The sequence below is a fragment of the Somniosus microcephalus genome, chromosome 4 (assembly GCF_052327205.1).
Source record: "Somniosus microcephalus isolate GS21.2 chromosome 4, FLI_Smic_1.0, whole genome shotgun sequence".
Lineage (NCBI taxonomy): Eukaryota > Metazoa > Chordata > Chondrichthyes > Squaliformes > Somniosidae > Somniosus > Somniosus microcephalus.
The window spans coordinates 50,105,665-50,249,843 of record NC_140990.1 but is presented as its reverse complement, the minus strand read 5'-3'; the positions used below and the strand labels follow the sequence as shown (position 1 = coordinate 50,249,843).

The following is a 144,179-nucleotide window of genomic DNA, read 5'->3' as shown; positions in this document are numbered from 1 at the left end:
ACAGCACGGGTTAGATACAGAGTAAAGCTCCCTCTACACTGTCCCATCAAACACTCCCAGGGCAGGTACAGCACGGGTTAGATACAAAGTAAAGCTCTCTCTACACTGTTCCATCAAACACTCCCAGGGCAGGTACAGCACGGGTTAAATACAGAGTAAAGCTCCCTCTACTCTGTCTCATCAAACACTCCCAGGACAGGTACAGCACGGGTTAGTTACAAAGTAAAGCTCCCTCTACTCTGTCTCATCAAATACTCCCAGGGCAGGTGCAGCACGGGTTAGATACAGAGTAAAGCTCCCTCTACACTGTCCCATCAAACACTCCCAGGGCAGGTGCAGCACGGGTTAGATACAGAGTAAAGCTCCCTCTACACTGTCCCATCATACACTCCCAGGGCAGGTACAGCACGGGTTAGATACAGAGTAAAGCTCCCTCTGCACTGTCCCATCAAACACTCCCAGGGCAGGTACAGCACAGTTTAGAATGTAAGTAAAGATCCCTCTGTGATTCTGCAATTATTTACATAGGAGATCCCCAGTACCCACATTCCTGACTATTCAGCAAAATTTTCACAGGGATAAACCTTGCCAGAGATTTCACTGCATTTACACTAATCTCCTGTGTGATAGACTCTCTGGAGTTTAGAAGAATGAGAGGTGATCTCATTGAAACATACAAGATTCTGAGGGGGATTGACAGGGTAGATGCTGAGAAGTTGTTTCCCCTGGTTGGAGTGTCCAGAACTCGGGGGCAGAGTCTCAGGATAAGGGGTCGACCATTCAAGACTGAGATGAGGAGAAATTTCTTCACTCAGAGGGTTGTGAATCTTTGGAATTCTCTGCCCCAGAGGGCTGTGAATGCTGAGTCTTTGAGTATATTCAAGGCTGAGAGAGATAGATTGTTGGACTCTAGGGGAATCAAGGGATACGGAGATCGGGCGGGAAAGTGCAGTTGAGGTCGATGATCAGTCATGATCTTATTGAATGGCGGAGCAGGCTTGAGGGGCCGTATGGCCCACTCCTACTCCTATTTCATATGTTCTTAACCCCAGTCACTGACACCAATCTCCTCCTGTCTGATATAAACCAGCCCCACAGTCACTGACACCAATCTCCTCCTGTCTGAGAAGTACCTGGACTCTGTGTATCAGGAGGTGGTCACACCTATGAAGCTAATTAACTCAGATGTAGCCCATGGTCAGGGACAGGACGGTGTGACTACGAGTGAGGCAGGTACGGGGATCCAGGAGGTAGTGTTGGAGGAGCCGCAGCCCTTGCTCTTGTCCAACAGGTTCGAGGTTCTTACTCCCTGTGGGGACAGGAGCAGGGACTGCAGGGAGGATGAGCAACCTGGCCACAGCACCGTGGAGCGGGGGGCCATTCAAGAGGGGGGAGTAAATAGAAATGTTGTAGTGGTAGGGGATAGTATTATTAGGGGGATAGATAGCGTTCTCTGCAGCCGAGAGCGAGAGTCCCGTAGGCTGTGTTGCCTACCCGGTGCCAGGGTTAAGGACATCTCCTCTGGGCTGGAAAGAAACTTGCAGTGGGAGGGGGTGGATCCAGTTGTTGTGGTCCATGTTGGTACAAACGACATAGATAGGACTAGGAAGCCGGTTCTGTTAAAGGAGTATGAGCAGCTAGGGGTCAAATTAAAAGACAGAACCTCAAGGGTAATAATCTCTGGATTATTACCTGAGCCGTGAGCGAATTTGGCTAGGACAAATAAAATTAGAGAGTTAAATGCGTGGCTCAAAGACTGGTATGGGAGAAATGGGTTTTGCTTCCTGGGACACTGGCACCAGTACTGGGGCAGGAGGGAGCTGTTCCGTTGGGACGGGCTTCACTTGGCCAGTGCTGGGGTTAGAGTCCTGGCGGATCATATAACTAGGGCTGTAGAGAGGGCTTTAAACTAACTAGTGGTGGGGAGGTTCCTAGAGAGCAAATAATAAAAATGACAACAGAGAAGGTCATAGACTTAGGTAGCAGTGGGGAAATTAAAAACCAGAGCATGTCAGGAAGGGGCAGAAGGTATGGAGTAAAAGGTAAAGTAATAAAAAGGGCAAAAGCAGGAACTAAGTGTCACAAAACATATTTGAAAGTTCTCTATCTGAATGCACGTAGCATTCATAACAAAATAGACGAGTTAATGGCACAAATAACTACATATGGGTATGATCTTGTGGCCATTACAGAAACATGGCTGCAGGGTGACAATGCCTGGGAATTAAACATACCAGGTTATTTAACGATCAGGAAGGACCGGCAGGAAGGAAGGGGAGGTGGGGTGGCTATGTTAATACAGGAAGGAATCACTGTAATACAGAGAAATGATATTGGGTCAAAAGATCAGGATAATGAAACAGTTTGGGTGGAGATAAGGAATAATAAGGGGAAAAAATCACTAGTGGGCGTAGTCTATAGGCCTCCGAACAGTGGCAACTCTGTTGGACGGAGTATCAATCAGGAAATAGTTGAGGCTTGTAATAAGGGAACATCTATAATTATGGGGGATTTTAACTATCATATTAATTGGACAAATCAAATTGGGCAGGGCTGCCTTGAGGATGAGTTCATTGAGTGTATTAGGGATGGGTTTCTTGAGCAGTATGTAACTGAACCGACCAGGGGGCAAGCAACCTTAGATCTGGTCCTGTGTAACGAGACAGGATTAATTAAAAATGTCCTAGTAAAGAATCCCCTTGGAATGAATGACCATAACATGGTTGAATTCCATATTCAATTAGAGGGTGAGAAGGTTGGATCTCAAACAAGCTTGCTAAGCTTGAATAAAGGAGACTATGAAGGTATGAGAGCGGAATTGAGTGGAGTGGATTGGGAAAATAGATTAAAGGGTAAGACGATACATGATCAGTGGTGTACATTTAAGGAGTTATTTTACAACTTCCAAAAAATATATATTCCACTGAGAAGAAAAGGGTGTAAAAGAAAAGACAGCCATCCGTGGCTAAGTAAAGAAATTAAGGATAGTATTCAACTAAAAACAAGGGCATATAAGGTAGCCAAATCTAGTGGGTGGATAGAGGATTGGGAAAACTTTAAAAGACAGCAAAAAATAACAAAAAGATTAATAAAGAAAGGGAAGATAGATTATGAAAGTAAATTAGCAAAAAATATAAAAACAGATAGTAAGAGTTTTTAAAGCTTTATAAAAAGAAAAAGGGTGGCTAAAGTAAATGTTGGTCCCTTAGAGGATGAGACCGGCAAATTAATGGTGGGAAATATGGAGATGGCAAAAACACTGAATGAATATTTTGTATCAGTCTTTACAGTAGAGGACACTAAGAATATCCCAACACTGGACAAACAGGGGGCTATAGGGGGGGAGGAGCTAAACATGATCAAAATCACTAAGGAAGTGGTACTCGGTAAAATAATGGGACTCAAGGCGGATAAATCACCTGGACCGGATGGCTTACATCCTAGGGTCTTGAGGGAAGTGGCGGTAGGGATTGTGGATGCATTGGTAATAATTTTCCAAAACTCCCTGGACTCGGCAAAGGTCCCGGCAGACTGGAAAACTGCTAATGTAACACCCTTATTTAAAAAGGGCAGTAGACAGAAGGCTGGAAACTATAGACCGGTTAGCCTAACATCTGTGGTAGGTAAAATTTTGGAGTCCATTATTAAGGAGACAGTAACAGGACATTTGGATAATCATAATTTAATAGGACAAAGTCAGCATGGTTTTATGAAGGGGAAGTCATGTTTGACAAATTTGCTGGAGTTCTTTGAGGAAGTAACATATAGGGTGGATAAAGGGGAACCAGTTGACGTAGTGTATTTAGACTTCCAAAAGGCATTTGACAAGGTGCCACACAAAAGATTATTGCTTAAGATAAAAAAATCACAGGATTGGGGGTAATATTCTGGCATGGATAGAGGATTGGCTATCTAACAGAAGGCAGAGAGTTGGGATAAACGGTTCATTCTCAGACTGGCAATCAGTAACTAGTGGTGTTCCGCAGGGGTCGGTGCTGGGTCCCCAACTCTTTACAATCTATATTAACGATTTGGAGGAGGGGACCGAGTGTAACATATCAAAGTTTGCAGATGATACTAAGATGGGGGGGAAAGTAGTGAGTGAGGACATAAAAAACATGCAAGGGGACATAGACAGGCTAAGTAAGTGGGCAGAGATTTGGCAGATGGAACACAATACTGGAAAGTGTGAGGTTATGCACTTTGGCAGGAAAAATCGTAGAGCAAGTTATTACCTTAATGGCAAGAAACTGGAAAGTACTGAAGTACAAAGGGATCTGGGGGTCCTGGTGCATGAAACTCAAAAGGTTAGTATACAGGTGCAGCAAGTGATTAAGAAGGCCAATGGAATGTTGGCTTTCATTGCTAGGGGGATAGAATATAAAAACAGGGAGGTATTGCTTCAGTTGTACAAGGTATTGGTGAGACCACACCTGGAATACTGCATACAGTTTTAGTGTCCATACTTAAGAAAAGACATACTTGCTCTCGAGTCAGTACAAAGAAGGTTCACTCGGTTAATCCCGGGGATGAGGGGATGGACATATGAGGAGAGGTTGAGTAGATTGGGACTCTACTCATTGGAGTTCAGAAGAATGAGAGGCGATCTTATTGAAACATATAAGATTGTGAAGGGGTTGGATCGGGTGGATGCTGGGAGAATGTTCCCGATGATGGGTGAAACTAGAACTAGGGGGCATAGTCTTAGAATAAGGGGCTGCTCTTTCAAAACTGAGATGAGGAGGAACTACTTCACTCAGAGGGTGGTAGGTCCATGGAATATGCTGCCTCAAAAAGCTGTAGAAGCTACATCATTACATAAATTTAAAACAGAAATAGACAGTTTCCTAGAAGTAAAGGGAATTAAGGGTTACGGGGAGCGGGCAGGAATTTGGACATGAGTCTAGGTTCGGATCGGTCATGGCCCTGTGGGTAGCGGAGCGGGCCCAGGGGCCATGTAGCCTGATCCTGCTCCTATTTCGTGTGTCTAATTCTGTTAGATTCAGGAGATGGTTCTGTGATAGTAGATTGGCGGTTAGGATCAGATCAGCCATGATCTTATTGAATGGCGGAGCAGGCTCGAGGGGCCGATTGGCCTACTCCTGCTCCTATTTCTTATGTTCTTATGATATAAACCAACCCCACAGTCACTGACACCAATCTCCTCCTGTCTGATATAAACCAGCCCCACAGTCACTGACACCAATCTACTGTCTGATATAAACCAACCCCAATCACTGACACCAATCTCCTCCTGTCTGATATAAACCAACCCCACAGTCACTGACACCAATCTCCTCCTGTCTGATATAAACCAGCCCCACAGTCACTGACACCAATCTCCTCCTGTCTGATATAAACCAACCCCAATCGCTGACACCAATCTCCTGTCTGATATAAACCAACCCCACAGTCACTGACACCAATCTCCAGTGTATGTCAGACTGAAGTTGCTTACAATCCTCATGAGCTTTTATGCTATTCCTAGTTGAGTTCAAGATCTCCAATGAAACACTCCACACACCTTACTCCCCAAGCACTGGATTTATTTTTAATATGTAGATTCCACAATAATACAACTCCTATACTAAATGAGTGCAAAATATTCATATGGGAGATTCTACAAAGGAATGCATTTGTAATATTCTTACAATATTACATTTATATAGCAAGACTCATAATCTAACAAGCTGTATCCATGAACTCAGACTTTGATAATTGCCAAGCCTGGGAGGCACAAAAGGATGTTCGACTCTTTTAAAAGGCCAATTAGAATGACATTGTCTTCAATTGATGTCACATTACCGAGCGGGCCCCCTTTTTAAAGAGATACAAACAATCAACTCCAAATTTTAATTAAATCAGATCCGAATACTGTTGCTGGTGTTGACAATTGACTCCAGTCCCTCCGGTGCCCACCGGTCACGGAAGGCCTCCAGCGTCCCGGCGGACACCGCATGCTCCCTCTCCAGGGACAGCCCGAAGGATGATCCACCTTGGCTGTAGCCATCAGCTTTCTTCTTCCCGGGGTGCTCTCTGACCTAAGCTGCAAACTGTTCCTGTATTTAAAGCCCAATCAGGTACAGCCCATGTGACCCTGGTTCCCTCAGCCAATCAAACCATTGAGCTGAAAGACATTCATCAAACAAAGCATTCCATTGGATGGCTGTTTAGGGTTCATCGAGTAACCGCTTCCTGTTCATTGGAGCTACGAGGAATCTGCGAGTCAGAACAATGTCAGAGTTTGCTTTTACTGGGGCATTTCAAGAAACAAATAGCCTTCACGGTTCCGCTCAGTCCACACAGGCAGAGTTCTCAGCTCTGCTGGTTCTGTTCACACGAGGTCTGTTTCAGCTTAAAAGGGATAATTGGAGCCTGTTCTGTCTGAGGTGATTACAAGCTAATAGTTCACTAGACACGAGTCTTTAATACAAAGTCCACTAATATTAAACATACATGTATATAAAACAAGGCAAGACTTTACTTTTATGACTCTATTTCATATTAAATCTGATCTTCTAATAAAGCCCAGCTTTCTTACCGTCCACTCCTGGAGGCCCCACTCCCTGAGCCTACAACCTTCAGCAGGGTCAGTGGTGGAGTTCCACAGCGGGAGTGATCCCAGAGCAACTGTCGGGATCGCACCCCCGTGGATGTTACGGGTCGTGTATTTTTAGTTATCCTGGTGTCTAACACACACACATCAATAAAACAGGGAATTCCTGGAAACACGCTGCAGGTCCTTCTTTATCTGGAGATCAAATGTCTGTTGTATAATTGTACCAGCAGTTAACAGGCTCCTGTGAACTCCTCCATCTGCTATTTTAATGTAGGCTTTAACTAATTTATTTTAAACGGGTTTAGATTAAATGGGTTAATGCCTGCCTTAAAATGGTAGACTCAGGACTGTCAGACAATCATGTTAAATTTTCGTGGAATAATTACCTGTGATTTTTAGACTAGAAACTTAAACCTGCCGTTTCACTTTCAGTCAGGAGCAGATTGCAGTTTTACACCAATCTCTGATTTGACAGCACGTTTCCAGCATTCACCGTTGTTCTTCCTGACTCTAAACACAGTTGTAAAGGAGCCTTCTGTTCAGTGTATAGGAGCTCTGAACCATGGAAGAGAGCGGCTGGGACACATTTCTTACAGGCCTCAAGATTAACTCACACGGGGACTTTGCTGTCAGTGAAGAGAGACGAGAAAGACCAAAGTGCCGTTTGCCCCTCTCAGTGTGGCCCTGAAGGACTGTGTCCAGGCTGGAGTTCTGTTCCCGCCGTACGATCCTCCCCCAGATTGTCCTTTCTGAGCTCCAGCCAGGTGATGCTAAACACTCAGGTGGGAAAGAAGAAAATCTACAAAAATGTGTTTTAAACAAAGCTGATTATTTGACATATATAAAAGAAAGACTTGCATTTATATAGCGCCTTTCACGACCTCAGGACATCCAAAAGCGCTTTATAGGCAATGAAGTACTTTTGAAGTGGAGTCACTGTTGTAATGTGGCAGCCAATTTGCATACAACAAGCTCCCACAAACAGCAACATGATAATGTCTAGGTAATCTTATTTTTTTTGTTATGTTGATTGAAGGATAAATATTGACCAGGACACCGGGGATAACTCCCCTGCTCTTCTTCGAAATAGCGCCATGGGATATTTTACATCCACCTGAGAGGGCAGATGGGGCCTCAGTATAACATCTCCAGAATATTAAATTCCAGCCCAGTTATAGGGGTTATTAACATCAGCAGAAACAAACCCCAACTGTCAGAATGAACACGGTTCAGTCCTGGATGTGATTAACAGCAACAATAACAGCAGAATCCAACCCATGCAGGCACATGTGAACTCGCTGGTGTCTCAGCAGGTTGGATGAATCAATGAATCTCTTCCCACACACAGAGCAGGTGAACGGCCTCTCCCCAGTGTGAACATGCTGGTGTTTCAGTAGTTGGGTTGAATGAGCGAATCCCTTCCCACACATGGAGCAGGTGAACGGCCTCTCCCCAGTGTGAACTCGCTGGTGTGTCAGCAGATCCTTTTTGCTTTTAAAGCTCTTCTCACAGTCAGAACATTTAAAAGGTCTCTCATCAGTGTGAACAAGCTGGTGTTTAGTAAGCTGGGATGACTGAGTGAATCCCTTCCCACACACGGAGCAGGTGAATGGCCTCTCCCCAGTGTGGGTGCGCTGGTGTACAGTGAGGTCAGATGATCGCCTGAACCCAGTCCCGCAGTGAGAGCACCTGAACGGTCTCTCATCAGTGTGAACACGTTGATGGCATGTCAGTTCCCCGGAACTTTTATAGCACTTCCCGCAGTCCGGGCATTTAAAAGGTCTCTTGTCAGTGTGAACTCGCCGGTGTTTCAGCAGGGCAGAGGAATGAGTGCATCCCTTCCCACACTCGGAACAGGTGAACAGTGTCTCCCCGGTGTGACTGCGTCGATGAATTTCCAGCTCAAACGGGTAACTGAATCCCTTCCCACAGTCTCCACATTTACACGGTTTCTCCCCGGTGTGACTGCGTTTGTGTCTCGACAGGCCAGATGATCGACTGAAGCCTCGTCCACATTGAGAACACGTGTACGGTTTCTCCCCACTGTGAACGGTGCTTTTTGCTTCCATGTTCAAAGGCTGATGATATTCAGGTCCCAATGAATCAAGTGACTCTGTCAGATCTTGATGTGAGGTTTTGTTTGAGTCTCCCGTCTTCAAATCCTCCCTTTCTAATATCCTGTAAAATGAATTTAAAACAGGAAAAAGGGAGCGTGAGAGAGAACCCACAAAAACAACAAAGGCAAGTTGTGAAATTGAGCTCAATGAATCAGGTCATTTGTGGGGTCGGCACCAGAAAAAAGTGACCATGAAAACTGCCGGATTGTCGTAAAAACCCATCTGGTTCACTGATGTCCTTCAGGGCAGGTAACCTGCCACCAGTCTGGGCCGACACACGACTCTGGCCTCTATGGGAGGAGAGAGAGAGAGAGAGAGGGCGAGGGCTCGAAGGAGAGAGACTTTATACAACTTTGACAAAACCTCCCAAACCCACAACCTCCAACTCGTAGAAGGACAAGGGAAGCAGGTACATGGGAACACAATCACCACCAAGTTCCCCTCCCAGTCACACACCATCCTGACTTGGACAAATATCACCGTTCATTGCTGAGTCAAAATCTGGTAACTCCTGGCATTGTGGGAGTACCTTCACCACACGGACTGCAGCAGTTCAAGAAGAAGGCCCACCACCCCCTCCTCAACAGGACACTGGGGATTGGCAACATATGCTGGCCTTGTTAGCAATGCCCATATCCCAAGAATTAATTTTTAAAATCTGTAGATGTAAAACGGATTAAAAGCCTCTAACAGAAATACTTGTTCCTAAAACAATAATCTTTTACATTGTAGGGACAGTGTCTGTTTAACAACCAAATCTCCCCCAGAATCCACCTTCCTTGACAGTCTCACATTGGAAATTGTTGGGTCCTCCTGGGCTCAGAAGTCCTGGGGGTTAAACCCAGCAGCTTCTCCTCCATCTCCACTCCAGCTCAAACTGAAGCAACAAAAAGACCTACACAGGCGGCCAGGGACCGACTTCCGCATCCAGCACCCGCCCTGATACAAGCCGGCTCTGCATTGGCGGTTCTGCTGTGTCGATCCAGTTGTGGTTTCTCCTGTCTGGGGGAGGCGCTGCACCCTGGGTTTCCTGGTGCCCGGGCCCGGCCGCTCTGATTCGGGGCCTGAGACGCGCACTCGGTGTTGCTGAGGCCGCGCTCGGCCCCGCTCAGTGTCCTGCAGCCGCACCGCGCATGCTCCGCGCAGGAAGGCGCTCTCCGGGGACCAGCCCTTCCCGCGCCTGCGCGCTGCGCCCCTGCTGATGGACATAAGCCGTATTCAGCCTCGCGGGGCACTCTGGGTAACGGCATCCGCCATGTTCAGTATTGCATTTCCCTGGCGTTCCAATTCTGAGTTTCAGACACTTCAGTGCCAAGTGGACCAGGTGTTTAAAGCTCATTCATTTCCCTCGCTTCATGTCGCTGTTAGTTAAAGGTACAGAGATTGATTTCCCTCATTGTGCCTCTGTGATATTTAGAGAAAGAAAGACTTGCATTTATATAGCGCCTTTCACGACCAGCGGACGTCCCAAAGTGCTTTACAGCCAATTAAGTACTTTTGAAGTATAGTCACTGTTATAATGTAGGAAACGTAGCAGCCAATTTGCACACAGCAAGCTCCCACAAACAGCAATGTGATAATGACCAGATAATCTGTTTCTGTGATGTTGATTGAGGGATAAATATTGGCCAGGAGAACGGGGATAACTCCCCTGCTCTTCTTCGAAACAGTGCCCTGGGATCTTTTACGTCCATTCAAAAGAGCAGACGGGATCTCGGTTTAACATCTCATCTAAAAGGCAGCACCTCTAGCAGTGCAGCAGCTCAGTACCGCACTGGAGAGTCAGCCTACATTTCTGAGCTCAAGTCTCAGGAGTGGGAACTTGACCCCACAAGCCATTACTGACTCAAAGGTGAGGGTGCTACCAACTGAGCCACGGCCTGACACAAGCACAATGGTTCACCTCTCTACACCTATAGTAGTTAAAGTAACATCCTTCCTGTTAGTAGTGAGCCACATTCTGTACTGGGGGAGACTGCTTTCTATTTTGGTGGCTTCAGCTTTTTACATAGAAACATAGAAGATAGGAGCAGGAGTAGGCCATTCGGCCCTTCGAGCCTGCTCTGCCATTCAATGAGATCATGGCTGATCATCCAAATTCAGTACCCTGTCCCTGCCTTCTCCCCATATCCCTTGATTCCTTTAGCCTCAAGAAACATATCCAACTCTTTCTTGAATATCTTTAATGAACTGGCCTCCACCGCCCTCTGTGGCAGAGAATTCAACAGGTTCACCACTCTCTGGGTGAAGAAATTCCTCCTCATTTCTGTCCTAAATGGCTTACCCCTTATCCTTTGACTATGACCCCTGGTTCTGGACTCCCCGGCCATCAGAAACATCCTTTCTGCATCTAGTCTGTCCAGACCTGACAGAATTTTATAGGTTTCGATGAGATCCCCTCTCAATCTTCTAAACTCCAGTGAGTATAAGCCCAATCGACACAATCTCTCCTCGTATGTCATTCCTGCCATCCCAGGTATCAGCCTGGTGAATCTTCGCTGCACTCCCTCCATGGCAAGAACGTCCTTCCTCAGGTAAGGTGACCAAAACTGCACACAATACTCAAGGTGTGGTCTCACCAAGGCCCTGTACAACTGCAGCAAGACATCCTTGTTCTTGTACTCAAACCCTCTTGCTACGAAGGCCAACATGCCATTTGCCTTCTTAACCGCCTGCTGCACCTGCATGCTTACCTTCAGCGACTGGTGCACAATAACACCCAGGTCTCGTTGCACTTCCCCTTCTCCCAATCTATTGCCATTCAAATAATAATCTGCCTTCCTGTTTTTGCCACCAAAGTGGATAACCTCACATTTATCCACATTATAGTGCATTTGCCATGTTTCTGCCCAATCACCCAACCTGTCCAAATCATATTGGAGTTTCACGACATCCTCCTCACAGCTTAACCTCCCACCCAGCTTTGTGTCGTCTGCAAATTTGGAGATATTACATCCAATTCCCTCGTCCAGATCATTAATATATATTGTGAACAGCTGGGGTCCTAGGATCGATCCTTGCGGTACCCCACTAGTCACTGCCTGCCACTCGGAAAATGACCCGTTTATTCCAACTCTTTGCTTTCTGTCCGCCAACCAGTTCTCTATCCAAGTCAATACCTTGCCCCCAATCCCTTGTGCCTTAATTTTGCACACCAATCTCTTATGTGGGACCTTATCGAAAGCCTTCTGAAAGTCCAAATACACCACATCCACTGGTTCTCCCTTATCTATTTATCAGTTACATCCTCAAAAAATTCCAGTAGATTAGTCAAGCATGATTTACCTTTTGTAAATCCATGTTGACTTTGTCCGATCCTGTCACTGCTTTCCAAGTGCTCTGCTATTACATCATTTATAATAGACTCTAGCATTTTCCCCACTCCCGATGTCAGGCTTACCGGTCTATAATTCCCCACTTTTTCTCTACCACCTTTTTTGAATAGTGGGGTAACATTAGCTACCCTCCAATCCATGGGTACTGTTCCAGAGTCTATTGAGTTCTGGAAGATGACCAGCAATGCATCTACTATCTCTAGGGACACTTCCTTAAGTACCCTGGGATGTAGACCATCAGGCCCTGAGGATTTATCGGCTTTCAGTCCCATCAATTTTCCTAACACCATTTCCCTACAGATACTGATTTCTTTCAGTCCCTCCCTCTCATTAGACGTTATGTTCCCCGGCATCTCTGGGAGGTTATTTGTGTCCTCCTTTGTGAAGACAGAACCAAAGTATGTATTTAGTTGGTCTGCCATTTCCTTGTTTCCCATTATAAGTTCCCCTGATTCTGACTGTAAGGGACCTACGCTTGACTTCACCAATCTTTTTCTCTTCACATATCTATAAAAGCTTTTACAGTCAGTTTTTATGTTCCCTGCAAGCTTACTCTCATATTCTATTTTCCCTTTCTTAATTAATCCCTTTGTCCTCCTTTGTTGAATCCTAAATTGCTCCCAGTCCTCAGGATTATTGCTTTTTCCAGCCAATTTATATGTCCTCTCCTTGGATCTTATGCTATCCCTAATTTCCCTTGTTAGCCACGGTTGAGTCACCTTTTCTGTTTTATTTTTATGCCAAACTGGGATGAACAAATTCTGCAGCTCATCCATTCGGTCTTTGAATGTTTGCCATTGCCTATCCACCGTCAATCCTTTGAGTGCCATGTCCCAATCAATCCTACCCAACTCGCTCCTCAGATCATCATAGTTTCCTTTATTTAAATTCAGGACCCTAGTCTCTGAGTCAAATACTTCATTCTCCATCTTAATGAAGAATTTGATCATATTATGATCGCTCCGACCCAAGGGGCCTCGTACAACAAGATTGCTAATTAATCCTTTCTCATTATATAATACCCAGTCTAAGATGGCCTGATCTCTGGTTGGTTCCTCGACATATTGGTCCAGGAAGCCATCCCGTAAACACTCCAGGAATTCCTCCTCCACAGTATTGTTACTAATTTGGTTGGCCCAATCTATATGTAGATTAAAGTCACCCATGATGACTGCTGTGCCCTTATTGCACACATCTTTAATTTCCCTTTTAATGCCATCCCCAACCTCCGCCTTACTGTTTGGAGGTCTATAAAGCACTCCCACTAATGTTTTTTTCCCCTTGGTATTTCTCAATTCTACCCATACAGATTCCACCTCATCAGAGCTAATATCCTTCATTACAATTGTATTAATCCCTTCTTTAACCAGTAATGCTACCCCTCCTCCCTTTCCTTTTTGCCTATCTTTCCTGAATATCGAATACCCCTGGATGTTGAGTTCCCAGTCTTGGCCATCCTTGAGCCACGTTTCCGTAATCCCAACCAAATCATATTAGTTTACCTCTATTTGCGCAGCCAATTCATCCACCTTATTACAACTGCTCCTCGCATTAAGACACAAAGCCATCAGGCTTGTTTTTTTAACACTCTTAGACCTATTAGAATTATTATTTATTGTGGCCATGTTTGATTTAAACCGTTGATTTCTCTGACTGCCACTTTTGTTTTTCTCCTTCCTATCTTTTGCTTTTATCCCTGTTTTCCTTTCCTCTGTCTCCCTGCTCAGGTTTCCAACCCCCTGCCATTTTAGTTTAAACCCCCCCGAACAGTGCGAGCAAACCTCCCCGCAAGGATGTTTGTCCCGCTCTGGTTCAGGTGCAACCCGTCTGACTTGTACAAGTCCCACATTCCCCAGAAGCAGGCCAATGATCCAGGAAACTAAAGCCCTCCCTCCTGCACCAACTCTTTAGCCATGCATTCATCTGCTCTATCCTCCTATTCCTATACTCACTAGCATGTGGCACCAGGAGTAATCCAGAGATTACAACCTTTGAGGTCCTTCTCTTTAATCTGCTACCCAGCTCCCTAAATTCTTGCTGCAGGACCTCATCCCTCTTCCTACCCATGTCGTTAGTCCCAATGTGAACCACGACCTCTGCCTGTTCACCCTCCCCCTTCAGAATGCCCTGCAGCCATTCAGTGACATCCTTGACCCTGGCACCAGGGAGGCAACAAACCATCCTGGAGTCACGTCTACGGCCACAGAAACGCCTATCTGTTCCCCTTACGATAGAATCCCCTACCACTATTGCTCTCCCACTCTTTTTCCTCCCTTCCTGAGCAGCAGAAGCACCCCTGGTGCCAGGAAGTTGGTTGCTGCTGCCTTCCTCTGGTAAGTCATCCCCCTCAACAGTATCCAAATTGGTACACCTGTTTGAAAGGGGGATGGCCACAGGGGTCCCCTGCACTCCCTGCCTGCCTCTACTGCTCTGCCTGATGGTCACCCATGTCCCTTCTGCCTGTGCAGCCCTACCCTGCGGTGTGACCAACTCACTATATGTGTTATCCATGACTCTCTCAGCATCATGAATGCTCCACAACCCATCCATCCACAGCTCCAGCGCCTCAATATGGCCCATTAGTAGCTGCAGCTGGATGCATTTCTGGCACACGTGGTCATCAGGGACACTGGCAGCGTCCCTGAATTCCCATATAGAGCAAGAGGAGCATAACACGGGGCTGGGCTCTCCTGGCATGACTTACCCCTTTAATTAATTTAAATTAATTCAATACCACCAGTTAAAGATATACTCTAGGGTGCTTATTTACCAACTGTCCCCACTACATGACAGAGACCCTAGAAAATATAAACCACAGAATTTACGCTTGTAACCAAAAGGAGAAAGAAAGAAATACTCACCAACCAATCACTTACCTGCTTTCTGGTGATGTCACACTTGGATTACTTTTTACCTCTCTCCCCTCGCTCGTTGAATCAGCCGCCACCCCCCAACTGCCGCCCGTTTTTGAAACTCCTCAGCTGCTCGCTCGCAGGTCCGCTCTGGTTGGGCCTCGTTCGTTGAATCAGCCGCCGCTCCCCAACTGCCGCCGGTTTTTGAAACTCCTCAGCTGCTCACTCGCAGGTCCGCTCTGGTTGGGCCTCGTTTGCTGAATCAGCCGCCGCTCCCCAACTGCCGCCGGTTTTTGAAACTCCTCAGCTGCTCGCTCGCAGGTCCGCACTGGTCGGGCTCATTCTCATCTTCCAGCCGTACAAACCAAGAGACCCCTGCGCTCCTCCAACTCTGGCCTCTTGTGCAACCCCCACTTCCTTTACTCCACCATTGGTGGCCATTCCTTCAATTGCCTAGGCCTTAAGATTTTTGGCAAAGCTTTTAGTCACCAATTCTAATGTCTCCTTCTTTGGCTCAGTGTCAATTTTTGACTGATTCCACTGTTGCGAACCACCTTGGAATATTTTACTATGTTAAAGGCGCTACGTAAATGCAATTTGTTGATGCTGTGCTACTATAGGCCTCAACTTTGCCAGACAGAATCAGCCAGGGATGGTGGCTGTGATGCTCCCCATGGTAGAAATGCTGGCAGCTCACTGTATAGGCTCACAAGCTCAGAATTACCATTTGACAAAGTACTGGAGGGAAAACAGTGACTGGGGCTCAACTCCACCATCACGCAGCACCTTCAGGAGAGAAAGGGAGAAAATTCAGAGCCTGCGATGAATCTGGATTTCAAACAGCAAATGTGTGGGACGGGGGAGAGTGTGTGGGACGGGGGAGAGTGTGAGGGACGGGGGAGAGTGTGTGGGACGGGGGAGAGTGTGTGGGATGGGGGGAGAGTGTGTGGGATGGGGGAGAGTGTGTGGGACGGGGGAGAATGTGTGGGAAGGGGAGAGTGTGTGGGACGGGGGAGAGTGTGTGTGACGGGGAGAGTGTGCGGGACGGGGGAGAGTGTGCGGGACGGGGGAGAGTGTGCGGGACGGGGGAGAGTGTGCGGGACGGGGGAGAGTGTGTGGGATGGGGGAGAGTGTGTGGGACGGGGGAGAGTGTGCGGGACGGGGGAGAGTGTGCGGGACGGGGGAGAGTGTGTGGGACGGGGGAGGGTGTGCGGGACGGGGGAGAGTGTGCGGGACGGGGGAGAGTGTGCGGGACGGGGGAGAGTGTGCGGGACGGGGGAGAGTGTGCGGGACGGGGGAGAGTGTGCGGGACGGGGGAGAGTGTGCGGGACGGGGGAGAGTGTGCGGGACGGGGGAGAGTGTGCGGGACGGGGGAGAGTGTGCGGGACGGGGGAGAGTGTGTGGGACGGGGGAGAGTGTGGGGGACGGGGGAGGGTGTGTGGGACGGGGGAAGAGTGTGTGGGATGGGGGAAGATTGTGCGGGACGGGGGAGAGTGTGCGGGACGGGGGAGAGTGTGTGGGACGGGGAGAGTGTGTGGGACGGGGGAGAGTGTGTGGGACGGGGGAGAATGTGTGGGACGGGGGAGAGTGTGTGGGACGGGGGAGAGTGTGTGGGACGGGGGAGAGTGTGCGGGACGGGGGAGAGTGTGTGGGACGGGGGAGAGTGTGTGGGACGGGGGAGAGTGTGGGGGATGGGGGAGGGTGTGTGGGACGGGGGAAGAGTGTGTGGGATGGGGGAAGATTGTGTGGGATGGGGGATTTACAGCTTAGGAGGGGCAAGAGAGGAAAGAATGTTCCTGAGAAACTAGAACTGTCTGTTCAGAATTTCTATCCTGTACTTCCAGAGATGACATTTGTAAAGTATGAGGACAGATTGCATAGACTAGGCTTGTTTTTCCATGAATATAGACGATTAACAGGTGATGTAATTGAGGTGTTTAAGATGATTAAAGGAGTTGATAGGGTAGATAGAGAGAAAAACCCTCGTAAAACTGAAGTCAATGGGAATCGGGTGAAAACGCTCCACTGGCTGGAGTCATACCTAGCACAAAGAAAGATGGTTGTGATGGTTGAAGGTCAATCATCACAGCCCCAGGACATCGCTGCAGGAGTTCCTCAGGGCAGTGCCCTAGGCCCAACCATCTTCAGCTGCTTCATCAATGACCTTCCCTCCAACATGAGGTCAGAAATGGGGATGTTCGCTGATGACTGCACAGTGTTCACTGCCATTCACAACTCCTCAGATAATGAAGCAGTCCATGCCCGCATGCAGCAAGACCTGGATGACATTCAGGCTTGGGCTGATAAGCTGCAGGTAACATTCGCGCCACACAAGTGCCAGGCAATGACCATCTCCAACAAGCGAGAATCTAACCACCTCCCCTTGACATTCAATGGTATTATCATCGCCAAATCCCCCACCATCAACATCCTGGGGGTCACCATTGACCAGAAACTTAACTGGGCCAGCCACATAAATACTGTGGCAACAAGAGCAGGTCAGAGGCTGGGTATTCTGTGGTGAGTGTCTCACCTCCTGACTCCTCAAAGCCTTTCCATCATCTACAAGGCACAAGTAAGTAGTGTGATGGCATATGCTCCACTTGCCTGGATGAGTGCAGCTCCAACAACACTCAAGAAGCTTGACACCATCCAGGACAAAGCAGCCCACTTGATTGGCACCCCATCCACCACCTTAAACATTCATTCCCTCCACCACCACCAGCGTACCGTGACTGCAGTGTGTATCATCTACAAGATGCATGGCAGCAACTTGCCAAGGCTTCTTCGGCAGCACCTTGCAAACCCTCGACCTCTTCCACCTAGAAGGACAAGGGCAGCAGGCGCATGGGAACACCACCACCTCCAAGTTCCCCTCCAAGTCACACACCATCCTGACTTAGTATATCACCAATCCTTCATCGTCGTGGGGTCAAAATCCTGGAACTTCCTCCCTAACAGCACTGTGGGAGTACCTTCACCACACGGACTGCAGCGGTTCAAGAAGGCAGCTCACCACCACCTTTTCAAGGGCTACTAGGGATGGGCAATAAATGCTGGCCTTGCCAGCGACGCCCACATCCCATATACGAATAAAAAATAGTGAGCAGTTTTGGCAGATGAGAGCAGGACCCGATAATGCTTTATGTGGTCCAGCCAGATCTGGCGGTGAATGGCTAAACCAGTTGTCCGCCATATCCGTTCAAGTCTGCGTCCCTTGGACTTAAGGGAGTGAAGATGAGGGCCGTATCGGGGGGACCGGCCAGGGTGAGAGAGGGTAATTGTTTTAATAGGGACTAGGGCATCATAGGTGGTGGTGAGGGTGTGGCTGAGCAGATCAATAGCTGCAGAAATGTCATGGTGAATGGAGGGCCAGAGGCTGGACAGTTGGGATTTCATAAGGACAATTGTAAGAGAGTTGGGAGAGAGTTTTTTTTCAGGGGCGGACACAGAAGGGTTGGGGGATGTCGGTGGAAGGGGGATGTGGGTGGAGAGCAATACGAGGAACTGGTCAGAGATGGTCTTATCTGCAATTAACATGATGGGAGTAGCGAGGCCACAAGAGATGGCAAGGTCGAGGGGGTGGCTGTGAATATGGGTTGGGGAGTTTACGTGGAAGGAGAGATTAAGGGAGGACAGGAGGCTCAGGAACTCAGAGGAGAGAGAACATGATGAATTAAGATGGAGGTTGAAATCACCGAGGATGAGAAGTCATTCGGTGCAGAGGCTGAGGGAGAACAGTGAAGAAATCTCAGTAATAACATTTTGATGGTACTTGGGTGGGCGATAGAGAACAAGAATTATAAATGGAGGAGAAACTGCTGGAGGAACAGAACAGAAGGAGGCCATTCGGCCCAACGAGTCTGCACTGGCTCTTTCGAAGAGCAATCCAGTCAGTCCCACTCCCGGCTCTTTCCCCAGATCCATGCATTTTTTCTCCAAGTATTTATCCAATTCCCTTTGGAAGGCTACTATTGAATCTGTCTCCACCCCCCTATCAGGCAGTGCATTCCCAATCCTAACCACTCCTTGTGTAAAGATGTTTTTCCTCATGTCTCCGCTGGTTCTTTTGCCAATCACCTTAAATCTGTGCCCTCTGGTCACCGACCCTACAGCCATTAGAAACAGTTTCTCTTTATTTATGGGAATGGTGACATAGTGGTCATGTTACTGGTAATCCAAAGGCCTGGACCAATGATCCGGAGCCATGAGCTCAAATCCCACCACGGCAGCCGGGGAACCCGACTTCAGTCAATTCAATAAATCTGGAACAAAGACAGTTCAGGTGACCATGAAACTACCGGATTGTCAGTAAAACCCACCTGGTTCACTAATGTCCTTTAGGGAAGGCAATCTGCTGTCCTTACCCGGTCTGGCCGATATGTGACTCCAGACAATGTGGTTAACTCTTACCTGCCCTCTGAAACGGCCCAGCGAGCCACTCAGTTGTAATGAACCGCTACAATTCACCACACGGACTGCAGCGGTTCAAGAAGGCGGCGCACCACCACCTTCTCAGGGATATAGATAGGTTAACTGTGAAGGATTCGAAAATTTCATACATCTCACCCCCACCAAAAGATTTATTTGGTTTTTAAAAGAAACCCTGGTCAGACTGAGTTTTAAAATCCAGGACACAACAAAATGGCTGCGGTCAGACCTCGTGACCGAAAGCCTGTCAGTTTCAATTCGGACCCTGGCAAGCTAACAACTTGTGCATTTCAATGTCTGCAGCAAGGAGATCACGAAACCAGACAGGACTTTTGCATATGCATTGGGGACAAACCCAATTACAATCAGACCTACGCATAAAGGCCATCAAGGTGTTTGCTCAAACAATCAAAATAATCAGCGGGGCCATCGAGACTGGGCTGGCTCCCATCAAAGAACCTGTTCGACAAAGGAGAGCAGTTGCAGAACTGGTAGGAACCGATTAACAGCCATCCAAGTCAATGGGCCAAGATCGATACCTTTTGTTTAATTCCAGCCCGCTCAAATCAGACAAAAGAATGAGCTGATTGAGCACAGAGACAAGGACTACCGAGGGGGGTATAACTAGCCTCTCGAGAAGCCATTCTCTCTATCTCACCTCGCCTCCTGCGCCCTGCCTCGCCACCAACCAAGGAAGAAGACCATCGAAGGAGAGCCTGTCCAGAGAGGTAGGATACCCTGTCAGAGACCTTTTAATTACTGGGGTATCTCTACCTGGACGGTGAAGTCTGTGCAACAGCGGGACCACGTGACATTGGCAGGCAACAGGGCAAAGGAGCAAGGCTTTCTTTCAACATCTCGGACCGGTGAGCATTATACTTCTGACCCATCGCAAGATAATCTAGCTAGGTGTAGAGGGTGGGAATTAAGGGGATTGCTGAATTGTCATTTTAGCCATTTTCCCTCGATGTGCCATTTTCTCCTCCCCTGTTATGTGTAAGTGTACTGCATTCCTATCATCTTTTTGTATAGTGTTGTTATCTTATTTTCTCTGATAATAAATTTTGGTTTTCTTTGTACCAAACCACTGATCTGCTCATTCGTCTATATCGCTCTCTGCCAATAAACCCGGGGATCAGAACTAAGGGGTGAGCGATCCGAACCGCTCAGCGATATGGCAGCCGGAGACATAACCGACTGTTCAAAGCAAGTAAAAAAAAAAACCCTTACAGAATGGCGACCGGCGGCAGGACTCCGGCAGCAGTGTGCGATATAGCAGACAGTGGTGCGGACGAAGGAGCCGTAATGGAAGAGAGGTTGTCCGATTATGTGTTTAGAAAGGTGAATATCACCAAGAAGTGGATACTCACCCTATTACAGGCTGAGCGTCCCATAGATGCAGCCGCCCAGTGGATGGCCAGTAAACAACATAAGGGGTCAATGGAGAAAACAGTGCTTATGTGCTACAAGAAACAGGTCCTACTGTTGGACGGAGTTGTAGCAGCACAGGCTGCCGAGCTTAAGAAATCGGCCCTAGAAATCCAGGACAAGGAGATAGAGATACAGGATAAGGCTTTAGCAGAGGAGAAATTGATAGTGGCGCTTCAGGCGCTAAACCAAGAAAGAGTGCAGACAGCAAAAGAACACCAGTCAAAAATAGAGCGCCTGGAGAGCCGGGTCGCTGAAGTTAAGAATAATACAAGAGCAAAAATAGAGCGCCTGGAATGCCAGACCGCCAAAATCAAAGGTAGCACAAGGTACAAGGTGGAGTGTTTGGAGTTCCAGGTCAGAGAGGCAAGAGGTAGTGAGATAAGGTTACAGGACACAATTGCCCACCTAACCCAAGAGATAAGAGAACAGGAGGAGAAGGTTAAAGAAGTAAAGGCAGCATATAGGCTGGCTTGCGACCGAGGCTTTGAGGAAGCAGATCATGGCCCCTGTAGGGAAGAGATAGAAACCTTGAGTATGGCTTTAGCGAGGGCTAAGGGGATGATATGCCTTATCAGCCCAAAGGCAGGCCAGTCGGACTTTACCGACAACCCAAGCAGAACGGCCCCACAGGCAGCGCAAAGAGATGAGCCAGCAAGGGAACCAGAGGATTCACGGCCACCACCCATAGCTCCGAGCTTTCAGGAGGTCTGGCAGCATAGGGGGGTGGAAGATGAAGTGGTAGGGGAGGTACAGCAGCCATCGCTAGATAGGCCAGGACCGGGACCGGTGTACCCCCTCCGACAACGGAGGTACGGCCTGCCCGGCGATGACGACGAACAAGGAGCCGTCCAAAACCAGTTTGTGGTACCGCATGGCATCCAGCAACTCAGGGCCATGGTTAGTCACATCCCCAAGCTCTCCGAAAAGGGAGACCCCTCACTGCATTTTAGAGAGATAGAACAGGCAGCTTGCGTTAATGACTGCGATGACGCAGAGCAAGCCAAGATGCTGTTGTTTTCTCTGGAGGGTAAACTCCTCCAGACCCTATCAGATGAATGTAAGAAGGGGCAGAAGGGATACGATGACTTAAGGGATGAGATATTGGAGGCCATGGGTATGAATGACGGCAGCCCGTTCGCCCGTGTAGAAAGAACGGTACAGCTCCCAGGGGAGTCCCCGCAGGCGTTCGCAGACAGGCTGTGGCCAGTCTACCGGAGGGCGTGCCCAGGAACGCACCACAAACGTTGATGGACCAAGACCAATTGGCCCACTGGCTCCGTTGTCTAATGACAAAATGCCTGCCCCAAATCCGAGCCCAGGCTGCGGCCTGGTTTGACTCCCGCAGCCCCCAGACCACCGAGGAAACGGTGATCCGCCAGCTCACGATGGCATTAAAAAATATAAGGGGTATCGAGACGCCCCAACCCAAGGGGAAAGTCCATGAGGTTAAGCCTGGGGGCCAGAATAAGAAGGAGTGGCACCAGGAGGGAAACCGTCCCTCCCAGAATAAGCTGAACTGTTACGGGTGCGGGAAGGAGGGCCACTGACGCAAGGATTGTAAGAATCCCTGGAAGAAGAATAAGGGGAAGAATTCACCAGCCCCAGCCCAAAAGGCAGGGCCAGGTATCCCTCCCGCTGCGATCGAGCCACTCCTGGAGTCGATACAGTCCCTATGACCTCTCCTCCTGACCAGCCAGGGGAAAATAGCAGCCACCACCAGTGCTTTGACCCTGTCTGCCCCATCCCACTCCCAGCAATGACTAGAACCAGCGCAGCCTGTTGACCTGTGTCCCCGCGAAAATGCTGAGGGGAGCAGGCCCTATGTTAAGATGGGGGTGAAGACGGTGCAGGGGAGATATTCGGTGGACACTGGAGCTTCCAGCACGGTGGTCCATTCAGAAGACCTGACCAATTCACCCTGGTCTAACAAGGTCCCATTTAGCTTAATGGGATCCACAGGGAAGGAGCAGGCTGGGGAAAGGTCAAAACCTTTGGCCATAGATTTAGGATCCCTCCATACCACGTGGGAGGGTAACCAAAAGACCGACGAGGAGGCCAAGCAGGGGGACAGGGAAGGAGAGTTCTGGGACCCCTGTAGAGCAGGCCCGGTAGCAGCAATCCGGGGCAAGGGAGGCACACAGGGGATAGCTTTGGCCCCGGACCAAAAGCAGGTCCAAGCCCAAGATTCCGCCTTTAAGGCCGCCCTGGTAAGGAGAAAGAATTTAGAACAGGGTTACTGGCAGGCTGCTAGTTATATTAAACAATGTAAGTTGTTTAAACCCAAAAAGAAAGAGCAGCCAGTTGGGACAAGGTCTGAGGTTAAAAATCCCCAGCCCGCAGCAAGTTCAAGTACACAGGCTGCGCAAGCAGGCGCAGTCGCGTGCGTCAGGGGAGGAGTCACCCAGCCCCCTGTTCAGACCACTCCCCCCATCTTCTGGGATTCAGGTGGGGAAGAGAAGGAGCCCGAGCCAGATGACCCCACCTACAACAGAGGTTTTGAACCTGAAGGCGGAGACCCTCAGCCACCGGCAGCCAGCGGCGGGAGATTACCGGTCCCCAGTTCAGGTTTGGGAGGGGAGGGACCCCAGGGAGAAGATCCCCAGCCAGCGAGGAATGCAGTCCAAGCAAAAGGTCCACTCACCAGGGTAGCCCCACCAGTAGCACTTCCTAGGAGGTCCCCTCGGACACCTCAGCCTAGGAAGACATGGTCGCCGGCTCCCCAGTTTAAAAGGGCAACCTCCCGAGTTAAAGAGAAGTCGGAAGACAAAGGTCCCCAGCTAGCAGCTACAGACTGCAAGGGACCGGAAGTGCAGATCAGTGCAGCCACGCCACAGGGAGCAGCCTGCAGCAGCCCAAACAGGAATTAGGCTGGCCGCTCGGAGACGGGCGGCAGATGTATATAGCTTTAGTAGTTTAAGTTTATAGTGTTAAGTTAGGCTATTTTAATTTAATTCTAAGTAAGGAACAGTTAGTTTCGATTTAAGTATGAAGCCGTCTCAGAGTATTGTCCATGTGAGTCGAGGTCGCAGGACCCAACCATATGTCACCCGAGCCAGCGAGTCTCCAGGGAACCTGGCTAGATGCCTTTATGCCTATTGCAGGAAATTTCGGAATGCACGGAGGCGTAATCCTGCTCGGGCTGAGTATTGGTAGGAGAGGGGACGTCGAGGACCACCACATCTTTGGGTGCTTGGGGAACAGGGCGCCGGTGGCGATCAACCGTAGCGGCATACGGGAGGCGAAGGATACAACCGCTTACTTCCACGAGGGGACGTGGCCGGGGTGGCTGGGATCCAATTCGTCCCAGTACTCTAGCCAGACCGGGTTCACCTACGGGGAGGCCTCCCTCCTGTGCCCCAGGATACGGATCATTACTCCCAGGATTAGCGTCACCGTGGGCAAAAGGATATGTCTAACATGCAAGGGACACGTTCCCCTGGATAGGTGGTGGTGGCTCAGGAAATTAAGTAAAGGCATGGGTGTTGTGTATGTAATATGTGTGCTACTTTGAACCTATGGACAGGACTGCACTACTTGTAGGGCGTAGTGATACGCAGTACCACTCCTGGCCATAGGGGTATAAATAGTACTGTGGGTACTGATCTCCCCTCAGTTCCCGCCTGTGGGCATGAAGTAAAGACCTACGTGCAGTGCCTACCTCCAACCAGTAAAGACCTGTTTGAGTTATACGTTTAAGTCTTTGTGTTAATTGTTCAATACAATACACATACTTAACACTGGCGACGAGTCGGTTCGAACCCTGCGGCAGTTATTCCGCGGCGGCTTCGTCCAAAGACAGGACGTTGAAGAGAGGTTTCAATCCTTAACACCCCACTCAAAACTGAAGGGCAGCAGAAATCCTGACAGCTTCCAGCGACTGGAAGCGACAGGCATTAGGACCCTGAAGCCTCCATAACCTCGTGGGTAAGCCGAGCAGCGTGGGCTGCAAAGACAGGGCCACCGATCGGGAGATAAGGGCGATCGCAATCCCTGATAAGAGCCGCGGTGAAACGCGCGAACGGGTAAGCCAGAGCCCGGGAGGGAGCGAGCAAGAGCCGCGCGAGCGGGTGAGCCAGAGGCCGGGAGCCGCTTCAAGTGCGAGGCGCAGCGCGGGCCAGCGATCGGGACCAAAGATAAGGGCCGCACTCGGACTGAAAGGCGCGGCGGCTGCAGAAGCTCAAGGTGCGAGAGCCGCGGTGCACAGCGCGGGCCATCGATCGCACAGAAGATAAGGGCCGAGAGCCGCTTCGGTCGGGAGCCACTTCGCGATCCAGCGATCGCATCCGCTGATAAGGGCCGCACTCGGGCGATCGCGGCGAAGATAAGGGCCGCACTCGGGGGCTGAAGGGAGACGGCGTCGGGGGACGGGTGAAAACCGCCAAGCGCGGGAAAACAGCCGTTTTGTGGGCGGAGGACGACGGCAAGAGCGGGAAGCCGCCATCTTTGATAACAAGTAAAGAAAATAAAATCTGAGAAATTGCAAATCTACAATGCCTAAACACGGGAATATTAGTACCTTTGATAGTGACCTCGAAGATTGGGCCATATATGTTGAAAGAGTAAAAAATTATTGTAAGGCCAATAAAATTCGTGACCAAGATAAAGCTCTAACATTATTAAATTTAATGGGTGCGAAGACATACGGGCAATTGAAACACCTGTTATCACCAGATGAACCGGCGGATAAGACGTTCGATGAGATTGTTCCTGTCCTGAAAGATCATCTAAACCCCACGCCGCTGATGCTAGCGGAACGATTTAAATTTTACGACAGAAGGCAGCTACAGCATGAAAGCAATGCTGAATATTTGCTGGAATTGCGTATATTAGCGAAATATTGCCAGTTTGGAACGGGACTGGCAGATGCACTACGAGACAAATTTGTGTGTGGTTTATTTAAACAGGATACACAAAAGCGACTGCTCGAGGAGAATGAGCTGACGCTTGAGAAGGCGGTCACTATGGCAGCAGCACATGAAGCCGCAGCGAGAGGCACGGTAGTAATGCAGCTACGGTCACCGGAGCTCAGTGCACACAAATTGGGTGTGAGTTCTGGCAAATGTTATCGTTGTGGAAAGACAACGCATGATCAGAACCAGTGTTGGTTTAAAAACCAAGAATGTAGAACTTGTGGTAGGCTTGGACATATAGCTAGAGTATGCAGGTCAGGGAAGAAGACCAGCAACAAGAAGTCACCGCAAGGAAAATACGCAAAGGTACACAAGGTGACCGACCAGGAGTCCGATTCAGACGCTAGCAGTAATGAACTGGCTAGCTTAAGAGTACTCAACGCTGGTAAGGGTGCAGACCTCCAGACAATTTGGGTCACTCTTCAGATAGAAGGAGTCCAAGTAAACCTGGAATTGGACACTGGATCGGCATTGACGGTCATAAATAAGAAAGATTACGGAAAGTTATTCCAACATATTCCCCTACAGGATACGGGGATTATATTGAAAACATACACGGGGCAAAGAGTGTACCCCATCGGGAAAATAGAGGTTGCAGTGGTCCACAAGGGCGAAGACAGTCAAATAATGGACTTATATGTGATATCTGAAGGAGGTCCTCCACTACTAGGACGGGAGTGGATTAGGAAAATGAATATGGACTGGCATTTCCTACAAACAATAACGAGTGAGAACTCGGTGAAGATAGTCGGCCCAGACTCTGGAACGGATGATGGTAAGCCCAACTCAGGTGCAAAAGACAAAGTTTCAGCACAGAATTCCACTGAGCAACAACAACATAGTTTAACTGTGGATTCTGAGTCTGGCAGGTCTACTGATGTGCCCATTTCTGAGGGACACCGGGCTCGAACTCAACTCCATTTCAAACTACAACAGCAATTAGAACAAATGCTTCGCCGTTTTGAGCAAGAGTTGAATGCAACGAAAGAGTTCTTTGATATAGAGTTGAAGAATCTGGAAAGACAACAGAAGCAGCTGATGGAGAAAATGGAGCAGGAGCACACAAAACGTCTGATGTCAGAGGAGTTAACGGTCAGCCAACTCCTGCATATGCTGAAGGACAGGACTCTGAAATGGGAAAAACTTGAACACGAACTTCAATATTCAAACGAAAGGGGTTCGGAGCTCTCAAAGGTTATTGGAAGAGCTGAGGTGGCAACACAGACTGAGATGACTGCAACAGAGCAGCCCTTGGATGCCAAAAGTACGCTGACTCACGTCAACGTAGAACAACAGACCGCTGAAACAGCTGCTCCGGTAGAGGGATTGAATAGTCCGATCAATCAATCTCCAAAAGAAGTTGAAGTAGTAAAATCTCAAATGAGGTCATTAGTAAACGACTTGCTGAAAGCCCAGAAAAAGCTGGATGAAGAGGTACGCATGAAGAAGTCTCTTCAGGAAAGATGTCTGGACTTGGAACAAAAGCTGGCTAACGCCCAGCTGGGTATGGAGGAAATAGAAGACCCTCTCGCTGGCCTAGATCAGGACGACACCGAATATTACTATGTCCTGTCCTGCCCAACTTGTAACTTCGACTCCCACCATACAGAAATCATGGAGGAGCACCGAAAGTCTACGGAACATCGGGAGAAGGTGGCTCTACTACGGAAAAAGGAGGAAGAGAAGGAGGAACTGCGCATGCAGCTGGCAGCTGACAGTGGAGCCCAGAGAGTCTCCAAGAAGCAGAAAAGGAAAAGTCGAAACAGAAGATGACCCATCTGAACCATTATTACCTCTACCAGATCGCACACGTGGTCCCTCCGAACGGAGCCAATTCAGTTCGGAAGTTCAAGCTGTTAAATCCATGGAAGGACTATTGAAGGAGTCACTCCAGCAACGTGAACCGACTACACCACAGAGATTGAATCTGTGAACTGTTTTCCGCAGAGACTGAATCTGTGATCTGTTTTGACATGAAGTTATCTATGTTATTCTGTTATGTAAACCTGAAGTTATATATGTATATATGTTATTACGTTATGTTAAATGGGGAGATGACTGTAAAGCTAAGAAGGGAGGAATGTTGTGTATGTAATATGTGTGCTACTTTGAACCTATGGACAGGACTGCACTACTTGTAGGGCGTAGTGATACGCAGTACCACTCCTGGCCATAGGGGTATAAATAGTACTGTGGGTACTGATCTCCCCTCAGTTCCCGCCTGTGGGCATGAAGTAAAGACCTACGTGCAGTCCCTACCTCCAACCAGTAAAGACCTGTTTGAGTTATACGTTTAAGTCTTTGTGTTAATTGTTCAATACAATACACATACTTAACAATGGGGAACCCCAGAGTTGAGTGGGAACGGTTGGGGAACAACACTCACCGGACTATCACAGGGACCCACGGGGGGTTAAGTGTGTGCTGGGATAAATGGTGGGAACCGGATCAGGGGATCTATGTCTGTATGTGGGGATCAGAGACGGCCTGCCCCACAGGCATTTCCATCATTTTCCGCAGCCAGTGGCAAGATAACGGGAGGGGGATGGACTGGGAGTCTCACCTGGATGTATGCGCGATCCCATACTCCCCAATCTCAGTTAATGCCACTGAACTAGAAACCCGCCCCTGACAGCCCCTGCCCATGACTGCGACGTCACGGACGATAGTAGAGGGATGCCCCGCCACCACCAAGGGACCAGGGAATGGCTTGGTGCTGGTACCTACAGACCAGGTGCTGTATCAAGGGGTGCACTATGTGGTAGCCTCCGTGATTTTAAACCTCACCGAGGTACACCTACCCGCGTGGTGCCCCACAGAGACCGCGCAGTTGTATCAAGCCCTCTTAAAAGATATGTTCCGTAAATTTTATGAGTTTGATTTTTCAGATGTTGACAGAACCAGACTATACACCCACGAGCTTTTGGACGGGATTGGGAGACAAAGAAGGGGTGCTTTTAACGATGTTTTAACTGGTTGTAACACGGGGTCTTCTGTCATCAACAGCTTAGATGACATCGAGCTGCAGACCCAGATTAATGGTTTAAAAACGCAATTAAAGAAAATATTAACCGATGAGAATGAGGTGGTGGGTTCCGAGTTGCATGAGGACCAGGCCATGACACTCCACTTAAAGGAGATCATAACGGAGCTGGAGAAACATGCCAAAACAGTTCATGCTCTCATTAGGGAGGACAGAAACGCTTCTGACCAAGCTGCGCAGAATGAAGTGTGCGTGCTATATGGGGCATGGTTGCTGGGCGAGGGTCACAGCAATCTGGAGGATTTAAAGCAAGGTTTAGTCCCCTCCTGGATCAGCAACAAACATCTCGCAGCCCTCCATCCTTTTGAGAATGCATTAAGCCCGTGCCAGCTCCGGCTAGCTTCGGAGGCCTACCCAGTCCCAGTGGACTGTGGGAGGTCCAGCCACACCATCATGGGGATAGTTGTAAGAATGCCGGTCATGGGGGGGACAGCCCGACCCGCGCCAGTGTACAGGGTGGAGAACATTGGAGTCATTCAGGGGGGTGCACACATTCGTTTTACAGCGGTCCCGCCCTACGTCATAAAGTGGGAGCATGCTATGACAGGCACTGACCTCTTGGGGTGCCGTAGCCGGGGAGCACACATCATCCTGTGTCCCCAGCACTTGAATGCCTATTCCAAACCACAGTGAGGGTTCAGAGCTGCTGGCGCGAAACCTATAAATTGCACCATGGAGGCAATGGCACAAGGCCATGTTCCCCCCCCAGGTAGCATATATAGGAGGTGGGACATATTGCGTCACCACAGGAGCGCCTCACTACCAGTACGGACAGCATAGCTGGTGTGCGGTGAGTGACATAGAAACATAGAAACATAGAAGATAGGAGCAGGAGTAGGCCATTCGGCCCTTCGAGCCTGCTCCGCCTTTCAACGAGATCATGGCTGATCATCCAAACCCTAGCACCCGGTCCCTACACCGACAGCCATCCCACCCAAGCCCTATCCCCGTAACCCCACGTATTTAATCCCCCCTAACACTAAGGGCCAATTTTTATCATGGCCAATCAACCTAACCTGCACATCTGTTTCAAACCCGAGGCAGAAGTTCAAGTGGCACAGACACAAATTGTCCCCATTCCTGAACCATCTACTGTTCACCTCACTGTGAAAGAGAATTTCACCCACCTGAAGAAATATGTTGCGCATTTCGGTTATCAGATTCCCTCTCTCCCAGAACTCCTCACCAAATTGCTAAAAGCCATTTTAGTGTCACAAAAACACTTCTATACCCTGGAACAGAAGACTGTCCAGATAGGGGCTGACATTTTAGATATTATGACCGCACTGTGGTGGGACATTTTTGAAAATATAGAGGTCCCATCCTGGATCCGTATGGCATCCCACATCCTGGTGGTGTGTCAGTTAGGGATAGTTCTCTACCTGGTGTGTATCCAGTATAGGAGAAGGGGTCCCAGATTAGAGTTTAAAACTAAAAAGGTGTGGAAGGAACATCACGCCCGGGTGGAAGAAGAGACACCCGTTTGAGTTTTGCATCGCATCACTTAAACGTGATGGTCGTTGTTTGTTATTTTTAATAAAGATTGTTTCTTCATTTCATTGTGTTATTTTAATAAAGATTGTGACTGATACTACAGAATAAAAAATTTTGTAATGTACCAAGTGTTGCAGGGGTGTTGGACCCCTCCACGCTTGGATTGTTTGTAACGAATCGTATTTGCCATCTGTAGATGCCTGTCGTACACCGCATTTTCTCTAAGTACGGGAAATGTGGGCTGAGGGATTATGGATAGGTAAATACAGGGGAAGGTTATTTGTGGGGGGTCAGAAATTTTGCTCACCTTGGTTGGACACTTCAAGCAAGTTTCAGTATCCTAGGGGGGACTGAAGGATTCGAAAATTTCATACATTTCCCCCCCCCCTCGAAGATTTATTTGGTTTTTAAAAGAAACCCTGGTCAGACTGAGTTTTAAAATCCAGGGCACAACAAAATGGCTGCGGTCAGACCTCGTGACCGAAAGCCTGTCAGTTTTAATTCGGACCCTGGCAAGCTAACAGCTTGTGCATTTCAATGTCTGCAGCAAGGAGATCACGAAACTAGACAAGACCTTTGCATGTGCATTGGGGACAAACCCAATTACAAGCAGACCTACGCATAAAGGCCATCAAGGTGTTTGCTCAAACAATCAAAATAATCAGCGGGGCCATCGAGATTGAGCTGGCCCCCATCAAAGAACCTGTTTGATAAAGGAGAGCAGTTGCAGAACCGGCAGGAACCGATTACCGACCATCCAAGTCGATGGGCCAAGATCGATACCTTTTGTTTAATTCCAGCCCGCTCAAATCAGACAAAAGAATGAGCTGATTGAGCGTAGAGATAAGGACTACCGAGGGGGGTATAACTAGCCTCTTGAGAAGCCATTCTCTCTCTCTCACCTTGCTTCCTGCGCCCTGCCTCGCCATCAACCAAGGAAGAAGACCATCGAAGGAGAGCCCGTCCAGAGAGGTAGGATACCCTGTCAGAGACCTTTTAATTACTGGGGTATCTCTACCTGGACGGTGAAGTCTGTGCAACAGCGGGACCACGTGACATCGGCAGGCAACAGGGCAAAGGAGCAAGGCTTTCTTTCAACATCTCGGACCGGTGAGCATTATACTTCTGACCCATCGCAAGATAATCTAGCTAGGTGTAGAGGGTGGGAGTTAAGGGGATTGCTGAATTGTCATTTTAGCCATTTTCCCTCGATGTGCTGTTTTCTCCTCCCCTGTTATGTGTAAGTGTACTGCATTCCTATCATCTTTTTGTATAGTATTGTTATCTTATTTTCTCTGATAATAAATTTTGGTTTTCTTTGTACCAAACCACTGGTTTGCTCGTTTGTCTATATCGCTATCTGCCAATAAGCCCGGGGATCAGAACTAAGGGGTGAGCGATTCGAACCGCTCAGAGATATGGCAGCCGGAGACATAACCGACTGGCCAAAGCAAGTAGCAAAACCCCCTTACAACTGAGTGGGCGATGAGGTGGCAGATGGAGTATAATGTAGGGAAATGTGAGGTTATTCACTTTGGTAGGAAGAATAGAAAAACAGAATATTTTTTAAATGCTAAGAAACTATTAAATGTTGGTGTTCAGAGATTTAGGTGTCCTCGTACAGGAAACATAGAAAGTTAGCATGCAGCAATTGTACAGGGCCTTGGTGAGACCACACCTGGAGTACTGTACACAGTTTTGGTCTCCTTATCTAAGGAAGGATATACCTGCCTTGGAGGCGGTGCAACAAAGGTTCACTAGATTGATTCCTGGGATGAGAGGGCTGTCCTATGATGAGAGATTGTGTAGAATGGGCCGATACTCTCTGGAGTTTAGGAGAATGAGAGGTGATCTCATTGAAATATATAGGATTCTGAGGGGGATTGACAGGGTAGATGCTGAGAGGTTGTTTCCCCTCGCTGGAGTGTCTAGAACTAGGGGGCATAGTCTCAGGATAAGGGGTCGGCCATTTAAGACCGAGATGAGGAGGAATTTCTTCACTCAGAGGGCTGTGAATCTTTGGAATTCTCTGCCCCAGAGGCCTGTGGAAGCTCAGTCATTGAGTAAATTCAAGGCTGAGAGAGAGATTTTTGGAATCAAAGGATATGGGAATCGGGCGGGAAAGTGAAGCTGAGGTCGAAGATCAGCCATGATCTTATTGAATGGCGGAGCAGGCTCGAGGGGCCGCATGGCCTACTCCTGCTCCTAATTCTTATTCTTTTCTCGAGGGCAACTAGGGATGGGCAATAAATACTGGCTTTGCCAGTGATGCCCACATCCAGAGAATGAATTAAAAAAAATTCTAGTCTGCAACAATACTGGCCAGTTGCCCAATCTGGTCAAAGTGCAGATGGCTGGTGCTGACAAGATACAGATCAACAGGAGTCGGATCTGAGGCAAGTGGAAGTGGTGAGGATGGATGGAGGACTGAGGGACCTCGGCAAGAGCCTGTGCATCATCATGGGCGCCTCCAGGGGTCTGGGGAAGAGGCTGTCCCTGGTGCTGGCTCCAAGGCTGCGGGCTGGCTCCCACCTGGTACTGATGGCCGGGTCTGGGGACAACCTGCGGGAGGTGGAGCGCCAGGTACTGGAAGCAGCGGCTCTGCTGGGCGGCGGGTTGAGGGTGAGTCATGTGGAAGCCAAGCTCAGCGAGGCAGAGACGGTGCAGCGGGTGCAGAGCTCGATCAGGTGGCCCGGACCAGAACCAGGATAGACCTCCGGAGTGGCTACTCCTCATCAACAACACGGGTGAGGGCCGGAGGCTTGTTGATCAAATTAAGGCTCCCGGTATTAAAGGAAGTGGGGCAGCATGGATAGGAAGTTGGGTAAAGGGCAGAAAACAGAGAGTAGTAGTTAATGGGTGTTCTTCAAACTGGAGGGATGTAAACAGTGGTGTCCCCCAGGGTCAGTGTTGGCACCATGGCTCTTCTCAATATAGAGAAATGTTCTGGGCTTGAGTTTATGGGGCAAGATCAAAATCTCTAGATGATGCTAAAAAAAGGACCTTGGCCAACTGTGAAAGGCCTGTCAGTGACTTCAGTGCATACACAGGTTATAAATGGGGCAGGGAGATGGCAGATGCAGTTTAACACAGAGAAATGTGAGCTGATACATTTTTCTTCCTCCTAAAATCTAAAAAATATGCATCAAATGGTAAAACTTACAAAGGAGTAGAGAAGAGAGTCTTGGGGTGCAAGATTCTAGCGAACCCCTTGTCCTATTAATTAGCAGGTTCAGGTGTCCAGTGTCACCAACTTTAATACTCTATTAAGAAACTGATGCATTTAGATCACATCGGCTTTGGGTTAAATATTGTGGTCATCGAGGCAAACACCACGTATCCCATTAAACTATCTCCAGTCAGGTACAGCACAGGTTAGATACAGAGTAAAGCTCCCTCTACACTGTCCCATCAAACACTCCCAGGGCAGGTACAGCACGGGTTAGATACAGAGTAAAGCTCCCTCTACACTGTTCCATCAAACACTCACAGGGCAGGTACAGCATGGGTTAGATGCAGAGTAAAGCTCCCTCTACACTGTCCCATCAAACACTCCCAGGGCAGGTACAGCATGGGTTAGTTACAGAGTAAAGCTCCCTCTACCCTGCCCAATCAAACACTCCCAGGGCAGGTACAGCACGGGTTCGATACAGAGTAAAGCTCCCTCTTCACTGTCCCATCAAACACTCCCAGGGCAGGTACAGCACAGTTTAGAGTCTGAGTAAAGATCCCTCTGTGATTCTGCAATTATTTACACAGGAGATCCCCAGTACCCACATTCCTGACTATCTAGCAGAATTTTCACAGGGATAAACCTTGCCAGAGACTTCACTGCATTTACACTAATCTCCTGTGTGATAGACTCTCTGGAGTTTAGAAGAATGAGAGGTGATCTCATTGAAACATACAAGATTCTGAAGGGAATTGACAGGGAAGAAGCTGAGAGGTTGTTTCCCCTGGCTGGTGTGTCTAGAATTCGGGGGCTTAGTCTCAGGATAAGGGGTCGGCCATTTAAGACCGAGATGAGGAATTTCTTCACTCAGAGGGTTGTGAATCTTTGGAATTCTCTGCCCCAGAGGGCTGTGAATGCTGAGTCTTTGAGTATATTCAAGGCTGAGATAAATAGATTTTTGCACTCTAGGGGAATCAAGGGTTATGGAGATCAGACGGGAAAGTGGAGTTGAGGTTGATGATCAGCCATGATCTTATTGAATGGTGGAGCAGGCTCGAGGGGTCGTATGGCTGCTCTTATTTCTTATTTTCTTAAGTGCACAGTCACTGACACCAATCTCCTGCTGTCTGATATAAACAAACCCCAAAGTTGCTGACGCCAATCTCCTCCTGTCTGATATAAACTGACCCCACAGTCACTGACACCAATCTCCTCCTGTCTGATATAAACCAACCCCACAGTCACTGACACCAATCTCCTCCTGTCTGATATAAACCAACCCCAGTCACTGACACCAATCTCCTGCTGTCTGATATAAACAAACCCCAAAGTTGCTGACGCCAATCTCCTCCTGTCTGATATAAACTGACCCCACAGTCACTGACACCAATCTCCTCCTGTCTGATATAAACCAACCCCACAGTCACTGACACCAATCTCCTCCTGTCTGATATAAACCAACCCCACAGTCACTGACACCAATCTCCTCCTGTCTGATATAAACCAACCCCACAGTCACTGACACCAATCTCCTCCTGTCTGATATAAACCAACCCCACAGTCACTGACACCAATCTCCTCCTGTCTGATATAAACTAACCCCACAGTCACTGACACCAATCTCCTCCTGTCTGATATAAACTAACCCCACAGTCACTGGCACCAATCTCCTCCTGCCTGATATAAACCAACCCCAGTCATTGATACCAATCTCCTCCTGTCTGATATAAACCAACCCCAGTCACTGACACCAATCTCCTCCTGTCTGATATAAACCAACCCCAGTCACTAACAGAGATGTCGGGGAACATAGGGTCTGATGAAAGGGAGGAACTGAAATAAATCAGTATTTGTAGGGAAATGGTGTTAGGGAAATTGATGGGATTGAAGGCGGCTAAATCCCCAGGGCCTGATAAGCTACATCCTAGGGTACTTAAGGAAGTGGCTCTGGAAATAGTAGATGCATTGCTGATCATCTTCCAGCATTCAATGGAATCTGGAACAGTACCCATGGATTGGAGGGTAGCTAATGTTACCCCACTATTCAAAAAAGGTGGTAGAGAGAAAACGGGGAATTACAGACCGGTAAGCCTGACATCGGTAGTGGGGAAAATGCTAGAGTCCATTATAAAAGATGTAATAGCAGGGCACTTGGAAAACAGTGACAGGACCGGACAAAGTCAACATGGATTTACAAAAGATAAATCATGCTTGACTAATCTACTGGAATTTTTTGAGGATGTAACTGGTAAAGTAGATAAGGGAGAACCAGTGGATGTGGTGTATTTGGACTTTCAGAAGGCTTTTGATAAGGTCCCACATAAGAGATTAGCGTGTAAAGTTAAGGTACATGGGATTGGGGGCAAGGTATTGACTTGGATAGAGAACTGGTTGGCAGACAGAAAGCAAAGAGTTGGAATAAACGGGTCTTTTTCCGAGTGGCAGGCAGTGACTAGTGGAGTACCGCAGGGATCGGTCCTTGGACCCCAGCTATTCACAATATATATTAATGATCTAGACAAGTGAACTAGATGTAATATCTCCAAATTTGCAGACGACACAAAGCTGGGTGGGCGTGTGTGTTGTGAGGAGGATGCCGAGAAACTCCAGGATGATTTGGACAGGTTGGGTGATTGGGCAAAAGCATGGCAGATGCAATATAACGTGGATAAATGTGAGGTTATCCACCTTGGTGGCAAAAACAGGAAGGCAGATTATTATCTGAATGGCAATAGATTGGGAGAAGGAGAAGTGCAACGAGACCTGGGTGTCCTGGTGCACCAGTCGCTGAAGGTAAGCATGCAGGTGCAGCAGGCGGTTAAGAAGGCAAATGGTATGTTGGCCTTCGTACCGAGAGGGTTTCAGTACAGGAACAACGATGTCTTGCTGCAGTTGTACAGGGCCTTGGTGAGACCACATCTTGAGTATTGTGTGCAGTTTTGGTCACCTTATCTGAGGAAGGATGTTCTTGCCATGGAAGGAGTTCAGTGAGGATTCACCAGGCTGATACCTGGCATGGCAGGAATGACGTATGAGGAGAGATTGGGATGATTGAGCTTGTACTCGCAGGAGTTTAGAAGAATGAGAGGGAATCTCATTGAAACTTATAAAATTCTGACAGGACTGGACAGACTAGATGCAGGAAGGATGTTCCCAATGGTCGGGGAGTCCAAAACCAGGGGTCACAGTCTAAGGATAAGGGGTACGCCATTTAGGACAGAAATGAGGAGGAATTTCTTCACCCAGAGAGTGGTGAACCTGTGGAATTCTCTACCACAGAAGGCAGTAGAAGCCAATTCATTAAATATATTCAAGAAGGAGTTGGATATATTTCTTAAGGCTAAAGGGATCCAGGGGTATGGGGAGAAAGCAGGGACCGGGTACTGAATTTGGATGATCAGCCATGATCGCATTGAATGGCGGAGCAGGCTCGTAGGGCCGAATGGCCTACTCCTGCTACTATCTTCTATGTTTCTATGTTTACTAACACAAATTTCGTTAGTCTGATATAAACCAACCCCACAGTCACTGACATCAATCTCCTCCTGTTTGATATAAACCAACCCCACAGTCACTGACACCAATCTCCTCCTGTCTGATATAAACCAGCCCCACAGTCACTGACACCAATCTCCTCCTGTCTGATATAAACCAACCCCACAGTCACTGACACCAATCTCCTCCTGTCTGATATAAACCAACCCCACAGTCACTGACACCAATCTCCTCCTGTCTGATATAAACCAGCCCCACAGTCACTGACACCAATCTCCTCCTGTCTGATATAAACCCACCCCACAGTCACTGACACCAATCTCCTCCTGTCTGATATAAACCAACCCCACAGTCACTGACACCAATCTCCTCCTGTCTGATATAAACCAATCCCACAGTCACTGACACCAATCTCCTCCTGTCTGATATAAACCAGCCCCACAGTCACTGACACCAATCTCCAGTGTATGTCAGACTGAAGTTATTCGCAATCCTGATGAGCTTTTACGCTATTCCTAGTTGAGTTCGAGATCGCCAATGAAACACTCCACACACCTTAATCCCCCTGAGCACAGGCTTTATTTTTAATATGCAGTTTCCACAATAATACAACTCCTATAATAAATGAGTGCAAAATATTCATATTGGAGTTTCTACAAAGGAATACTTATTGTAATATTTACAATATTATACTTATATAGTAAGACTCATAATCTAACAAGCTGTATCCATGAACTCAGACTTTGATCATTGCCAAGCCTGAGAGGCACAAAAGGATGTTCGACTTTTTTAAAAGGCCAATTAGAATGACATTGTCATCAATCGATGTCGCATTACCGAGAGGGCCCCCTTTTTGAAGGGGCACAATCAACTCCAAATTATAATTAAATCAGATCCGAATACTGTTGCTGATGTTGACAATTGACTCCAGTCCCTCCGGTGCCCACCGGTCACGGAAGGCCTCCAGCGTCCCGGCGGACACCGCGTGCTCCCTCTCCAGGGACAGCCCGAAGGATGTTCCACCTTGGCTGTAGCCGTCAGCTTTCTTCTTCCCGGGGTGCTCTCTGACCTGAGCTGCAAACTGTTCCTGTATTTAAAGCCCAATCAGGTACAGCCCATGTGACCCTGGTTACCTCGGCCAATCAAACCATTGATCTGAAAGACATTCATCAAACAAAGCATTCCATTGGATGGCTGTTTAGGGTTCATTGAGCAACCGCTTCCTGTTCATTGGAGCTACGAGGAATCTGCGAGTCAGAACAATGTCAGAGTTTGCTTTTACTGGGGCATTTCAAGAAACAAACGGCCTTCACAGTTCGGCTCAGTCCACACAGGCAGAGTTCTCAGCTCTGCTGGTTCTGTTCACACGAGGTCTGTTTCAGCTTAAAAGGGATAATTAGAGCCTGTTCTGTCTGAGGTGATTACAAGCTAATAGTTCACTAGACACGGGTCTTTAATACAAAGTCAGCTAATATTAAACATACATGTACATAAACCAAAGCAAGTCTTTACTTTTATGACTCTACTTCATGTTAAATCTGATCTTCTAATAAAACCCAGCGTTCTTACCGTCCACTCCTGGAGGCCCCACTCCCTGAGCCTACAACCTTCAGCAGGGTCAGTGGTGGAGTTCCACAGCAGGAGTGATCCCAGAGTAACTGTCGGGATCACACCTCCGTGGATGTTCCGGGTCATGTATTTTTAGTTATCCTGGTGTCTAACACACACACATCAATAAAACAGGGAATTCCTGGAAACACGCTGCAGGTCCTTCTTTATCTGGAGATCAAATGTATGTTGTATAATTGTACCAGCAGTTAACAGGCTCCTGTGAACTCCTCCATCTGCTATTTTAATGCAGAATTTAAGCAATTTATTTTAAACAGTTGTATTTTAAATGGGTTAACGCCTGCCTTAAAATGGCAGACTCAGGACTGTCACACAAACATGTCAAAAGATTACCAGTCATTTTTAGACTGGAATCTTAAACCTGCCGTTTCACTTTCAGTCAGGAACAGATCACAGTTTGTCACCAATCTCTGATTTGACAGCACGTTTCCAACATTCACCGTTGTTCTTCCCGACTCTAAACACAGTTGTAAAGGATCCTTCTGTTCCGTGTATAGGAGCTCTGAACCATGGAAGGGAGCGGCTGGGACACATTTCTTACAGGCCTCAAGATTAACCCGCACGGCGACTTTGCTGTCAGTGAAGAGAGACGAGAAAGACCAAAGTGCCGTTTGCCCCTCTCAGTGTGGCCCTGAAGGACTGTGTCCAGGCTGGAGTTCTGTTCCCCCATACAATCCTCCTCCAGATTGTCCTTTCTGAGCTCCAGCCAGGTGATGCTAAACACTCAGGTGGGAAAGACGAAAATCTACCACAATGTGTTTAAAACAAAGCTGATTTATTTGACAGATATCCAGGATATTCATCTCCAGCCCAGTTAAAGGAGTTATTGTCATCAGAAACAAACCCCAACTGTCAGAATGAACATGGTTCAGTCTGGATGTGATTAACAGCAGCAATAACGGCAGAATCCAACCCCTGCAGTCACTTGTGAACTCGCTGGTGTCTCAGCAGGGTGGATGACTGAATGAATCCCTTCCCACACTCAAAGCAGGTGTACGGCCTCTCCCCAGTGTGAACTCGCTGGTGTGGCAGCAGGTGGGATGACTGAGTGAATCCCTTCCCACACTCAAAGCAGGTGAACGGCCTCTCTCAGTGTGAACACGCTGGTGTATCAGCAGATCTTTTGTGCTTTAAAAGCTCTTCTCACAGTCAGAACATTTACAAGGTCTTTTATCTGTGTGAACAAGTTGGTGTTCAGTGAGGTGCGATGACCGAGTGAATCCCTTCCCACACACAAAGCAGGTGAACGGTCTCTCCCCAGTGTGAACTCGCTGGTGTGTCAGAACATCGGATGAATTGGTGAATCCCTTCTCACACACGGAACAGGTGAACGGCCTCTCCCCAGTGTGAATGTGCTGGTGTGTCAGAAGTTTGGATGGTCGATCAAATCTCTTCCCACATGTGGAGCAGGTGAACGGGCTCTCTCCAGTGTGATCTCGATGGTGTCTCACAAGCTCGGATGAACGAGTGAATCTGTTCTCACACACGGAGCAGGTGAACAGTCTCTCTCTAGTGTGAATGTGCTGGTGTTTCACAAGCTCAGATGAACGAGTGAATCTCTTCCCACACATGGAGCAGGTGAACGGCCTCTCCCCAGTGTGAACTAGCTGGTGTATCAGCAAGCTGGATCTCTGAGTGAATCCCTTCTCACACAGGGAGCAGGTGAATAGCCTCTCCCCAGTGTGAACTCGCTGGTGTCTCAGAAGGTTGGATGAATGAGTGAATCCCTTCTCACACACGGAGCAGGTGAACGGTCTCTCCCCGGTGTGACTGCGTCGATGAGTTTCCAACTTCGATGGGGAACTGAATCTCTTCCCACAGTCCCCACATTTCCACGGTTTTGCTGTGGTGCGGGTGTCCTTGTGTCCCTCCAGGTTGGATGATCAATTGAAGCCTCGTCCACACACAGAACACGTGTACGGTTTCTCCCCGCTGTGAATGGTGCGAATATTTTTTCAGGCTGTGTAACTGGTTAAAGCTCTTTCCACAGTCAGTGCACTGGAACACTCTCACTCGGGTGTGTGTGTCTCGGTGCTTTTCCAGTCACTCTGATGTTTGAAATCTTTCCCCACAGACAGAACAGAGAAAAATTTCTCCTTCCACATTCAAAGGCTGATGGTATTCAGGTCCTGCTGATTCGTGTCACTCTCTCAGATCTTGATGTGATGTTTGGTTTGAGTTTCTCATCTGCACATCCTCCCCTTCTAATGCCCTGTAAAAGCAGTTTACAAAAGTCAGGATAGAAATTTGGATTTTTCTCCCTTTCTCTCCTCAGGGTGCTGCGTGATGGTGGGGTTGGGCCCCAGTCACTCTTTCTCCTCCAGTACCTCACCAATGGCAATTCTGAGCTGTGAGCCGATACAGCGAGCTGCCAGCATTTCGACCATGGGGAGCAGCACAGCCGCCGTCCCTGGCTGATTCTGTCAGGAAAAGCTGAGACCAATGGTAGCACAGCAACAACAACTTGCATTTACATAGCGCCTTTAACGTAGTAAAACGTTCCAAGGTGCTTCACAAGAGTGTAATCAGGCAAAATTTGACCTTAGGGCCGAGGCAACTGAAGGCACGGCCACCAATGGTGGAGCGAAGGAAGTGGGGGATGAACAACAGGCCAGAATTGGAGGAATGCAGAGTTCATAGAATCAGAGAATGGTACAGCCCTTCGGCCCATTGTCCCAGAGCCAGCTCTTTGAATTTAGGCCCACTCCTCTGCTTTATCCTCACAGACCTGCAATTTGTTTCCCCAATTCAAGTAGTTCTCCAATTCCCCTTTGAAAGTTGCCATTGAATCTGCTTCCACCACCACTTCAGGCAGTGCCTTCCAGGTCATAACAACTCGCTGCTTAAATTCTTTCCTCATGTCGCCGCTGGTTCTTTTGACAATGAACTTAAATCTGAGTCCTCTGGTTACCGACCCTTCTGACACTGGAGTCAGTTTCTCCTTATTAAGAGGGTTGTAAACACCTGGTCCACTTGGCACTGAAGTGTCTGAAACTCATAATAGGAACTCCAGGGAAACAAAATACTGACAAATGTTAAACTGTTCGGTTGACAAATGAAATCTCAAGATTTTCAGTCGCTTGCGCCAGCAGTTAGCGCCTTAAGAGAAGTGATTTCCGGGCGCTATGCGTGTAGCGCCCGGGCGCAGCGCAGTTTGCGCCCCGCCCCAAATTAAGTTGCCCGTTAGCGCCGGCGCAAAGTTTAGCGCCCGCCCGGATGCGCGCGCAGAAAATGACGTCACATCCTCGTGCAACGCCCTTTGGCCGCCCCGATTGCAAACTTCAGTCGGACCGCCCCATTGTGCGGTGGGCGGCCGGAGCGTTTGGAAAAAGGAACGCAACACAACCAGCGCGGGCCCCGGGGGGCGCTAATTAAAGGGAACGTCCTCTCCAGTATAAAGGCCATCCTTTTTTCAGAAAACAGTCTTGTGCAACGCATTTCTGGAGACACAAGGAGGATAGCTAACTGGTTTCAAGCAGCAAGAGCCAGGTATTTTTGGACTCAGGCAATAGCGCTGCAAGTGGCCATTTGGAAATTAGACTGTTTGCCAGGATTTGATGGGGGCTGCACGGGGTGCCAACGCGCAGCTGCAGCGCCATGTCCGTAGGGCTCGCAGACACATTGTGAGAGGGGCAGCCCTGGCTAGAGGCAGAGGGGGCTACAGGCGTCGGCCACGTAGGCCTTACCCAGTCAGGCTATACCGCCAGCAGCGCTCCTACCTAAACATGAGTGCCGCGCGATGTGTTAGAAGGCTCCGATTCCGAAAGGAGGTGATTGCAGAGATCTGCCACCTGCTTCGCCGAGATCTGCGGCCAAAGCTCAGGTGCAGGACGTCTCTGTCGGTGGAAGTGAAGGTGACGGTGGCATTGAACTTCTATGCCACCGGCTCCTTCCAATACGCTGCTGGGGACATAGCAAACATCTCCCAGTATGGCGCGCATCGCTGCATCCGCCACGTGACCGAAGCACTGTTCAGAAGGAGAAGCCAATTCATCTCCTTCCCCATGGCCCTCGAGAGCCAGCATCAGCGCGCATTGGGATTTGCCAGACTCGGGGAATTCCATTTGGTGCAGGGCGCCATTGACTGTACGCATGTGGCTTTGCGGGCCCCTCTGGAGCATGGCGAGCAGTATCGCAACAGGAAGGGCTACCATTCTCTGAATGTGCAGCTGGTATGTGACCACAAGCAGCGCATCATGGCAGTCAATGCCAGCTTCCCAGGCAGCAGCCACGATGCCTTTATCCTGCGGCAGAGTACTGTGCATGACATGTTCCAGGCACAGCCTCCCCCAAGAGGATGGCTCATCGGGGACAAAGGCTATCCTTTGTGCACCTGGCTCATGACCCCGCTCCGCGCGCCCAGGACCGCTGCTGAAGAGGCCTACAACGAGAGCCATCAAACCACCCGCAACATCATCGAGCTAACTATTGGGGTCCTCAAGCAGCGGTTCCGCTGCCTTGATCACTCCGGAGGAGCTCTCCAGTATTCGCCGGACCGGGTCTCCCAATTTGTGGTGGTTTGCTGCATGCTACACAACCTGGCTATCCGCAGGACTCAGGCACTGCCACCTGACGTTGGACCAGCACCTCAGGAGGAGGAGCAGGAGGAGCATGAGGAGGAGGAGGAGGAGGAGGAGCAGGAGTACGTTCCCAGGAGGGAGCGACCAGGGCCAAGGGCCGCACGACGCCACCTTATTACACGGTACTTCTAAGCCCCCTGTCAGGGAATGGCCAGGGGCCATGAGGGAAGATGAATGCAGCCGCTCCGCAAGCCCTCAGCCGGCGAAGCCAACAAACACGAAGAAGAACAACCATGGAGACTGCATGAATAAAGATAATTTTTTATTGCACAAAAATGAAAAGCCCTTCCCACATGAATCCCCAAAAACAATAAACGGGCCCCACAAAAAGCCCAACAAACGACTCACTCCCACGAACTGGGGGGGAGTCACTCCACCTTTCTTCAAACCGGGCCTCAACGTCGGCCTAACGCAAAAAATAAGCCCTCCAAAAGCACAACCATGGGCAAAATAAAGATGGCCACCGCCATATTAAAGGAAAGCTGCCCACACCCTCTACTGAGTGGCCCGTGAGGGCGAGACCTTGGCCAGCATTTTGCCTCCCCTGCCCGGCCTGCTGCTCCTTCGCAAGCTCTGCCCAGTGGCTGCTGCGAGGCTGGGGGAAGGCGCCTGAGGTTCAGATGCCCTTCCGCCAGATGCCGCTGGGGGGCGGCCTACACGGCGTTTGGGCCTCGAGGGGCCGTCTGCTGAGTGGCGCACCTGAGCCTGGCCACCATCAGCTGCAGCCGCTTGCCGTTGATGCCCCAGAGGGGGAATGGCGGCGACGGATGGCGCAATGTGGGCCAGCTGGCGTCTGGGATGCGCTGGCTGGTGCTGTGGCGCGGTGGCACTCGGCCGGGCCCGCACTGCAGGATCCGCAGCAATCAGCCGACGGGCGGCTTGCTGGGATGGTCCAGCGCGGCGCCTGCCCTGGCGATGCCTGCCTGAGACAGCGCGTGTGGCAGCAGTGAGTGGCCCTGTGGTCCTGGTGTGCGCGCGCATCACATCCGCCAGGGTCTTGACGGCATCAGTCAGCATGCGGCCACTCGCGGCAGTTGCTGCCCCGAACTCGCGCACACTGGTCGCCAGCGACTCGATGGCCTCAGGCATGCGCCCCACCACGCTCATGAGCTCCGTGTGGCGCCGGTCCGAGTCGTCGGCCATCTTATCCAGCTTCCGCACCTCCTCCGAAGTGAAGGTGTCCGGACTGGAGTCGCGACTCTCCCGCTGGGGAGGAGGGGGCCGAACTAGGGGACCCTTGCCGCGTTGGTGACGGCGAGTGTGCCGAGCAGCAGCACTCCCCTCTGATCCTTCCCCCCTTTGGGGGGAAGGCCGCGGGCCACGCGCACGGCTGCTGGGTGGCTGGACGCCACTGGTCCCAGAAGCTGCATTGCCCTGCGACAGTTCCTCCAGGCACTCGTCCAGTGAGGAGGTGTCAAGCATTTCCTCCTCTCCTGCGGGACGTGACTGTTCCCCCGAAGGTCCGGCTTGCTCCTCCTCCTCCTCCTGGTCGGAGGTGCTGTCACTGGCAGCTTCAGGGTCATGGTCGTCACCAGCTGAAAGCAGGAATGCACAAGAGTAGCTTCAGAGTGAGGAGACGGCGTCAGCGAGGGAGTTAGGACTGGTGGGATTCAGCGCATTGGTGGGACAGTGGCAAAGGAGGTAGCTCGGATGGGCCAGTGCGACGCGAGAGGGCCAAAAGGCGAGGTCCTTACCATTGCCGGGCAGTGGAGGGTCGGATACACCGCACGCTGTGGGGACAATCACAAGGGCTCCCATGAGCACACACATGCGCTCCTCCAGCCGAGTGAGCTTCTGCAGCTTGGCGCGGCCACCCCTGGCACGGGCCTGGCGATTAAACGCTACTTTAGCCTGCAAGAGAAAGGACGGCCTGTAAGTGCGCAGTGAAGCCCTGATGTAGTGTGCACTGCCTCCCATGGTGGAATAGCTTGGACAGAGTGAAGCCCTCATGTAGTGTGCACTGCCTCCCATGGTGGAATAGCTTGGACAGAGTGAAGCCCTGATGTAGTGTCCACTGCCTCCCATGGTGGAATAGCTTGGACAGAGTGAAGCCCTGATGTACTGTGCACTGCCTCCCATGGTGGAATAGCTTGGCCAAAGTGTAGAGTGCCGAATGGCCATTTGATGCTCATGACTGTCCCAATGCTGCTGGCTGAGGGCTGGCCAATAGGACTTTCAGGTCCCTTTGCCCATCATGTCAGGTGTACATGCAAGAATGAGGAGGAGACTGGAAAGGCTACTCACCTTCACAATCCTGGTCAGATCGTTGTATTTCTTACGGCATTGTTTGTGGGTCCTGGGGGCCTCGCCGGTGAACGTCACCCTCTGGGCGATCTGCTTCCAGGCTTTGGTGTAGTCATGGTGGGTTGGATTCCTCCCACTCTCTGGAAACAAGATCTTGCGCCTCACCTCCAGAGCTGTGACCATTATGTCCAGATCACCCTCTGAGAAGCGCAGGGCACGCTGACGGGCCTTCTCTGGCGTTGCCATGACTCCCTGGGGCTGAGCAGCAGTGTTGAGGCCTCTTTGCAAGGCTGCAGTGTGCAGGGCGTGGCAGCAGACCATTTCGTCCCTTCCCCCTTTAAGAGCTGGTCGGCACCACGGGGTCTGCTGTCAGTGCAAAAATGACCGCACCCGTGCTGCGCCCCGCCTGGGCGCTATCCCTCTGGACCGCCGGCTTAGCGCCTAAAGGTAGGAGTGGAACGCCTCTTTTAGCGCTCCACCACTCTCTTAGGGCGAAGCCACTGAATTTCCGGCAACGGGGCGCTACTTTGGGGCGGGCGCTAACTTCGGGCGGGCGCTAAGGTTAGCGCCCCAAAACTGTCTATACTGAAAATCTAGCCCTAATTGTTTAACGGGTTCACACTGACTCACCCGACTCAGGTTCCGCCCCTCAAGCACCGCAATTGGTTGCCGAACTCGCTGCTCCCTTGGCCCTCCAGCCTCTGAGCTCTCTTCCTATTGGTTCCCAGGGCCATCAATCACCACTCACCCACATTACGCTGCCAGATGAGGTTCAGGGGCTCAGGGGAAGAAAATGAGGCCATGAATCTGAGTTGGGAAATACAATGAGAGAAACATGATTCAATTGATGAACTAAACTATTTCAAATCAACTCAAATGAATTGTTGCCATTAATATATTCTTTTTGCACCAAGTGGGAAACAAGTGATGTTTTCCCACACACGGAGCAGGTGAACGGCCTCTCCCCAGTGTGAGTGCATCAATGGGTTTCCAGCTCAGACAGGTAATTGAATCCCTTCCCACAGTCCCCACATTTCCACGATTGTCCGTGGTGCGGGTGTCCTTGTGTCTCTCCAGGTTGGACAATCGGTTAAAGCCTTGTCCACATACACAATACGTGTACGGTTTCTCCGCTGTGAATGGTGCGATGTTTTTTCAGGCTGTGTAACTGGTTAAAGCTCTTTCCACAGTCAGTGCACTGGAACACTCTCACTCGGGTGTGTGTGTCTCGGTGCTTTTCCAGTCACACTGATGTTTGAAATCTTTTCCCACAGACAGAACAGACAAACATTTCTCCTTCCACATTCACAGGCCGATGATATTCAGGTCCTGATGAATGGAGTGGCTCTGTCAGATCTTGACGTGATGTTTGGTGTCATTTTGCGGTGTGTAAATGCTGTCCTTCTCACAGCCTGTAAAACGAGTTTACAAAAGCCATCACTGTGAGTCCAGGCTAGAAATTGACAAGATTCTCTCCTCCTGGTTCCTGGCCAAGGGGGCCGCACATGCGCCCTGCTGCCCCCTGAGCCTCTCAAGATGGCGGCCGTTACCCCGGGCCTGTCACCGGGAGAAAGCCCCGCAGCTGCCGCCCCGCTCGGGGCAAACGCCCGGCCCAGAGGCTCTTGTTCGGGGCCTGAGGCCCACCCCGGGTATGTGTGAAGCGGATAATGTTGAGCGTTTTAATAATGGGGCCTGGGGCCGCACTCGGGGTGTGTGCAGCAGGCGTCCCCACGGGGTTCATGAACCCGCTCCCTGAGCTCGGGGTGTGAGCAGCCCGCGTCCCCCCGGGGTTCATGACCCCGCTCCCTGAGCTCGGGGTGTGAGCAGCCCGCGTCCCCCCGGGGTTCATGAACCTGCTCCCTCCACCAACTTTGTAAATGGTGTGGAGATGCCGGAGTTGGACTGGGGTGGACAAATGTAAGATATCACACAACACCAGGTTATAGTCCAACAGCTTTATTTGAAATCACAAGCTTTCGGAGCACTGCTCCTTCATCAGGTGAAGTGGAGAAATGCATAAAGACACAGCTTATATAGTCAGTGAATAATGTCAGATGTTTACAGCTAATCTTTCCAACTGCCATTTATCGCACCTCGGCAGAGAGATAATCACAGCAGTCAAAGGTGTGAATGGTGTCCAAACAGGTCAGTCAGGAAAACATTACATCAAAGAACATGCAGATGCTGGGGTCTGTATGAAAAACAAAAAAACAGACAGAAAACATTTTTTTTGCTGGAAATCACAGCAGGTCCGGCCGCATCTGTTTTTCATACAGACCCCAGCAGATGCTGTAAACATCGACATGGTGACTGGTCAGGGAGCATCTGTAAATGGAGGAGAAATGGGGACTGGTCAGGGAGCATCTGTAAATGGAGGAGAAATGGAGACTGGTCAGGGAGAGTCTGTAAATAAAGGAGAAATGGAGACTGGTCAGGGATAGTCTGTAAATGGAGGAATTACTCAGTATTTTGTGGCTGTTGGTTTGTGTGAATAAATATATCTGTGATTTTAATGAGACGCTTTTCTGTGTCCCAGCCTCTGTAAATACTGGCTGTAAAACTAGTAGGGAGCAGAAACAAAGACCAACAGTAAAGTGGGTCAATGTGCAGAAAAATATTAAACAGGCAAAGGTGAAGACACGTTATCTAAATGCACGTCGCATTTGCAACAAGGTGGATGAATTAATGTCACTAATAGATGTACAGTAAATGGGTGTGATGCAATTGCCATTACAGAGACATGGTTGCAGGGTAAGCTGGGAACTGAATGTTTCAGGGTACTCATTTAGGAAGGACAGACAAAAAGGAAAAGGAGGTAACGTAGCACTGTTAATAAGGGATGAGATCGGTACGGTAGAGATAAAAGATCTTGGCTTGGCAGATCGTGATGTAGAACCGGAATCAGTTTGGGTGGAGCTAAGAAACAGCAAAGGGTGGAAAACATTGGTGGGAGTTGTGTATAGGCCACCAAACAGTCATGGTAATGTAGGGCACAGTATCAATCAAGAGATTAGAAGTGCATGTAACAAGGGCAATACGGTAATCATGTGGGACTTTAATCGACATATTGACTGGGCAAATCAAATTACCACTAATGGAGGACGAATTCTTGGAATGCATGCGAGATGGTTTCCTGGATCAGAATGTGGAGGAAGCAACCAGGGAACAGGTTATTCTGGATCTGGTACTGTGTAATGGGAAAGGGCTAATCAATAATCTTGTGGTAAAGGGGCCTTTAGGGACAAGTGACCATAATATGATTAAAGTTTACATTAAGTTTGAGAGTGATGTAGTCCAATCTGAAACTAAGGTCTTCAATCTAAACGGAGGAAACTACAAGGGTATGAGGGACAAGTTGGGCATGGTAGATTGGGAGACTACACTAAAAGGTATGAAGGTGGACATACAATGGCTAACATTCAAGATAATAATGCATAATTTGCAACAAACATATATTCCTCTCGGGCATAAAAACCCAAAAGGAAAAGTGATCCAACCATGGCTAACAAAAGAAATTAAAGCTAGTATTAAGTCAAAGGAGGTTAAAAAACATGAAATTAAAAAAGATGCGTCCAGTGACACTGGTGTTGTTAATAGTGGTTTCTGACCCTAATCACTAACTCCTAAGCCTAACCTCCAATTGACTACCCCCAACCACTAACCCAATCCTAACCAATAACAAGCTCCAATCACTAACCCGATCCTAACCAATAACCACTAGCCCCAACCACTAACCCCAATCCTAACCAATAACCACTAGCCCCAACCACTAGTCCCAATCCTAACCAATAACCACTAGCCCCAACCACTAGTCCCAATCCTAACCAATAACCACTAGCCCCAACCACTAGTCCCAATCCTAACCAATAACCAGTAGCCCCAATTACTAGCCCTAATCCTAACCAATAACCGCTGGCCCCAACCGCAAATGTAACACCCCTATTTAAGAAAAGAGGGAGACAGAAAGCAGGAAATTATAGACCAGTTAGCCTATCATCTGTTGTTGGGAAAATGCTGGAGTCCTTCATTAAGGAAGCAGTAGCAGGGCATTTGGAAAATCACAATGCAGTGAAGCAGCGTCAGCATGGTTTTATGAAAGGGAAATCATGTTTAACAAATTTACTGGAGTTCTTCGAGGATGTAACAAGCACGGTGGACAAAGGTGAGCCAGTGGATGTGGTGTATTTGGATTTCCAGAAGGCATTCAATAAGGTGCCACATAAAAGGTTACTGCATAAGATAAGAGCTCACAGAGTTGGGGGTAATATATAGCATGGATAGAGAATTGGCTAACTTACAGAAAGCAGAGAGTCGGGATAAATGGGTCATTTAACGGTTGGCAAACGGAAACTAGGGGGGTGCCACAGGGATCGGTGCTGGGTCCTCAACTATTTACAATCTACATTAATGACTTGGATGAAGGGACCGAGTGTAATGTAGCCAAGTTTGCGGATGATACAAAGATGGGTGGGAAAGCAAGTTGTGCAGAGGACTCAAAGAATCTGCAAAGGGATATAGACAAGCTAAGTGAGTGGGCAAACATTTGGCAGATGGAGTATAATGTGGGAAAGTGCGAGGTTATACACTTTGGCAGGAAAAATAAAAAAGCAAATTATTATTTAAATGGAGATTACAAAATGCTACAGTTCAGAGGGACCTGGGGTTCCTTGTGCATGAAACACAAAAAGTTAGCCTGCAGGTACAGCAAGTAATCAAACAGGCAAATGGAATGTTGGCCTTTATTTCAAAGGGGGTTGGAGTATAAAAGCAGGGAAGTCCTGCTATAACTGTACAGGGTATTGGTGAGACCACACCTGGAGTACTGCGTACAGTTTTGGTCTCCTTATTCACTAGGTTAATTCCTGAGATGAGGGGGTTGACTTATGAAGAAAGGTTGAGCAGATTGGGCCTGTACTCATTGGAATTTAGAAGAATGAGAGGGGATCTTATTGAAACATATAAGATACTGAGGGGGCTCGACAAGGTAGATGCAGAGAGGATGTTTCTCCTCGTGGGGAAATCTAGAACTCGGGGGCATAGTTTCAGAATAATGGGTCGCCCATTTAAAACTGAGATGAGGAGGAATTTCTTCTCTCAGAGGGTCATAAATCTGTGGAATTCTCTGCCCCAGAGAGCTGTGGAGGCGGAGTCATTAAATACATTTAAGGTGAAGAGAGACAGATTTTTGCAAGATAAGGAAGTGAAGGATTATGGGGAGCGGGCAGGGAAGTGGCTTTGAGCCCCAGATCAGCAATGATCTTATTAATGGCGGAGCAGACTCGAGGGGCCAAGTGGCCTATTCCTGCTCCTATTTCTTATTCACTAATCTGGTCTTTCAATGGGGGGCCTTTACCCAGCATTCCCCGCGGTGGGGAATGTGCCGCACCCAGACTGCAGGAGCCCAGTGCGCAGGCGCGGTAGTGGAGGGTATATTGAGCATGCGCAGTGCGATACTGGAGATGGACAGATGGAGAGGAACCGAAGCCGGGAACGCCATTCCGCAGCGGGTAAGAATCGAGGAGCGCAGAAGAATAATGGTCTGGTAGGTAGGTGAGGCAGCTTTCTAAACAACTGGGATAGGCCGGAAGCCCTGAATAATAATCTGAAAATCCCGTGTTTGCAGCTGTGGAGAATTCTTCTGCTAACAGGCCCAGGTTAATGGTCGCCATCATTGTAAAGGAGGGCGGAAAGTTCTAGTGCGACGCCATTTTGATTCATTGTGTAACAGTGCATTTGTGGCCATCTTAGTACAGGAACATAGTGGGCGGGGCTTCAGTGTCTGCTTCCATCCGGGTCCCAGTGCCCGGGAGAGAAAATCAATGTCTCAGTTATTGTATCCTCACTCTCCACACAGGGCATTTCTCACCATCTCTCCTGAAGGTGCTGGTAAGTGGCAAGCTTAGAGTTTACATGCCATAGAATTGTAAAAGAGCCCCAGAAGGTTGTGGGTTCAAAACTCACTCCAGAGACTTGAGCGCAAAAATCTATACTGACTCTCCAGTGCGGTGCTGAGGGAGTGCTGCACTGTCAGAGGTGCCGTTTAACAGATGCAACGTTAAACCGAGGCCCTGTCTGCCCTCCCAGGTGGGCGTAAAAGATCCCGGGACATTATTTCAAAGAAGAGCAGGGGAGTTATCCGCGGTGTCCTGGCCAATATTTATCCCTCAAGCAACATCATTAAAAAAAAACAGATTATCTGGTCATTATCACATGGTGTTTGCAGGAGCTTGCTGGGCGCAAACTGGCTGTCGCCTGACCTACACTGAACAGTGACTACACTTCAAAAAGTACTTCATTGGCTATAAATCGCTTTGGGACATGCAAGGTTGTGAAAGGCGCCATAGAAATGCAAATCTTTCATTCATTCAGAGCTGTGCCCCCATGTACAGACCCAGGGTTAGAATCCCCATGTACAGTCCCAGGTTTAGAATCACCATTTACAGTCCCAGGGTTAGAATCCCCATGTACAGACCCAGGGTTGGAATCCCCATGTACAGTCCCACGGTCAGAATCCCCATGTACAGTCCCACGGTCAGAATCCCCATGTACAGTCCCAGGTTTAGAATCCCCATGTACAGTCCCCGGGTTAGAATCCCCATGTACAGTCCCAGGGTTAGAATCCCCATGTACCGTCCCAGGGTTAGAATCCCCATGTACAGTCCCAGGGTTAGAATCCCCATGTACAGTCCCAGGGTTAGAATCCCCATGTACAGTCCCAGGGTTAGAATCCCCATGTACAGTCCCAGGGTTAGAATCCCCATGTACAGTCCCAGGGTTAGAATCCCCATGTACAGTCCCAGGGTTAGAATCCCCACGTACAGTCCCAGGGTTAGAATCCCCACGTACAGTCCCAGGGTTAGAATCCCCATGTACAGTCCCAGGGTTAGAATCCCCATGTACAGTCCCAGGGTTAGAATCCCCATGTACAGTCCCAGGGTTAGAATCCCCATGTACAGTCCCAGGGTTAGAATCCCCATGTACAGTCCCAGGGTTAGAATCCCCATGTACAGTCCCAGGGTTAGAATCCCCATGTACAGTCCCAGGGTTAGAATCCCCATGTACAGTCCCAGGGTTAGAATCCCCGTGTACAGTCCCAGGGTTAGAATCCCCATGTACAGTCCCAGGGTTAGAATCCCCATGTACAGTCCCAGGGTTAGAATCGCCATGTACAGTCCCAGGGTTAGAATCCCCATGTACAGTCCCAGAGTTAGAATCCCCATGTACAGTCCCAGGGTTAGAAACCCCGTGTACAGCCCCAGGGTTGGAATCCCCATGTACAGTCCCAGGGTTAGAATCCCCATGTACAGTCCCAGGGTTAGAATCCCCATGTACAGCCCCAGGGTTGGAATCCCCATGTACAGTCCCAGGGTTAGAATCCCCATGTACAGCCCCAGGGTTGGAATCCCCATGTACAGTCCCAGGGTAAGAATCCCCATGTACAGTCCCAGGGTTAGAATCCCCATCTACAGTCCCAGGGTTAGAAACCCCATCTACAGTCCCAGGGTTAGAATCCACATGTACAGTCCCAGGGTTAGAATCCCCATGTACTGTCCCAGGGTTAGAATCCCCATCTACAGTCCCAGGGTTAGAATCCCCATGTACAGTCCCAAGGTTAGAATCCCCATGTACAGTCCCAGGGTTAGAATCCCCATCTACAGTCCCAGGGTTAGAATCCACATGTACAGTCCCAGGGTTAGAATCCCCATGTACTGTCCCAGGGTTAGAATCCCCATCTACAGTCCCAGGGTTAGAATCCCCATGTACAGTCCCAGGGTTAGAATCCCCATGTACAGTCCTAGGGTTAGAATCCTCATGTACAGTCCCAGGGTTAGAATCCCCATGTACAGTCCCAGGGTTAGAATCCCCATGTACTGTCCCAGGGTTAGAATCCCCATGTACAGTCCCAGGGTTAGAATCCCCGTGTACAGTCCCAGGGTTAGAATCCCCATGTACAGTCCCAGGGTTAGAATCCCCATGTACAGTCCCAGGGTTAGAATCGCCATGTACAGTCCCAGGGTTAGAATCCCCATGTACAGTCCCAGAGTTAGAATCCCCATGTACAGTCCCAGGGTTAGAATCCCCGTGTACAGCCCCAGGGTTGGAATCCCCATGTACAGTCCCAGGGTTAGAATCCCCATGTACAGTCCCAGGGTTAGAATCCCCATGTACAGTCCCAGGGTTAGAATCCCCATGTACAGTCCCAGGGTTAGAATCCCCATGTACAGTCCCAGGGTTAGAATCCCCATGTACAGTCCCAGGGTTAGAATCCCCATGTACAGTCCCAGGGTTAGAATCCCCATGTACAGTCCCAGGGTTAGAATCCCCATGTACAGTCCCAGGTTTAGAATCCCCATGTACAGTCCCAGGGTTAGAATCCCCATGTACAGTCCCAGGGTTAGAATCTCCATGTACAGTCCCAGGGTTAGAATCCCCATGTACAGTCCCAGGGTTAGAATCCCCGTGTACAGTCCCAGGGTTAGAATCCCCATGTACAGTCCCAGGGTTAGAATCCCCATGTACAGTCCCAGGGTTAGAATCGCCATGTACAGTCCCAGGGTTAGAATCCCCATGTACAGTCCCAGAGTTAGAATCCCCATGTACAGTCCCAGGGTTAGAATCCCCGTGTACAGCCCCAGGGTTGGAATCCCCATGTACAGTCCCAGGGTTAGAATCCCCATGTACAGTCCCAGGGTTAGAATCCCCATGTACAGTCCCAGGGTTAGAATCCCCATGTACAGTCCCAGGGTTAGAATCGCCATGTACAGTCCCAGGGTTAGAATCCCCATGTACAGTCCCAGAGTTAGAATCCCCATGTACAGTCCCAGGGTTAGAATCCCCGTGTACAGCCCCAGGGTTGGAATCCCCATGTACAGTCCCAGGGTTAGAATCCCCATGTACAGCCCCAGGGTTGGAATCCCCATGTACAGTCCCAGGGTTAGAATCCCCATGTACAGTCCCAGGGTTAGAATCCCCATCTACAGTCCCAGGGTTAGAAACCCCATCTACAGTCCCAGGGTTAGAATCCACATGTACAGTCCCAGGGTTAGAATCCCCATGTACTGTCCCAGGGTTAGAATCCCCATCTACAGTCCCAGGGTTAGAATCCCCATGTACAGTCCCAAGGTTAGAATCCCCATGTACAGTCCCAGGGTTAGAATCCCCATCTACAGTCCAGGGTTAGAATCCACATGTACAGTCCCAGGGTTAGAATCCCCATGTACTGTCCCAGGGTTAGAATCCCCATCTACAGTCCCAGGGTTAGAATCCCCATGTACAGTCCCAGGGTTAGAATCCCCATGTACAGTCCTAGGGTTAGAATCCTCATGTACAGTCCCAGGGTTAGAATCCCCATGTACAGTCCCAGGGTTAGAATCCCCATGTACTGTCCCAGGGTTAGAATCCCCATGTACAGTCCCAGGGTTAGAATCCCCGTGTACAGTCCCAGGGTTAGAATCCCCATGTACAGTCCCAGGGTTAGAATCCCCATGTACAGTCCCAGGGTTAGAATCGCCATGTACAGTCCCAGGGTTAGAATCCCCATGTACAGTCCCAGAGTTAGAATCCCCATGTACAGTCCCAGGGTTAGAATCCCCGTGTACAGCCCCAGGGTTGGAATCCCCATGTACAGTCCCAGGGTTAGAATCCCCATGTACAGTCCCAGGGTTAGAATCCCCATGTACAGTCCCAGGGTTAGAATCCCCATGTACAGTCCCAGGGTTAGAATCCCCATGTACAGTCCCAGGGTTAGAATCCCCATGTACAGTCCCAGGGTTAGAATCCCCATGTACAGTCCCAGGGTTAGAATCCCCATGTACAGTCCCAGGGTTAGAATCCCCATGTACAGTCCCAGGTTTAGAATCCCCATGTACAGTCCCAGGGTTAGAATCCCCATGTACAGTCCCAGGGTTAGAATCTCCATGTACAGTCCCAGGGTTAGAATCCCCATGTACAGTCCCAGGGTTAGAATCCCCGTGTACAGTCCCAGGGTTAGAATCCCCATGTACAGTCCCAGGGTTAGAATCCCCATGTACAGTCCCAGGGTTAGAATCGCCATGTACAGTCCCAGGGTTAGAATCCCCATGTACAGTCCCAGAGTTAGAATCCCCATGTACAGTCCCAGGGTTAGAATCCCCGTGTACAGCCCCAGGGTTGGAATCCCCATGTACAGTCCCAGGGTTAGAATCCCCATGTACAGTCCCAGGGTTAGAATCCCCATGTACAGCCCCAGGGTTGGAATCCCCATGTACAGTCCCAGGGTTAGAATCCCCATGTACAGCCCCAGGGTTGGAATCCCCATGTACAGTCCCAGGGTTAGAATCCCCATATACAGTCCCAGGGTTAGAATCCCCATCTACAGTCCCAGGGTTAGAAACCCCATCTACAGTCCCAGGGTTAGAATCCACATGTACAGTCCCAGGGTTAGAATCCCCATCTACAGTCCCAGGGTTAGAATCCCCATGTACAGTCCCAAGGTTAGAATCCCCATGTACAGTCCCAGGGTTAGAATCCCCATCTACAGTCCCAGGGTTAGAATCCACATGTACAGTCCCAGGGTTAGAATCCCCATGTACAGTCCTAGGGTTAGAATCCCCATGTACAGTCCCAAGGTTAGAATCCCCATGTACAGTCCCAGGGTCAGAATCCCCATGTACAGTCCCAGGGTTAGAATCCACATGTACAGTCCCAGGGTTAGAATCCCCATGTACAGTCCCAGGGTTAGAATCCTCATGTACAGTCCCAGGGTTAGAATCCCCATGTACAGTCCCAGGGTTAGAATCCCCATGTACAGTCCCAGGGTTAGAATCCCCATGTACAGTCCCAGGGTTAGAATCCCCATCTACAGTCCCAGGGTTAGAATCCCCATGTACAGTCCCAGGGTTAGAATCCCCATGTACAGTCCCAGGGTTAGAATCCCCATGTACAGTCCCAGGGTTAGAATCCCCATGTACTGTCTCAGGGTTAGAATCCCCATGTACAGTCCCAGGGCCGGAGTCCCCGTGCGCGGCCCCGGGGCCGGAGTCCCCGCGTACCTGGAAGTGGAATTTCAGCCTCAGTGTTACAAGTTTCATCGGTTACAGGCTGGAGAGCGGTATAATTCAGTCTGACACCGAGCTGTGTGATTGGTTCAGTCTGTGTATCACGGCCCTTTTTTCAATTTGAGCGGTCAGGTATTTAAATTCCCGGTAACTAATCCCGGATATGAAAGAGTGGGAGAGCTGTGTTTAAATCAAAGAGCCTCCTTGGAGATTCTCTGAGTGAACGACCTGGTCAGCTTGAAACAGCTGAAAAATCGGTTACAAATGTCCAATGGGCAGTTTTTGACCAATATCGACTCCCACAAGGATGGGGAATTCTAGAATAAGGAAGGAACCGGTCAGGATTTGAAAGTTTTTTACAAAGGATTCGAGGGACTCTTACATTTGGGATCTTTCTTTATTTCATCCACTCGAGGAGTTAGATAACAGACTTCCTCCTGTGAATGTCGAGCTGGATTAGTGGGCTGTGATGGGTTTACTTGTTCATCTTTTGTTAAATACATTTGGTGAGTGAATTTAAATTTAAAACCAGGTTTACAGGCGTGATGCTCTATTCACATGTTAAAAGTGAGAGAGATGCTGTGGGACACACGCTAAGTCCAGTAGCTGAAAATGATTAACAGCCTGGGTTTTGTGTTTAGTGATCACCATGTACAGTCCCAGGGTTAGAATCCCCATGTGTGAAAGAACATTGTATAGAAACTAGAATTGTCTGTTCTGAATTTTTATCCTGTACTTAGAATTATGACTTTTGTAAACTCCTTTTACAGGGGATTATAAGGGAGGATTTACAGATGGGAAACTCAAACCAAACATCACATCAAGATCTGAGAATCACTCAATTCATCTGGACCCGAATATCGTCGGCCTTTGAATGTGGAAGGAGAAATGTTTGTCTGTTCTGTCTGTGGGAAAAGATTTCAAACATCAGTGTGACTGGAAAAGCACCGAGACACACAGCCGAGTGAGAGTGTTCCAGTGCACTGACTGTGGAAAGAGCTTTAACCAGTTACACAGCCTGAAAAAACATCGCACCATTCACAGTGGGGAGAAACTGTACACGTGTTCTGTGTGTGGACGAGGCTTCAACTGATCGTCCAACCTGGAGAGACACAAGGACACCCGCACCATGGAGAAACTGTGGAAATGTGGGGACTGTGGGAAGGGGTTTAATTACCGGTCCCAGCTGGAAATTCATCAACGCAGTCACACTGGGGAGAGGCCGTTCACCTGCTCAGAGTGTGGGAAGGGATTCACTTGTTCATCCATCCTGCTGACACACCAGCGAGTTCACACTGACGAGAGACCTTTTAAATGATCCGACTGTGCGAACTGCTTTAAAAGCTCTGAGGAACTAATTCAACACCAGCGAGTTCACACTGATGAGAAACCATTCAGTTGCTCTCACTGTGGGAAGAGGTTCAGGCATTCATGCTTCCCTCATTGTACACCAGCGCACTCATACTGGGGAGAGGCCGTTAACCTGCTCCATGTGTGGGAAGGGATTCACGTTCATCCACCCTGCTGACACACCAGCGAATTCACACTGGGGAGAGGCCATTCATCTGCTCTGTGTGTGGGAAGGGATTCACTTGTTCATCCACCCTGCTGACACACCAGTCTGTTCACACTGTGGAGAGGCGGTTCACCTGCTCCGTGTGTGGGGAGGAATTCACTCAGTCACCCAAACTGCTGAGACACCAGTGAGTTCACAAGTGACTGCAGAAGTTAGATTCTGATGTTATTGCTGCTGTTAATCACATCCAGGACTGAAATCATCCTGACAGTTGAGGTTTATTTCTGCTGATGTTAAACTCCAGCCCAGTTATAGGGTTATTAATATTGTGGATATATAGCTGATTGACTTGTTGGGGCTGCAATGTCCCTTTAAGAACCGCTATCTGTGATCTTTCCCCTTAATTTAGGACTTTCATAAGAAATTATTTGACAAAATTATGAATTTTATTTTAACCCTAAATTGATCATTGGTACAAAATCTACAACTTATTGTTGAAAAGTTCCATTGATTAACATTTCCAATTAGAAAGTGCTGATTAATCTCCACTGACAATTCTTACTGACTTGCACATTACACACAGTGGCACCTCCATTATCCACCAGAAAGAAGGGGAATGGGAATTGGTGGAGAATCGAGAGTCCCCAAATGTTGCCCCTCCCGTCTGGTACAGCAATCCCCTCGGCATGGGAATGGAGACAAGTCCTATCCAAGGAACGGACTGAGTTTAATCTTTCTGGACCTGTGGGGTTGGATTATATCAGACAGGAGGAGATTGGTCTCAGTGACTGTGGGGTTGGTTTATATCAGACAGGAGGAGATTGGTGTCAGTGACTGTGGGGTTGGTTTATATCAGACAGGAGGAGATTGGTGTCAGTGACTGCATCTAACCCGTACTGTACCTGCCCTCGGAGTGTTTGATGGGACAGTATAGAGGGAGCTTTACTCTATCAAACCCGTGCTGTAGCTGCCCTGGGAGCGTTTGATGGGACAGTGCAGAGGGAGCTTTACTTTCTACCTAACCTGTGCTGTACCTGCATTGGGAGTGTTTGATGGGACAGTGTAGAGGGAGCTTTACTCTGTATCTAACCCGTGCTGTACCTGCCCTGGGAGTGTTTGATGGGACAGTGTAGAGGGAGATTTGAGCTTTATTCTGTATCTAACCCGTGCTGTACCTGCCCTGGGAGTGTTTGATGGGACAGTGTAGATGGAGCTTTACTCTGTATCTAACGCGTGCTGTACCTGCCCTGGGGGTGTTAGATGGCACAGTGTAGAGGGAGCTTTGAGCTTTATTCTGTATCTAACCCGTGCTGTACCTGCCCTGGGAGTGTTTGATGGGACAGTGTAGAGGGAGCTTTATTCTGTATCTAGCCCGTGCTGTACCTGCCCTGGGAGTGTTTGATGGGACAGTGTAGAGGGAGCTTTACTCTCTATCTAACCTGTGCTGTACCTGCCCTGGGAGTGTTATATGGCACAGTGTAGAGGGAGCTTTGAGCTTTATTCTGTATCTAACCCGTGCTGTACCTGCCCTGGGAGTGTTTGATGGGACAGTGTAGAGGGAGCTTTGAGCTTTATTCTGTATCTAACCCGGGCTGTACCTGCCCTGGCAGTGTTTGATGGGACAGTGTAGAGGGAGCTTGAGTCTGTATCTAACCCGTGCTGTACCTGCCCTGGGAGTGTTTGATGGGACAGTGTAGAGGGAGCTTTATTCTGCATCTAACCCGTGCTGTACCTGCCCTGGGAGTGTTTGATGGGACAGTGTAGAGGGAGCTTTACTCTCTATCTAACCTGTGCTGTACCTGCCCTGGGAGTGTTAGATGGCACAGTGTAGAGGGAGCTTTGAGCTTTATTCTGTATCTAACCCGTGCTGTACTTGCCCTGGGAGTGTTTGATGGGACAGTGTAGAGGGAGCTTTGAGCTTTATTCTGTATCTAACCCGGGCTGTACCTGCCCTGGGAGTGTTTGATGGGACAGTGTACAGGGAGCTTTGACCGTTATTCTGTATCTAACCTGTGCTGTACCTGCCCTGGGAGTGTTTGATGGGCCAGTGTAGAGGGAGCTTTACTTTGTGTCTAACCCGTGCTGTACCTAACCTGGGAGTGTTTGATGGGACAGTGTAGAGGGAGCTTTACTCTGCATCTAACCCATGCTGTACCTGCCCTGGGAGTGTTAGATGGCACAGTGTAGAGGGAGCTTTGAGCTTTATTCTGTATCTAACCTGTGCTGTACCTGCCCTGGGACTGTTTGATGGGATCGTGTAGAGGGAGCTTTACTCTGTATCTAACCCGTGCTGTACCTGCCCTGGGAATGTTAGATGGGACAGTGTAGAGGGAGCTTCGAGCTTTATTCTGTATCTAACCCGTGTTGTACCTGCCCTGGGAGTGTTTGATGGGACAGTGTAGAGGGAGCTTTACTCTGTATCTAACCCGTGCTGTACCTGCCCTGGGAGTGTTTGATGGGACCGTGTAGAGGGAGCTTTACTCTGTATCTAACCCATGCTGTACCTGCCCTGGGAATGTTAGATGGGACAGTGTAGAGGGGGCTTTACTCTGTATCTAACCCGTGCGTACCTGCCCTGGGAGTGTTTGATGGGACAGCGTAGAGGGAGCTTTACTCTGTATCTAACCCGTGCTGTACCTGCCCTGGGAGTGTTTGATGGGACAGTGTAGAGGGGAGACGCGGTGTTCACGTCGATGACAACAATGGCGGTGCATTAAGCCTGAATCCCCCGCGCGGCGGAAGGTGCCCTATCAATGACGACAGGAGCCGAGTGCACCGGCGCAGTAACTATTTGCTCTGGGCATGCGCAGTGTGAGTGGTGGCGATGATCTGAACAGAACAGGCGGGTCAGCGGCCGGGATCCGGAAGGAGATTGTGGGAGCAGGGAATTGTTTGGACACACAGGTGGATTTAAAAGCTTTACAAATACCTGGTGTAGGCCTGAGGCCGCGAATAAGAGCCACAGACCCCGTGTTTCTCCGGTTACAGGCCCGGTCAGTAACCGTCCGGGCGATCAGGGTCACTGGCCGCCATTTTGGACATGCGTGTCTCACGGCGCATGCGGGGTACTTTGGGCCGGAACAAAGAGTGGGCGGGGCTTCAGGGTCTCTGTCAGTTTGATTGGACCACATGTTTCTCCCATATTAGTGGCCCCTGAATTGGGCTGATTCTTGTTTTTTTTAAATAATCTTTTTTTAAATTTAAGATTGAATATTTTAATGTGGTGGTACCACTGGTTGTCCCTTACATTGAGACACATAATTCCCTTTAACTTACTTATGTATGTATAACTTACCTGTTGGGGCCGTTGCCCCTTTAACTTACCTGTTCGGCCGTTGCCCCTTTAAGAGGCGATCTAACGCGCTGACGTCACGCATCACGTGACGCACGCGCGCCGGCCGCCGGCCCGACTCCGTCTTCCAAGACGGCCGCCGGCACAGCCCGGCCTACCGCGACTTCGGCCGCATCGGCCAGCCGACGGGAATGACGCGATCTTCCGCCCCCGCGGCAAGCACCGGCACAGCCCGGCCTCGCGGTCTCGGCCTCAACGGCCAGCCTCCGTACCGGGAGACGCGCTGACGCAACGAAGCGGTCACATGATGCCCCAAGCGCGGGCAAACGCGATGATGCGATCACGTGACGCCCAAGGCGCGGGAACACACAGCAGAGCGTGATGACGTCATCACGCTCCCCACAGGACTGCGAACTCAGTCCTCGTGGAGTCCCCGCTGGGACAAGACCTGCACCACGGTGCTCCTACAGTCAGCCATCTTACCTGCTGTAATTAGCCTGTTCCTGTAAATAAACAACTTGTTAATAGTTCGTCGAAGTCAAACTCTCTTATTTAGTGGCGATCTACACGAACCGCTACATTGGATACGGGTTCACCAATTGTAGCGTTGGAATTGATGAGCTCCCGTACTCACGTCGTGGGGTCACCAATGTAGCGGTTCGTGTAGATCGCCACTAAATAAGAGAGTTTGACGTCGACTTCGAGTCGGGCCGGCGGCCGGCGCGCGTGCGTCACGTGATGCGTGACGTCAGCGCGTTAGGTCGCCTCTTAAAGGGGCAACGGCCGAACAGGTAAGTTAAAGGGGCAACGGCCCCAACAGGTAAGTTATACATACATAAGTAAGTTAAAGGGAATTATGTGTCTCAATGTAAGGGACAACCAGTGGTACCGCCACATTATTTACAGTTAATGACATTACAGAGCTCAGGTCTCGGCTCTTTGCACAAAGTCACAAGCCATCATTCCCTACAAGACAGGGGTCCCAGTCTCTAAGTTAATGATGTGATCTCCAAGCTTCTTGGTCATCTTCACGTTCATCCAGATAGCGGGTCTCCAGGAATTCACACAGGTGAGGGTCGGCGCTCACAGTGGAGAGTTTGTGCAGATCCGGCAGACTCTGGTTGACATTGTTCTCCATCCACAGAGCTCTCTGCATCGCCGAGCGGAGCCTCACGCTCTTGTTAGATCCGTGATTCTTTAAATAGGATGTTTCCCCTAGAACTACACGGATGCTGCAACTTAACAATCAACAGGTATTTACTGGAGCAGAGTAGTCTCAAGACTGAAGTACAGAAGCCTGCTCAAGGCTTTATATACAGGTGTGGTCAGTGCCGATACTACAGTATACAGGAGCTGTAAAACAGTTCTCTCTTAAAGGTACATACACAACAATTCCTCCCCTTTTAGATTAACAGTACCATAACATTCATTTAGCAATTAACATTTTTAACATGCAACATTAACCGAAAATAGTCCATTTATAGATTCAGTCTTTGGGGCGGCTTCCTGATCCTTTCAGGATAGCGCCTTTCCTGAGGTTCTTGTTCTTGGTGCGGAGGCAATTCTGGCCCCTTTTCGTCGGTTAGTTCATCGGTTTCCACTGCTACTGGTTCGGAGGTAGATGCAACCGGTATGTCGGGTTCATCCCCAGGTACTCGAGACATGGGGTTGACTCGTTCCTGTGACGCTAAGATCTGGTCGATGTGGCATCTCACAATGTTCCCCCCGACACCCACTGTGTACATTAATGGCCCCTGCCTTGTGCATATCGTTCCGGGTTGCCATTTCTCTGTTCGGTAGTCACGGGCCAAGACTGGTTGTCCTACATTGAAGCTCCTTGTCGGCTTCTCATTGATGTGCTGGAATTGTTTATCCTCAACATTTCTTCGCACATTGGGTCTCAGCAAATCCAGACGAGATCTCAACCTTCAGTTAAAGAACATCATGGCCGGGGTCTGGTTGGTAACTGAATGTGTCACATTTCTGTAGGCTAATAGGAAATTGTCCACCTTATGCTGTAGTGGAATTTCATTGTCGCACATGGCCTTTATCGCCTTTTTAAAGGTTTGTACGAACCTTTCTGTCAATCCATTTGTGGCTGGATGATACGGGGCGGATGTGTAATGCCTTACCCCATTCCTTCTCATAAATTTTTGAAACTCTTCGGACACAAACTGTGGTCCATTATCAGAGCAAATCTGCTCTGGCAAGCCGTTCCTGGCAAATATGGTCCGTAGGACTGCAATCGTTTTCTCTGTAGTGGTTGAGGACATTTTTATCACCTCAGGCCATTTTGAGTGAGCATCCACTGCTATTAAGAACATTGAGTCCATGAATGGACCAGCAAAATCAATATGTACCCATTGCCATGGAGAGGAGGGCCACTCCCATGGGTGTACAGGGGCATGTGGTGGTGCATTTTGGACCTTCTGGCATCCTGAGCAGCTCTTGGTTGGGTCCTCGATTTGTTGATCGATCCCTGGCCACCACACATAAGCCCTAGCAAGGCTTTTCATTTTCACCCCTCCCAGATGACCTTCATGAAGCTCATTTAGCACTCTCTCCTTTAACTTGGGTTGAATCACCACTCGGGATCCACACATCACTCTCCCCTGGCATACTGACAGCTGTTCTCTTCTGGATGAGAATGCTGGCAACAGTGAGTCGCCATGTGTTGGCCATCCCCTCACCGTCAAATCATATACCCGAGACAGTGTCGGATCATTGCGGATCTCCTCTATATCCGTGTTCGTTACTGGCAATCGTTCAATTATTGACGAATAAAATATCTTGATAGGGTCCACTGCTGGTGCTTCCCCTACAGTAGGCAGTGGCAGGCGTGATAGCCCATCAGCGTTTCCATGCTGTTTCGTGCCTTTATATTCTATTTCATATTGATTCGCCCCTAGAAACAGGGACCATCTTTGTAACCATTGTGCAGTCATCACTGGAACACCCTTCTTAGGATTAAAGATGGAGACAAGTGGTTGGTGGGCAGTCAGCAAGGTGAACTTCTGCCCATGCAGATAGTGGTTGAATTTTTTTACTCCCCATACTAGGCTGAGGGCCTCCCTGTCAATCTGGGTGTAGTTGCGCTTGGCTGAGGTTAGTGACCAAGACGCAAAGGCTACTGGCCTCTCCAACCCGTCTGGGAATTTGTGCGACAGCACTGCTCCAATACCATAGGGTGATGCATCACATGCCAAACGAAGTGGTAGTGCTGGGTTGAAATGGGCCAACACCTCTTTTGATGTGATCAATTCTTTACACTTCTGGAAAGCTCGTCTACGTTCGTCATTCCACTTCCATGGCACCCCTGTTTGCAGTAGGGTGTTCAGTGGGTGTAATACCGTGGACAAATTTGGTAAGAACTTATGGTAGTAGTTTACCAGCCTGAGGAACGACCTCAGTTGTGACACATTTTCTGGTGCTGGAGCCTTGACTACTGCCTCAATCTTTTCAGGGGACTTATGTAACCCCTCTTCATCGATGACGTGGCCACAATATGAGATCTGCTTCTGGAAAAACTCGCACTTGTGGCGATTAGCTCGTAGCCCATATTCCTTTAATCTGGTGAGCACCTTCTCCAAGTTGGCGAGGTGATCACTGGCATCGCCCGTGACCAGGATGTCGTCCAAATAACACTGGGTCCCTGGAATCCCTTGCAGGACTTGATCCATCGCCCTTTGCCAACTAGCCGGAGTCGATGCTACCCCGAACACCAGCTGACTGTATTGATAGATACCTTTATGAGTGTTGATCGTGAGGTATTGTTTTGAGGCTTCTTCTACCTCCATTTGCAAGTACGCCTGGGCAAGATCAATTTTGGTGAAGCGTTTACCTCCAGATAGCGAGGCGAAAATGTCCTCAATTCGTGGAAGCGGATATTGTACCGTGTGAAGGACTGGGTTCACTGTCACCTTAAAATCCCCACAGATGCGGACCTTCTTTGGTTCCCCAGGTGTATTACTCAACGACCTCTTCATTACAGGAACGATGGGTGTAGCCCACTCGCTCCAGTCTACTTTGGACAGTACTCCTGAACGTTCCAACCCTTCCAGCTCTGCTTCGACGGCTGGTCTGATCGCATAAGGCACTGGTCTGGCCTTAAGAAACTTTGGACTTGCATTTTCCTCTATTTTAATCATTGCTGTTATGCCTTTTAGTGTTCCGAGTCCCTCCTGGTACACTTCTTTCGCGTCAGTGAGCATTTTTGACAGTCGTCCAGGTGTGATGTCGTCATCCTTTTTGGCCTCAACCTTCAGTGCCTGTATGGAATGCCAATCTAATTGTATCTTCCGGATCCATTCGCGTCCTAGCAGTGGTGGTCCTCCATCTGGCAATACATATAAGTCCATTTTAGGTATGTCCTGGCCTTTGTATATCACTTTTACCTTTATTTTTCCTTTGGGGTAGACTTTTTGCCCCGTGTACATCTTCAAGACAATCTCTGTAGCTTTCAAGGGTATATGTGAAAATAGCCACTTGTAGTCCCTTTGGTTTATGACTGTTAGGGCTGATCCTGTGTCCCATTCCATTTTCACTTGGACTCCGTCTATCTTGAGTGTAACCCAGATAGTCTGGTGATCCTCCATTTTGGTTACCTTATGTAGTTTCAGACAACCCAGCTCCTTGCTTCCGGAGTCTGTGTCACTTTTCTGTTTGTCTGAACTACTGTCCATCACCATGTGTACCTTTTTGTACTTCTCCTGTGGAGATTTCTTGCTGTTGGTTTTCTTCCCAGACCTGCAGACTCTTGCTATGTGTCCTGCTTTTCCACACTGTCTGCACACTTGGTCCTTGAACCAACAATCCTTCTGGTCGTGTGTTGTTCTGCCACAGTGATAACACTTCCCTGTTCCATAGGACATTTCATTGGTGCCATATTCTTGCGGTCTCCGTTGTATCTCTGCAGCGCCCCTTGCAGCTGCTTCGTGTGATACTGCCATGCTGAAAGCCTTGTCCAGCGTAAGATCCTTTTCTGATAGAAGCCGTTTCTGGGTTCCTTCACTTTGAAGCCCACACACAAACTTGTCCCTTAACGTATCTGCTAGTCCCACTCCAAACTGGCAGTGTTTCGATAGCTTGCGCAGTTCCGTTAAGTACTCAGCATTGCTTTCGTCTTTGTGTTGGTTCCTTTTATGGAACTTAAATCATTCTGCTATCAGCAGCGGTGTGGGGTTTAAGTGGTCCTGTAGGATTTCTACTATGCTTTCGAAATTCTTATTCATAGGCTCCTCTGGGGTTATTAGGTTTCGCAGTAACCCATAAGTTTTTGCACCCATGGAATTTAACAAAACCAGTGCTTTCCTAGCATCTGGCACTTCATTCGCCCTGCAGTACACCTCAATACGTTCCACATATGTCGCCCAATCTTCGACTTCATTGTCGAACATAGAGATACTGCCACTCTTCTGCATCCCTGGGTGTGATTTAACTGTCAAAAATGGCGTCTCCTGCACTTTCCCTTCTTCTCCACTGGCACAAAATGGCGTCTCCCGCGCTTTCCTTTCTTCCCGCGCTCGCCCTTCTTCTCCGCTGCAGCTTCTAAAAATGGCGTCTCCCGCACTCTCCCTTCTTCTCCCCACGGACACTGTTCAGCCCTTGAGCCCTGGCTGTGCTCTGTGCTTTATTTTTTTCTGTGCGCCTTTCCCGTTTCCGCCGCTCGGTCCTGAACCCGGCTGCTGCTTTACCCTCTCTCTCTCCATTTTGTTTTTCTTCGACGCCGCTCAGTTTTCAACCCCCGGCTGCACCCTGTGCGCTTCACCCTCTATCTTACCCCGTCGACGCTGCTCGGCTTTCTCTCCGCCGTCGGTCGGCTCCAGCCACCGCTGTCCGGGAAGGGTCTGCGCTGTACCTGCCATCAGCCTATTGCTGATCATCGTGGCTGGGGAACCAAGCCCGGCTCTCCACAGCCTCCCCTGCGATGTTCATTCTCTGCCGGACGACTGGGCGGTTGCTCGTGGTCGACGCCCGTGTTTCTGGCCTCGACTTTCTTCCACCGCCCTCCCGGAGCGAATCCTCGAAGGGAAATGCAGAGTTGCAGGTAGATTCGAATTGACACTCATCGCTGCTGTTAGATCCGTGATTCTTTAAATAGGATGTTTCCCCAAGAACTACACGGATGCTGTAACTTAACAATCAACAGGTATTTGTACTGGAGTAGAGTAGTCTCAAGACTGAAGTACAGAAGCCTGCCCCGGCTTTATATACAGGTGTGGTCACTGCCGGTACTACAGTATACAGGAGCTGTAAAACAGTTCTCTCTTAAAGGTACATACACAACAGCTCTCCCGGCCGAACACGTGATCCTGGGCCAACCCACTCTCACCTTATTGGTCCATCCAAAAAGGCTCAGTGACCCGCAGAGAAAATCAGCAGTGAGATTTTATTCTCACTCTGCACACAGCGGGTGTAGAACTGAACCCAACCAGAGTAGAGGGAGGGGGAAAACTGGGAGTGGAGGATAGAAATGTTGGAGATGGTGCGATGGGTTTGGATTTCAGCACAGGGAGGAGGGAGAGTGTGTGGGACGGGGATTTACAGCTTTGGGGGAACAAGAGAGGAAAGAATGTTCCATAGAAACTAGAATTGTCTGTTCTGAATTTCTATCCTGTACGTAGTGATGACTTTTGTAAACTCCTTTTACAGGGTATTAGAAGGGGAAAATATGCAAACGAGAAACTCAAATCAAATATCATGTGAAGAGCTGCCAGATTCACTCCGGACCTGAATATCATCGTTCTTTGAATGTGGAAGGAGAAATGTTTGCTCTGTCTGTGGGAAAAGATTTCAAACATCATTGTGACAGGAAAAGCACCGAGACACACACCCGAGTGAGAGTGTTCCAGTGCACTGACTGTGGAAAGAGCCTTAACCAGTTACACAGCCTGAAAATATATCGCACCATTCACAGCAGGGAGAAACCGTACACGTGTTCTGTGTGTGGACGAGGCTTCAACTGATCGTCCAACCTCGAGAGACACAAGGACACCCGCACCACGGAGAAACTATGGAAATGTGGGGACTGTGGGAAGGGATTCAATTAACTGTCCCAGCTGGAGATTGGGGCTAGGCTGTTCACCTGTTCTCTATCGGAAGGGATTTACTCAATTGTCTAGCATGCTGACACGCCAGCGAGCTCGCAATAGGGAGAGGCCATTCTCCTGCTCCGTGTGTGGTAAGGGATTCACTTGTTCATCCCACCTCACTGCACACCAACTTGATCACACTGATGAGAGACCTTTTAAATGCTCTGACTGTGGGAACAGCTTTAAAACCTCTGAGGAGCTGATTGAACACCAGCAAGTTCACACTGACGAGAGACCGCTCTGTTGCTCTTACTGTGGGAAGAGGTTCCGGCAGTCATTGCAACTCGCTGAACACCAGCGAATTCACTCCACGGAGAGACCGTTCAACTGCACTGTGTGTGGGAAGGGATTCACTCGTTTAGCCCACCTTATGTCACATGAGGACATTCACACTAGGGAATGGCCGTTCTACTGCTCCGTGTGTGGGAAGGGATTCACTTGCTCAGTCCAACTTTTAACACACAAGCAAGTTCACACAGGGGAGAGGCCATTCATCTGTTCAGTATGTGGGAAGAGATTTACTCGTTCAAGCCACCTTTTGGCGCACAAGCGAGTTCACACTGGGGAGAGGCCGTTCACCTGCTCCGTCTGTGGGAAGAGTTTCCCTCGTTCATCCCACCTTTTGATGCACCAGCGAATTCACACTGGGGAGAGGCCGTTTACCTGCTCCGTCTGTGGGAAGAGATTCGCTCAGTCATCAACCCTGATGACACACCAGCAAGTTCACTCTGATAAGAGACCTTTTAAATGTTCTGACTGTAAGAGGAGCTTTAAAAGAAGAAATGATCTGCTGACACACCAATGCACTCACACTGGGGAGAATCTGTTCACCTGCTCTGTTTGTCAGAGGGGATTCACTAATTCATTCTACCTGCCGAGACACCAGCAAGTTCACACCGGGGAGAGGCCGTTCATCTGCTCTGTGTGTGGGAAGAGGTTCACTGAATCATCCCACTTACTGAGACACCAGCGCACTCACACTGAGGAGAGGCCATTCATCTGCGCCGAGTGTGGGAAGGGATTCACTGAGTCATCCCACCTCACTACGCACCAGCTAGTTCATACTGGGGAAAGGCCATTCACCTGCTCTGAGTGTGGGAAGGGATTCATTTGTTCATCCAACCTCACTACGCACCAGTGAGTTCATACTGGAGAAAGGCCATTCACCTGCTCTGAGTGTGGGAAGGGATTCATTTGTTCATCCAACCTCACTAAACACCAGCGAGTTCACACTGGGGAGAGGCAGTTCACCTGCTCTGTGTGTGGGAAGAGTTTCCTTTCTTCATCCCAACTTTTGATACACCAGCGAGTTCACAACGGTGAGAGGCCGTTCACCTGCTCCGTGTGTGGGAAGGGATTCACTTGTTTACCCTACCTTTTGAAACACCAGCGAGTTCACACTGGTGAGGGGGCCATTCACCTGCTCCGTGTGTGGGAAGAGATTTGCTCTGTCATCCACCCTGCTGAGATACCAGCAAGTTTACGCTGATAAGAGACCTTTTAAATGTTCTGACTGTGAGAAGACCTTTAAAAGCAGCAATGATCTGCTGACACACCAATGCACTCACACTGCGGAGAATCTGTTCACCTGCTCCGTTTGTGGGAATGGATTCCCTGATTCATCCCACCTACTGAGACACCAGCGAGTTCACACTGGGGCGAGGCCATTCACCTGCTCCGTGTGCCGGAAGAGATTCAGTGATTCATCCAACCTAAAGAGACACCAGCGAGTTCACACTGGGGTGAGGCCATTCACCTGCTCCGTGTGTCGGAAGAAATTCAGTGAATCATCCTACCTAAAGATACACCAGCGAATTCACACTGGGGAGAGGCCATTCACCTGCTCCGTGTGTGGGAAGGGATTCACTTTTACATCCAAACTGCGGACACACCAGCGAGTTCATATGTTACTGCCGAAATTGGATTCTGCTGTAATTGCAGCTGTTAATGACATCCAGGACTGAACCATGTTCATTCTGACAGTTGGGGTTTGTTTCTGTTGATGTTAATAACCCCAATAACTGGGCTGGAGATTAATATTCTGGATCAATGCCAAATAAATTGACATTGTTTCAAACACACAGTGTGTCGAGTATTTGTTTCCTCCAAGAAAGAGATTAATTGATATCCTGTTATTGACTGTTCCATTTTTGGGCCTTTTCTCCTGTCTAAATATAGATTATTTCAGTTCTCATACCTTCGGTTATTCTCATGGACAAGTCCCAGCTCCCCATACCTTCCAGAGTGCCTCTCCCAGCCTTGGTATCCAGGGAAGGTATCAGTAACATGCCCAGGATCACTAAACACAAAACCCAGTCTGTTAATCACTGCCAGCGACTGGACTTAGTGTGTAACCCACAGCATCTCTCTCACCTTCGATGTGTGAATAGAGCATCACGCCTCAGAACCTGGTTTTCAATTTAAATGCACTCAGCAAATGTATTGAACAAGAGATGGACAAGTAAACAGATCAGGGCCCAACCCTCCAGCTCAATATTGTAGGCCGATGAGACTCTGTTAAGGTGCCATGTGCTGCTGGACCGCTCTGCATTTTGCCTGTAATGGAAAATAACTGAAGATTTGTCCCAGTGTAACCTTTGCTGTCATGAAATGAGTGTGTCTTTGAATGAGCCTCACGTCCTTGTTCATGTCGGCTGCAATTGTGTAGAAAGGGGATGTGTAAAGAGATGGTCTGTGTATGGAGGTGTGAAAGAAGGAAATGGTGTGTGTGTGTGATAGTGACACAGCCTTGTGGTCACAGTCAGAACAATGACAGATATCCTTGTGGTTATGGTTTGGGCAGGGTCAGATCAATAATGTAGTAAACAAGTTAAATATAAATGTCGCCAGTGTAGTCGCAGCTTGTTAGAACAGACCTGGGGAGAAGAGAGCTCTGAATCCACTGTATTATCCCTGTTCTCCGGATTGGGTAACTATACTCTCTGTATTTTTGCAGTGCTGTTAATAAAGTCAGTGAAAGACAATCTGTTGTTGTGAACTTGATTATCTGGTGTCTGAAATCACAAGACTCAATTTTTAGAGTCAACAAGATGAATAAGCAAACATATCATGGCCCAAAACTCCAACTATATATTCACAGGAGAAAGTCTGTTATCACACTCCTCAAGTGGACAGAATAAAGAAAGCCTCGAGAATCATTGAAATATCTGTCAAATTCTGACATATCAATTGTCATTGTACGTTCCATTGATGTCAATGGAAGATGACACAGGGGCTGCAGAGTGGGGGTGAAAGAGGAGTTGAGGTGGGGGGGTGGAGTGTAGGGGTGAAAGGGGAGGTGGGGCGAGGGGGCTGGAGAGTAGGGGTTAAAGAGGAGTTGGGGTGAGGGGGTTTGGAGAGTAGGGGTGAAAGAGGAGTTGGGGTGAGAGGGGTTGGAGAGTTGGGGTGAAATAGGAGTTGGGGTGAGGGGGTTGGAGAGTAGGGGTGAAAGAGGAGTTGGGGTGAGTGGGGTTGGAGAGTAGGGGTGAAAGAGGAGTTGAGGTGAGGGGTTGCAGAGTAGGGGTGAAAGAGGAGTTGGGGTGAGGTGGGTTGGAGAGTAGGGGTGAAAGAGGAGTTGGGGTGAAGGGGGTTTGGAGAGTAGGGGTGAAAGAGGAGTTGGGGTGAAGGGGGTTTGGAGAGTAGGGGTGAAAGAGGAGTTGGGGTGAGGGGGGTTCGGAGATTGGGGTGAAAGAGGAGTTGGGGTGAGGGGGGTTGGGGAGTAGGGGTGAAAGAGGAGTTGGGGTGAGGGGGTTGGAGAGTAGGGGTGAATGATGAGTTGGGGTGAGGGGGGTTGGAGAGTAGGGGTGAAAGAGGAGTTGGGGTGAGGGGGGTTGGAGAGTAGGGGTGAAAGGAGTTGGGGTGAGGGGGGTTGGAGAGTAGGGGTGAAAGAGGAGTTGGGGTGAGGGGGTTGGAGAGTGGGGGTGAAAGAGGAGCTGGGGCGAGGGGGGTTGGAGAGTGGGGTGAAAGAGGAGTTGGGGTGAGGGGGGTTGGAGAGTAGGGGGGAAAGGAGTTGGGGTGAGGGGGTTGGAGAGTAGGGGTGAAAGAGGAGTTGGGGTGAGAGGGGTTGGAGAGTAGGGGAGTAAGAGGGGTTGGGTTGAGGGGGGTTGGAGAGTAGTGATGAAAGAGGAGTTGGGGTGAGGGGGGTTGGAGAGTAGGGGTGAAGGAGGAGTTGGGGTGAGGGGGGTTGGAGAGTAGGGGAGTAAGAGGGGTTGGGTTGAGGGGGGTTGGAGAGCAGTGATGAAAGAGGAGTTGGGGTGAGGGGGGTTGGAGAGTAGGGGTGAAAGAGGAGTTGGGGTGAGGGGGTTTGGAGAGCATGGGTGAAAGGAGTTGGGGTGAGGGGGTTGGAGACTAGGGGTGAAAGAGGAGTTGGGGTGAGAGGGGTTGGAGAGTTGGGGTGAAATAGGAGTTGGGGTGAGGGGGTTGGAGAGTAGGGGTGAAACAGGAGTTGGGGTGAGTGGGGTTGGAGAGTAGGGGTGAAAGAGGAGTTGAGGTGAGGGGTTGCAGAGTAGGGGTGAAAGAGGAGTTGGGGTGAGGGGGGTTGGAGAGTAGGGGTGAAAGAGGAGTTGGGGTGAAGGGGGTTTGGAGAGTAGGGGAGAAAGAGGAGTTGGGGTGAAGGGGGTTTGGAGAGTAGGGGTGAAAGAGGAGTTGGGGTGAGGGGGGTTCGGAGAGTAGGGGTGAAAGAGGAGTTGGGGTGAGGGGGGTTGGATAGTAGGGGTGAAAGAGGAGTTGGGGTGAGGGGGTTGGAGAGTAGGGGTGAATGATGAGTTGGGGTGAGGGGGGCTGGAGAGTAGGGGTGAAAGAGGAGTTGGGGTGAGGGGGGTTGGAGAGTAGGGGTGAAAGGAGTTGGGGTGAGGGGGGTTGGAGAGTAGGGGTGCAAGAGGAGTTGGGGTGAGGGGGTTGGAGAGTGGGGGTAAAAGAGGAGTTGGGGCGAGGGGGGTTGGAGAGTGGGGTGAAAGAGGCGTTGGGGTGAGGGGTTTGGAGAGTAAGGGGGAAAGGAGTTGGGGTGAGGGGGTTGGAGAGTAGGGGTGAAAGAGGAGTTCGGGTGAGGGGGGTTGGAGAGTAGGGGTGAAAGAGGAGTTGTGGTGAGGGGGTTTGGAGAGTGGGGGTGAAAGGAGCTGGGGTGAGGCGGGTTGGAGAGTAGGGGTGAAGGAGGAGTTGGGGTGAGGGGGGTTGGAGAGTAGGGGAGTAAGAGGGGTTGGGTTGAGGGGGGTTGGAGAGTAGTGATGAAAGAGGAGTTGGGGTGAGGGGGGTTGCAGAGTAGGGGTGAAAGAGGAGTTGGGGTCAGGGGGGTTGGAGAGTAGGGGTGAAAGAGGAGTTGGGGTGAGGGGGGTTGGAGAGTAGGGGTGAAAGAGGAGTTGGGGTGAGGGGGGTTGGAGAGTAGGGGTTAAAGAGGAGTTGGGGTGAGGGGGTTGGCGAGTAGGGGAGTAAGAGGAGTTGGGTTGAGGGGGGTTGGAGAGTAGTGATGAAAGAGGAGTTGGGGTGAGGGGGATGGAGAGTAGGGGTGAAAGAGGAGTTGGGTTGAGGGGTTTGGAGGTTAGGGGTGAAAGAGGAGTTGGGGTGAGGGGGGTTGGAGAGTAGGGGTGAAAGAGGAGTTGGGGTGAGGGGGTTTGGAGAGCAGGGGTGAAAGAGGAGTTGGGGTGAGGGGGGTTAGAGAGTAGGGGTGAAAGAGGAGTTGGGGTGAGGGGGGTTGGAGAGTAGGGGTTAAAGAGGAGTTGGGGTGAGGGGATTGGAGAGTATGGGTGAAAGAGGAGTTGGGGTGAGGGGGGTTGGAGAGTGGGGTGAAAGTGGAGTTGGGGTGAGGGGGTTGGAGGGTAGGGATGAAAGAGGAGTTGGGCTGAGGGGGTTTGGAGAGTAGGGGTGAAAGAGGAGTTGGGGTGAGGGGGTGAGGGGGTTGGAGGGTAGGGATGAAAGAGGAGTTGGGGTGAGGGGGGTTGGAGAGTAGGGGTGAAAGAGGAGTTGAGGTGAGGGGGGTTGGAGAGTATGGGTGAAGGAGGAGTTGGGGTGAGGGGGTTGGAGAGTATGGGTGAAGGAGGAGTTGGGGTGAGGGTGGTTGGAGAGTAGGGGTGAAAGAGGAGTTGGGGTGAGGGGGGTTGGAGAGTAGGGGTGAAGAGGAGTTGGGGTGAGGGGGTTTGGAGAGTAGGGGTGAAAGAGGAGTTGGGGTGAGGGGGTTGGAGGGTAGGGATGAAAGAGGAGTTGGGGTGAGGGGGGTTGGAGAGTAGGGGTGAAAGAGGAGTTGGGGTGAGGGTGGTGGGACTGTAGGGGTGAAAGGAGTTGGGTTGAGGGGGTTGGAGAGTGGGGGTGAAAGAGGAGTTGGGGTGAGGGGGTTGGAGAGTAGGGGTGAAAGAGGAGTTGGAGTGAGGGGGGTTGGAGAGTAGGGGTGAAAGAGGAGTTGGGGTGAGGGGGGTTGGAGAGTAGGGGTGAAAGAGGAGTTGGGGTGAGGGGGTTGGAGAGTAGGGGTGAAAGAGGAGTTGGGGTGAGGGGGTTGGAGAGTAGGGGTGAAAGAGGAGTTGGGGTGAGGGGGTTCGGAGAGTAGGGGTGAAAGAGGAGTTGGGGTTAGGGGGTTGGAGAGTAGTGGTGAAAGAGGAGTTGGGGTGAGGGGGGTTGGAGAGTAGGGGTGAAAGAGGAGTTGGGGTTAGGGGGTTGGAGAGTAGTGGTGAAAGAGGAGTTGGGGTGAGGGGGGTTGGAGAGTCGGGGTGAAAGGAGTTGGGGTGAGGGGGGTTGGAGAGTAGGGGTGAAAGAGGAGTTGGGGTGAGGGGGTTGGAGAGTAGGGGTGAAAGAGGAGTTGGGGTGAAGGGTTGGAGAGTAGGGGTGAAAGAGGAGTTGGGGTGAGGGGGGTTGGAGAGTAGGGGTGAAAGAGGAGTTGGGGTGAGGGGGGTTGGAAAGTAGGGGTGAAAGAGGAGTTGGGGTGAGGGGGATTGGAGATTAGGGGTGAAAGAGGAGTTGGGGTGAGGGGGTTGGAGAGTAGGGGTGAAAAAGGAGTTGGGGTGATGGGGGTTGGAGAGTGGGGGTGAAAGAGGAGTTGGGGTGAGGGAGTGTTGGAGAGTAACAACAACAACTTGCATTTAGATAGCTCCTTTAACATAGTAAAACATCCCAAGTTGCTTCACTGTAGCGTTATCAAACTATATTTGACTCTGAGCCACATGAGAAGATATTCGGGCCGATGATCAAAAGCTTGTTCAAAGAGGTCGGTTTTAAGGAATGTCTTAAAGCAGGAACGAGAGGTCGAGAGGCGGAGAGGTTTAGGGAGGGAATTCCAGAGCTTGGGGCCTCGACAGCTGAAGGCACGGCCGCCAATGGTGGAGCAATTAAAATCGGGGATGCGCAAGAGGCCAGAATTGGAGGAGGGCAGAGATCTCAGAGGTTGTAGGGCTGGAGGAGTTTACAGAGATAAGGAGAGGGGAGGCCATGGAGGATTCCTCTGGTGCTGGAATCAAGGACAAGAAGCCAGAATCTTAAAATTGGAGCTCGGCCATTCAGGGGTGAAATCAGGCAGCACTTTTTCACACACAGGGTAGTAGAAATGTGGAACTCTCTCCCCCAAAAGGCTATGGATGCTCGGGGTCGATTGGAGCTTTCAAGACTGAGATGATCAATTTTTGTGAGGTAATTGTTCCAAGGGATGTGGAATAAAGGCGGGTCAATGGAGTTAAGATACGGATCAGCCCTGATCTAATTGAATGGTGGAGCAGGCTCGAGGGGCTGAATGGCCTCCTCCTGGTCCTAATGTTCCTGTGACACACTCAGAAATACCCCGGAGCAGTGAAATCCCACTGGGCCCCAGCACATGCTCAACGGAGAGTCCAGGTCAAGGACAAAGCCAGCGTGCCCTCTCTGAACCCGGTTTGCTGCTCCCTCTGTGCCCAGCACTGCCTGCACCCCCGGCACACGGCAGTGGAATTTCAGCCTCAGTGTTACAAGTTTCATCGGTTACAGGCTGGAGAGAGGAATGATTCAATCTGTCACCGAGCTGTGTGATTGGTTCAGTCTCCACTAATATTGACTGTCAGAAATGCCCAAGAAGCAGTTCTTGACTAATATCAGCTCCCACAGGGATGAGGAATTCACAGAGTTACAGAGAGTCTGCAGCACAGAAACAGGCCATTCGGCCCAACTGGTCCGTGTCAGTGTTTCTGCTCCACACGAGCCTCCTCCTGCTCCTCTTCATCCAAACCTATCAGCAGATCCTTCTATTCCTTTCTCCCTCGTGTACTTCTCGAGCTTCCCCTGAAATGTATCCGTGCTATTCACCTCAACCACTCCATGTGGCAGTGAGTCCCACATTCTCACCACTCTCTGGGTAAAGAATTCCACATTGGATTTACTGGTGATTCTCTTATATTTATGGCCCCCAGTTTTGGACTCCCCCTCAGGAGGAAACATCTTCTCTACGACCACCCTATCAAACCTCTTCCCAGTTTTAAAGACCTCTATCATAAGAAACATAAGAAATAAAAGCAGGAGTAGGCCATAAGACCCCTTGAGCCTGCTCCACCATTCAATGAAATCATGGTTGATCTTCGACCTCAACTCCACAGGTTTCAAGAGTGCGAAAAATAAAAATGTCAGCGGAGAAGGCAATAGAGCAAAGTAGCAGTAGGGAAATTAAAAACCAGAGCGTGTCAGGAAGGGACAGAATATATAAAGATAAAGGTAAAGCAGTAAAGAGCGTAAAAGCAGGAATAAATTGTCACAAAACATATTTAAAAGTTCTTTATCTGAATGCACGCAGCATTCGTAACAAAATAGACAAGATGATGGTACAAATAACTACACATGGGTATGATCTGCTGACCATTACAGAAACATGGCTGCGAGGTGACCATTGTAATGATATCAGCAAATAGTGATGATATTTGTCTGTGTTTGATTACTTATGCCTTACAGCATATTTGTCTGTGTTTTTGATTGCTTGTGCCTGAGCAGCAGAGGTCATGTGACACAGACAGGCAGGCTGACAGTTTTACTTTCAGTTTGATTCTAGATGCATCACAGCATAGTGTGTTCTGTAAAGGCTGTTAAAAAGAGTTGAATAGACTTTAGATTAAAACTCATTCTCTTTCATAAATGAGTCGTTATTGAACCCACAAAGAAATCAATACATGATGTCAGAAGTGGCTGAAAGAGAGGAAGAGAAAAAAAAACTGAAGTTAAATCAGCTCTCCACAAATTAGCAAGCCAAAAGAGAACATCGTTGCTTACCATTAGAGAATAGCTAACGAAGTGAAAAATGGAAGGTTTACACCCACCAGTGACGCTTCAATTAACAGGTAATGTGGCTGAAAATTGGAGAAGGTTCAAACAACATTTAGAGTTGTATTTAGCGGCAATCGGAGCTGACAAAAAAAGTAATAAACAGAAATCGTCACTGTTCTTACATGTCGTGGGTGATGAAGCGCTGGAGGTGTATAATAACTTCACATTCGCTGTTGATGGAGACAAAATGAAGCTAGATAAAATAATGGAACAGTTTGAGGCCTACTGCATACCTAAATGCAATGTGACCTTTGAGAGGCACAAATTTTTCACATGTGTACAGAAAATCGGCGAGACTATTGATCAGTATGTGACTGAACTGAGAAACCGGAGCAAATCGTGTGAATTTGGGGGACTCACAGACTCGCTGATAAAAGACAGACTGGTGTGTGGTATTCCAGATAATGGTCTAAGGGAAAGACTGCTAAGAGGGCAAGATCTCAACCTGGGAAAAGCCATAGCACTGTGCAGGGTTACAGAGACTGTGAAGTTGCAGGCAAAGGAGCTGTTCAGTGAAAGTAGCTGCAACGTGGATGCAGTGAGAAAGAACGGATACAAACCGTTTAACAAAGAGAGCGCCAATGTGAAAAAAGAGACGTGGCCAGCAAACGAAAATGAAAGGGACAATCGGAAGTCATGTAGTCGATGCGGTACACAGCATCCACCAAGAAAGTGTCCAGCATATGGTAAAACATGCAATAGATGCAACAAAAACAACCACTATGCCCGTTGCTGTAAGAACCAAGCGCAACAAAGCAAGGTCCATACAGTAGATGAAAGCGAGATAGAGGAATTCAATGTAGATGTTGTGTCTGAAAACAAAAAAGAAGAAAGAGACTGGATGTTGACACTAAAAGTGAATGACATACACATTCCATTTAAATTGAATACTGGAGCACAAGTTAATATGATATCAGAGACCGATTTTAAGAGAATTAGACCCAGACCAAAGTTACATGGAATACAAGTGAAAGTGACCGGATACTCAGGTACTGATATACCAGTGAAAGGAAAATGCATTGTCAAAGTAACACACAAGGACAGAGAGCACACGCTAGCATTAATCGTGGTGCCAAAGGATGTGCAAGCCATACTAGGTTTAAAAGCCTGTGAGAGACTGAACCTGGTAAAGAGAGTCCTCGTTGTGGAAAGTGAAAGAGAGACAGTCTATGATGAACTGAATGTTGCGTACACACTGGGTAAGCTGATGTATACAGCAGACACGTTGTCCAGAACTGTTGACCCAGGAGAGCCCGCAAACACAGTGAAAAGACTGAAGTACAAGGCAAAAGACAGCGGAACTGACTTCTACCAAAGCATGCTTGTATACCGCACAACGCCGCTTGAGTGTGGTATGTCACCAGCCCAACTCCTGATGGGACGTCGGCTAAGGTCAAACCTACCCATCCCGGAGAACCTCCTGAAAACAAAAGAGGGGGAGAAAGTGAGGAAGTTCAAAGAACAACCTGATCACACAGCTGAGAACCAATCATCTGAGGCAACAACTCAGATTCAAGGACAATCAATCAGAAAATCCTCAAGACACGTGAAGCCTCCTGAGAGACTCATTGAGCAAATTTAAGGACTATTGTTATAGAAGGAAGTAATGTTATCTTATTCTTTCTTCAAGTTCTAGTGTATTGACATATTTCATGTGAACACACAAAGCAAGGGTAAAAAACCTTGATCATGATAATGATAATGTAAGTTCATTAAATGTTGTTAGTTAAAAGTAAAATACTTTTGTTTTAAGAAAGGGAGATGTAATGATATCAGCAAATAGTGATGATATTTGTCTGTGTTTGATTACTTATGCCTTACAGCATATTTGTCTGTGTTTTTGATTGCTTGTGCCTGAGCAGCAGAGGTCATGTGACACAGACAGGCAGGCTGACAGTGTTACTTTCAGTTTGATTCTAGATGCATCACAGCATAGTGTGTTCTGTAAAGGCTGTTAAAAAGAGTTGAATAGACTTTAGATTAAAACTCATTCTCTTTCATAAATGAGTCGTTATTGAACCCACAAAGAAATCAATACAACCATGACTGGGAACTAAACATCCAGGGGTATTTGATGATTAGGAAGGACAGACAGGAAGGAAAGGAAGGTGGGGTGGCTATGTTAATAAAGGATAGAATCACTGCAATAGTGAGAAATGATGTTGGGTCAAAGGATCAGGATAGTGAAACCGTTTGGGTGGAGATAAGGAATAATAAGGGGAAAAAGTCACTAGTGGGCGTAGTCTATAGGCCTCCTAACAGTTGCAACTCTATTGGTCGGAGTATAAATCAGGAAATAGTTGGGGATTGTAATAAGGGAACAGCTATAATCATGGGAGATTTTAACTTTCATATTGACTGGACAAATCAAATTGGGCAGGGCAGCCTTGAGGAGTTCATAGAGTGCATTAGGGATGGGGTCCTTGAGCAGTATGTTACTGAACCAACCAGGGGGCAGGCAATCTTAGATCTGGTCCTGTGTAATGAGACAGGATCAATAAAAAATATCCTAGTAAAGGATCCCCTTGAAATGAGTGACCATAACATGGTTGAATTCCAAATTCAGTTGGAGGGTGAGAGAGTTGGATCTCAAACCAGTGTACTAAGCTTAAATAAAGGAGACTATGAAGGTATGAGAGCAGAGTTGACTAAAGTGGACTGGGAAAATAGATTAAGGTGCAAGACAGTACAGGAGCAGTGGTGTACATTCAAGGAGATATTTCACAACTTTCAAGAAAATTATATTCCACTGAGGAAAAAGGGGCGTAAAAGAAAAGACTAAGTAAAGTAATAAAGGATAGTAGCCGACTGAAAACAAGGGCATATAAAGTAGCCAAATCTAGTGGGAGGATAGAAGATTGGGAAGCATTTAAAAGCCAGCAAAGAATAACTGAAAGATTAATTAAGAAAGGGAAGATAGATTATGAAAGTAAACTAGCAAAAGATATAAAAACAGATAGCAAGAGTTTCTACAGTTATATAAAAAGAAAAAGGGTGGCTAAAGTGAATGTTGGTCCCTTAGAGGACGAGACCGAGAAATTAGTAGTGGGGAACATGGAGATGGCAAATACGCTGAACAAATATTCTGTATCAGTCTTTACAGTAGAGGACACTAAAAATATCCCAACACTGGAGAAACAGGAGGCTATAGGGGGGAGGAGCTAAACACGATTAAAATCACTAAGGAGATGGTACTCGGTAAGATAATGGGACTTAAGGTGGATAAGTCCCCTGGACCTGATGGCTTACATCCTAGGGTCTTGAGAGAAGTAGCGGTAGGGATTGCGGATGCATTGTTGGTAATTTTCCAAAACTCCCTGGATTCAGGAAAGGTCCCAGCAGATTGGAAAACTGCTAATGTAATGCCTTTATTTAAAAAGGGAGGTAGACAAAAGGCTGGAAGCTATAGACCAGTTAGCCTAGCATCTGTGGTTGGTAAAATGTTGGAGTCCATTATCAAGGAAGCAGTAACAGGACATTTGGATAAGCATAATTTAATCGGACAGAGTCAGCATGGTTAGATGAAGGGGAAATCATGTTTGACAAATTTGCTCGAACTCTTTGAGGACGTAACAAACAATGTGGATAAAGGGGAACCAGTGGATGTGGTGTATTTGGACTTCCAAAAGGCATTTGACACGGTACCACACAAAAGATTACTGCACAGGATAAAATATCACGGGATTGGGGGTAATATACTCGCATGGGTGGAAGATTGGCTATCTAACAGAAAACAGAGAGTTGGGATAAATGGTTCATTCTCGGGTTGGCAACCAGTAACTAGTGGTGTTCCACAGGGGTCAGTGCTGGGACCCCAACTCTTTACAATCTATATTAACGATTTGGAGGAAGGGACCGAGTGCAACATATCCAAGTTTGCCGACGATGGGAGGGAAAGCAGTGAGTGAGGAGGACATAAAAAACTTGCAAAAGGACATAGACAGGCTAAGTGAGTGGGCAGAGATTTGGCAGATGCAGTATAATGTTGGAAAGTGTGAGGTTATGCACTTTGGCAGAAAAATCAAAGAGCAAGTTAATATCTAAGTGGAAAGAAACTGCAAAGTGCTACAGTACAAAGGGATCTGGGGGTCCTGGTGCATAAAACACAGAAGGTTAGTATGCAGGTACAGCAGGTGATCAGGAAGGCCAATGGAATCTTGGCTTTTATTGCAAGGGGGATGGAGTATAAAAGCAGGGAAATCTTGCTTCAGTTATACAGGGTACTGGTGAGGCCACACCTGGAATACTGCATACAGTTTTGGTTTCCATATTTAAGAAAAGATATACTTGCTCTCGAGGCAGTTCAGAGAAGGTTCACTCCATTGGTTCCGGAGATGAGGGGGTTAACTTATGAGGAAAGGTTGAGTAGGTTGGGCCTCTACTCATTGGAATTCAGAAGAATGAGAGGCGATCTTATCGAAACATATAAGATTTTGAAGGGGCTTGATCGGGTGGATGCGGTGAGGATGTTTCCACTGATGGGTGAGACTAGAACTAGGGGGCATAATCTTAGAATAAGGGGCTGCCCTTTCAAAACTGAGATGAGGAGAAACTTCTTCACTCAGAGGGTGGTAAATCTATGGAATTTGCTATCCCAGAGAGCTGTGGAAGCTGCGACATTAAATAAATTTAAAACGGAGATAGACAGTTTCCTAGCTGATAAGGGAATTAAGGGTTACGGGGAGAGGGCAGGGAAGTGGACGTGAGTCTAGGTTTGGATCAGCCATGATCCTATTGTATGGCGGAGCAGGTCCGAGGGGCCGTATGGCCTACTCCTGCTCCTACTTCTTATGTTCTTATGATCTTATGTTCCTGCCTGATCTCCATATCCCTTGATTCCCCTAGAGTCCAACAATCTATCGATCTCAGCCTTGAATATACTCAAAGACTCAGCATTCACAGCCCTCTGGGGCAGAGAATTCCAAAGATTCACAACCCTCTGAGTGAAGAAATTCCTCCTCATCTCAGTCTTAAATGGCCGACCCCTTATCCTGAGACTATGCTCCCGAGTTCTAGACTCTCCAGCCAGGAGAAACAACCTCTCAGCATCTACCCTGTCAATCCCCATCAGAATCTTGTATGTTTCAATGAGATCGCCTCTCATTCTTCTAAACTCCAGAGAGTATCGGCCCATTCTACACAATCTCTCATCATAGGACAGCCCTCTCATCCCAGGAATCAATCAAGTGAACCTTCGTTGCACCGCCTCCAAGGCAAGTATATCCTTCCTTAGATAAGGAGACCAGAACTGTGCACAGTACTCCAGGTGTGGTCTCACCAAGGCCCTGTACAATTGGAGCAAGACTTCCTTACTCTTATACTCCAACCCCCTTGCAATAAAGGCCAACATGCCATTTGCCTTCCTCATTGCTTGCTGTACCTGCATGCTAGCTTTCTGTGTTTCTTGCACAAGGACACCCAAATCTCGCTGAACACCAACATTTGAAAGTTTCTCACCATTTTAAAAATATTCAGTTTTTCTACTCTTCCTACCAAAGTGAATAACCTCACATTTCCCGACATTATACTCCACCTGTCACCTTACAGCCCACTCACTAGTCTATCCATATCCCTTTGCAGACTCTGTGTTCTCCTCACAGCTTACTGTCCCACCTGGCTTTGTATCATCAGCAAACTTGGGTACATTACACTCGGTCCCTTCATCTAGGTCATTAATATAGATTGTAAATAGCTGAGGCCCCAACACCGATCCTTGCAGCACCCCACTAGTTACAGCCCGCCAACCTGAAAAAGATCCGTTTATCTCTACTCTGTTTTCTGCCCGTTAATCAATCCTCTATCCATGCCACTCGGGTCTCGAGAAAATAGCCCCAGGCTGTTCAGTTTTTCCTGATAAGTATATCCCCTCAGTTCTGGCATCATCCTTGTGAATCTTTTTTGCACCCTATCCAGTGCCTCTGTATCCTTTGATAACATGGAGACCAGAACTGTGCAGAGTGCTCCAAGTTTTGATAAAAATTTAACATAACCTCTCCGCTGTTCAATTCTATCCCTCTAGAAATGAACCTTATTAACCTGTTCAATCAGAAATCTCAGGGTACACCCAGCCTGCCCTCTCTGAACCTGGTTTGCTGCTCCCTCTGTGCCCAGCACTGCCTGCACCCCTGGCGCACGGAAGTGGAATTTCAAAAGAAGGAAGGAATCTGTCAGCATTTGAAAGGTATTTACAAAGAATTCAGAGAGTTCCCAGGGAGTTGGGACCTTTCTGTTGTAGGGGGGCATCTTTTTCGGGGTTTACGGTAATTTACCTTCCTTTACCTGGTTTATGGTAATTCACCTGGTCAGGCAGCTTTTTGCCACTGCACCTCTGACCAATCCCAAACAGCGGTTTCGAATCGCTAAACCCCACCTTCAAGTTCTGACTGAAGGAACTTATAATTAATGATATATTAAAAACCGACAACTGGTCTGGATGTGAGAAAGTCAAATTTTATTAACTAAAGAAAACTACACCACACGATTACAATAATCACTGTAAAATTGCTTAAATAGGGGAAGGCAGATGGCAAAAATGAGGGATAAATGGCTGCAATGTTAATTAAACAATCTTAGCAATTTCCCTTAAATTACCACCCCCATTAACTCCTTACTAGATTACCTTGCTGAGGAGTCAGAAACCTGCTCACCGATGGTCCAAAGAGAGAAGAGCTCACCTGCTGTCCAAGGAAAATAAGAGAGAGAGCTAAGCTTCGGAGAAGCTATCTTTATATCCTGTGAGCTCCTGCTGTTTTTGGCGCTGAAAAGGTCTGTGTGCAAATTCACGCCAAAAAGTTTGAATACACAAGAGAAAGGCCATGATTGGCTGATTAAAACGGGCTATCACCCAGTGGCCAAACTGCTTCCTTTGTCTGGAATGGGTTTCGAATAAAGCTTGGGGTGGTTTGAATGTGTCTTCATTCTGGGGCCAAAATGTTCCCGCCCACATCCAAGTTCAACTGGCTAAAACAAAAGGGATACAACTTCCTTATTGTCTGAGTAATGGGTGATTCAAACCCAATCAATTCTTAAACTGTTCCTTTCAAAAAGTCTCTTCCTTAGTTTAGGTGTGTCCCATTATCTGCTGGGCTTTGAATGGAGTTGGATTACTATGTAAACAGAAACCCATTCATTGTAGTCACTGAAACTGCAGTCTCAAGTGGTTTAATCCCTTATGTCAACATCCTGCAGTTTCCTGTAAACAAACATTGCCTCTGTAGGGAAGGGAAACTCCCTGTTTTTGATTGACAGAATCTGACTGCCACTGCTTGATCTTCCCACTTTTCACAGACATCCACGAGCTGCTTTCCAAGCCCCATTGTCCCTGGCCATGCTTTTCTGACGGCCATTTGTAAACCCCTTTGCAATTTACCAAACTCAAGGGAACAATTTTATAAATAAAATGTACTGTCTTAAAGTGTGCGAATTTTTCCACGAAGTTCCTCGATTCCGGTGTTGTCCGCGTGCTGCCCATCTCAATGCAGTCTTTTGCGGTTCTGGGTATATTTAAAACATTGTCCAACCCAGAGGCAATTTCCACGATGTAGATTAACATCTCCGGTATCTTCAGGGCTGAGGGAATTTGCGACCCCCTACACTCTATTCTTAGGGAGTTAGATATCAGCCTTTCTCCTGTGAATATAGAGCTGCCTTATAGGGCCTTGATCATCTTTGAAAGAGCTGCCAATTAATCCCACTCCCTGGCCCTTTCCCCATAGCTCCACAAACTTTTCCTTTAAGTAGATCCAATTCGCTTTTGAAAATTTCTATTGAATCTGCGTCCACCCCCTTTCAGACAGTGCATTCCAGATCACAACTCACTGAGTGAAAAATGGCTCATCTCCCCTCTGGCTTTACTTGTTAAATACATTTGCTAAGTGGATTCAAATTTAAAACCAGGTTCTGAGGCGCGATGCTCTATTCACACATCAAAGGTGAGAGAGATGCTGTGGGTCACATGCTAAGTCCAGTAGCTGAATGTGATTAACAGACTGGGTTTTGTGTTTAGTGATCCCGGGCATGTTACCAATACCTTCCCTGGATACCAAGGCTAGGAGAGGCACTCTGGCAGGTATGGGGTAGCTGGGACTTGTCCATGAGAGTAACCGAAGGTCTGAGAACTGAAATAATCTAGAGTTAGAAAGGAGAAAAAGCCCCAAAATGGAGCAGTCGGTAACAGGACATCAATTAGTCTCCTCTTATCTTGGAGAAATCAAGGACTCAACACACTGTGTGTTTGATACAAAGCTGATTTATTTGACATATCAAAATATGAAACTCCAGCCCAGTTATAGGGTTATTAACATCAGCAGAAACAAACCTGAACTGCCAGAATGAACATGGTTCAGTCCTGGATGTGATTAACAGCAGCAATAACAGCAGAATCCAACCTCTGCAGTCAATCATGAACTCGCTGGTGTGTCAGCAGGTTGGATGACTGAGTGAATCCCTTCCCACACACGGAGCAGGTGAATGGCCTCTCCCCAGTGTGAACTCGCTGTTGTCTCAGATGGTGAAATGATTTAATGAATCCCTTCTCACACACGGAGCAGGTGAACGGTCTCTCCCCAGTGTGAACTTGCTTGTGTACAGTGAGGTGGAATGACTGAGTGAATCCCTTCCCACACACGGAGCAGGTGAATGGCCTCTCCCCAGTGTGAACTCGCTGGTGTCTCAGATGTTGAAAAGAACAAATGAATCCCTTCCCACAGACGGAGCAGGTGAACAGTCTCTCCCCAGTGTGAACACGCTGGTATATAATGAGGTTGCAAGAATGCCTGAACCTCTTCCCACAGTGAGAGCAACTGAACAGTCTCTCATCAGTGTGAACTCGCTGATGTTGACTTAGTCCCTCAGAACTTTTAAAGCAGTTCCCACAATCGGCGCATTTAAAAGGTCTCTCATCACTATGAACTTGCTGGTGTGATCGGAGGGCAGACGAGTGAGTGAATCCCTTCCCACACACGGAGCAGGTGAACGGCCTCTCCCCAGTGTGACTGCGTCGATGAGTTTCCAGTTGGGAGGGGTAATTGAACCCCTTCCCACAGTCCCCACATTTCCACGGTTTCTCCGTGGTGCGGGTGTCCTTGTGTCTCTCCAGGTTGGATGATCAGTTGAAGCATCGTCCACACACAGAACACGTGTACGGTTTCTCCCCGCTGTGAACAGTGTGATGTTTTTTCAGGCTGTGTAGCAGGTTAAAGCTCTCACAGTCAGTGCACTGGAACACTCTCACTCGGGTGTGTGTGTCTTGGTGCTTTTCCAGTCACACTGATGTTTGAAATCTTTTCCAAGACAGAACAGACAGAAATTCCTCCTTCCACATTCAAAGACCGATGATATTCAAGTCCTGATGGATGGAATGTCTCTATCAGATGTTGATGTGATGTTTGGTTCAAGTCTCCCATCTGCAAATCCTCCCCTTCTAAAACCCTGTAAAAGGAGTTTACAAAAGTCATCACTGTAAATACAGGCTAGAAATTCAGAACAGACAATTCTAGTTTCTATGGAGAATTCTTTCCTCTCTTGTTCCCCCAAAGCTGTAAATCCCCATCCCACACACTTTCCTTCCTCTCTGTGTTGAAATCCAAACCCATCGCAACATCTCCAATGTTTCTTTCCTCCACTCCCAGTTATCCCCCTCCCTCTACTCTGGTTGGGTTCAGTTCTACACCCGCAGTGTGCAGAGTGAGAATAAAATCAATGAGTCAATGGGTCTCCTGGTCACTGGGACACTGAAGCCCCGCCCACTCTTTGTTCCTGTACAACGATGGCCATGCAGGTACCCTGCTGCAGGTGGAACCAGTCCGGCTTTCCTCTACTAAGATGGCGGCGCGTAACCCGGGCCTGTCATCGAGAAAAAGCCTCACCGCTGCCGTCCGGTGGAACACAGACCAAGCCGCTGGATCTCATTCGGGCCTGAGGCCGTTCTCCAACTTTATAAACCCTGCAGCGCGGCCTGCCCGCAGTTTATTAATCTCCCGACCCCGCTCCCGCCGACCAGCAGCTCCGTCCGGCGACCGCGCAGAGCCTGTCCCGCGCCTGCATGCTGGGATCCTGACATCCTCCCCAGAAAACCTGACAGAGGAATCTGGATTGTCCCCGGCACTCATTCTTAAAGGGACAGCACCCTGTGTCTGGGCAGCTGCCGTTAAAGGCACAGACACAGCTTCACCCTTCTCTATTATGAATAAAAACAGGAAATACTCAGCATGTCAGGCAGCATCTGTGGAGAGAGAATCAGAGTTAATAGATAGATCTTCCCTAACCAACTTCTTAGGCTTTTTTGAAAGAGATGACGTCCCGAATTAAATGGGGCATATCCCAAATCAAATGGTGTAGTTTACCTGGACATCCAAAAGGCCTTTGACAAAGTATTGCATGAGGGACTTCTTTACAACCTAAGGTCCATAGGTTTCAAGGTGAAACATGCATATTGATTAATTACTGTTGAGATGAAGGGGAGGGTTTAAACTAAAATGGCAGGGGATTGGGAACCTGAGAAGGGAGACAGAGGAAAGGGAAACAAGGATAAAAGCAAACGATAGGAAGGAGAAAAAGAAAAGTGGCAGTCAGAGAAATCAACGGTTTAAATCAAACATGGCCACAGTAAATAATAATTCTAATAGGTCTAAGAGCGTTAAAAAAACAAGCCTGAAGGCTTTGTGTCTTAATGCGAGGAGCATTCGTAATAAGGTGGATGAATTAGCTGCGCAAATAGAGGTAAACGAACATGATTTGATTGGGATTACGGAATCATGGCTCCAGGGTGGCCAAGGAAAGATAGGCAAAAAGGAAAGGGAGGTGGGGTAGCATTGCTGGTTAAAGAAGGGATTAACACAATTGTAAGGAAGGATATTAGCTCTGATGATGTGGAATCTGTATGGGTAGAACTGAGAAATACCAAGGTGCAGAAAACATGAGTGGGGGTGTTATATAGACCTCCAAACAGTAATGTGGAGTTTGGGGATGGCATTAAAAGGGAAATTAGTGAAGCGTGCAACAAGGGCACAGCAGTCATCACGGGTGACTTCAATCTACATATAGATTGGGCTAACCAAATTAGTAACAATACTGTGGAGGAAGAATTCCTGGAGTGTTTACGGGATGGTTTCCTGTACCAATATGTTGAGGAACCAACCAGAAATCAGGCCATCTTAGACTGGGTATTATGTAATGAGAAAGGATTAATTAGCAATCTTGTTGTATGAGACCCCTTGGGTCAGAGCGATCAAAATATGATAGAATTCTTCATTAAGATGGACAATGAAGTAGTTGACTCAGAGACTAGGGTCCTGAATTTAAATAAAGGAAACTACGATGGTATGAGGCGTGAGTTGAGTAGGATTGATTGGGGAATGTCACTCAAAGGGTTGACGATGGATAGGCAATGGCAAACATTCAAAGACCACATGGATGAACTACAGAATTTGTTCATCCCAGTTTGGCATAAAAATAAATCAAAAAAGGTGACTCAACCGTGGCTAACAAGGGAAATTAGGGATAGCATAAGATCCAAGGAGAGGACATATAATTTGGTCAGAAAAAGCAATAAACCTGAGGATTGGGAGCAGTTTAGGATTCAACAAAGGAGGACAAAGGGATTAATTAAGAAGGGGAAAATAGAGTATGAGAGTAAGCTTGCAGGAAACATAAAAACTGACTGTAAAAGCTTTTATAGATATGTGAAGAGAAAAAGATTGGTGAAGTCAAGCGTAGGTCCCTTGCAGTCAGAATCAGGGGAATTAATAATGGGGAACAAAGAAATGACAGAACAATTAAATACATCTTTTGGTTCTGTCTTCACAAAGGAGGACACAAATAACCTCCCAGAGATGTCGGGGAACATAGAGTCTGATGAAAGGGAGGAACTGAAAGAAATCAGTATTTGTAGGGAAATGGTGTTAGGGAAATTGACGGGATTGAAGGCCGATAAATCCCCAGGGCCTGATAATCTACATCCTAGGGTACTTAAGGAAGTGCCCCTAGAAATAGTAGATGCATTGCTGATCATCTTCCAACATTTGATGGAATCTGGAACAGTACCCATGGATTGGAGGGTAGCTAATGTTACCCCACTATTCAAAAAAGGTGGTAGAGAGAAAACGGGGAATTACAGACCGGTAAGCCTGACATCGGTAGTGGGGAAAATGCTAGAGTCCATTATATAAGATGTAACAGCAGAGCATTTGGAAAACAGTGACAGGATCGGAAAAAGTCAACATGGATTTACAAAAGTTAAATCGTGCTTGACTAATCTACTGGCATTTTTTGAGGATGTAACTGGTAAAATAGATAAGGGAGAACCAGTGGATGTGGTGTATTTGGACTCTCAAAAGGCGTTCAATAAGGTCCTGCATAAGAGATTAGCATGTAAAGTTAAGGCACATGGGATTGGGGGCAAGGTATTGACTTGGATAGAGAACTGGTTGGCAGGCAGAAAGCAAAGAGTTGGAATAAACGGGTCTTTTTCTGAGTGGCAGGCAGTGACTAGCGGGGTACCGCAGGGATCGGTCCTTGGACCCCAGCTATTCACAATATATATTAATGATCTAGACGAGGGAACTAGATGTAATATCTCCAAGTTTGCAGATGACACAAAGCTGGGTGGGCGTGTGTGCTGTGAGGAGGATGCCGAGAAACTCCAGTATGATTTGGACAGGTTGGGTGATTGGGCAGAAGCATGGCAGATGCAATATAACGTGGATAAATCCGAGGTTATCCACTTTGGTGACAAAAACAGGAAGGCAGATTATTATCTGAACGGCAATAGATTGGGAGAAGGGGAAGTGCAATGAGACCTGGGTGTCCTTGTGCACTAGTCGCTGAAGGTAAGCATGCAGGTGCAGCAGGCGGTTAAGAAGTCAAATGGTATGTTGGCCTTCGTAGCGAGAGGGTTTGAGTACAGGAACAAGGATGTCTTGCTGCAGTTGTACAGGGCCTTGGTGAGACCACACCTTGAGTATTGTGTGCAGTTTTGGTCGCCTTATCTGAGGAAGGATGTTCTTGCCATGGAAGGAGTTCAGCAAATATTCACCAGACTGATACCTGGGAGATTGGGTTGATTGGGCTTATTCTCGCTGGAGTTTAGAAGAATGAGAGGGGATCTCATTGAAACTTATACAATTCTAAAAGGACTAGACAGACTAGATGGGGGAAGGATGTTCCCGATGGTCGGTGAGTCCAGAACCAGGGGTCATAGTCTAAGGATAAGGGGTAAGCCATTTAGGACAGAGATGAGGAGGAATTTCTTCACCCAGAGAGTGGCAAACCTGTGGAATTCTCTACCACAGAAGGCCGTAGAGGCCAATTCATTAAATATATTCAAGAAGGAGTTAGATATATTTCTTAAGGCTAAAGGGATCAAGGGATATGGAGAGAAGGCAGGAACAGGGTACTGATTTTGGATGATCAGCCATGTTTGCATTGAATGGCGGAGCAGGATCGAGGGGCCTTTGTAAATCCATGTTGAATTTGTCCGATCCGGTCACTGTTTTCCAAGTGGTCTGCTATTACATCTTTTATAATGGACTCTAGCATTTTCCCCACTAACGATGTCAGGCTTACCAGTCTGTAATTCCCTGTTTTCTCTCTACCACCTTTTTTGAATAGTGGGGTAACATTAGTTACCCTCCAATCCATGGGTACTGTTCCAGAGTCTATTGAATTTTGGAAGATGACCAAAATTTATGTTGTGTCAGGGAACATGAAGGGCTGTATTTAGTGTTTTTAACTTTTGGTGTTAACATGATCATTGAACTGCTTTATGCACCTGTTCCCATTAAATAAGCAAGTGTGACTTTATGCACAAAATATGGTGCAGCATCAATGATTAAATTATCTGCATTGCTTTGTGGAGGAAGGTTCCCTTCCTCTCATTGTATGTCCCAAAAGAGCAGCGAGGTTATGCTAAAACTGTATACAACACTAGTTATGACACAGCTAGAGTACTGAGTACAGTTCTGATCACCAGATTACGGGAAAGATGTGATTGCAGTCGAGAGGGTACAGTGGAGATTCACGAGGATGTTGCCAGGACTGGAGAATTTTAGCTTTGAGGAAAGATTGGATAGGCTGGGGTTGTTTTCTTTAGAACAGAGGAGGCTGAGAGGAGATTTAACTGAGGTGTACAAAATTATGAGGGTCCTAGTTACAGTGGATAGGAAGGACGTATTCCTCTTAGCAGAGAGGTCAATAAACAGGGGGCATAGATTTAAAGTAATTGGTAGAAGGATTAGAGGGGAGGGGAGTTGAGGAGAATTTTTTTCACCCAGAGGGTGATGGGGGTCTGGAACTCACTGCCTGAAAGGGTGGTCCAGGCAGAAACCCTCATCACATTTAAAAAGTACTTCGATATGCACTTGCAGTGCTGTAACCTGCAAGGCTACGGACCAAGAGCTGAACAGTGGGATTAGGCTGGGTAGCTCATTTTCGGCCGACACAGACACAATGGGCCGAATGGCCTCCTTCTGTGCCATAACTTTCTATGATTCTATTAACGTTTCAGGTCAATTAACTTTCGTCAGAACTGGAAAAAGTTAGAGATGTAACAGATTTTATGAAATTACAGAGGCAGGGAAAGGGGAGGAAAGAACAAAACGGAAGGTCTGAGATAGGAAAGAAGACAGGAGAGATTACATGACAAAAGGGATGATGGTGCAAGGCAAAAGGAGATGGTAAAGGGACAAGTGAAGAAACACAAGATGGGTCTAGAGGAAGTGTAAATGGGAATATCAGAATCATCAGCAACAACTGCCATCAGAAAAAATGGGGGCAGAGGTTATGATCTGAATTTGTTGAACTCAATGTTGAGCCTGGAAGGCTGTAGAGTTCCTGATGGAAAGATGAGGTGTTCCTCGAGCTTATGTTGAGCTTCATTGGAACAGTGTAGGAGGCAGAGGACGGAGAGTTCACCGTTATAGTGGGGTGGAGAATTAACCCTTCTCTATGTTGTGTGTTTTTTTGGGGTAAAGGTAGAGTGCCTCTGCTTGCCTGTGGGTGTGAGGTCGTTTTTTAAAGAGACAGTGTGTGGGAAGCGATTCACTCAGTCATGCACCAATGTTTGCACATTGATAGACCAGCTGGTTCACACTGGTGATAGACCTTTTAAATGCCTGGACTGTGAGAAGAGCTTCAAAAGCAAAAACAATCTGCAGACACACCAAAGCACTCACACAGGGGAGAGGCCGTTCACCTGCTCCGTATGTGGGAAATAAATTACTTGTTCATCAACCTGCTGACACACCCGCGAGTTCACACGTGACGGCAGGGGCTGGAAGCTGCTGTTATTGCTGCTCTTAATCAAATCTCGGACTGAACCGTGTTCATTCTGGCAGTTGAGGTATGTTTCTGCTGATAATAACCCCTATAACTGGGCTGGAGTTTAATATTCTGGGTATATATCAAATTAATCAAAGGGTGAAGGGTCAGGTAAAAATTCTGCTGATTGTGTTTGCCTTCAATGGAGTTTATTTTTACTTTTTCCAAACACTTCACGTTTTAAAGGGTTTTCTTCAAATACTGAAAACTACCACAGTGCAGCTACAATCAGACTCACCGATAAATGGAAAGTTTCTCCTCCGTGGTTTCGAACCCTGACATAATGTTAAAGACCTCGAACAGGTCTCCTCTCAGTCTTCTCTTTACCAGAGTAAAGAGCCCCAGCTTGCTCAATCTTGTTTGCTAGTTGCATCCTCTCTGTTGACACCTTTGTAAATCTATTCTGCACTTTCTTCAGTGCTTCAATATCCTGTTATATGGAGACCAGAACTGCCCACAGCACTTCAAGTGTGGTCTAACCAAGGTTCTATATAAATGTAACATTACCTCCCTGCATTTGTATTATATTCCTCTAGAAATGAACCCCAGTATTTTCTTTCCACGCTTTATGGCCTTATCAACTTGCGTTACTACTTTTAGCAATTTATGTGTGTGTGTTTCCAGATTTCTTTGCTACTTTACTCCATTTAGTTTCTTACCTTCTTAGGAATAGGTGGCCTCCTTATTCCTCCCACCAAAATGAACCACCTCACATTTCACTATATTGAATTTCATTTCCCATTTATCTGCACAGTCTGCAAGCCTGTTTATGTATTCCTGTATTTCTGTGCAGTCAAAATTATTAGCTATATATCACCCAATTTGGCGTCATCTTGAAATTGCGACAATATACCTCCAATTTCTGCGTGCAGTTTATGGTAAACAAATATTTACAATTGGGGCTTTCCATAGTGGGGCGTTTACCCAGAATCCCCCGCGCGGCAGACTGTGCCCCATCAATGACCACAGGAGCTCAGTGCGCAGGCGCAAGACTGGGCGGTGCCCTGAGCATGCGCAGTGCCAGTGGAGGCTTTGGGCTGATGAAGAAGAGACGGTTCCAGGAGGCGGTAGGAGATTGTGGGCTCGGGGTAGAATTGGACCCGCGGCTAGGCTGGAAAGCTGCATAAACACCTGGTGTAGGCCTCAGGCCCCGAATAAGAGCCCACAGGTCCCGTGTAGGCCCCGTGTTTGTCCCGCGGTGACAGGCCCGGCCACCCGGGTCAGCGGAGTCAGTGGCCGCCATCTTGGACAAGGCGGGGTCACGGCGCATGCGCGGCCATCTTGGTACAGGAACAGAAAGTGGGCGGGGCTACAGGGTCCCAGTGACCCGGAGAGACAATCATTGACTCATTGATTTTATTCTCACTCTGCACACAGCGGGTGGAGAACTGAACCCAACCAGAGTAGAGGGAGGGGGAAAACTGTGAGTGGAGGAAAGAAATGTTGGCGATGGTGCGATGGATTTGGATTTCAGCACAGGGAGGAGGGAGAGTGTGTGGGACCGGGATTTACAGCTTTGGTGTTAAAATGTGTTATTTTGGTCATATTTCTAGATTTGCCATTTTCTGCCAACTGGGCAATCACAGTGCACTGACCAACACCTTCGCTTGTCAGAAGAGGACAGGTGGAACCGAGCCAGAGGCAGCTCTGGGACTTCCATCTTCTGAGCATTGGGTTGGGAAACAAGAATTCCATTGTTTATTGGGCCCTGGGTGAGCACTGCCCTCCCTCCCACAATTTTAATATTTTGATGCATCTGTCTATTTATATACTAGGAATGTTTTAATTGCTTTCACAGCAAAATGCATTTATTATTAAACCTTCACAGAAGGCAACTGTGGCAACAATTGAATAAAACTCAGAGTTGTCGGGATCTGGAACGCTCTTCCTGAAAAGGTCATGAGCTGATTCCATCAATGATTTTAAAAGGGAGTTGGACGGGTACTTGAGGATGAGGATCTTACAGGGTTACGGACAACAAGCAGGGATCAGGGATGTGGGACTAAGCACGAGTGCTCATTCTAAGAGCCAGCACAGGCACGATGGGCCAAATGGCCTCATTCATGCTGTACTTTTCCATGACTCTATGAAAACTAACAGAACCAAACAAAGAAATGATCTTCCTTGGTTGTCGATCATTTCACTAAATTTCAACAGAGTACTCTGTACACCAACAACAATTTACATTTATATAGAGCTTTTAAAACATCTCACGGCACTTTACAGTAGCGTAATAAGACAATAACATAAGAACATAAGAAAAAGGAGCAGGAGTAGGCCATACGGCCCCTCGGGCCTGCTCCGCCATTCAATAGGATCATGGCTGATCTGAATCTAGACTCACGTCCACTTCCCTGCCCTCTCCCCGTAATCCCTAATTCCCTTATCTGCTAGGAAAATGTCTATCTCCATTTTAAATTTATTTAATGTTGCAGCTTCCACAGCTCTCTGGGGTAGCAAATTCCATAGATTTACTACCCTCTGAGTGAAGAAGTTTCTCCTCATCTCAGTTTTGAAAGGGTAGCCCCTTATTCTAAGATTATGCCCCCTAGTTCTAGTCTCACCCATCAGTGGAAACATCCTCACCGCATCCACCCGATCAAGCCCCCTCACAATCTTATATGTTTCGATAAGATCGCCTCTCATTCTTCTGAACTCCAATGAGTAGAGTCCCAACCTACTCAACCTTTCCTCATACATCAACCCACTCTTCTCTGGAATCAACCGAGTGAACCTTCTCTGAACCGCCTCGAGAGCAAGTATATCTTTTCTTAAATATGGAAACCAAAACTGCACGCAGTATTCCAGGTGTGGCCTCACCAATACCCTGTATAACTGGAGCAAGACTTCCCTGTTTTTATACTCCATCCCCCTTGCAATAAAAGCCAAGATTCCATTGGCCTTCCTGATCACCTGCTGCACCTGCATACTAACTTTTTGTGTATCATGCACCAGGACCCCCAGATCCCTTTGTACTGTAGCACTTTGCAGTTTCTCTCCATTTAGATAATAACTTGCTCTTTGATTTTTTCTGCCAAAGTGCATAACCTCACACTTTCCAACATTATATTGCATCTGCCAAATCTCTGCCCACTCACTTAGCCTGTCTATGTCCTTTTGCAGGTTTTTTATGTCCTCCTCACTCACTGCTTTCCCTCCCATCTTTGTATCGTCGGCAAACTTGGATATGTTGCATTCGGTCCCTTCCTCCAAATCATTAATATAGATTGTAAAGAGTTGGGGTCCCAGCACTGACCCCTGCAGAACACCACTAGTTGCTGATTGCCAGCCCGAGAATGAACCATTTATCCCAACTCTTTGTTTTCTGTTAGATAGCCAATTTTCCACCCATGCCAGAATATTACCCCCAATCCCGTGATTTTTTTTATCTTGATCAGTAATCTTTTGTGTGGAACCTTGTCAAATGCCTTTTGGAAGTCCAAATACACTACATCCACTGGTTCCCCTTTATCCACCCTGTATGTTACATCCTCAAAGAATTCGAGTATTTTTGTCAAACATGACTTCCCCTTCGTAAAACCATGCTGACTCTGTCCTATTAAATTATGTTTATCCAAATGCTCTGTTACTGTTTCCTTAATAATGGACTCCAACATTTTGCCAACCACAGATGTTAGGCTAACTGGTCTATAGATTCCAGCTTTTTGTCTACTTCCCTTCTTAAATAAGGGTGTTACATTAGCAGTTTTCCAATCTGCCGGGACCTTTCCTGAGTCCAGGGAGTTCTGGAAAATGATCACAAATGCATCCACAATCCCTACCGTCACTTCTCTCAAGACCCTAGGATGTAGGCCATCAGGTCCGGGGGATTTATCCGCCTTAAGTCCCATTATTTTACTGAGTACCATCTCCTTAGTGATTTTAATCGTGTTTAGCTCCTCCCCCCCCATTGCCCCCTGTTTGTCCAGTGTTGGGATATTTTTAGTGTCCTCTACTGTAAAGACTGATACAAAATATTTGTTCAGCGTCTTTGCCATCGCCATGTTCCCCACCACTAGTTTCCCAGTCCCTTCCTCTAAGGAACCAACGTTCACTTTAGCCACCCTTTTTCTTTTTATATAGCTGTAGAAACTCTTGCTATCTGTTTTTATATTTTTTGCTAGTTTACTTTCATAATCTATCTTCCCTTTCTTAATTAATCTTTTAGTTATTGTTTGCTGGCTTTTAAATGCTTCCCAATCTTCTATCCTCCCACTAGATTTGGCTAATTTATATGCCCTTGTTTTCAGTCGAATACTATCCTTTATTACTTTACTAAGACATGGATGGCTGTCTTTTCTTTTACTCCCCTTTTTCCTCAGTGAAATATATTTCTCTTGAAAGATGTGAAATATCTCCTTGAATGTAGACCACGGCTCTTGTACCGTTTTACACTTTAATCTGTTTTCCCAGTCCACTTTAGTCAATTCTACTCTCATGCCTTCATAGTCTCCTTTATTTAAGCTTAGTACGCTGGTTTGAGATTCAACTCTCTCACCCTCAAACTGAATTTGGAATTCAACCATATTATGGTCACTCATTCCAAGGGGATCCTTTACTAGGACATTTTTTATTAATCCTGTCTCATTACACAGGACCTGATCTAAGATTGCCAGCCCCCTGGTTGGTTCAGTTACATACTGCTCAAGGAACCCATCCCTAATACACTCTATGAACTCTTCCTCAATGCTGCCATGCCCAATTTGATGAGTCCAGTCAATATGAAAGTTAAAATCCCCCATGATTATAGCTGTTCCCTTATTACAAGCCCCAACTATTTCCTGATTTATACTCCGACCAACAGAGTTGCAACTGTTAGGAGGCCTATAGACTATGCCCACTAGTGACTTTTTCCCCTTATTATTCCTTATCTCCACCCAAACTGTTTCACTATCCTGATCCTTTGACCCAATATCATTTCTGACTATTGCAGTGATTCCATCCTTGATTAACATAGCAACCCCACCTCCCTTTCCTTCCTATCTGCCCTTCCTAATTGTCAAATACCCTTGTATGTTTAGTTCCCAGTCAAGATTATCTTGCAGCCATGTTTCCGTAATGGCCACCAGATCATACCCATGTGTAGTTATTTGCACCGTCAACTCGTCAATTTTGTTACGAATGCTGCGTGCATTCAGATAAAGAACTTTCAAATATGTTTTCTGACAATTTATTCCTGCTTTTACCCCTTTTACTACTTTACCCTTATCATTATACATTCTGTCCCTTCCTGACACACTCTGGTTTTTAATTCCCCCACTGCTACCTTGCTCTATTGCCTTCTCCGCTGTCATTTTTATTTTTCGCTCTCTTATAACCTCCCCCCCCCACTAATTAGTTTAAAGCCCTTGACACACATACTTTGTTTGTGGTCCAGTGAACTGACACAAAGTTCCTTCACAACGGTAACAATTTTATTGCGGTTGCTGTGAAGACTGCGCTCACTCTGCTCGTACACCTGGTCTCCAAAGGAGGCAAAACAGGACTAATGCTGCTAAGCTCAGCTCTTTTTGATCAGAAAATATCAACTGATTCACCTCACCAGGAAATGCACAGAAGAGGCAGCAGTGCTGATTGGCTGCCCAGGAAATTCCTATTTAGATTAAACTCCTTCACCCAGAGGGTGCTGAGAATGTGGAACTTGCTGCCACAGGGAGTAGTTGAGGCGAAGAGCATGGATGTATTTATGGGGAAGCTGGATAAACACATGGGAGAAAGGAATAGAAGGAGACGCTGATAAGGTGAGATGAAGAGAGATGGGAGGAGGCTCGTGTGGAGCATAAACACCGCATGGACCAGTTGGGCCGAATGGCCTGTTTCTGTGCTGTACAATCTATGTAATTCTATGTAATAAGAGAGGAAAGAATGTTCCATAGAAACTGGAATTATCTGTTCTGCATTTTAATCCTGAACTTACAGGGTTCTCTTTTGTAAACTGCTTTTACAGGGAATATCATCAGCCTTTGAATATGGAAGGAGAAATGTTTGTCTGTTCTGTCTGTGGGAAAAGATTTCAAACATCAGTGTGACTGGAAAAGCACCGAGACACACACACCCGAGTGAGAGTGTTCCAGTGCACTGACTGGAAAAAGCTTTAACCAGTTACACAGCCTGAAAAAATATCGCACCATTCACAGCGGGGAGAAGTCATACACGTGTTCTGTGTGTGGATGAGGCTTCAACTGATCATCCAACCTGGAGAGACACAAGGACACCTGTACCATGGAGAAACTGTGGAAATGTGATGACTGTGGGAAGGGATTCAATTACCCGTCCCAACTGGAAACTCTTCGACGCAGTCACACCGGGGAGAGGCCATTCACCTGCTACGTGTGTGGGAAGGGATTCATTAAATCATCAAACCTGCTGAGACACCAGCGAGTTCACACTGAGGAGATGCCATTCACCTGCTCCATGTGTGGGAAGGGATTCACTTGCTCGTCCAGTCTCCAGACACACCAGTATGTTCACACTGAGGAGAGGCCATTCACCTGCTCTATATGTGGGAAGGGATTCACTCAGTCATCCTACCTGCTGACATACCAGCGAGTTCACACTGGGGAGAGGCCGTTCACCTGCTTCATGTGTGGGAAGGGATTCACTAAATCATCGAACCTGCTGAGACACCAGCGAGTTCACACTGAGGAGAGGCCATTCACCTGCTCCGTGTGTGGGAAGGGATTCACTTGCTCGTCCAGTCTCCAGACACACCAGTATGTTCACACTGAGGAGGGGCCGTTCACCTGCTCCATATGTGGGAAGGGATTCACTCAGTCATCCCACCTGCTGACACACCAGCGAGTTCACACTGGGGAGAGGCCGTTCACCTGCTTCGTGTGTGGGAAGGGATTCACTCAGTCATCCCACCTGCTGACACACCAGCATGTTCACACTGAGGAGAGGCCGTTCACCTGCTCCATGTGTGGGAAGGGATTCACTCTGTCAGCCAACCTGCTGAGACAACAGCGAGTTCACATGTGATTGCAGGGGTTGGATGCTGCTGTTAATCACATCCAGGACTGAACCTTGTTCATTCTGACAGTTGAGGTTTGTTTCTGCTGATGTTAATAACCCCTATAACTGGGATGGAGTTTAATATTCTGGATATATAGCTGATTGAGTTATCGGGGCTGCAGTGTTTATTTAAGAACCGCTGTCTGATCTTTCCCCTTAATTTCTGATGAGAGTCCCTGAATTATTTTACAATAAAATTATGAACGTTTACTTCAATCCTAAATTGATCTTTGGTACAAAATCTACAATTCAGTGTCTGAAAGGTTCCACTGATTAACATCTCCAATTAGAAAGTGCTGGTTAATCCTCGCTGACAATTCTTACTGACTTGCACATTACACACAGTGGCACCTCCATTATCCACCAGAAAGAAGGGGAATGGGAATTGGTGGAGAATCGAGAGTCGCCAAATGTTGCCCCTCCCGTCTGGTACAGCAATCCCCTCGGCATGGGAATGGAGACAAGTCCAGTTATAGTAACGGGATGAGTTAAAGGTATTTACTCAGACGGGCGGAAGGTGGGAAGTGGTGTTCCACGAGGATTGGTGCTGGGACCACTGTTGTTCACCATTTACATGAATGATTTGGACTTGGGAATCAGAAGTACAATTTCAAAATTTGCAGATGACACTAAATTGGGGGGTGTAGTTAATACTGAGGAAGACTGTGATAACATCTTTGTAGAATTATTCAGTTGTGTTCAGTAAATAGCAGCATCTTTTAATTTGCTTTGACTGATCACATCACTATATAGTTATGTGAAAAACAGAAATCATTAACAGCTCCCAATTTCAGAATTGTCAGATTCAAACTCAACTTCTTCCAAGTACAATCTAACATTTCAAAAATTGTAATGGATGTAGGCGAGATATTAGGACTGTTGTCTAACACAATCCAAACACAGTGACACACAGACAGATGATCAGGTGTAGCTTCACAGCGAATCCTTTCAAGCCTCACTAAAAAGTGGCAGCCTGGCAATCCATTTTTCACTAATGGAGTTGTGATCTTTGTAAATTAAGAAAGGAAATGCATGGAAATGTGTCAAAGAGTTGATTAACAGAGTGGGGCATCATCTCCCTTTGATTTCTATTTCTGACACCAGGCAACAGAAAAAGGTCATTACAACACGACATAAACAGACTCTTCAGGTGTGAGACATCAGACTTCAGAACAACACGTCTGCCAGCTCTGGCCACAAACCTCAGTACAGTCAACCTTTCAGCAGCTGCAGCCCTGATTAAATAACTAGTAGTTTAACATGTCTAGTAGAGCTTTTGTATCAAAATAGAAGAAATGTATTTGTGACACACACACAATTAATAATTAAATCACAATGTGATTGTGAGGATCGATTATCGTCTCTTGACGCCTTCCGTGCCCACCAGTCGAGGAAGGTATCAGGTGAACTGGTGGACACCGCCTGCTCCCTCTCCAGGGCCACACGGGCAGGGACAAGTCCACGGGAGAGAGGCAGGCAGCCAGAGTGACCCCCCCATGGGCCCCGCCCATCCTGGACCTACAAATTGCTGTTTTCACCAGGCCCAAGAGCAGGTCTAGGAGTAGGTCCTCCGACTTACCCACCCCCCTCCGCACCGGGCGGCCATAGATTAGGAGCGTGGGGCTAAAGTGCAACCAAGAGTTGAGGAGCAGCCTCTTCAGGTAACTATACAGGGGCTGCAACCTCTCACACTGAATATATACATGGCCCATGGACTCCTCAAGGCCGCAAAGAACACATCTGGCCTTGGAGTCCGGAAAGGAGCTTAAAAACTGTTGCACGCGACAGCTCCCTGCAACACTCTCCACCCCAGATCCCCAATGGTGCAGGGAAAGACCCCCGCATAGAGAGCCCTCCACTGGGGAACCTCGCCTCCGCCAGACAGCAAGATGACCCGCCAGTCGGATTGAGATTGGGCAATAAACTAAATGAATCAATAAATGATACAGAAACCTGAGTCCCCGGGTCCTCAGCCCTGGTGTGAAGTACGCTGGCCACCAATTTTCCATTACTAACTCGCACCTCAGGCCCCGCCCAGTCTGGCTTAATTACTAAATGTTTTCTAACTCGGGCTCAGGCCTGTCATTCTGAGGGAAACTTACAAGGCCTCATTTATTGGTGTGTCCACCCGAGCTGCTGTTAATGGCTTTAATAAACTGGCAGCAAGGTTGTTTTAAAGGTGGAAAGTGGTGAAAAACGCCACTAGCGATGCCTCAAAACTCGCGGACAGAGAAATCCACTTCATCAGCGCCCCTACCACAGGACTCAATATCCACCCCCTCCACCACTGGTGCACTGTGTCTGCAGTATGTACGGTCTACAAGATGACCACGGTCAGGCCGTGTGGAGTCAAAGGTCAGGCAGCAGAATGGATGGAAAGATCGCTACAAACTTCCCTTAACTCCAACCCTCTGATTTCTGTTTTGTAGCCATCTTTCCATCCATTCTGCTGCCCGACCCTTCACTCCACACGGCCTGACCTGGGTCATCTTGTCGATCTTACAAACTGCTATGGATAGCAAGCTGGTCACAAAACAGGAAACAGAGAGCAGGGGTTGGGAGTAGCTACTCAGACTGGCAAAAGGTGGGAAGTGGTGTTCCACAGGGATCGGTGCTGGGATCATTGTTCACCATTTACACAAACGATTTGGATTTGGGAATCGAATTTAAAAATTTGTCGATAACACCAAATTGGGAGGTAGAGTTAATTAATAGGATTACACAGGATATACGGCACAGAAAGAGTCCATTCGGCCCAACCAGTCTATGCTGGCTTTTATGCTCCACACGAGCCTCCTCCCGTCTTTCCTCATCTAAATCTATCACCATAACCCTCTATTCCCTTCTCCCTCATCTGCTTGTCCAGCCTCCCCTTAAATGCATCGATACTATTCGCTTCAACCACTCCCTGTGGTAGCGAGTTCCACATTCTCACCACTCTCTGGGTAAAGAAGTTTCTCCTCAATTCCCTATTGGATTTCTTGGTGACTATCTTATATTGATGGCCTCTAGTTATGCTCTGCCCCCACAAGTGGAAACATTCTCTCTGTATCCACTCTATCAAAACATTTTCATAATTTGAAAGACCTCTATTCGGTCACCCCTCAGCCTTTTACAAGAGAAGAGACCCAGCCTGTTCATCCTTTCCTGATCTGTATACCCTCGCATTTCTGGTATCATCCTTCTAAATCTTCTCTGCACCCTCTCCAGTGCCTCTATATCCTTTTTATAATATGGCGACCAGAACTGTACACAGTTCTCCAAGTGTGGCCTGGCCAAGGTTCGATGCAGGTTTGGCCTAACTTCCCTACTTTTCAATTCTATTCCTCTAGAAATAAACCCTAGTGCTTGGTTTGCTTTTTTTATGGCTTTGCTAACCTGTGTCGATACTTTTAGTGATTTGTGTATTTGTACTCCGAGATCCCTTTGTTCCTCTACCCCACCTAGACTCTCACCCTCCCAGTGATAAGTGACCTCCCTATTCTTCCTACCAAAATGTAATACCTCACATTTATCTGTGTTGAACTTCATTTGTCAATTATCTACCCATTCTGCAAGTTAATTAATGTCCTCCTGTCATTTGTTGCAGTCCTCCTCAGTATTGACTAGCCCCCCAATTTGGTGTCATCCGCAAATTTAGAAATTGTGTTTTTGATTCCAAAGTCTTAATCGTTAATATAAATTGTGACCAGCAGTGGTCCCAGCACTGATCCTTGTGGAACACCACCACCCACCTTCTGCCACTGTGAATAGCGACCCTTTACCCCGACTCTCTACTTTCTGTCCTGAAGCCAGCCAGCAATCCATTCTGCTAGCTGTCCCCTGACTCCGCATTCTCTGACCTTGCTCATCATTAATACTGAGGAAGACTGTTACAAAATGCAAGAGGACATTATCAAGCTTGCAGAATGGGAGGGTAATTAGCAAATGAATTTTCAGATAGGTGGTGCATTTTGGTAGGAATAATAGGAAGGCCACACACTACTTGGAAAATAAGAGTCTAAATGGGGTAGAGGAGCAAAGGGATCTCGGGGTCCAGATACACAAATCACTAAAAGTAGCGACGTAGGTTAATGAGGCCATAACAGGAGCAAACAATGGACTGGGGATCATTTCTAGAGGGAGAGAATTAAAAAGCAGAAAAGTTATGTTAAACTTGTAACATTGGTTAGACCACACTTGGAGTACAGTGCACAGTTCTGGTCTCCATATTATAAAAAGGATATAGAGGCACTGGAGAAGGTGGAAAAAGGCTTTGCAAGGATGATCCTAGAACTGAGAGGATATACTTATCAGGAAAGGCTGAACAGGCTGGGGCTCTTTTCTCTAGAATAAATAGAAGGCCGATGGGTGACCTGATCGAGGTCTTTAAGATGATGAAAAGGTTATAGAGGGTGGACCTGGAGAAAATGTTTCCGCTTGTGGGGGAGTCCAAAACTACAGGTCATAAATATAACACAGTCTCTAATAAATCCAATGGGGAATTCAGGAGAAACTTCTTTACCCAAAGAGAGGTCAGAATGTGGAACGTGCTACCACAAGGAGTAGTTGAGGCGAATAGCACAGATACATTCATGGGGAAGGTAGATAAGCCCATGAGGGAGAAAGGAATAGAAGGATATGCTAATAGGGTTAGATGAAGAGTGGTGGGAGGAGACTCGTGTGGAGCAGAAACACCGCCATTGACCAGTTGGGCCGAATGGCCTGTTCCTGTGTTGTAGACTCTGTAATTCTATGTAACTCTGTGTAACTATGTCTTCTGACTCCTGACATAGCTGGAAAAGCTTTTACTATTATTACCATAATTGTGCACCATCTTCCCAAAGATCTCTGAGCCTCTCTAATGGCTGCTTTTGACTCCCTCAATTGTGGGTGATATTTGTCTCCATTCTCCTATAAACTGAGCTCACCTTGATCTGAACTGGATTCAATGTAAGACAGTTTGGGGAGTCAGGCATCATTCACCCTTAGACCTACGCTGGCCGGTAAAACCCCAGATGGTTCCTCAGTAAGGATTCCTCTGGTTCCTCGCCATATATTTGTCAGGGTAACGAAACCCAGCTTTCTTACACTTCACTCCCGGAAACCCCACTCCCTGAGCCTACAACCTTCAGCAGGGTCAGTGGTGGAGTTCCACAGCGGGAGTGATCCCAGAGTAACTGTCGGGATCACACCCCGTGGATGTTCCAGGTGTATTGTTAGTTAACCTGGTGTCTAACACACACACATCAATAAAACAGGGAGTTCCTGGAAACACGCTGCAGGTCCTTCTTTATCTGGAGATCAAATGTCTGTTGTATAATTGTACCAGCAGTTAACAGGCTCCTGTGAACTCCTCCGTCTGCTATTTTAATGTGGACTTTAACCAACTTATTTTAAACGGATTTATTTTAAATGAGTTAAAATGGTAGACTCAGGTCCGTCACACAAACACATTAAATCTTCATAGAATAATTACCACAGTTATTTTTAGACTAGAAACTTCACTTTCAGTCGGGAACTGATCGCAGTTTGACACCAATCTCTGATTTGACAGCATGTTTCCAGCATTCACCGTTGTTCTTCCCGACTCTAAACACAGTTGCAAAGGAGCCTTCTGTTCCATGCCTAGGAGCTCTGAACCATGGCAGAGAGCGGCTGGGACACATTTCTTACACACCTCAAGATTAACCCTCACGGCGACTTTGCTGTCAGTGAAGAGAGACGAGAAAGACCAAAGTGCCGCTGCCCCTCTCAGTATGGCCTTGAAGGACTGTGTCCAGGCTGAAGTTCTGTTCCCGCCGTACGATCCTCCCCCAGATTGTCCTTTCTCATAGAGTCATAGGCCTAGAAATTCGGTTGGTAGCGCCAGCGATTAGCACCTAAAGAGACTGAGAATTGGGGCGTTACCCAATTTTCGGGCGGGCGCAGTTAATAAGAACATAAGAACATAATAAATAGGAGCAGGAGTAGGCCAATCGGCCCCTCGAGCCTGCTCCGCCATTCAATAAGATCATGGCTGATCTGATCCTAACCGCCAATCTACTATCACAGAACCATCTCCTGAATCTAACAGAATTAGACACACGAAATAGGAGCAGGATCAGGCTACACGGCCCCTGGGCCCATTCCACAACCCACAGGGCCATGTCCGATCCGAACCTAGACTCATGTCCAAATTCCTGCCCGCTCCCCGTAGCCCTTAATTCCCTTTACTTCTAGGAATCTATCTATTTCTGTTTTAAATTTATGTAATGATGTAGCTTCTACAGCTTTTTGGGGCAGCATATTCCATGGACCTACCACCCTCTGAGTGAAGTAGTTCCTCCTCATCTCAGTTTTGAAAGAGCAGCCCCTTATTCTAAGACTATGCCCCCTAGTTCTAGTTTCACCCATCATCGGGAACATCCTCCCCACATCCACCTGATCCAACCCCTTCACAATCTTATATGTTTCAATAAGATCGCCTCTCATTCTTCTGAAATCCAATGAGTAGAGTCCCAATCTACTCAACCTCTCCTCATATGTCCATCCCCTCATCCCTGGGATTAACCGAGTGAACCTTCTTTGTACTGACTCGAGAGCAAGTATGTCTTTTCTTAAGTATGGACACCAAAACTGTATGCAGTATTCCAGGTGCGGTCTCACCAATACCTTGTACAACTGAAGCAATACCTCCCTATTTTTATATTCTATCCCCCTAGCAATGAAAGCCAACATTCCATTGGCCTTCTTAATCACTTGCTGCACCTGCATAATAACCTTCTGAGTTTCGTGCACCAGGACCCCCAGATCCCTTTGTACTTCAGTACTTTCCAGTTTCTTGCCATTAAGATAATAACTTGCTCTACGATTTTTCCTGCCAAAGTGCATAACCTCACACTTTCCAGTATTGTATTCCATCTGCCAAATCTCTGCCCACTTACTTAGCCTGTCTATGTCCCCTTGCAGGTTTTTTATGTCCTCCTCACTCACTACTTTCCCTCCCATCTTAGTATCATCTGCAAACTTTGATATGTTACACTCGGTCCCCTCCTCCAAATCGTTAATATAGATTGTAAAGAGTTGGGGACCCAGCACTGACCCCTGTGGAACACCACTAGTTACTGATTGCCAGTCTGAGAATGAACCATTTATCCCAACTCTCTGCCTTCTGTTAGATAGCCAATCCTCTATCCATGCCAGAATATTACCCCCAATCCCGTGATTTTATATCTTAAGCAATAATCTTTTGTGTGGCACCTTGTCAAATGCCTTTTGGAAGTTTAAATACACTACGTCCACTGGTTCCCCCTTATCCACCCTATATGTTACTTCCTCAAAGAACTCCAGCAAATTTGTCAAACATGACTTTCCCTTCATAAAACCATGCTGACTTTGTCTTATTAAATTATGATTATCCAAATGCCCTGTTACTGTCTCCTTAATAATGGACTCCAAAATTTTACCTACCACAGATGTTAGGCTATAGTTTCCAGCCTTCTGTCTACTGCCCTTTTTAAATAAGGGTGTTACATTAGCAGTTTTCCAGTCTGCCGGGACCTTTGCCGAGTCCAGGGAGTTTTGGAAAATTATTACTAATGCATCCACAATCCCTACCGCCACTTCCCTCAAGACCCTAGGATGTAAGCCATCAGGTCCAGGTGATTTATCCGCCTTGAGTCCCATTATTTTACCGAGTACCACTTCCTTAGTGATTTTGATCATGTTTAGCTCCTCCCCCCCCTATAGCCCCCTGTTTGTCCAGTGTTGGGATATTCTTAGTGTCTTCTACTGCAAAGACTGATACAAAATATTCATTCAGTGTTTTTGCCATCTCCATATTTCCCACCATTAATTTCCCGGTCTCATCCTCTAAGGGAGCAACATTTACTTTAGCCACCCTTTTTCTTTTTATATAACTATAAAAACTCTTACTATCTGTTTTTATATTTTTTGCTAATTTACTTTCATAATCTATCTTCCCTTTCTTAATCAATCTTTTTCTTATTTTTTGCTGTCTTTTAAAGTTTTCCCAATCCTCTATCCTCCCACTAGATATGGCTACCTTATATGCCCTTGTTTTTAGTCGAATACTATCCTTAATTTCTTTACTTAGCCACGGATGGCTGTCTTTTCTATTACACCCTTTTCTTCTCAGTGGAATATATATTTTTTGGAAGTTGTAAAATAACTCCTTAAATGTACACCACTGATCATGTATCGTCTTACCCTTTAATGTATTTTCCCAATCCACTCTACTCAATTCCGCTCTCATACCTTCATAGTCTCCTTTATTCAAGCTTAGCACGCTTGTTTGAGATCCAACCTTCTCACCCTCTAATTGAATATGGAATTCAACCATGTTATGGTCACTCATTCCAAGGGGATCCTTTACTAGGACATTTGTAATTAATCCTGTCTCGTTACACAGGACCAGATCTAAGGTTGCTTGCCCCCTGGTCGGTTCAGTTACATACTGCTCAAGAAACCCATCCCTAATACACTCAATGAACTCATCCTCAAGGCAGCCCTGCCCAATTTGATTTGTCCAATTAATATGATAGTTAAAATCCCCCATAATTATAGATGTTCCCTTATTACAAGCCTCAACTATTTCCTGATTGATACTCCGTCCAACAGAGTTGCAACTGTTCGGAGGCCTATAGACTATGCCCACTAGTGATTTTTTCCCCTTATTATTCCTTATCTCCACCCAAACTGTTTCATTATCCTGATCTTTTGACCCAATATCATTTCTCTGTATTACTGTGATTCCTTCCTTTATTAACATAGCCACCCCACCTCCCCTTCCTTCCTGCCTGTCCTTCCTGATCGTTAAATAACCTGGTATGTTTAATTCCCAGGCATTGTCACCCTGCAGCCATGTTTCTGTAATGGCCACAAGATCATACCCATATGTAGTTATTTGTGCCATTAACTCGTCTATTTTGTTACGCGTGCTACGTGCATTCAGATAGAGAACTTTCAAATATGTTTTGTGACACTTCGTTCCTGCTTTTGCCCTTTTTATTACTTTACCTTTTACTCCATACCTTCTGCCCCTTCCTGACACGCTCTGGTTTTTAATTTCCCCACTGCTACCTAAGTCTATGACCTTCTCTGTTGTCATTTTTATTATTTGCTCTCTAGGAACCTCCCCACAATTAGTTAGTTTAAAGCCCTCTCTACAGCCCTAGTTATATGATCCGCCAGGACTCTAGTCCCAGCACTGGCCAAGTGAAGCCCATCCCAACGGAACAGCTCCCTCCTGCCCCAGTACTAGTGCCAGTGTCCCAGGAAGCAAAACCCATTTCTCCCACACCAGTCTTTGAGCCACGCATTTAACTCTCTAATTTTATTTGTCCTAGCCAAATTCGCTCGTGGCTCAGGTAATAATCCAGAGATTATTACTCTTGAGGCTCTGTTTTTTAATTTGACCCCTAGCTGCTCATACTCCTTTAACAGAACCGGCTTCCTAGTCCTATCTACCTCATTTGTACCAACATGGAACATGACAACTGGATCCACCCCCTCCCACTGCAAGTTTCTTTCCAGCCCAGAGGAGATGTCCTTAACCCTGGCACCGGGTAGGCAACACAGCCTTCGGGACTCTCGCTCTCGGCTGCAGAGAACTCTATCTATCCCCCTAATAATACTATCCCCTACCACTACAACATTTCTATTTACTCCCCGCTCTTGAATGGCCCCCCGTTCCACAGTGCTTTGGCCAGGTTGCTCATCCTCCCTGCACTCCCTGCTCCTGTCCCCACAGGGAGTAAGAACCTCGAACCTGTTGGACAAGAGCAAGGGCTGCGGCTCCTCCAGCTCTACCTCCTGGATCCCCGTACCTGCCTCACTCATAGTCACACCGTCCTGTCCCTGACCATGGGCTACATCTGAATTAATTAACTTCATAGGTGTGACCACCTCCTGATACACAGAGTCCAGGTACTTCTCCCCCTCCCTGATGTGTCACAGTGTCTGAAGAACATAAGAACATAAGAAATAGGAGCAGGAGTAGGCCAATCGGCCCCTCGAGCCTGCTCCACCATTCAACAAGATCATGGCCGATCTGATCCCAACCTCAAATCTTCTATCACTCTCCATCCACCCAAACCCATGTGATCTCCCGGGAGAGGCAAAAAACCAGATAAAAGACCCAATGGCCAATTTGGGAGAAAAAAAAATCTGGGAAATTCCTCTCCGACCCATCTAGGCAATCGAAATTCTTCCAGGAGATCACTCTGTCCCTGTATTTTCTGCAGTACCTACCTTCTGTAAAGGCGATCTCCACCCCAGCCAGGAACAGGAATAAAACCATCTCCTGAAATCTAACACAGAATTACAACACAGTAGGAGCAGAACCGGGCTACACGGCCCCTGGGCCCACTCCACTACCCACAGGGCCATGACCATTCCGAACCTCGGCTCATGTCCAATTTCCTGCCCGCTCCCCATAACCCTTAATTCCCTTTACTTCTAGGAAACTATCTATTTCTGTTTTAAATTTATTTAATGATGTAGCTTCCACAGCTTTCTGGGGCAGCAAATTCCACAAACCTACCACTCTCTGAGTGAAGAAGTTTCTCCTCATCTCAGTTTTGAAAGAGCAGCCCCTTATTCTAAGATTATGCCCCCTAGTTCTAGTTTCACCCATCATTGGGAACATCCTCACCGCATCCACCCGATCAAGCCCCTTCACAATCTTATATGTTTCAATAAGATCGCCTCTCATTCTTCTGAACTCCAATGAGTGGAGTCCCAATCTACTCAACCTCTCCTCATATGACCACCCCCTCATCCCCGGGATTAGCCGAGTGAACCTTCTTTGTACTGACTCGAGAGCAAGTATGTCTTTTCTTAAGTATGGACACCAAAACTGTATGCAGTATTCCAGGTGCGGTCTCACCAATACCTTGTACAACTGCAGCAATACCTCCTTGTTTTTATATTCCATCCCCCTAGCAATAAAAGCCAACATTCCATTGGCCTTCTTGATCACTTGCTGCACCTGCATACTAACTTTTTGAGTTTCGTGCACCAGGACCCCCTGATCCCTTTGTACTACAGTTCCAGATTCCAACCACCCTCGGGTTCCTGCCTCTACCACCCTTTCAGGCAGTGAGTTCCAGACTCCAACCACCCTCTGGGTGAAAAAGTTCCTCCTCAAATCCCCTCTAAACCTCCTGCCCCTTACCTTGAAACTATGTCCCCTGGTTATTGACCCCCCTACTAAGGGGAAAAGTTCCTCTTTATCTACCCTATCTATGCCCCTCATCATTTTGTACACCTCAATCAGGTCCCCCCTCAGCCTTCTTTGCTCCAAGGAAAACAACCCCAGCCTGTTCAGTCTTTCTTCATAGCTGAGGCGCTCCATCCCAGGTAACATCCTGGTGAATCTTCTCTGCACCCCCTCCAAAGCAATCACATCCTTCCTATAGTGAGGCGACCAGAACTGCACACAGTACTCCAGCTGTGGCCTTACCAGCGTTTTGTACAGCTCCATCATAACCTCCCTGCTCTTATACTCTATGCCTCGGCTAATGAAGGCAAGTATCCCATATGCCTTTTTAACCACCTTATCTACCTGTTCCGCTGCCTTCAGGGATCTATGTACATGTACACCAAGGTCCCTCTGACCCTCTGTACTTCCTAGGGTCCTACCACTCATTGTGTATTCCCTTGCCTTATTTGTCCGTCCAAAATGCATCACCTCACACTTTTCAGGGTTAAATTCCATTTGCCACTTTTCCGCCCCTGTGACCAACCCGTTTATATCGTCCTGTAGCCTGAGGCTTTCCTCCTCGCAATTTACCACCCCACCAATTTTCGTGTCATCTGCGAACTTACTGATCATACCTTTTACATTCTCCTCCAAATCATTTATGTATATCACAAACAGCAAGGGACCCAGCACTGATCCCTGAGGTACCCCACTGGACACAGGCTTCCAGTCACAAAAGCAACCTTCGACCATCACCCTCTGCCTCCTGCCACTCAGCCAGTTTAGGATCCAACGTGCCAAGGCACCCTGGATCCCATGGGGTCTTACCTTCTTGACCAGTCTCCTATGCGGGACTTTGTCAAAAGCCTTACTGAAGTCCATGTATACCACATCGTTCCTGGTTGCCATTTCTCTGTTCGGTAGTCGCGGGCCAAGACTGGTTGCCCTACATTGAAGCTCCTTGTCGGCTTCTCATTGATGTGCTGGAATTGCTTACTCTCAACATCTCTTCGTACATTTGGTCTGAGCAAATCCAGACGAGATCTCAACCTTCGGTTAAAGAACATCATGGCCGGGGCCTGGTTGGTGACTGCATGTGTCGCATTTCTGTAGGCTAACAGGAAATTGTCCACCTTATGCTGCAGTGGAATGTCGTCATCGCACATGGGCCTAGAAATTCAGTATAGCCACTTTTGGGGCGGTAAAGTCGGGCGGGTGCTAAATTTAGCGCCCGCCGGAAAGTGGAGGCCACTTCGCCGATATTCAGTAGCTTTGGCCAAGGAGTTTGGGCGAGCGCTGAAACTGGCGTTGCACTCCTATCTTTAGGCGCTAAGCCGGCGGTGCAGACTGATAACGCCGAGGCCGGGCGCAGCACAGGCGCGGTCATGTTTTGATTGACAGCAGACACCCTGACGCCGGCCAGCTCTTAAAGGGGGAAGGGTCGACTTTGTCTGCTGCCACGCCCTGGATAGTGGAGCCCTGCAGCTAGGCCTGAACGCTGCTGGTGGACCCAAATAGCGCCTGAAGCCATGCAGAAGGCCCGTGAACGAGCGCAGCGCTTCTCAGAGCATGCTTTGAGGGTGCTGCTTAGGGGTTTGGAAAAGAAAAGAGAGATCTTGTGCCCGGACAGTGTCAAGAAGGCTCCCAGGAGGCAGTACAGGAGAGCCTGGAGGGAAATCGCCCAGAGGGTCTCAGCCAACAGCGAGGTCCCCAGGACCGGTGACCAATGCCGCAAGAAGTACAACGACCTCACTCGGATTGTCAGGGTGAGTACCCTTTCCAGTGTCCTCCTCATCCTTGCATGTGCACCTCACATTATGGGCAAAGGGACCTCAAAGGCCTAATGGGCAGCCCTCCTCCCGCAGCTATGGCACTGGCATGATCATCAATAGCACTTTCTGCACTTTACACACTGGCCAAGCTACTCGACCATGGGAGGCAGTGCACACAACAACAGGGCACCACACTGGCCAAGCTATTCGACCATGGGAGGCAGTGCACACAACAACAGGGCACCACACTGGCCAAGCTATTCGACCATGGGAGGCAGTGCACACAACAACAGGGCACCACACTGGCCAAGCTATTCGACCATGGGAGGCAGTGCACACAACAACAGGGCACCACACTGTACTTAGAGGCCGTCCTTTCTCTTGCAGGCCAAGCTGGCGCAGAATCTGAAGAGCCGGACTGTCACCGGGGGAGGCTGTGTCCAGTTCCAGGAGCTCAGTGACCTGGAGGAGCGCGTGGCTTGACTCATGCGTGCCCGGGTGGTTGGCCCCGTAGCTATTGGAGATGCCAACCCTGTGCTGGGCCCCAATGGTAAGGACATGACCATTTGCACCTCTCTCGTTCCCCTTGCGCTTCAGATCTACATCCTTTGCCACTGTCCCACCAATGTGCATAATGCCACCACTCATGCCTCCCTCGCTGACGCCCTGTCCTCACTGTAAAGCTACTCTTGTGCCTTCCTGCTTTCAGCTGGTGAGGAGGAGGTCCCTGAAGCTGAGAGTGCCAGTCCCTCGGAAGAGGAGGACGACGAGGACCAAGAGGAAGGCGGCACATCGGGGGAACCCTCATCCGCGCCAGGGGATGGCAATGGAGGGGAGACGTCTTGCCTGGAGGAGAGCCAGGGGGAAGTGTTGCAGGGGGGTGTAGCTCCTGGGCCCAGTGGCGTCCAGGCACGCGGGAAGGGTCGGGCAGCACGGCGGCCTTCTCCCCAGAGGGGGGAAGTGTTGCAGGGGAGGGCAGTTGCTGGGCCCAGTGGCGTCCAGGCACGTGGGAAGGGTCGGGCAACACGGCGGCCTTCTCCCCAGATGGAGAGTCCGCCCTCCAGTCTGGAGACGGTCCTCGCCCAGGAGGTGCGCCTCCTTGATGAAATGTCCGCGGACTCGGAGCGGCGCCACACCGAGTTCATGGGGGTTGTGGGACAGTTGCCTCAGGCCATTGAGTCCCTGGCTCATAGTGTGGCCGATTTTGGGGACTCACAGGCCAGGGGTGTCGACCAACTCGCGGCAGCACAGGACGCGAGTCGAGAGTTCCTGAGTGGTGCCATGCAGACACTGGCTGGTCTGATGCGGGCACAGACCAGGGCAGTTCGGGCACTCACTTCTGCCACACTCGCTGTGTCACGGAGGCATCGCCAGGGCACCCGCCGCCCTGCTGCAGCACAGCGGTCTGGCCTTCACCAGATTGCTGCGCTTGCTGCAGTGCCAGCCCGGCCGAGTGCCAGTGTCTCTGGCGACCAGCGAGCGCCTGGCATCAGCCAGCTTGCCCCCATTGCTGCAGCCGCCACTGCCACTCCCCCAGCCAAGCTGCGACGAGCTGCTGCAGAGACTGATGCTGCCCAGCCACAGCTGCAGCAGTCAGCAGCCGGCCCCTCCAGGGCCGGACCTCGTCTAGGCCGACCCCCAAGGGCATCTGCCGTCACGCATTGTGCCCCTCAGGAGCCTTCCCCCAGCCTTGCAACACCCACAGGGCCCAGGTTGAGGCGGAGCAACAGGTCGGGCAGGGGCCGGAGAAGCCTGCACAAGAACTCGCCCTCTCGGCACACCAAGTAGAGTGTGTTGCCAACTGTTTTTTTATATGGGGGTGTTTGTGTTCTGGGGGGGGGGGGCTTATTTTGGTAAGGCCGAAGATGAAGGCAACTGTTTTTTTATATGGGGGTGTTTGTGTTCTGTATGGGGGGGTTTGTCTTGGTTAGGCCGAGGATGAAGGCCAATTGGATGGACAAGTTTTGTTATTCCTCCCCAGGTTCTGGGAGTGAGATATGTTTTTGACTGTTTTTTGGGGGTCTTGTCTGTTTTTCTGTTTCATGTGGGAAGGGCCCTGAGTTTGTTAAATAAAGCTTTTTATTTATTCAGCTTGTCCAGGTGTCATGTTTCAAGTGGTTGTTGCGTTAACCGGCTAAGGGCTTGCGGAGCGGCTGCATTCAGGTGCGTTCATTGCCACAAGCCATTCCCTGACAGGGGGCCTAGAAGTGTCGTTCAATAAGCCGCCGGCGGACGGCCCTTGGACCTTGTGGCTCCCTCCTGGGCTGGTACTCCTCCTCCTCCTCCTCCTCCTCATGGTCCTCCTGCTCGTCCTCCTGAGGTGGTGGTCCAACGTGAGGTGGCAGTGCCTGAGTCCTGCGGATAGCCAGGTTGTGCAGCATGCAGCAAACGACGACGAACTGGGAGACTCTATCCGGCGAATACTGTAGAGATCCGCCGGAACGATCCAGGCAGCGGAACCGTTGCTTGAGGACGCCAATCGTTTGCTCTATGATGTTCCTTGTGGCTTGATGGCTTTCGTTGTATGCCTCCTCAGCAGGGGTCCTGGGCGCGCGGAGCGGGGTCATGAGCCATGTACACAAAGGGTAGCCCTTGTCCCCAATAAGCCATCCCCTTGGTGGAGGCTGTGCCTCGAACATGTCAGCCACAGTAGTCTGGCGCAGGATAAATGCATCGTGGCTGCTTCCTGGAAAGCGGGCATTGACAGCTAAGATGCGCTGCCTGTGGTCACACACCAGCTGTACATTGAGGGAATGGTAGCCCTTCCGGTTGCGGTAATCCTCGGCATTGTCGATAGGTGCCCGCATAGCCACATGCGTGCAGTCAATGGCGCCCTGCACCATGGGGAAGTCAGCGATCCTGGCAAAACCGACTGCACGCTGCTCCTGCCTCTCTAGGGTCATGGGGAAGGAGATGAATTGGTGTCTCCTTGCGAAAAGGGCATCGGTGACCTGCCGGATGCAGCGATGCACGGCGAACTGGGAGATGTTCGCTATGTCCCCAGCAGCGGCTTGGAAGGAGCCGCTTGCATAAAAGTTCAGAGCCACCGTGACCTTCACTTCCACCGACAGAGACGTCCTGCACATCAGCTGTGGACGCAGATCTCTGTGAAGCAGCTGGCAGATCTCTGCAACCACCTCCCTTCTGAAGCGCAGCCTCTTAACACAATGCGCGGCAGTCATGGTGTGATAGGACACCTGCTGCCGGTATTCCCTGAGTGGGTAAGGCCTACGTTGCCGACGCCTGATGGCCCCTCTGCGTCTAGGCATGGCTGGCCCTCTCACACAGCGTCTGCGAGCCCTTCGCACATAATGCTGGAACTGAGGGTTGGAACCCCATGCAGCCCCCATAATAAACTTGCAAACAGTGAAATCACAATGAGTCAAATTTCCAAGCTCTGGCCAGAAGCCAAAAATACCTCTCCTATGTTGTCCCAAATCAGTAAGGTCTGTTCCTTGGTCTCTGTCCAGAAATCCAAAGCACTAAAGTCATTGCAGCAAAATGGCTGGCCTTTATAGTTCAGTCTAAGTGCCCTTTAATTATCGCTCCCCGAGGCCCGCAGGGCCTCTGCTGCGTTCCACTTCACAGTTCTTAACAGCACCACGCCCACATTGGGCGGGCGCCACTGAATTTCCAGTTTGGGGCGCACAAACAGCGTTGCACGACGAAATGACATCATAAGCTGCGCGCGCAGCTGAGCGGGCGCAAACACTTTGCGCCGGCGCTAAATGTCAACTGAAGTTGGGCGTACGCGCAGATCGGCCTGCGCCCGGGCGCTAAGTGCCTAGCGCTCGAAATCTACCCCTCCTAAGGCGCTAACGGCTGGCGAATGCAACTGAATTTCTAGGCCATGGCCTTTACTGCTTTTTTAAAGGTTTGTACGAACCTCTCAGCCAATCCATTTGTGGCTGGATGATACGGGGCGGATGTGTAATGCCTTACCCCATTCCTTTTCATAAATCTTCGAAACTCTTCGGACACAAACTGTGGTCCGTTATCAGAGCAAATCTGCTCTGGCAAGCTGTTCCTGGCAAAAATGGTCCGTAGGAATGCAATAGTTTTCTCCGTGGTGGTGGAGGATATTTTGATCACCTCAGGCCATTTCGAGTGCGCATCCACGGCTATTAAAAACATTGAGTCCATGAATGGACCAGCAAAATCAATATGCACCCGTTGCCATGGAGATGAGGGCCACTCCCATGGGTGTAGAGGGGCATGTGATGGTGCATTTTGGACCTTCTGATATCCCGAGCAGCTCTTTGTCAGGTCCTCGATTTGCTGATCAATCCCCGGCCACCACACATAAGCCCTAGCAAGGCTTTTTATTTTCACCCCTCCCAGATGACCTTCGTGAAGCTCATTGAGCACTCTCTCTCTTAACTTGGGTGGAATTACCACTCGGGATCCACACATCAAGGTCCCCTGGCATACTGACAGCTGTTCTCTTCTGGATGAGAATGCTGGCAACAGTGAATCACCATGTGCTGGCCATCCCTTCACTGTCAAATCATATACCTGAGACGGTGTCGGGTCATTTCGAGTCTCCTTCTCTATACCAGCATTAGTTACTGGCAAGCATTCAATTATAGTCGAATGAAATATTTCGACAGGATCCACTGCTGGTGCTTCCTCCGCAGTAGGCAGTGGCAGGCGTGATAGCCCATCAGCGTTTCCATGCTGTTTCGTGCCCTTATACTCGATTTCATATTGGTTCGCCCCTAGAAAAAGGGACCATCTTTGTAGCCATTGTGCAGTCATCACCGGAACGCCCTTCTTTGGATTAAAGATGGAGACAAGTGGTTGGTGGTCAGTCAGCAAGGTGAACTTCTGCCCGTGCAGATAGTGATTGAACTTTTTCACTCCCCACACTAGGCTGAGGGCCTCCCTGTCAATCTGGGCGTAGTTACGCTCGGCTGAGGTTAGTGACCGAGACGCAAAGGCTACTGGCCTCTCCGAGCCGTCCAGGAATTTGAGCGACAGCACCGCTCCAATGCCATAGGGTGATGCATCACACGCCAACCGAATTGGTAGTGCTGGGTTGAAATGAGCCAACACCTCTTTTGATGTGATCAATGCTTTGCTCTTCTGGAAAGCTCGTTTACATTCGTCACTTCACTTCCATGGTACCCCCGTTTGCAGTAGGGTGTTGAGTGGGTGTAGTACGGTAGACAAATTCGGCAAGAACTTATGGTAGTAGTTCACCAGCCCGAGGAACGACCTCAGATGTGACACATTTTTCGGTGCTGGAGTCTTGACTACTGCCTCAATCTTTTCAGGGGACTTATGTAACCCCTCTTTATCAATAACATGGCCACAATACGAGATCTGCTTCTGGAAAAACTCGCATTTGTGGCGATTAGCTCGGAGCCAATATTCCTTCAATCTAGTGAGCACCTGCTCCAGGTTGGCGAGGTGATCACTGTCATTTTCGCCCGTGACCAGAATGTCGTCCAAATAACACTGGGTCCCTGGAATCCCTTGCAGGACTTGTTCCATTGCCCTTTGCCAAACAGCCGGAGCTGATGCTACCCCGAACACCAGCCGGTTGTATTGGTAGAGACCTTTATGAGTGTTGATCGTGAGGTACTGTTGCGAGGCTTCTTCTACCTCCATTTGCAGGTACACCTGGGCCAGATCAATCTTAGTGAAGCGTTTCCCTCCAGATAGCGAGGCGAAAATATCATCAATCCGCGGAAGCAGATATTGTACAGTGTGAAGGATTGGGTTCACTGTCACCTTAAAGTCCCCACAGATGCAAACCTTCTTTGGATCCCCAGGCGTATTACTCAAAGACCTCTTCAGTACAGCAACAATGGGTGTAGCCCACTCGCTCCAGTCCACTTTGGACAATACTCCTGAACGTTCCAAACCTTCCAGCTCTGCTTCGACGGCTGGGCGGATCGCATAAGGTACCGGTCTGACCTTAAAAAACTTTGGGCTTGCATTTTCCTCTATTTTGATCGTTGCTGTTATGCCTTTAAGTGTTCCGAGTCCCTGCTGGAACACTTCTTGTGCGTCAGTTAGCATTTTTGACAGTCGTCCAGGTGTGACGTCGTCATCCTTTTGGCATCTACTGTCAGTGCTTGTATGGAATGCCAATCTAGCTGTATCTTCCGGATCCATTCACGTCCTAGTAGTGGTGGTCCTCCATCTGGCAATACATATAGGTCCATTTTTGGTGTTTCCTTGCTGTTATATATAACGTTCACCCTTATTTTTCCTTTGGGGTAGACTTTTTGCCCCGTGTACGTCTTCAAGACAATCTTTGTATCTCTCAAGGGTATATGTGAGAATAGCCGCTTGTAGTCCCTTCAGTTTATGACTGTTAGGGCTGATCCTGTGTCCAATTCCATTTTCACTTGGACTCCTGCTATCTTGAGCGTGACCCAGATAGTTTGGTGATCCTCCGTTTTGATCACATTATGTCGTTTCAGACAACCCAGCTCCTTGCTTCCGGAGTCTGTATCACTCTTCTGTTCGTCTGAATGACTCTCCGTCACCTTATGTACCTTCTTGTACTTCTCCTGTGGAGATTTCTTGCTGCTGGTTTTCTTTCCCAACCTGCAGACTCTTGCTATGTGCCCTACTTTTCCACACTGTCTGCACACTTTGTCCTTGAACCAGAAATCATTATGGTCGTGTGTTGTTCTGCCGCAGCGATAGCGCTTCACTGTTCCGTATGACATTTCATTTGTGCCATATTCTTGCGGTCTCCATTGTATCTCTGCAGCGCCCCGTGCTGCTGCTTCATGTGATACTGCAATGCTGAAAGCCTTGTCCAGCTTAAGATCCTTTTCTGATAGAAGCCATTTCTGGGTTCCTTTATTTTGAAGCCCACATGCAAACTTGTCCCTTAAAGTATCTGCTAGTCCCGTTCCAAACTGGCAGTGTTTCGATAGCTTGCGCAGTTCCGTTAAATACTCAGCATTACTTTCATCTTTATGCTGGTTCCTTTTGTGATACTTAAATCTTTCTGCTATCAGCAGCGGTGTGGGGTTTAAGTGGTCCTGTAGGATTGACACTATGTTTTCAAAATCCTTTTCTACTGGCTTCTCTGGGGTTACTAGGTTTCGTAGTAAGCCATACGTTTTTGCACCCATTGAATTCAACAATACCAGCGCTTTCTTGTCATCTGGCACTTCATTCGCCTTGCAGTATACTTCTATGCGTTCGACATATGTCGTCCAATCTTCGACTTCATTGCCGAACGCTGTGATACTGCCACTCTTCGGCATTTTTGGGTGTGGTTAGACTGGCTTAAAATGGCATCTCCCGCGCTTTCCTTTCTTCCCCGCTGCGGCTTAAAATGGCGTCTCCCGCGCTGCTGCCAATGCCGCTCTCCCCCGCTGACGCTGCTCGGCCCTTGACCACCGGCTGTACTCTGCTCTCTCTCGCCTCTCTCCCCCATTGACGCTGCTCGGTCCTGAACACCGGCTGTGCCCTGTGTGCTCTGCCCTCTCTCTCTCCCCCGTCGGCGCTGCTCGGCCTTTTTCTGTGCCGCTCGGTCGGGCTCTAGCCCGCCGCTGTCCGGGAAGGGTCTGCGCAGTACCTGTTGCCAGCCCGTTTCGCTGGACCACCGTGACTGGAAAGCCAAGCCTGGCTATCGACAGCCTCCCCTGCGATGCTCAAATCTCTGCTGGATGACTGGGTGGTTGCCCGTGGTCGACGCCCGTGCTTCTGGACTCGACCTTCTTCCACTGTTCTCCAGGAGCGAATCCCTGGGAGGTGATGCAGAGTTGCAGGAAGGTTCGAACTTGCTCGTCGCCACTGTTACGTCCATGTAATAATAAGAAAAGGACTGCAGAGAACGGTACAACAGGTGTTTACTCAACATGGTTCAAACTGCAACTGAAACAACAGATTACTACTCAGCGTTATATACAGGTGTGGTCACTGCCGGTACTACAGTATACATGAGCTGTAGAAAGTAGTTCCCCCCTTAAAGGTACATACATTACAGTGCCGACCCCACAAATGACCAGATTCATTGAGCTCAATTTCACAACTTGCCTTTGTTGTTTTTGTGTGTTCTCTCTCATGCTCCCTTTTTCCTGTTTTAAATTCATTTTACAGGATATTAGAAAGGGAGGATTTGAAGACGGGAAACTCAAACAAAACATCACATCAAGATCTGACAGAGTCACTTGATTAATCGGGACCTGAATATCATCGGCCTTTGAACATGGAAGCAAAAAGCACCATTCACAGCAGGGAGAAACTGTATGCCTGTTCTCTGTGTGGACGAGGATTCAGTCGATCATCTGGCCTGTCGAGACACAAGCGCAGTCACACCGGGGAGAAACCGTGTAAATGTGGAGACTGTGGGAAGGGATTCAGTTACCCGTTTGAGCTGGAAATTCATCGACGCAGTCACACCGAGGAGACACTGTTCACCTGCCCCGAGTGTGGGAAGGGATGCACTCATTCCTCTGCCCTGCTGAAACACCGGCGAGTTCACACTGACAAGAGACCTATTAAATGCCCGGACTGCCGGAAGTGCTACAAAAGTTCTGGATAACTGACATGCCATCAACGTGTTCACACTGACGAGAGACCGTTCAGGTGCTCTCACTGTGGGACTGGGTTCAGGCGATCATCTGACCTCACTGTACACCAGCGCACCCACACTGGGGAGAGGCCGTTCACCTGCTCCGTGTGTGGGAAGGGATTCACTCAGTCACCCCAGCTCACTAAACACCAGCTTGTTCACACTGATGAGAGACCTTTTAAATGTTCTGACTGCGGGAAGTGCTTTAAAAGCAAAAAGGATCTGCTGACACACCAGCGAGTTCACACTGGGGAGAGGAGATTCACCTGCTCCATGTGTGGGAAAGGATTCGCCCATTCATCCCAACTACTGAAACACCAGCATGTTCACACTGGGGAGAGGCCGTTCACTTCCTCTGTGTGTGGGAAGAGATTCACTGATTCATCCAACCTGCTGAGACACCAGCAAGTTCACAAGTGACTGCAGGGGTTGGATTTTGCTGTTATTGTTGCTGTTAATCACATCCAGGACTGAACCATGATCATTCTGACAGTTGGGGTTTGTTTCAGCTGATGTTAATAACCCCTATAGCTGGGCTGGAATTTAATATTCTGGATAATATTCTGGAGACGTTAAACTGAGGCCCCGTCTGCGCACTTAGGTGGATGTAAAAGATCCCATGGCGCTATTTTGAAGAAGAGCAGGGGAGTTATCCCCGGTGTCCTGGTCACTATTTATCCTTCAATCAACATAACAAAAAAAACAAGATTACCTGGTCATTATCATGTTGATTTTTGTAAGGGCTTGTTGTATACAAATTGGCTGTCACATTTCCTACATTACAACAGTGACTACAATTGAAAAGTACTTCATTGCCTGTAAAGCACTTTGGGATGTCCTGAGGTCGTGAAAGGCGCGATAGAAATGCAAGTCTTTCTTTTATAGATGGCAGATAATTCAGTTTTGTTTTAAACACAGTGTTGTAGATAACAGGACATTTGGATAATCATAATTTAATAGGACAAAGTCAGCATGGTTTTATGAAGGGGAAGTCATGTTTGACAAATTTGCTGGAGTTCTTTGAAGAAGTAACATATAGGGTGGATAAAGGGGAACCAGTGGACGTAGTGTATTTAGACTTCCAAAAGGCATTTGACAAGGTGCCACACAAATGATTATTGCTTAAGATAAAAAATCACGGGATTGGGGGTAATATTCTGGCATGGATAGAGGATTGGCTATCGAACAGAAGGCAGAGAGTTGGGATAAATGGTTCATTCTCAGATTGGCAACCAGTAACTAGTGGTGTTCTGCAGGGGTCAGTGCTGGGTCCCCAACTCTTTACAATCTATATTAACGATTTGGAGGAGGGGACCGAGTGTAACGTATCAAAGTTTGCAGATGATACTAAGATGGGAGGGAAAGTAGTGAGTGAGGAGGACATAAAAAACCTGCAAGGGGACAGAGACAGGCTAAGTAAGTGGGCAGAGATTTGGCAGATGGAATACAATACTGGAAAGTGTGAGGTTATGCACTTTGGCAGGAAAAATCGTAGAGCAAGTTATTATCTTAATGGCAAGAAACTGGAAAGTACTGAAGTACAAAGGGATCTGGGGGTCCTGGTGCACGAAACTCAAAAGGTTAGTATGCAGGTGCAGCAAGTGATTAAGAAGGCCAATGGAATGTTGGCTTTCATTGCTAGGGGGATAGAATATAAAAATAGGGAGGTATTGCTTCAGTTGTACAAGGTATTGGTGAGACCGCACCTGGAATACTGCGTACAGTTTTGGTGTCCATACTTAAGAAAAGACATACTTGCTCTCGAGTCAGTACAAAAAAGGTTCACTCAGTTAATCCCGGGGATGAGGGGATGGACATATGAGGAGAGGTTGAGTAGGTTGGGACTCTACTCATTGGAGTTCAGAAGAATGAGAGGCGATCTTATTGAAACATATAAGATTGTGAAGGGGTTGGATCGGGTGGATGCGGGGAGGATGTTCCCGATGATGGGTGAAACTAGAACTAGGGGGCATAGTCTTAGAATAAGGGGCTGCTCTTTCAAAACTGAGATGAGGAGGAACTACTTCACTCAGAGGGTGGTAGGTCCATGGAATATGCTGCCCCAAAAAGCTGTCGAAGCTACATCATTACATAAATTTAAAACAGAAATAGACAGTTTCCTAGAAGTAAAGGGAATTAAGGGTTACGGGGAGCGGGCAGGAATTTGGACATGAGTCTAGGTTCGGGTCGGACATGGCCCTGTGGGTAGCGGAGCGGGCCCAGGTGCCATGTAGCCTGATCCCGCTCCTATTTCGTGTGTCTAATTCTGTTAGATTCAGGAGATGGTTCTGTGATAGTAGATTGGCGGTTAGGATCAGATCAGCCATGATCTTATTAAATGGCGGAGCAGGTTCGAGGGGCCGATTGGCCTACTCCTGCTCCTATTTCTTATGTTCTTATGTTCTTATTTTTGTCTTTTCCACCTGAGTGTTTAGCATCACCTGGCTGGAGCTCAGAAAGGACAATCTGGGGGAGGATCGTACGGTGGGAGCAGAACTTCAGCCTGGACACAATCCTTCAGGGCCACACTGAGAGGGGCAAACGGCACTTTGGTCTTTCTCGTCTCTCTTCACTGACAGCAAAGTCCCCGTATGGGTTAATCTCGAGGCGTGTGAGAAACGTGTCCCAGCCGCTCTCTGCCATGGTTCAGAGCTCCTCGGCATGGAACAGAAGGCTTCTTTACAACTGTGTTTAGAGTCAAGAAGAACAACGGTGAATGCTGGAAACGTGCTGTCAAATCAGAGATTGGTGTCAAACTGCAATCTGCTCCTGACTGAAAGGGAGCCTGTTAACTGCTGGTACAATTATACAACAGACATTTGATCTGCAGATAAAGAAGGACCTGCAGCGTGTTTCCAGGAATTCCCTGTTTTATTGATGTGTGTGTTAGACACCAGGATAACTAAAAATACACGACCCGGAACATCCACGGGGTTGCGATCCCGACAGTTACTGCGGGATCACTCCCGCTGTGGAACTCCACCACTGACCCTGCTGAAGGTTGTATGCTCAGGGAGTGGGGCCTCCAGGAGTGGACGGTAAGAAAGCTGGGTTTTATTAGAAGATCAGAATTAACATGAAGTAGAGTCATAAAAGTAAAGTCTTCCTAGTTTTACGTACATGTATGTTTAATATGAGTAAACTTTGTATTAAAGACCCGTTTCTAGTGAACTATTAGCTTGTAATCACCTCAGACAGAACAGGCTATAATTATCCCTTTTAAGCTGAAACAGACCTCGTGTGAACAGAACCAGCAGAGCTGAGAACTCTGCCTGTGTGGACTGAGCGGAACCGTGAAGGCCATTTGTTTGTTGAAATGTCCCAGTAAAAGCAAACTCTGACATTGTTCTGACTCGCAGATTCCTCGTAGCTCCAATGAACAGGAAGCGGTTACTCGATGGACCCTAAACAGCCACCCAATGGAATGCTTTGTTTGATGAATGTCTTTCAGCTCAATGGTTTGATTGGCCGAGGGAACCAGGATCACATGGGCTGTACCTGATTGGGCTTTAAATACAGGAACAGTTTGCAGCTCAGGTCAGAGAGCACCCCGGGAAGAAGAAAGCTGATGGCTACAGCCAAGGTGGAACATCCTTCGGGCTGTCCCTGGAGAGGGAGCACGCGGTGTCCGCCGGGACGCTGGAGGCCTTCCGTGACTGGTGGACACCGGAGGGACTGGAGTCAATTGTCAACATCAGCAACAGTATTCGGATCTGATTTAATTATAATTTGGAGTTGATTGTGTCCCTTTAAAAAGGGGGCTCTCTCGGTAATGTGACATCAATTGAAGACAATGTCATTCTAATTGGCCTTTAAAAGAGTCGAACATCCTTTCGTGCCTCTCAGGCTTGGCAATGATCAAAGTCTGAGTTCATGGATACAGCTTGTTAGATTATGAGTCTTGCTATATAATTATAATATTGTAAGAATGTTACAAGAAGTATTCCTTTGTAGAATCTCCCATGTAAATATTTTGCACACATTTAGTATAGGAGTTGTATTGTTGTAGAATCTACATATTAAAAAAAAGCCTGTGCTCAGGGGGATTAAGGTGTGTGGAATGTTTCATTGGAGATCTCGAACTCAACTAGGAATAGAAACATAGAAGATAGGAGCAGGAGTAGGCCATTCGGCCCCTCGAGCCTGCTCCGCCATTCAATGAGATCATGGCTGATCATCCAAACTCAGTACCCTGTGATATACCTATCAATTCGTCCAATAAAAAGCGACGAGTTAGGAACGTAACTAAAGGTTTTTATTGACTAAATAACAGAGCCCACCCTCGTGGGTGATCGGGTCCAACAAGGAGGAATACCAGCCAGTCGACTACCTTTATACCTGGGCAGGTAGGTGGAGCCATGGGCGGAGTCGGAGGTGGTCAGCCCAGGTATAACAGCGCGACAAGAGGCGACCTCGTATCGTGATACAACAGTGATAACGGTGATAACAATACAACAGTGATAACTATAGTGTAACGATAAAAGTGGTTTACCACATTCACCCCTTGTTTAGATTTGAGTCCGGCGGGGTGAAGTGTACTACCAGTTCTGGTATGTCAGTCTGTCCGGAGGCCTCGTAAGCCTCTCCGATCGTCGCAGCGGCGGTGCTGCATTATCCGGTGTTAGTGCTCGTGTCTGCGTGGTCGGCGAAGGCTCGTGGGGTTCCGGCATGCCGTCTACCTGGGCTGGAATTGGGGGGGTGGTGGGGGGGGGTAAAGGTGGTGTCTCCGGAGTGCCCGAGGGTGCGAGGTCTCGTAAGGAGACAGTGTCCTCCCGCCCGTCTGGGTAAGCCACGTAGGCGTACTGGGGGTTGGCGTGCAGGAGGTTCACCCTTTCGACCAGGTGGTCTGTTTTATGGGCCCTCACGATCTTTCGCAGCAAGACGGGCCCCGGAGAGGTCAGCCAGGTTGGTAGAGTGGTTCCCGTAGTCGACTTCCTGGGGAAAACAAACATTCGTTCATGGGGGGTGGCGTTAACGGCAGTGCAAAGTAGTGACCGGATGGAGTGCAGCGCTGTCGGGAGGACTTCCTGCCAGCGGGAGGTTGGGAGGCCCTTAGACTTTAAGGCTAAGAGGACGGCCTTCCATACCGTCGCGTTCTCTCTTTCCACCTGGCCGTTCCCTTGGGGGTTGTAGCTGGTGGTCCTACTTGCTGCAATACCTCTCGCTAGTAGGAACTGACGGAGTTCCTCGCTCATGAAAGAGGAGCCCCGGTCACTATGTATATAGTTTGGGAACCCGAACAAGGCGAAGAGGTCGTTCAGGCATTTAATGACCGTGGTACTGGTCATGTCTGGGCAGGGGAAGGCAAAGGGGAAACGGGAGTACTCATCAACAATGTTGAGGAAGTACACATTACGGTCAGAGGACGGGAGGGGCCCCTTAAAGTCGATGCTCAGGCGCTCGAAGGGGCGGGTGGCCTTGATCAGGCTTGCTCTGTCCGGCCTAAAGAAGTGCGGTTTGCACTCAGCGCAGGTCTGGCAGTTCCTGGTTATGGTCCTGACCTCCTCGATGGAGTAGGGCAGGTTGCGGGCCTTAATGAAGTGGTAAAGTCTGGTGACCCCGGGGTGGCAGAGGTCGTTGTGGAGGGTCTGAAGTCTATCACTTTGCGCGCTGGCGCATGTAATTCGTGACAGAGCATCGGGGGGTTCGTTCAGCTTACCTGGCCGGTACAAGATATCATAATCGTAGGTGGAGAGCTCGATTCTCCACCTCAAGATCTTGTCATTCTTGATTTTGCCCCTCAGCTTGTTATTAAACATAAAAGCGACCGAACGTTGGTCGGTAAGGAGGGTAAATCGTTTGCCTGCCAGGTAGTGCCTCCAGCGTCGTACCGCCTCCACAATCGCCTGGGCCTCCTTCTCGACCGACGAGTGTCGGATCTCAGGGCCCTGTAGGGTCCTTGAGAAGAAGGCCACCGGTCTCCCCTCCTGGTTAAGGGTGGCGGCTAGGGCGAAGTCGGATGCATCGCTCTCGACTTGGAAGGGGATGGACTCATCCACTGCGTGCATAGTGGCCTTGGCAATGTCTCCCTTAATGAGGGAGAAGGCTGCGCACGCTTCCTCCGTAAGGGGGAAGGATGTGGACTTCATGAGGGGTCTGGCTTTGTCCGCATAATTGGGCACCCATTGGGCATAGTAGGCGAAGAGCCCCAGGGTTCTCTTAAGTGCCTTAGGGCAGTGGGGGAGGGGTAGCTCCATGAGGGGGCGCATTCTTTCGGGGTCGGGGCCGATGAGTCCGTTCTCTACTACACAGCCAAGGATGGCAAGGCGCGAGGTGTTAAACACACATTTCTCCTTATTGTAGGTGAGGTTCAGCCGTTGGGCTGTACGGAGGAATTTCTCCAGATTCACGTCGTGGTCCTGCCGGTCGCGGCCGCAGATGGTGACGTTATCTAGGTAGGGGAATGTGGCCTGCAGTCCGTTCTGGTCAACCATCCGGTCCATCTCCCTTTGGAAGACCGAGACCCCGTTGGTGACACCGAAGGGGACCCTAAGGAAGTGGTATAGGCGCCCATTCGCCTCGAAGGCGGTGTACTGGCGGTCCTCGGGGTGGATAGGGAGTTGGTGGTAGGCCGACTTAAGGTCGATGGTCGAGAATACGCGGTATTGTGCAATCTGATTGACCATGTCAGATATGCGGGGAAGGGGGTATGCGTCCAGCTGGGTGTATCTGTTTATGGTCTGGCTGTAGTCGATGACCAGGCGATTTTTATCGCCGGTCTTAACGACCATGACCTGGGCACGCCAGGGGCTGTTGCTCCCCTCGATGATGCCCTCCTTCAGGAGACGCTGCACCTCAGAGCTAATGAAAGCTCTGTCCCCAGCGCTGTACCGCCTGCTCTTGGTAGCGACGGGTTTGCAGTCGGGGGTGAGGTTAGCGAACAGGGAAGGTGGCGGCACCTTGAGGGTGGATAGGCTGCAGGTGTTACGCGGTGGGCGGTTTAACCTTCGCTGGTTGTCGACTGTGAGTGGGGGGAGGGGTCCACCGTATGCTAGGGTTACACTTTGGAGGTGGGATTGGAAGTCCAGCCCTAGTAGGACGGCAGCGCAGAGCTGGGGGAGGACGAGGAGTTTAAAGTTTTTATACTCTGTACCCTTAACCGACAAGGTCACAGCACAGTAGCCGCTAATGTCCGTGGCGTGGGACCTCGATGCCATCGAGATTCGGTTGCGCGTTGGCAGGACAGGGAGGGAGTAGTGGCTCACCGTGTCTGGGTGGATGAAGCTCTCCGTGCTTCCGCTGTCGAACAGGCAGGTCGTGGCGTGGCCGTTTACTTTGATGTCCATCATCGACTTGGACAGGTGGTGTGGGCGGGCTTGATCCAGAGTGACGGAGGCTAGCGTGTAGGTAAGCGAGTCGTTGTCGTCTGCGGGCGAGGCGGTCGTCGGGTCCGGGGGCCCGGTGGCAGTCGGGCGTGGTGGGTAAAATGGCGTCTCCCACGAGGTAGGACAAAATGGCGGAGAAGATGGCTGCCCCCATAACTCACATGAGGCACTATTGGGGTCGGTTGCCTTGATCAAAGATGGCCGCCCCCATGACTCACGTGTGGGGATACTGGCCTCAGTTGCCGTGAAAGAAGATGGCCGCCCCCACAGTTCGCATGAGGCACTGCTGGCCTCTGAAGATCCGCTCCTGCAGGCCTTAGAGAAATGGCCTTTCTTCCTGCAGGTTGTGCAGGTAGAGTTCCTGGCTGGGCAGCGCGACCTCGGGTGCTTCTCCTGGCCGCAAAAGAAGCAGCCGGCGGCCCGATCGCGGGTGCCCGATGTCGGAGCCGGTACCGGGGGTGGCGGGCCCGGTCGGGTCCGGGACGCCGACGCTGAGGTAGGTCCCGGGGGCGGCGTTGCGAAGGGTATTGCGGTAGGGGTCGGGCCCGAGTCCCAGGGTCGCGAGCAGTACCTGGAAAATGCCTCCTGGTCCTGATGGGCCACCTCCAGGGAGAGAGCGAGGGCTTCAGCTTTGTCCAGGTCGAGGTCTTTAGCTTCAAGCAGTCTTTGCCGTGAGTAGTCGGACCGTAGGCCTTTCACAAAGGCATCGCGGATATTATCTTCCGTATTTTCAACAGCCGTCACCGCTTTAAAGTCACAGTTCCTGCCGAGTGCTCTTAGCGCCCGTAAAAATTCAGCTACAGACTCTCCTGGCTGTTGCGGGCGGGATCTTAGGAGGTGCCTGGTGTACATGTAATTTACCGGGCTGCGGTACTGCTGTTTCAGTAGGTTGATAGCGGCCTCGTACGTAGTCGTGTCCTGGATGAGTGCGTATACTCTCGGGCTCGCTTGGGCGTTCAGAAGTCTTAGTTTGGATCTCTGCGGGGCGCCGGATTCTTCCAGGTAGGATTCGAAGCAGTCCAGCCAGTGTTTGAAGTTGAGGGCTGCGTTTGCTGCCTGTGGGTTTAGATCCAGGTACGGTGGTTTGAGGGCTTGCAGCCAAGCCGGCTGGTGTGGCTGTGCTTCTGGGAGGGCTTCTGGCTGGCCAGTAGTAGACATCTTTAAAATTTAGTCAATAAAATTGATATACCTATCAATTCGTCCAATAAAAAGCGACGAGTTAGGAACGTAACTAAAGGTTTTTATTGACTAAATAACAGAGCCCACCCTCGTGGGTGATCGGGTCCAACAAGGAGGAATACCAGCCAGTCGACTACCTTTATACCTGGGCAGGTAGGTGGAGCCATGGGCGGAGTCGGAGGTGGTCAGCCCAGGTATAACAGCGCGACAAGAGGCGACCTCGTATCGTGATACAACAGTGATAACGGTGATAACAATACAACAGTGATAACTATAGTGTAACGATAAAAGTGGTTTACCACACCCTGTCCCTGCCTTCTCCCCATATCCCTTGATCCCTTTAGCCTCAAGAAATATATCCAACTCTTTGTTGAATATATTTAATGAACTGGCCTCCACCGCCCTCTGTGGCAGAGAATTCTACAGGTTCACCACTCTCTGGGTGAAGAAATTCCTCCTCATCTCAGTCCAAAATGGCTTACCCCTTATTCTTAGACTATGACCCCTGGTTCTGGACTCCCCGGCCATCAGAAACATCCTTTCTGCATCTAGTCTGTCCAGACCTGACAGAATTTTATAGGTTTCAATGAGATCCCCTCTCAATCTTCTAAACTCCAGTGAGTATAAGCCCAATCGACATAATCTCGCCTTGTACGTCATTCCTGCCATCCCAGGTATCAGCCTGGTGAATCTTCGCTGCACTCCCTCCATGGCAAGAATGTCCTTCCTCAGGTAAGGTGACCAAAACTGTACACAATACTTAAGGTGCGGTCTCACCAAGGCCCTGTACAACTGCAGCAAGACATCCTTGTTCCTGTACTCGAACCCTCTTGCTACGAAGGCCAACATACCATTTGCCTTCTTAACCGCCTGCTGCACCTGCATGCTTACCTTCAGCGACTGGTGCACAATAACACCCAGGTCTCTTTGCACTTCCCCTTCTCCCAATCTATTGCCATTCAAATAATAATCTGCCTTCCTGTTTTTGCCACCAAAGTGGATAACCTCACATTTATCCACATTATAGTGCATTTGCCATGTTTCTGCCCAATCACCCAACCTGTCCAAATCGTACTGGAGTTTCACGACATCCTCCTCACAGCTTACCCTCCCACCCAGCTTTGTGTCGTCTGCAAATTTGGAGATATTACATCCAATTCCTTCGTCCAGATCATTAATATATATTGTGAACAGCTGGGGTCCTGGGACCGATCCTTGCGGTACCTCACTAATCACTGCCTGCCACTCAGAAAACGACCCGTTTATTCCAACTCTTTGCTTTCTGTCCGCCAACCAGTTCTCTATCCAAGTCAATACCTTGCCCCCAATCCCATGTGCCTTGATTTTGCACGCTAATCTCTTATGTGGGACCTTATCGAAAGCCTTCTGAAAGTCCAAATACACCACATCCACTGGTTCTCCCTTATCTATTTTACCAGTTACATCCTCAAAAAATTCCAGTAGATTAGTCAAGCATGATTTACCTTTTGTAAATCCATGTTGACTTTGTCCGATCCTGTCACTGCTTTCCAAGTGCTCTGCTATTACATCTTTTATAATAGACTCTAGCATTTTCCCCACTACCGATGTCAGGCTTACCGGTCTATAATTCCCTGCTTTTTCTCTACCACCTTTTTTGAATAGTGGGGTAACATTAGCTACCCTCCAATCCATGGGTACTGTTCCAGAGTCTATCGAGTTCTGGAAGATGACCAGCAATGCATCTACTATCTCTAGGGCCACTTCCTTAAGTACCCTGGGATATAGACCATCAGGCCCTGGGGATTTATCGGCCTTCAGTCCCATCAATTTTCCTAACACCATTTCCCTACAAATACTGATTTCGTTCAGTTCCTCCCTCTCATTAGACCCTATGTTCCCCGGCATCTCTGGGAGGTTATCCTCCTTTGTGAAGACAGAACCAAAGTATGTGATGTAAGCCCCCAAAGTGCGGACCAAGTGATATACATGGTCGACGTCACTGGCTTGTTGTAAGAAAGACAGACCCAATAATTGAAGTCAAAATGGTTTATTCAGGCCTGGGGAGATAATGGTCTTGCGTCCCCACACAAGGCTACACACTCCACCGAACCTCTCAAGGTTCACACAGTTATACACATTTTCCAATCCCTCCCTCTTCAGAGATCCAATCGATTTAAAAGTTTATACATTACTCACTATCTAGGAGTGTCTAACTTATACAAAATAACCTATAACATAAGTTTCACTTTTCACTGAAGGGGCATGTAGACCCTCTGATTTCTTGGAAATGAGTCATCCAGGTCATGTGATTTCTGGGAAACGAGTCATTCCTCTCCTGGCCACTACTAAGTTTCATTTTTCCAGAAAAGGGTTATGTCAGTGTCTCTTTTTGTAAGTTTCATCTCTCTAAACTGGTATGGTCATTTCTGCAATTAAACATACGAATAATTAGTACATTTCATCTTTAAACATTCTGTGGCCGCAATTGCGTTCTACTAAACGTGCCCTGTTATGCTCAACTTTAATCTCTTACTTCAGTCCCTCCTTTTGACCTTTTGGACAATTGTTCCAAAACAGGTCAACATGTATTTCCACTGCCTGGTGTCTGCCAAAGCGTGCACTCCCTGGCCTTCTACCAGTCGAGGTTATACATGTATATATCCTATCGATTTGGAGGCCGACTTCCCCACCGTGGTATGGTGGTCTTTCCTTTACGGTGGGCTTTCCTTTAGGGTGGTCTTTCCTTTATGCACTCCGTCCGGTGTAACCATTCCCGGGGCCCCTTAGACCCTGCACTAATGGTTGAGGCTTTCTGCTCAAGCCTGTCCCTCATTCCCACATTGGGTGTGTGATGTGCCAATTCGAGACTGTCATCACACACCAATCCTCATTCACCACCCTCCTTCTGCCACCCGCCTTCCGCCACCTCCATCTTATGGTTAGCCGGCCCGGTCCTTAATTACAATGCCCAATGAATCCCTCATAATCTCAGGGCTTCCTGTCATGTCTTATACCATTTGCCTTGGAGAGGTGGGGGAGTTGTCCATTCTTAACTTCGCTACCTGCCCCTCCTCAGGCTCGACTTCTTTCATCGCACCAATTTTGGCCTTACTCATTCTGGTACAGAGGCACTGGAGAAATAAAAATACACAATATATCATGATAACAATCAGGAGGAATATCATTATGCCTTGTATCACTGAGGCGCCCAACGTCCCTGACCATCCTGATCCCCAAGTATCAAAATATGAGGAAGTGGGTGAGTTTCCTCTAATGTTGTACTAATGTCTTTTTGTTGTTTCTTTAAGCCTTCTTCTATTTTATGATAATACTTTAAAATTTCCTCCGTGTCCTGCCGTAACTTCTGGCAAGCTTCCTCCAACTTAGGAATTGCCTTGGGCTCTGGTATGACATAAGTTTCAACCCTTTTTAGTAAGTCTCATATTATCAAATGACCAGGTTTTCCTATCTGTATAGGTATCTTTAGACCAATACAACGGTTTGGTTGGGGAATGGTACAAGCCATATCTTGATATTCATATTTCTGTTCAATTGTGGTGACACAACAGGTCCCATTGTTCCTTGATGCTACCCAGGTCCGGTGTATCCCCTTGGGTGTACCTCAAGGGTGCAATTGGTAATTTTCGCAACTCTGCACTCGGATGTGTCTCCCTCGGTGGGGGGGTGTGTGCACACCCATGTCCTTCCCTTGTGGTGGCACCCGTCCACTACCACCCCCCTTTAGGTTTCATCCTTCTGTTTATTATCTTCATCCCTTTCCCAAAGCGCCTTGGTAGGGACATCATGATATTTAACCCACTTTCCCTTTGTACTTCTCCTATATTAATCACATCGTATAGGGGTTGTCCCCCTTCTGGGAATTGTGGGATGGCCAGTACAAAGCCAATCATCTTAGTCCATGGGGTCAGACAATCGCCTGCCCGGTATACTTGTCCCATTTTACATTCCTTACATAGGCTTTTATTTGTGTCAATCCTAGGTTCCAGATCCTCATTAGTAATCCAATCAGGGATCTGTCCATTATTTATTTGCCTCATGTTATGCTGAGCATTCGACAATAGCCATGAGCCCTACGTGGCACATATTAGTTCCTTATCGTTTTGGCGAGAAGCATTATTAAGTCTATCAATAATTGTATTGATTGTTTCTGCATGGGGGGCTACTCTCTCTTCCACCCCCGACAATTGCATTATTGTTTGGTTTCCCTGCCAGTGTCAATTGCTGGCTATTTCCAGTAGCTTGTTTTAGTAACTTCTCTATTTTTGCTTGTAATTCTTCTACTCCTTCGTTTATCACAGAAATCACAGAAACCTCACAGTGCAGATAGAGGCCATTTCGGCCCATCGAGCCTGCACCGACACATATCCCACCCGATCCCCGTAACCCCTACACCAACACATATCCCACCCTATCCCCGTAACCCCACGTATTTAATCCCCCTAGCACTAAGGGTCAATTTATCATAGCCAATCAACCTAACCCGCACATCCTTGGACTGCGGGAGGAAACCGGAGCACCCGGAGGAAACCCACGCAAACACGGGGAGAATGTGCAAACTCCACACAGACAGTCGCCCGAGGCCGGATTCGAACCCGGGTCCCTGGCGCTGTGAGGCAACAGTGCTAACCACTATGCCACCGTGCTGCTGTTTACTCCTTCTATATCCAAGCTATTAACTGTTGCTAACCCGGCTGCATACCCTGCTCCGGTTGTTTCCAATACTCCCCGTTTCTTACATCTTTGTACGATAGATTTTTCCTGTGGACCCTCTAATTGTTTTACCCACAGGGAGTTCCATGTTTGTTTTGTATCTCAAAAGTACTCATATTAATGGCAAGCTAAGTAACTCTATGTGCTACACTAAAATACACCTCATCCTGTGTTCTCCTTATTACTAATCCCCCTCGATAGTGGCAATACTTATGTTCATCCCTAGGATCAAGGCGAGGACGCTCCATCTCATTCCGGACGTCCAATATTCCTGTAATTACAAAAAGGGGGCTGGTCGTCACCAGCCAGTTAGAATTATTCTGCACTTATCCATTTTATCAGTTCAAATACTGTACATCGGGTTCATTTCTTGTTCTGTGTCTCTGTCCCCAGACATACCTGAAGATGCAAACTATGGCATATAATATTATCATCATACACAGCCCATTATCATTGATATATGTAGTAACTCCCCTTCCCATTCTTTATATCTTCTAGTATACTCCTCACTGTCAAAAAGGGCATCATCTCTGGTTTACTCATTGTCCTTCTTATATATTTTTAACTGAGTCCAGTGTTTCCACCTTCCTTTACCCGTTCCAGACCCATCTACATGAGCACATGTGTCACTATTCATTAATACTTCATAAGGTCCTGACCATCTGGGTGCTAGCCCTGGTTTGGCTGGTATTATTTCTGCTATCACTTTGCTATCTATTGCTAAGACCTCCTTCTGGTCGTCCCGTGTATCCTGTTCTCGATCCCGTATAATCTGTTGGTCTTTGGCCTCATGTCTCTAACTATCTGTCCAGATTTACCTTTGGGTAACAGGACAGCCTCCCAAGCAGTCTCCCGGCCGTTTGAGACGGTGCTGCAATTAGTTTATAAGATAACTTCCATTTATCAAATCCTAATTTTCCTTCTATCACTGTGGGGTAATATTAACTCAACATTAAGAAATTTACATTTCTTAATGTCCAATATCTTTAACTTCTATTCAGTAATACTGAAGTTGTTGCTTGGTGAACTCAAACAGCTGTCAGTGGAAAGGGTTAACTCCTTCGCAGGCTTTTGAAGGTGGAGCTAAACATTATTGTGTCACTTCATGCAACCCAAAAAACATCCCTGACTGAAAGACAGTTGTGGTTTCACACTTTGATTCAACATGAACATTTGGGCTTCATTGGTCAGATTCCCTCTCTCAGTTGCTCGTTTAGCTGCCCATCCTCTTGTGTGCTTTAATTTATTATTATGCACTCTTTGGGTAGGAGAGAGGTTCCTACTAATTCCTTGATTATATTCTTGTCTCTTACGGGTCCTCCTCCTGGTGTCATATATCCCTGCCTACTCCCGCTATCATGTAATCAGACACCACCCCAAAGGCATTCCGACTATCTATATAGGTTTACACTTTTTCCTTTGGCTACCCCCCTTTGATCAAATCCTGTATAGGCTGGGCCATTTCTGCATATTCTGGGATAAAGTTCCGGCAATAATTAAATAGCCCTAGTACTGGCCTGACCCCATCCCCTTTCTGGCGCGGTCCCTTTCTGCTGCCACCTCTGAGGGCTTCCCCCTTTCATTTCACAAACCTTGCCCTTTGGCTTATTCATTACCCCGATATTCCTTTTATCTGTATGGCGCACCTCAAAGTGCAGGGTCATTTTCCTCACAACTTTAGCCTTTATATTTACCCCATCTTCTGGATCAAAATCTGACCATAGCTGCTTGTAAATACTGGACTGATACATCAAAGCACGCAGCTAGTGATTGTGTGCAGCTCAGCTATCCTCTGGGTCCTACTGCTCCTCCCATGTGGGCCACAGTCTGTCGGCACATGCTGCCGGAATCTCATTTGCTCTACGTCTGCTATAGCCTTTAAAAGGATCCCCCGCTAGCCCCAACTTATTCATATTACTGGACATTTTCCCTTAAATCCTCCGTATTACAGAATCACAACCCCCCGATCGAGCAGCCTTAAGTCTTTAATCTGCTTCCTTTAATGGCCACACGTCACACTGATTCTGATTACTTATCCCCTGGCTCTCAAGGTACTGTTCTTTATTAACCCACCTTTCCGTCTTTGGGTATTTGTCTCTTCCCTTGTATTACTATGTATCCTAGGTAGATTACGTCATCCTTCCCTACCTGTACCTTTCTAAGGTTTAACTCTAGTCCCGCCTTCTATAAGGCTTCCAGTACCATAGTCAATTAAATATTGTAGAGGGACCTGCCACTATCGGATATTCTTGCGGAGTTGAGTTATCTTATTCAATTTGGACTACACCAATTTACATCAACCAGAATTTCATTGTGGCCACAATGAAAGTCTGGTTTTAATAGGTTAATTTACCTCATAACTCCAATTCAATCCAAACCAATCCCCCTTTCAACCAACCAGTATCACTTGGAAAAGAAAGAAGGAAGCCATTTCAACAAAGAAACAATCACTCAAGCCCTGCAAACATTCACATTCAAATTCATTTTCTTCCAGGCACACCGGCAACTGTAACGTCAAGGCCGAAGCCCATCCTCTGCATCAACAATGAACAGGCAAAACGAAACAAAATAGCCCATTCTTGCAGAAAACAGTAAATTACGTCATATTTCTTATTGTCCTTTCTTCAGATGTCTTTCCAAAATACTGTAAAAACATTGAATATAACTGGAGAAAAATTAGTTTATCAACATTTAAACAAATCAAATCAAACTGCTTTGGAAGATTTCACCATAGCAACTGCAACTCCAAGGTTAAATCTTAGACGGGAACTTAATCTTTTGTTAAACAAATTGTTTTTGTTCTTCTCAGTTTTTTTTTTACACACCAGCTTAACTTAAATTAGTTCAAAGTTTTTTTTTCCAATTCTGGGGGCATAATCTTATTCGCACATTCTTAAACTTCCCAAAATCCCAGACAAGACAAAGGGGTTAAATGCTTTTTCTTTAACACAGAGAAGTGGGTGGAGCTACAACACACTCAGCAGACATTTCTTTTTTACTAAAGGACAGATTTTCAGACAAAGGAATATTGTAACCTCTTAAACATTCCTAATCCGGAAACCATTCACACTTTAACACACATTTTCATACAAACTGTAATTCCAGCATATGACTAAGGTTCCTTTCACTCAGCAAATCTCTTGTTTTACTTGTCTTGGTACAGATGCTAATAACTTCCATGTTGGTAAGGCTTTAAGTTTATCTTTTCCTTCCTTTTTAAATCGGTGACTCAACAGCTTTCCCTAGTTTCCAAATCCCTGTTTGTTTCTTTTTTTTTTCCTTGCTGGGGTTTCAAATTGGTTCGCCTGCAAATTAGATCTTTTTCCTTCTTTATCTCTCCCTTCTGTTTCAATTCCTTACATTATCTGTTGCCTCTTTATCTTTAGCTCCTCCCCACCAAGCCTTTGGCTCTCTGCACTGTTTTTTTAAATTTTTATCTGCCAGGAGTTGGGTTATAGAATCCAAGTCCAGTCATAACTAACTGCTATGTTTAATGCTTAATTCACGGTATTGGTGAGTTAGGTTTGTATGCTACGTTGCTCACCCCTATAGCGTTACTCTGATTAATTGCTCACTTCCTGTCAATCACTCTGTTTCGTTAAACACACCAACCCTTTAGTCCCGAGGTTTTGAGCTTTAACCTCTTTGTGACTGTAGGGGTTTTATTTCATTCACTCACCACGGTGCACCCATTCATTCGTTTGTTGAGGTTTCGCCGCCTCTCGGCTGAAAGGATTTCCCGCCTCCCCGGGGTAGGGGTCTTTCCGCTCCTCTTGGTTTGCCGCCATTCGGCTAAAAGGATTTCCCGCCTCCCGGGGTAGGGGTCTTTCCGCCCCTCTCGGTTTGCCACCACTCAGCTTAGGGAACACCCTGCCCCTATCTGAGGTTTCGCCACTCACGGCTTAGGGAACGCCCTGCCCCTAACTGCAGTTTACTTTTTAACCGTCTTCAATTAAAGGTGTCTTTCTTTTTATGTTCTTTTATACGTCGATTCTGACTTAACGTCTCGCCAACGATTAACCTCTAATTTTACAGGTGGTAATTAAAACACTCACCCATCTTAGGTTAACGCTGTCCGAGAGTCTTGTTCAGATCGCGTATCCCATCCTCGTCGGCAATTGATGTAAGCCCCCAAAGTGCGGACCAAGTGATATACATGGTCGACGTCACCGGCTTGTTGGAAGAAAGACAGACCCAATAATTGAAGTCAAAATGGTTTATTCAGGTCTGGGGAGATAATGGTCTTGCGTCCCCACACAAGGCTACACACTCCACCGAACCTCTCAAGATTCACACAGTTATACACATTTTCCAATCCCTCCCTCTTCAGAGATCCAATCGATTTAAAAGTTTATACATTACTCACTATCTAGGAGTGTCTAACTTATACAAAATAACCTATAACATAAGTTTCACTTTTCACTGAAGGGGCATGTAGACCCTCTGATTTCTTGGAAATGAGTCATCCAGGTCATGTGATTTCTGGGAAACGAGTCATTCCTCTCCTGGCCACTACTAAGTTTCGTTTTTCCAGAAAAGACTTATGTCAGTGTCTCTTTTTGTAAGTTTCATCTCTCTAAACTGGTATGGTCATTTCTGCAATTAAACATGCGAATAATTATTACATTTCATCTTTAAACATTCTGTGGCCGCAATTGCGTTCTACTAAACGTGCCCTGTTATGCACAATTTTAATCTTGGGCTTGGGTGGGATGGCTGTCGGTGTAGGGACCAGGTGCTAGGGTTTGGATGATCAGCCATGATCTCGTTGAATGGCGGAGCAGGCTCGAAGGGCCGAATGGCCTACTCCTGTTCCTATCTTCTATGTTTCTATGTTTCTATGTTAATCTCTTACTTCAGTATGTATTTAGTTGGTCTGCCATTTCCTTGTTTCCCATTATAAATTCCCCTGATTCTGACTGTAAGGGACCCATGCTTGACTTCACCAATCTTTTTCTCTTCACATATCTATAAAAGCTTTTACAGTCAGTTTTTATGTACCCTGCAGGCTTACTCTCATATTCTATTTTCCCTTTCTGAATTAATCCCTTTGTCCTCCTTTGTTGACTCCTAAACTGCTCCCAATCCTCAGGATTATTGCTATTTCTAGCCAATTTATATGTTCTCTCCTTGGTTCTTATGCTATCCCTAATTTCCCTTGTTAGCCATGGTTGAGTCACCTTTTTTGTTTTATTCATATGCCAAACTGGGATCCATTTGGTCTTTGAATGTTTGCCATTCCCTATCCACCGTCAACTTTGAGTGCCATTCCACAATCAATCCTACCCAACTCGCTCCTCAGACCATCGTAGTTGCCTTTATTTAAATTGAGGACCCTTGTCTCGGAGTCAACTACTTCATTCTCCATCTCAATGAAGAATTCGATCATATTATGATCGCTCCGACCCAATGGGCCTTGTACGAATAGCGTAAAAGCTCATCAGGATTGTAAACAACTTCAGTCTGACATACACTGGAGATTGGTGTCAGTGACTGTGGAGCTGGTTTATATCAGAGAGGAGGAGATTGGTGTCAGTGACTGTGGGGTTGGTTTATATCAGACAGGAGGAGATTGGCGTCAGTGACTGGGATTGGTTTATATCAGACAGGAGGAGATTGGTGTCAGTGACTGTGGGGTTGGTTTATATCAGACAGGAGGAGATTGGTGTCAGTGACTGGGGTTGGTTTATATCAGACAGGAGGAGATTGGTGTCAGTGACTGTGGGGTTGGTTTATATCAGACAGGGGGAGATTGGCGTCAGTGACTGGGATTTGTTTTTATCAGACAGGAGGAGATTGGTGTCAGTGACTGTGGGGTTGGTTTATATCAGACAGGAGGAGATTGGTGTCAGTGACTGTGGGGTTGGTTTGTATCAGACAGGAGGAGATTGGTGTCAGTGTCTGGGGCTAGTTTATATCAGACAGGAGGAGATTGGTGTCAGTGTCTGTGGGGTTGGTTTATATCAGACAGGAGGAGATTGTTGTCGGTGACTGTGGGGCTGGTTTATATCAGGCAGGAGCAGATTGGTGTCAGTGACTGTGGGGTTGGTTTATATCAGACAGGAGGAGATTGGTGTCAGTGACTGTGGTGTTGGTTTATATCAGACAGGAGGAGATTGGTGTCAGTGACTGTGGGGTTGGTTTATATCAGACAGGAGCAGATTGGTGTCAGTGACTGTGGGGTTGGTTTATATCAGACAGGAGGAGATTGGTGTCAGTGACTGTGGGGCTGGTTTATATCAGACAGGAGGAGATTGGTGTCAGTGACTGTGGGTTTGGTTTATATCAGACAGGAGGAGATTGGTGTCAGTGACTGTGTGGTTGGTTTATATCAGACAGGAGGAGATTGGTGTCAGTGACTGTGGGGATAGTTTATATCAGACAGAAGGTGATTGGTGTCATTGACTGCGGGGCTGGTTTATATCAGTTGGGAGGAGATTGGTGTCAGTAACTGTGGGGTTGGTTTATATCAGACGGGAGGAGATTGGTGTCAGTGACTGTGGGGTTGGTTTATATCAGACAGGAGGAGATTGGTGTCAGTGACTGGGGTTGGTTTATATCAGTTGGGAGGAGATTGGTGTCAGTGACAGGTTGGTTTATATCAGACAGGAGGAGATTGGTGTCAGTGACTGTGGGGTTGGTTTATCTCAGACAGGAGGAGATTGATGTCAGTGACTGTGACCCCATTCTTCTCCTGTCTGATATAAGCCAACCCTAGTCACTGACACCAATCTCCTTTTGTCTGATATAAACCAACCCCACAGGCCCAGAAAGATTAAACTCAGTCCGTTACTTTGACTGGACTTGTCTCCATTCCCGTGCCGAGGGGATTGCTGTACCAGATGGGAGGGGCAACATTTGGGGACTCTCGATTCTCCACCAATTCCCATTCCCCTTCTTTCTGGTGGATAATGGAGGTACCACTGTGTGTAATGTGTAAGTCAGTAAGAATTGTCAGCGAGGATTAATCAGCACTTTCTAATTGGAGATGTTAAACAGCAGAACCTTTCAGACACTGAATTATACCAAAGACTAATACAGGATTCAAGTAAAATGTATACTTTTATTGTTAACTAATTTCTGATGAGAGTTCCTGAATTAAGGGGAAAAATCACAGACAGCAGTTCTTAAAGGAACACTGCAGCCTCGAGAACACAATCAACTATATATCCAGAATATTAAACTACAGCCAGTTATAGGGGTTATTAACATCAGCAGAAACAAAACCCAACTGTCAGAATGAACAAGGTTCAGTCCTGGATGTGATTAACAGCAGAATCCAACCCCTGCAGTCACTTGTGAACTCGCTGGTGTTTCAGCAGGTTGGATGACTGAGAGAATCCCTTCCCACACACGGAGCAGGTGAATGGTCTCTCCCCAGTGTGAACTCGCTGGTGTGTCAGCAGGTTGGATGAATCAGTGAATCCCTTCTCACACACTGAGCAGCTGAACGGTTTCTCTCCAGTGTGAACTCGCTGGTGAGTTACAAGGAGCGACGACCGAGTGAATCCCTTCTCACACGTGGAGCAGGTGAATGGCCTCTCCCCAGTGTGAACTCGCTGGTGTCTCAGCAGATCGCATGACTGAGTGAATCCCTTGCCACACACAGAGCAGGTAAACGGCTTCTCCCCAGTGTGACTGCGCCAATGGATTTCCAGCTGTGATGGGGAAATGAATCCCTTCCCACAGTCCCCACATTTCCACGGTTTCTCCACGGTGCGGGTGTCCTTGTGTCCCTCCAGGTTGGACGATCAGTTGAAGCCTCGTCCACACACAGAACACGTGTACGGTTTCTCTCCGCTGTGAACAGTGCAATGTTTTTTCAGGCTGTGTAACTGGTTAAAGCTCTTTCCACACTCAGTGCACTGGAACACTCTCACTCGAGTGTGTGTGTCTCGGTGCTTTTCCAGTCACACTGACGTTTGAAATCTTTTCCCACAGACAGAAGAGACAAACATTTCTCCTTCCACATTCAAAGGCCGATGATATTCAGGTCCTGATGAATGGAGTGACTGTCAGATCTTGACGTGATGTTTGGTTTGAGTTTCCCGTCTATAAATCCTCCCCTTCTAAAACCCTGTAAAAGGAGTTTACAAAAGCCATCACTGTAAGTACAGGATAGAAAGTCAGAACAGACAACTCTAGTTTCTATGGAACATTCTTTCCTCTCTTGTACCCCCAAAGCTGTAAATCCCGGTCCCACACACTCTCCCTCCTCCCTGTGCTGAAATCCAAACCCGTCGCACCATCTCCAACATTTCTTTCCTCCACTCCCAGTTTTCTCCCTCCCTCTGCTCTGGTTGGGTTCAGTTCTCCACCCGGTGTGTGCAGAGTGAGAATAAAATCAATGAGTCAATGATTGTCTCTCCTGGTCACTGGGACCCTGAAGCCCCGCCCACTCTCTGTTCCTGCATAAGATCGCCGTGACCCCGCCCAGTCCAAGATGGTGGCCAGTGACTCCGCTGACCCGGGTCGCCGGGCCTGTCACCACGGGGCAAACACCGGGCCTGTGGGCTCTAATTCGGGGCCCGAGGCCTACACCGGATGTTTACGGAGCTTCCCAGCCCAGCCGCGGGTCCAATTCCTCCCCGAGCCCACAATCTCCTACCGCCTCCCCGAATCATCTCTTCCGCTTCACTCCGTCTCGACCAGAAATACTGCGCAAGCTCAGAACACTGCCCTGTGCTGCGCCTGCGCACTGGGCTCCTGTGGTCATTGTTGGGCACTTTCTGCCGCGCGTGGGATGCTGGGTAAAAGCTCCCATTGGTGAACGGACAATAATGGTTTGACATCACAATCCAGATAGGGGCCAGAGGGACAATACACAAAATAAAGAAATAAATTATACAGAAATCAGAGTGCACGGGTCCTCCTTCATGATGCCACATTTTCTTTCGCACCTCAGGCCCCGCCCATGCTGTTTTAATCGCTAAATCTTTTCCAACTATGTTTTCTAACTCGTGTTCAGGACTGTAATTCTGAGGGAAACATACGAGGCCTCGTTGTTTGCGGGTCTTGCTCGTGAGGCTGTAAAAGGGTTTAATAATTTGGCAACAAGTTTCTTATAAAGGTGGAAGGAGGTGAAAAACGCAGCCAGCGTTGCCTCAAAACACAAAGACAAGAGAAGTTCACTTCATCAGCGCCCTGGCACAGGACTCAATATCCACCCCCTCCACCATTGGTTACTGTGTCCACAGTAAGTACAATCTACAGGGTGACCAAGGTCAGGCCGTGTGGAGTCAAGGTCCAGGTAGCAGAATGGGTGGAAAGATGGCTCCAAAACAGAAATTAAGGAGAAACAGAAGTTAAGGGGAGTTTCTCGGACTGGCAGAAAGTGAGAACTGGTGTGCCACACGGATCCGTGCTGGGACCACTGGTGTTCACTATCATTTGGACTCAGAAACTGGAGGCATGTTGTTGGAATTTACAGATTACACCAAGTGTCTTCACACTGTGCAAACGATCCATTGTGCTGAGTGCGATAGAATTTGAACAGACCTAGCAGCTCAAAACTGGGTACCCATAAGGTGCTGTGGGCCATCAGCAGCATTCATCCATCCATAGGGGAGGGCCCCATAGGCACGAGCATTAATCCTCCTCTGGGGAGGGCCCATCGGCCCAGGCATTCTATTCAAGAAAGGAGGGA

The 144,179-nt window shown here is 48.2% G+C and overlaps 3 pseudogenes across 1 annotated transcript in view; 1 reads left to right on the top strand and 2 right to left on the bottom strand.

The window, feature by feature from the left end:
• Nucleotides 1–9,875, bottom strand: part of LOC147118839 (uncharacterized) — a 21,202-nt pseudogene extending 11,327 nt beyond the window's left edge. The window contains exons 1-2 of the transcript XR_015077959.1: nt 9,469–9,875; nt 7,849–8,737 (exon numbers count right to left, since the gene is read on the bottom strand). The product of XR_015077959.1 is annotated as an uncharacterized LOC147118839 (transcript). The remainder of the gene's footprint in view (nt 1–7,848; nt 8,738–9,468) is intronic.
• A 27,532-nt stretch (nt 9,876–37,407) lies between these two features.
• Nucleotides 37,408–86,613, bottom strand: LOC147118838 (uncharacterized; annotated as a pseudogene).
• Nucleotides 67,806–121,736, top strand: LOC147118837 (uncharacterized; annotated as a pseudogene).
• The last annotated feature ends 22,443 nt before the right edge of the window (nt 121,737–144,179 follow it).